At 38.8% G+C, this 103,363-nt stretch overlaps 3 protein-coding genes across 4 annotated transcripts; 2 read left to right on the top strand and 1 right to left on the bottom strand.

Moving 5' to 3' along the window:
• Positions 1-3,088: 3,088 nt before the first annotated feature.
• Positions 3,089-40,729, top strand: trpm5 (transient receptor potential cation channel, subfamily M, member 5). Its single transcript, XM_084735031.1, has 26 exons — positions 3,089-3,149; positions 5,562-5,629; positions 9,338-9,494; positions 9,592-9,772; positions 11,394-11,560; positions 11,674-11,851; positions 14,229-14,293; positions 14,676-14,861; positions 16,612-16,711; positions 16,900-17,018; positions 18,890-19,237; positions 21,134-21,277; positions 27,467-27,590; positions 27,798-27,943; positions 30,622-30,734; positions 30,819-30,920; positions 31,898-32,156; positions 35,338-35,456; positions 36,144-36,276; positions 36,889-37,063; positions 37,625-37,793; positions 37,909-38,087; positions 38,388-38,520; positions 38,699-38,771; positions 39,721-39,811; positions 39,949-40,729. The coding sequence occupies exons 1-26, from the start codon at positions 3,123-3,125 to the stop codon at positions 40,128-40,130; spliced, it is 3,738 nt and encodes a 1,245-aa protein (XP_084591157.1). The 5' UTR covers positions 3,089-3,122; the 3' UTR covers positions 40,131-40,729.
• A 3,124-nt stretch (positions 40,730-43,853) lies between these two features.
• traf6 (TNF receptor-associated factor 6) lies at positions 43,854-54,414 on the bottom strand. 2 transcript variants are annotated; one of them, XM_084734834.1, is made up of 8 exons: positions 54,300-54,414; positions 50,505-50,830; positions 50,130-50,280; positions 48,319-48,477; positions 48,111-48,182; positions 46,657-46,734; positions 46,081-46,407; positions 43,854-44,608 (listed from the first exon to the last, which is right to left on the bottom strand). In XM_084734834.1, the coding sequence occupies exons 2-8, from the start codon at positions 50,828-50,830 to the stop codon at positions 44,003-44,005; spliced, it is 1,719 nt and encodes a 572-aa protein (XP_084590960.1). In that variant the 5' UTR covers positions 54,300-54,414; the 3' UTR covers positions 43,854-44,002. The 2 variants fall into 2 exon arrangements, with proteins under 2 accessions (XP_084590960.1, XP_084591040.1); XM_084734914.1 differs by having other exon boundaries at positions 54,200-54,330.
• A 1,440-nt stretch (positions 54,415-55,854) lies between these two features.
• Positions 55,855-79,908, top strand: ttc17 (tetratricopeptide repeat domain 17). Its single transcript, XM_084734713.1, has 25 exons — positions 55,855-56,059; positions 57,544-57,633; positions 58,366-58,535; positions 58,693-58,804; positions 60,546-60,677; positions 61,468-61,577; positions 61,715-61,862; positions 62,097-62,236; positions 62,972-63,132; positions 63,603-63,715; positions 63,938-64,090; positions 65,578-65,693; positions 65,830-65,986; positions 66,185-66,256; positions 67,276-67,500; positions 69,261-69,480; positions 73,328-73,447; positions 74,295-74,584; positions 75,057-75,210; positions 75,336-75,456; positions 75,980-76,139; positions 76,413-76,496; positions 77,845-77,964; positions 78,083-78,226; positions 78,824-79,908. The coding sequence occupies exons 1-25, from the start codon at positions 55,889-55,891 to the stop codon at positions 78,953-78,955; spliced, it is 3,615 nt and encodes a 1,204-aa protein (XP_084590839.1). The 5' UTR covers positions 55,855-55,888; the 3' UTR covers positions 78,956-79,908.
• The last annotated feature ends 23,455 nt before the right edge of the window (positions 79,909-103,363 follow it).

Here is a 103,363-nt window from a genome sequence, read left to right as displayed (position 1 = left end):
TTATCACAAAAACAAACAAACAATCAGACACAAAATAACTACTCGCAACTTTTACATGTGTTCAGGGGTCCATTGTCTCATGATCCGTCCATGACTACTCTATATTATATATATAGATATAGAAATGTTTCCATTGATTAGCATAATAATTTAAACAAAATGATTTAAATATCACTTAAATAGCAGTTTTATATTACTTAAAAATATTTGTGACTGCCAGATTGGCACTAATGAACATACATGTTGGAAATTATGAAAAAATAGGCTATTGCAAAATAAATTTACCCACTGGATAATTTTGACCCACTTATTCAACTAAAAGTTGCTCCGTATCCAACTTCATGTCTCACGTCCAACACAGTTTCTGGAAGATTGTGGACAGCAGTGAACTCTGTGTGGACATCAGACTAGAAGACATGCATAAATTATTTATTTTTTTGACAAGGAAAAATTGTGGCATCACTGATTCCAGTATCTTTCAATATTTTGCCCCATTTGTATTTCTAAAGACTTGCAATATGTTCTAAATTACATTTATTGACTGTTAAAGTGTTTCTGTTGCAGTTTTTGTGAGGTCATCATGTCGTATAATACCTGCGCTGGTATTATTCTGATTTAGTCTTTCTGGTCCATTTTAACCAGCCTAATCACAGCAATAGCTATTTCCTCTGTCTGACTGCTCATCCTACTTTTCATCTGCATGACTGCGTTCTGTTAGCAAGATCAAAACAATCCCACAAACCTCACTGTTACTTCATGTTGTTCCAAGTGAAAGAGCAGTAAAATGCAGCAGTGCAGTTTAGCCTCCAGGGATCAGTGATTAGTGGCCACTACATTTCGGCCTGCAGGCCATAGAGGCCAGAGTCTTCCTGCCAAGACGAGATTGAAAGTAAGTTTATGGTCCAAAACGAGAAGTAGTTCAAATCAGGAGATGAGATTTAGCTCAACTTACATATAGGTCAAGACTACAGTAATTAAAAAGCCATTGCTTTAATTGCTTTTTATCCATTGAAAGAGGAGTTTTCCCAACAGGTTAGAGTTGTGGAAGGTTCTCAGTTTTACATTTGCTTTAGAAACTCAATTCAGTGTTCCTACTTTATGTTAATTATATCATAATTCTTACTTGATTAAAGTGATTTTTGTTAAACTTGCGCTGAGAAAATTGAGGAAAGCCCTGGTCTCACTCACACTGTTAAACAGATTCATAGCTGCCAGTAAAACCACAGTCTGATTTGCTGAGCACAGAACAACTGGGCCTTGTACAAGTGGAGGTTACTTAAGTGGTGCTAATGAGCAGGGGTTGGTAGTAACATGTTAGAAGTAAAGCTGATGCAGGCTGATTGACCAATCAGAAAAGTGCTGCGGTCACGTCGTCAATATCGTATACTGATTTTAGGGAAAGAAAGTGAAATTATTATAATCAAGATTCATTTTTTGCCTAGAGATTATAATATTGTAGATACAGTGGTTTGACTTAGATAACCTAAAGTAGCAGTTTGTCTTGTTTAATCTGCTGCTTTGCATTCACGCTACCTTCAAGCCCACGTGCTAAAACAGCTCCTTAAATGGATGAGAATTTCTGCAGAGTGTGCATGGAACACTCTGCCAACTGAAGGCCAAAAGAAGTGTGGGTCAAGTGTGGAAATTGTCAGTTCTGGGCACACAAAGCCTGCACCCCAGGGGCGGCCATCTACATTTGTCACAACTGTGACAGTGACTGAACCTTGATGTGACACATAGACATCCCTGTATTCAGGAGTACAGCCCACACCATAGACTTATAATAGAAATAGACAGCGCCTTGCTGCCAGTTTTTCCCAGTGGCCACTCACAGTATTGCAGCGAAAAATTCCCCACCGGCCCAAAAAGCATTTTCCCCCAACATTATGAAAAAAAACGTCTATAGCTGTTGACAGACCACCTCAACCTGCAAACAAGGTCGGTTATGACTCTTTCTGTTATGCAAGTATACCCATGGAGTTTATATGTTTGTAAAACTTTCCTTGAGCAGAAAAAAAGCTACTTTAAAAATCTGTGATGTCATCAGGAGCTTGCAGGTGGGGGCGAGGAGGGAAACACCCCTGCGCATATTCAGTGGTCTGTAGAACCAGGAAGTAAAACCAGAAGCTTGAAAACTTTTTTGGCTTATGCGCAAGATGAGCAACTGTCATTAGACTGATCTTTGCCTTCACTATTTAGTTCATTATAATATATCTATGGTCCACCCACACATTAAGGTTTTTTTCACTTTAAATTCTAATCAGAAGTGTTTCTTCTTTATTCTTCAATAAAGTTCTTTCATCAGTCGACTTGTGTGGATTTTAAACCATCAAATTACTTCAGATTGTTTCATCAATCCCCAGCTATAGTGTTACAACTTACCCCAGTAGTGCGGTAGATTGTAACACTGCAACTCTCATTAACTCACATTTGATGGTATAGTGGATGTTAAATGAGTTTTATTTGCAGAAGACAAAGATGGGTACCATGGTAATGAGAGAGTGGGTGTTCACTTTCCCCTCCTACATTTTCATGATCACTCTGGTATGACTGAAATGCTAATAGTGTGGATACCAGATCGGCATATTGAGCCAGAGCCCTGCTAAACTACTGCTTCTCTGTGTATTCTCTAAGCATAGCACTTAAATGGAGAACTAATCTGAAATTCATCAGACAATCATTTTGATATATATAACAAATTTGTCTCCATTCAACTCATAATAAATATTGCAAAGCTTTCACTTTGACAGAGTGGTGGTAGATGCTGAATCTAATAGGAAAAATCACACTTTTATGTGAATCTATTTTCTGTTCTCCTTTCTGGAATGTGGGCTCTGTATAATCCTGTAGCTGTCGATGAACATCCCAAAATGAGCTTGAGGTTGTCCTTTTTTCAAGTTAAGTGTTCAAAATGTGTTTCATGAGGCAGCAGGAGGAGCGTGTGGTGCTGATGAGAACGATGTGCAGCCGCTGACCAACATGCAAAGTAATGGAGCTCAGAGGTGTCTGGGATTGGCTGGAGGGAGAGCCCCACCTCTGTGCCACTTCCTCATGGGTGCAGGTGGTTCACCTGTGGGCAGTGAAGGAAAAGCCCTCAGCTCAGAGGAGCATTCGTCTCAGCCATGCAGGAGAGACAAGACACACCTCTGGTGAGTATGGACAGTGTAGCAGCTGTCTTTTTGTTCTGTGTGTTCTGTTAATAATATAAAAGTTCTACATTTTAGGTTGAGGATGATAAAGCAATATGGGGAAATGTTCCTATGATTTATGTGCTGTATAATGGAAAATTGTATATGGTTTCATATCTGGAGGATACAATTACGCAGTCGAAGAGCCTGAAGTTGTAGTTTTGGTCTTTTTCTTAGCTTTTTAACACACTTTCTAACCTAAAGAAAGGCACTCATGTGCCTAGAGTATTTCTTCATAAGTATTACTAATGTAAACATATATTTCACACATTTCTCCCCTGAAGCAATTGTGCAATCCTTACATCACCCAATGGCACACTTATATTAGCAACCAACAGTTTTACTGTGGAATATTTTACCTCTCTTGATTTATGGTAAAGAGGAACATTGATTTTTTTTTTCTCTCTGATAAAAAGATCAGGAACCCAAGAGGCAATTTTATTGAAATTTTAAACCTTGGTTTTTACAATATTGGTTTCTTATTATGTACTTTCACAAAGGCCTGAAGCATTACCATTGCATCACTGCGGTTGCCTTTAAACTTTTAAACTTCTGGGATTTTTGTACCATGTTTAATGTTGAGATTCACAAACAAATTCATTCCATTTGTGGCTTTATTTAAATCAGGGACAGTGTACAATAAAAGTATTATACCAGATGCACAATGCTAATTTCCATCTGTTGTCTGTGGGCGTGTATACAGTGTACAATCTTGCGTACAAATACAAACATTAAGTTCATGTTACACACTTAAATACACATGTAGGACAGAGCAGTGTACATTTAGAGACACATCTTAATGACAGCATGACATCACATCACAGATATACTGGTATCAGCTTATATATTTACTGTTATGCATCAACATGAAATCTTTATTACATAACATATAATGCACAAAACAATGCTGGGAGTAGTTTGGATTTAGCACAATGGGGAGCTCCCTGGCAAGTGTAAATACTGAGAGGTTGCTTCTTGTTTTACAACTTTGCCCCTAATTGACTAACAGTATTAAAATATTAAGCAACTGACTGATACTGAGCAGTAGTGATGTTTATTTAGCTATTTATTTATTTACATATACTTCTGAATTCCTTTGCATAACCACATCTGTGCAAAATCAGGGTCCTATCCACACAGAAAAGGTCTTTGCTCAAAAATTCACCATATTAGCCACCATATCCAATCTGTTCATTTTTCCTGTGCAAAATCAGTCTGAAGAATCTCATATTAGTCAGGCTTTACTTTCAACCATATTGATTTTGAAACATTATATATCACTTTTTTTTCTCCAGGATACATCTTTTAAATTTAAAGAAGGTTTCTTCTTGTGTCTAATTGTGGTTTATACGCTCTACAGTTTGACACATACTCATATAGTGTAGCTGGTGTTTGCTGCTGTCTGCCACACACAAATAGATCAAGACATCCCAGATCATCATCTCATCTGCTCGAGAAAAGAGAAGTTCATTAATCCAGACTTCAAGCGAGATGGAAAGAGTGCATGTGTGTGTATAAGGGTGTCTGTGTACGTGAAACGCAACCCACACACACACTCAGCTGGGCGTCCTTTCAACTACCACTGCATGCAAATCATCCTGTTTGCATGCCCAAAAGTCTTTTCCCTCCCAGACCCGGACCTGTAGTCAAATAAAGGCTCCCACAACAAGCTGCTCACTTACATTAAAACAGATGGCTTGACACAAATTGACTCTCAGTCTGCGTGTTAACCATTGCACCGCACTTCTATTAAAGCAGCCAGTACCCAGGGAGGCTGCTGCTGCTGCTGCTGCTTTTTGTCAAAGAAATATGCGCCTGGGCTGCTTTTTTGTTATAATCATCTTTCACAAGCCACTCAAGTGCCCACGCAAATAAGGCTGGTTGATAAAAGTCTTTGTTTACTCGGGCGAATTTATAATCTTATCAATAATGAATGAGTTTCCTGTCTGAACTCAGTGTCATATATTTCCATCATCCAGAGATAAACAGACTGGATGTTTTCATTGTAAAACAATAAACCATGTCAGAATGTCAAAAGCACATTCCAGACTTTTAAAAACCATATACATTATTGTCTTTTAGGTAACATCAGAGGGGTTTCGTGTTCAGAGGTTCTGGTAGGAGCCCACAGTGTTGTGGCCCACTTTTCATGGTTTCATGTCGATGAGCGACAGCGTTTTGTGTATTTCTAGTTCGAACATCGTGCAGGAAGCACTTTGCATATGAAGCGAGGATGAAAATGCTGCCAACTTTGCATTGACCACAAGTACTTCTAAGAGCCCTCCCCGCTGCGAAAAGAGTGGTGAGTGAGTGAGTCATAATGGATTTAGAGGAAAAAATGGGGCTAAATTCTGTGTATTCATTTGTTTACAGGGGACGCTGCGGCCGCAGACGCGGTGTCTGCGATGTGGGGACGTCCTGGAGTGGTCAGAGGAGCACAGGTAGGTGTGTGTGTGTGTGTGTGTGTGTGTGTGTGTGTGTGTGTGTGTGTGTGTAGAAGTGAAAGACAATACCAACAGATTCCCAGGAAATGATCAATGAATCAATCAAACTTTATTTTTATTTGTTTATTTATTTATCTATTTTAATTGATTTATTCATACTTTATTTAAATAGCACATTTCAAATAAATCAAGGGTAATTCAAAGAGCTTTACAGACAACTGACAAACAAGATCCTAATGAAATGGAGAGATAATAAAACTTCCAAAAAGTGATTTGAATAAGATGGCATTTAAAGATGGGTAGTTCAAGTGATAAAAGATAAACAAAAAAAGACAATACAAGCCATAAAAATAACAATAAAACTTAAATATGAAATACTACACAAAATAAACTGACTGTAGTAAAACAGTAAAATAAAGTGAACGAAAATGACAATAATAAATAAAATGAGTATAAATACTAAGGACATAAAATTATAAAACACTACGTAAAATCCGGACTGAATCAAAGGGCTTCTTGTTTAAATATATCAACATTTTCAGCTCCTCTAAGATCCTGTGAATGGTTGTTCTTCATCTCCTGCCTATTCAACCAACGGCTCACTGGCCAGATACAACCCTTTTGAATTTTTCTATGGGCTGCAAGATGCTGCCTGCAAATCATGTTGGCATGTGTGTGTCATGATAAATCAAACTAAGGTTCATATCTCTGAGCTACTTAGAGACATCTGAACCATAGACTGAATGATCTGAACCAGTGTGCTATTGGTTATGTCTTTTGAGAGCACCTATGTGCTGTGATTGGCCGTGCCTCACGTTGCACAACAAGCTTCACAATGTCTCTCTCAAAGCTGAAGAGATCTAAAATTGATTGTGAAAATCGCCAATTCCAGAGCAAAATAGTTAACAAGTATTTTGCCAGCTACGACGAATAAACTAGTAACAAACCGGTGTGTTTGTTGTGAAATGAATGCATCGCTGTGATGAAAGAATACAACGTAAAGAGGCACTACATATCAAATCATGGTTAATTTTCTGCCAGTTTTTCTGAGGGCTCAGAGGAACGGAGACAGAAAGTACAGGGACTGACTTTTCAATGAGTCAGAGGGCCCTTGGTCATAATGATACAATTAAAGTGGTAAAAAATGGATGTCCTTGACTAATTTATTCCATGTTCTAATATGTCATTTGTGGACATTAATTGACAAAGTTCTCCGTGCGGCCCACACGCCTCCACTGATTTTCTCTTGTGGCCCACGTTCCACTGAAGTTGAATTGCCCTGCTTGGATGGCTGAAAGCGACATCACCAAATGTTTTTGTTCTGCTTCAGCAAAAAGAGAAGAACTGGAGGATCCTTCTTGGTTCATAAACCATTAGCTCGTCTGAGAGGTAGCCTGCTGGAAGGCCACGCATTGCCTATAAACTAATAGTAATATACATTTATGACATTTGGCAGAAAATTGGAAAATAGACATTTGCAAGCCATCAGATCAGCCTGGTGATTAGAGGGCCACGAGTGGAGGAGGACCTCTGGGAAGCAAATATTTATACTGGACAAACAAGCCTTAACTAATTCCAAGTATAGTTTTCTATTTAAATTATTCATGAGAGAGCTGGTCATAATTTCCTAGCTGTTGAATAGAATGCTTACTCCAGTGTTAAATGCTGAGAGCCAAAGCAAAGGACTTCTTGATACAGCAGATTATGGACAAACTGCCAAAGCATAAAGAACTCACAATCCCTCTAACAAGGCAAAATCGTCTAATTTAATTTTAATGAGAGTGTATAGATTTTTTACAGATAATCCACCCCTGCGTCTGGATCTGCTTCAGCATAATATGCCTCATGACGCTGTCAAAAGCTTTCGACCCTGTAGGAAATATTAGAGCTTCGCCCAATTAAAGATGAAAGTGAGGGTTATACTATAGCATGTATTAGTGAGTGAATGTCCACTTATGTATAAAACAAAAGGAAATGAATATTTCATATACGGAAAACAGAATAATAACGGGATCATTAAAATATATAAATTATGAATTATGGTGAAAACTGAATAATATTTGTATGAAGTTTTAACGAAAATATTTGTGGAAAGTCATTTAGTCAGAAATGGGCTGATAACAAAAATGAGACCGTTCTATGTTTTACTGTTCAGGAGTTACGAGCCAAAAGGATTTATAAATAGTCACATGGTGGCGGTAATCTGTTTGTCCCTGGTCCATGGCTTCACATTCTTGCAAATGTCACTTTTTGAAAACTCCCAGCTAAATAAAACCCAAACAAGCAAAGAGAGCAGCACAATAACCTCCTTGGCAGACAAAACTAAAACTTAGTTCAGTTGGTTAAATTCAGCACTGAGCTGATGGTTATGGGACAGATTACAACTAAATATTTAGAAGTAGAGAAGGGTTTGGTTTTTTTCCGCAGTTGGGCAAGTGCCTAAAGTCAGTTTTTACCAGAAAACAGCGAAAAATGGTCATCCCACTTTTTCAAAGTTCAATGAAATGTCTTAAGATGTCTTGTTTTGACAGTCCAAAAACCAAAGATATGCAGTTTAAGGTGATAATCAAGCAGGAAATCTCAATTTTGAAAGGCTGAAAACTACATTTTCTGACAATCTTGCGTAAAAAAATTACTTGAGTGATTAATCGATAATCAAAATAGTTGTTTCATCCTTTTTTTTCCCACCTGTAATGAGTCTTAATTTTGCGTTTGAAGAAGGATGGCGATTCCACAGTCCTATCCAGGTGCTTGTTGCTGAAAAGCAGGAGGAGAAAAAAGTCTGGGTCGGTGACAGATTGGCCATCTGGAAAGTCGACGAATGCCTGTCTGAGTATGGGCCACTTTGGCCGACCAGAACACATCATCATTGCAAAAAAATATGTAATTAAAGAAGAGCGACAAAAATAATGATTATTTTTTGTAGTATTTTGATCCAGAAAGTTATTTTATGCATGCAACCCAAAGCATTTGAGATTGTCTTTTTAGTACCACTTGATAACACTCTCCCATGATCCTCTTAATCTAGTGAGTGGCAAAGTCAAGTTAGGGCAAACACTTGAAATTGAGAGAAAATGAGAAAAAATAAACACAAGGAAACAGACATCAACAGAGCACATTTATAAAACGATGTTTGCACATGGGACTTGGGGCTTTAGCCAATCACTCGACTACTGGACCAGTTTAATAAAGAGAAAATATGTGATGGTAAGTTTCCATTAAGGGTTTTATGAATGAATAGAAACAATCGCTGTCGTGTCTTGAAGATGTCCACCCGACCTTTTTTATACAGGATGCAATGATGAATAGAATAACTGTCATTAGCCAGCAAAAAGAGGTGCTCTGCCCCTCTCTGATTGGGTTAAATTGTTGTCCACGCACATCAGTGACTGATTATAGTGAGTGTCATTTGAGTGTGTGTTCTCTGATTTTATGCATGTTTGTCAGTCTGTATGATTTTATCTCAAGCTTTTTATGTTAGGGCAAGGTTGGCGTTGGGTTTGAAAATAGAGCCAGTCTGTTGCAAATGCCAGGGCCGTTTTTTTGATCGCAGTCCGTCACCGGTCTTGGCGCATAATTATGAGGATGTCAGTGAGAGGGATGTTCTAGGTGAGCAGTAGATCAGAGGGTTTTTTTTTCCTACTATTGTGTAGAAAGGACTGTATGATACAATTCACATATCCATGTAATGTGTGTTTCTGTCAGTGTCCTGCTGGGCTGCTCCTGCTGCTCCACAGTGGACGAGACGCTGGAGAATGTAGCGAGAGGCATGGCGGGCAGAATGAAGAGGGAGAAGAGTCACTGGGCGGCTGGAAGAGTGGGCGACATTGACTTCACTGGCTCTACTAAGATGAGAGGAAAGGTGAAATATACCGAAGGTTATATAACAGCACGCACAAAGAGTTTTTAGTAAGGTTTTCGAGGAGAATGCTGACATCGACTCGTCTCTTTGTATGCAGTTCATGAGGGTGCGCAGCAACACAGACCCAGTACTGATCTACCAGATGCTGACAGAGGAGTGGGGCCTCGCTCCTCCTCACCTGGTGGTGGCCCTGGTGGGAGGAGACGAGCTGGCGCAGATGAAGCCCTGGCTCAGGGACACTCTGAGGAAAGGGCTGGTGAAGGCTGCACAGAGCACAGGTTATAATCAAGGGACCACAACTGGCCTTGGCTGATGAAATCAGCTTTCAGTGAAAGAGAGTGGGTTCTCTGCTGCCCTCTGTTGGCTGTGAGGAGAACTACACATCACTAAGATGAAAGCCTGCCTGTTATTTTGTTGTATGTAGTCCAAAATACAAGTCATAAATTATTGTTTTTCGCATATATAATTTTTTCATGTGTTCTTTAATCGTGTGATTAGTCATGAATTTTAATGCATGTAAGGAGGACTGACATGGAATGATTTATAACCATAAAAGGCAACGATCTGATTAACATAATCAATTGGCCAGCTGTTTATATGGAATCTAGGACACAACTCTCTGGTCTGATATATACACATCATAGAGACTCACTGCTTCATGCTACCAAGTGCACAAAACACATATATGCAACCGCTTTGGTCGTACTTTATTCTAGAGCACACTAGTAAGAAGCTGTACTTTGCATCGAATTAGACAAAAACTGGGAATAATATGTTCTTTATTAGATCCTTATTAGATTTAAGATGGTAATTAGAGATGCAGAACCGTATTGTAAATTAAATTATATTATTTCCCACAGTTAGACCCTGTTTTTATATGTTATTTGAGGGTAATCTGGGACAAATCCCAACAGATCTGCACTGTAAACTAAAGTGAAACCACATCTGCCCCATTTAAAAACAGCATGTGAACCAGACCCACCAAGTTAAGCCAAAATTAGAGGTAGAGAAATATTTTGTCTATGTCTGACTGCACTGACTTAGTGACAAACTGTGGACTGATGTGATTGTTTTGGCAAAAGGATGCCTGCAGATGACCTATAACTGCCACCTATTATCTGGAAATCTCACTGGGACCACAGCATGTTGCCTCACCTAGTTAAATTTCAAATTTGATTACGGTAGCATAGAAAATTAATATTTTACCTATTTTTTTCCAAGGGTATTTTGTTAGGCTGCTGTGCTTCTTACCTTGAAGAAGAAAATAATTTTTCTTTACGGAATATCTGAACTTTGCTTAAATATTTCTTTCTCTCTGTCCTCTCCACTTCTCCCTCCATCTCTCACTCACTGAAGAGACGGAGGAGAACGAGGCACAAGCATGGCCGTCTCTAGTAGGGAACCCTAGATTTGTGAAGTGCTCTTCATTGTGCATGTTTTACAAGCTAATTATTTTTTCATAACACGAAAACACTGTGGTTAAGAAGAAGTTTCCATGAGGAAATCAGAAAAGGGCAATGAAAAATGTGAGTTACCCAGGAAAATGAGGAGGGTTAGCAAGTACGCCAATAAGGACCTAACTGTGGGAAACACCACACTGCAGTTTACAGTACAGTTCTGTTGTAATGTGTCTCTAGTTACCCTCTAATAAGGTTTAGTAATCAGAGTCAGCATTGTGCAGGGTCTCACAGTGGGAGAGAATACACTTTCGTTTTCAGTACAGGTCTGTTGTAATACATGCCTAATTACCCTCAATTAAAATCTAATAATGGTCTAATTAAAGGTCTAATACTTTTTAGTAAAACACATTATTTCTAGTTTTTGTCTTATTTAATACAAAGTACAGCTTGCTCCATGTTATGGTTGCACAAAATAAAATGCTTCTTCTCTGTTCTCTAGGGGCATGGATTTTGACTAATGGCCTCCGCTTTGGCATCACCAAACACTTGGGCCAGGCGGTGAGAGATCACTCCCTTGCCAGCACCTCCTCTAAAGTTCGTGTTGTGGCCATTGGCATCGCACCCTGGAACATGATCCACAACCGAGAGGCTCTGCTCACTGCCAAGGTTTTTCTGTACATAAACAGACAGTATAGAGCTAATAAAAGCAGTGTCTGTCAGCAAATATTTACATCTCTGCTACTAACGGGTTCTTCCTGCATAATATCCGTGTTCTCAAGGTGGACGAGCCTGCAGCGTATAAGCCACAGGACCTGCCTCATGGCTCAGTGTATTCCCTGGACAGCCATCACTCTCACTTTGTGCTGGTGGAGGAAGATCCCAACAGACCAGGAGCCACCAGTGAAATGAGGGTGAAGCTGCTCAAGCACATCTCCCTTCAGCGCACCGGTTATGGAGGTAAAGCCAGTCTTTAGGTCATCGCTGGGAACCAGTAATGGACTGGGAATCCTTTACTTATGCTGTAATAATCAGACTTTAAAATTACTTAATTAAATGTTAAAGTCCTACCTTTACTTTAGCTATGTAAAATTTACATAAACATAAACAGCTGAAAGTAGTAAAATATTAAAAGTGAGGGTACTCTTTCCGACAAATGGTCCCTTTCATGGTGTTAAATTATGCATCAAGATGCATTAAGCATTATTTCACCGTGCTGCTGTCCGCAGTACAGGTGGCTGTTTCATATTTCATGACCTTTTCATGCTGCTTACTGTAAAATCATGTGCCTCAAAACTGTAAACAAGAGCGTAAGTCGAATAAATGTTCAAATGCCCAGGATTTCAATTACTGCAATGGACCTTTTTCACAGCAGCCATTTTGACATGAAATAGTCGAGTAAACACAGCTGTTACTAATTATACTGATTCAGTTTCCGTTCCATTCAGGTCAAACAGTCAGGATGCTGCTAGTGTGCACACTGGCTCACTGGGAGGGCTCTACGCTGAATGGAATGAGACCTTAATTAGTATCATTGGTGACACGTGTTTAAGCCTATTATTTCATATCAACATGGCTGCCAGAAAAAGGTTTATTCAAATTCTGTTCATTGGGTATGGAGTCTTCACTGCGCTAGGGAATTAAAATTATATACATATTCTAAAGACTGAAACACAACATTATATGCATTTCAATGGTTTTAAACCAAGGACGTCACTTTATGTTTTTTAAAATGGACTTCAATGTATGCAGTGTTAGACAATGGCAGTAATAGGAGGACTGATATGAGGGGAAAAACTGCATAACAGCGCATCAAAAGGGCCTAGCCAAGGTTACTACAGGGTCAAAATACAAAAATATAAACAATATTCACAGCACAAACAACAGCTTCAAATCCACAGCTGCAGCACCATGTCGATTTATTGAACAATACCAGTATCACATCGAAGCACCAGAGCAAGTCAGTCAAGATTTCTTGGTGTATGATAAGTTTTTAGAATATTTCTAACCAAATTATGCTTTAAAAATAGTATAATATATATTTGAAATGTCATATAAATTGTCCCTCGTGCACATGTCTGCCAGCTTGCAACATTCTTCTTTTCTACCTTTGCATGGGCGTGGTTATCCTTTAGAGCTGCATCATCGACAAAATTAATAACCAGCTATTTTGATAATCATTTGGAGTAATTTTTTAGTAAATAAATGTAAAAATTCCAGCTTCTTAAATGCAAATATTTACAGTTTTGTTACCCCTCTAAAGCAATAAACTGAATATCTTTGGTTTGTGGACAAAACAAGACATCTGAGGACGTCAGACCAGACAGACCAAAAAATGAATGGGTTAATTGAGAAAAGAGTTGTCAGATTAATCAATAAAGAAAATAATCATATCCTTCATTATGCATTACCGCCAACAACTGTAAGTGGGTGGAGCAGCCTAAAAGGAGCGTCATGAATGTATATTGTGTTGTTTGTATGCTTGTGAGGAGCCTCACAGGGACCCACCGTGAAGAAACATTGCTCCAGTTGGCTATAATAGTCAAAAACTTCACAGGATGCCTTAAAGTTCAAAATGTCTTATCAAGTTACCTCTTATTGCCTTCAAGCCACTGCAAAGTTTTAGAATATTTTATTTTTCTGTGAAGCTCACCAACCTTTTTTTATTATTGTGCCCAGAATCTTTAAAGAAATTGGGAGACGTGCTTTTAAGTTTAAAACACCATCAGACTGGAATAATTTGCCTTTTTCACTCAGATCGATTTCTTCCTTTCATGAATTCATGACTTCTTTGCTCATTTAACTTTAATCCTTTGCCTTCAGTTTTACCTTAAATGTAAGAAGATTCAATATTTTGGCACAATGTTATTTGGTCTGATTATTTATTTCTTTTTGAAAATGAAATTTATCCTCCTTTTAAATTTTGAAATAAAACAATTAAACCTCAGCACATAGTATGTACATGTTAACGTGTTGTTTTGCAGCTTACGGGCGTCTGCATCTCTCAAGGGGGCACAAGATAAATATAATGAGGTGTGAGATGATTAACAAGAAAGAGGAAAAATCTGTGTTGCTTAAGTGTTGAACTGTGGGTAGTTTTACCTCTAAAATCATCCAAAGTTAACAATTTCAAAAGAGGCAACATCTCTTTTTGGTCTAACTGCTCTGAGACAAAGGGAAGATATTTTTCACCATGTATGTGAAAAACACTGGGATTTTATCAGTTGACATCCGAAGCCCGTGCACCATCCACACAATAGCAGGAGGTAACACTAGAGAGATAATAAATTTACTCGCTCTGAGAGATTATAATGAATGTACTTTTTGGTGTTTTCAGGTGCAGGCAGTTTTGAGATCCCTGTTCTGTGTCTCTTAGTACACGGGGAACCCAGGATTTTAAAGGTAACAGGTTACATTTTATTGTGCCTTGTTTGTTATTCAACAACTTTAAAGAAGTGGCCTTAAATAGACCTTTTGAAAGCTGGATGTTTTGCCGCATGAATGTGCCTTTCCATCTGACCGAAAAAGAGAGAATTAGGCTCCAGATCAAATTTTGGTTGTGCCACCTCCTGAAGTGACGGGCCAAAGCCAGACTGAGAAAGAGTCTGTTTTCACAAAACTAAGCTCTGTGGCTAGAAAAAACCTTCCAAATATGCATGAATATATCATAACCGAGATTAGGGAATACGTGTACCAGTGATCAGTGTGATTCTCTGTTACTTAGCTAAGATGAGGATGTTTGTGAGTTTGCCTGCAAGTCTGAACACGGTGTCTCTCCCTGCAGAGGATGTACAAAGGCATTGGCAATTCGACACCATGGCTGATCTTGGCAGGCTCAGGAGGCGTGGCCGACATCCTCGTCACGCTGATGAATAGGGGCTGCTGGGATACGGACAGCGTTCATGAGCTGCTGCTGGACACCTTTCCAAATGCCCACCACAGCACAGACATCAGTAACTGGGTCAAGCTGGTGAGAGTGCTGTGCACAGCATGGAGGCAGGCGCATACACAGATATGCAGATCACAAGACTCGAACGTTGCCAGAAAAATGGGGCACACGGGGAAAGATTGTGAGGGAAGCTAATGTGGGATTTTCATCCTTATCGTCAAAATTTTGTGTGTGATGACCTAATTAAGGATATGAAGGAGGAGGGAAAGACACCAATAATGTAACATGTTTTTCAAGCTGAGATACACAGTGAAGGGTTATCATTTTAGAGAACAATGCATTAGGATACACAATTTCACATCTGAGGGTCACTCATTCTTGAGAATTGGGACAAAACTGTATTTTGAGGGGTTTTTGCTTTTTACTCTTCAATCATGCTGAGAAAATATATTTTAAAACATCAAACTCTCAGCTATTAAACCTTGTAACAGGCCAACGTCCCGGTGATAATTAAAGGTCAGATCTTCCATCTGATGGAGTTGACATTTTACGCCGTTGACAAAATGTTAAAATTTTTCATTTCACAGCAGAGTAGTAGCCATTATATTTTTTAAGTTGCTAAAAGTTCTCTTAATGCTGATCAAAATACACAATTATAAACCAGAATTCTTATTTGGCTTTGATTCAGAAGGGCTAAAGAGTTCATAGCAATATTATTTGATGAGAAATAGATATCTTACCAGTGCTTGAGCAGTATTCCTGCCTTTTTTTAAAGCAGTATGTGAGACAGGGGAGTTTATGGTATGCCTATCTCTTTCTGTGGCTGATTAAACCATGCTTTTGTAAAAAGCTGATGGAGCTGACAGAAAACTGACACACGACTTTAGAGAACCGACACTTTCATAAATAATCAACCTTAAAACAAAGCTGATTGTATTTCCATTCTATGTTATCAGTAAATATTGTTAGTTTTAGATTTTGACAGCTTTTAACACATTTTTTAATGGTTTGAAATTGTGAATTTTTTCCTGGGACAAGAGTGTTTTCTAGCACGGTTTAGAAGGCTAGAAATTAACTAAATTAAAGCAAACCAAAACATGTCATAAATGTTTTCACCCGAAAATGAAAATCCTGTCATTATCTACACACCCTCACACTGACTGAAGGTCAGGTTTGACTCTTTAGTCCACAAAACACTGCTGGATCTTCACAGGAAAACAAGCAGAAAAAGAGTTGCAGAATCTCCCAAACTGTGGAAGTGAACGGTGACCAGTTTTCAAACATAACAAAACAACAGAATAACTGCTTGTCTGGTGTAATCCAAGTCTTATAAATCCCCAACATGCCAAGTTGACTGAAAATTATTATTGACACCATGTTTTTAGCCTGAATGTTCACTGTAGATGGAGCCACATTCATGTGCACGTTCATGTGCACGTGAATTGGGTGTGTGTGGTGTGACGATGTGCAAACTGCATGTCAGGGCTTTAGGAGACTTGGATTATGCCAGATGAGCAGTATGAAGGTATTTTATGTTTTTTTTCTATTTGGTTTTTATGTTTGCAAACTGGTCACCATTCACTTCCATTGTTTGGGAGATTCTGCAACCCTGTTTTCCTGTGAAACTCCAGCAGTCTCTCGCAGACTAGCAAAATAAACCCAACCCAACTCAATTGGCACGAGACTGAGTAGGTAATGAATGAATTTTCACTTTTGGGTGAACTTTTGAATTCGAGTGTTTTTAAAGTTTCTTTTCATGGGACTTGATTTGTCCCAATTCTGAGGAATGGATGGAACATTACTAATAACTGACTGTCAACCTGCCCATCAGATCCAGAAGATACTCGATCATGGGCACCTCTTGACCGTCCACGACCCTGAACAGGAGAGCTCTGAGCTGGATACAGTCATCCTGAAGGCTCTAGTTAAGGGTAAAGTACAGTGTGAAAGAAGTGTCATCAAGAAACTTGCAATTTTCTGAGGCTGTGCAATTACAGGTTTTGAGACTTGACAGCTGCACAGAGAGAAAGGGAGCCTTGACATTTTGAGCGCTTTATAGGTTGCTGACTGCTGACATTGTGTACATTGTGTCTTGTGTGTGTTCGTGTGCATGTGTCAGCTTGTAAGAGCCAAAGTCAGGAAGCTCAAGACTTCCTGGATGAGTTGAAGCTGGCTGTGGCCTGGAACAGGGTGGACATTGCCAAGAGTGACATCTTTAATGGAGATGTGGAGTGGAAGGTGAGATAAATACAGACTAATATGATTAGAGGTTTGTCACGCTCTGGTGATTAAACTCAAGGACAGTTAACAGTTAACCCAAAAAACCTCTTACCTGTCGTGTTATTTATCCATCTAGATTGTTTTGGTGTGAGTTGTTGAGTTTTGGAGATAAATATCATGGAGATGTCTGTTTGCTCAAAGCTCCATAAAGTCTTGTCCTTGTGAAAAAACATTTTTACAATTGTTTGCCTTGTTTCTTCAGCCACTCTATTTTTGTGCTATCTTGTGAGTCACTAGTCAATAAACCTCCTGTCATATTGATTGATTTATATTGATATTGATTGTCAGAATCTTAGCATACTAGCATTTATCTCAAAACATCACTGTGTTTAAGTATAGCCTCACATATTTCATTTGTTAAAGGGACAGGTCAACCCAAAATCAAAAATGCATATTTTTCTTTTTATCTCTAATGCTGTTTATGCATCTATAATATAGATTCTCCAACTGTATGGTACCGTTATGACTTATGGTATTGGTGGTATTCTCCCTCTAGTGGTACACTGAGGAATCTCCTAATTTATTATTGCAGTTTGTATAAAGGGAAGGGGAGTTTTACTAAAATTATATATGTTAGATGTAAAAAACAAAAGACAGAACTATGTAGTGCTGAATTGTGAAGTGATACCATTAAACTGTTACCACTTGTACCATGAACCAGCACAAACAACCCCACCACCACCCCACCATCCCCCAAATTTGGCTGGGTGGTTAATAACACATGTTTCCTTGGTGTGACAAACTCAGAGCACACAAAAATGATCCATGATTAGTCACGAGCTAAACCAGTAAGCCACTGCCTTACTGTGAAGGTGTGAAGGTAGTGTGGCTGCGGCTGTCAACAGTCAACAATAAATAATCTTCTTACTAGGAATAAACCTGCCTCCTCCATGAACTGTCCATAGCTGAATAGGGAAGGCCCACACTACTGTATTTTAACACAGGATTTAATGGTGGTACTTGGAGCACCTAATAATTTCTGAGGTGGGATGTGTTGTGAAAGGTTTGATAAACACTGATCTAGATAGCTGCAGAGTTTAGTTTCTCCTTAATATAAGAAAATTATTTTGAAAAACTCAGCAGCAATGTCTGTTTTCATAAAACATGACTCCATTAGTTAAGATAATCCACGCACCTTGTTGTGAGCAGTTTCATGTAGGAACTATCTTCTTTCTGCTGAACTACACAAATCGCTGCATAGAAGGGACAGTGTGGGATGTAAACATTGCGTTGGTGTTAAACACTGGCTTTTCTTAGCTGATCTGTAACCTTTCACCTCTGACTAGATGCTCACTTCCTTTTGCACAGTGATACAGTCGATAGGGGAGGTCAGTAGAAACAAAGTAATTCCTAAATGAAACTGCTCACAGCAAGGCGGATTATCTTGAGTAAATGGGTCATGATTTCTAGAAAGAAACACTGCTGTTGAGTTTTTCAAATGTAATTTTTCAGCTTTGAGCACCACAAGCTAAGTGCCAGTTCCATCATATCTGAAAGAAGGCAGACATCTCTACGGTTGATACCTCATAGCTCTGCAACTCGCACCAGAACAATCTAGATGGATAAATAGCACTACAGGTCTGCAATCATATGAGCTGCTTCTTCAAGGCCATACTTTGGCACAGTGGTGCTTTGAGATAACCATTTGTATGCTAATATGCACACAATCGATATTAATATCAATCCGTCAATATGAAAGAGGCTTATTGACTCATTAGACAGCACGATAGAGTAGGAGTAAGTAGACAATTAAAAAAATCTTCCTCACAAGAAGAAAAGAAGACAGCTGCTTTATTGTCATTTCTAACGAATACACATGATCTTTGCAGGCGTGCGACCTTGAAGAGGTGATGATGGACGCTCTGATGAATGACAAACCTGACTTTGTGCGCCTCTTTGTGGACAACGGCGTGAACCTTGGCGAGTTCCTCACCTACGGCCGTCTCCAGGAGCTTTACTGGTCTGTGTCGGAGAAGAGCCTCCTTCACAACCTGCTCCTCAAAAAGTACGAGGAGAAGCAGCTGCTGCTCGGAGCCGCCAGGACGCCCGGTCCACCTGGGCACCACCCGCCCGAGCAAGGAGACCGGAAACCCCGCTTCACCCTATATGAAGTCGCCAAAGTGCTGAAAGACTTTCTCCATGACTCCTGCAAAGGCTTTTACCAAAAGATCCCCACGGTGAGTGATACACTTTGTCACAAAAGTTCCAGGAAATCATATATACTGCGTTGAATAAGAAATCCTTTTAACTGATGAATTAAATTCCACCCTGTATTGCTTCGTGCAGCGGTTCTCATTTTTTCTGGCTTGTGACACTTTAAAATGAAGCAGCGTCTATTTGTGACCCCCTTTCACAGATATTTCTTTTGTATTTGTCTATGAGTTGTGAGCGGAGAGCGCCTTTTCCATCTAAACCTCTAAGACTGTTTCATTTGAAGCCGTTAAAGGCACAAAAGATGCAATGAAATAGACAGTACACAGACTTTATGGTAAACTCACTCTCTGAATCTGTAATGGTGACCCTCACCTTGCACAAGTATAAAATCTAACCAATAAAGACATCACAGAAGATATGAAAGGGGGGAAGATGTTAACATTCAGCTGCTCCGTGTTCCTTAACAAGTGATGTAGGTATGATCATTCATCCACATGTGTGCATTCACCCACACAACCACTTCACTTCACCACCAGGTATAACAGGTGCCTCATGGGTCATGAGTTATGAAGTGGTTGTGACTGAAGTATAGTGGGCGGGGCTAACTCAAACCAGGAAGTTTCTGAAGAGTTTACAATAAATGGTTCCCGAGTCATGACGGGGGTGTGGCTAAAGTGTATGGGGCAGGACCTAAGGTACTAATGAAAGAGGTACTCTAATGAAAGAGGATGCCTCCCCGAGAAATAGCTCATGAGTTTGGTCATGTTAGGTAAATCGATTTAAAAGTTATCCACCTTTGTGTTACAGTCCACCCCAACTGCCACGTCCCATTTTTACCAGTTAGCATGAACATTTAATCAGCTGTCCTTGAATCCATTTGGACGTTATGTCCCTTTTTGCAACAGGCCACTCCCATTATCATGCCCCCAGTTGAGCCAGTTGGCATGAAGACAAACACACATTCACACACACACACTTCCATGCCAAATTTCAGCCTCCTAATTTTTAAATTTTTGACAACTAATGGACCAACCGAGCGATATATATAGGGGCTGCTGGTTGCAGCTAATAAAATGTTACATTATTGTCTAGCTAGCTAAAAAGTTAACAAGATGCTCCATTACTTTCCAGCTAGCTAAAAAGTTAACTAATTGTGACATTGTTTGCTAGCTAGCATTAAAGTTAGTTAACACTAGCCAAGTTGCATGCTGACCTACACATGATAGCTTGGCACAGGAGGTCTAATGTCTTATCTTTTGAGAAAAAAATAGGTGGACAAATTAATGGAGAAATAAGCTTTGGCCAAATAATTAGGATAGAAATAAAAACCGACAACAGCATAACATTTAAGTACCTTGATTGTTGTTCTTAATCCATCCCACAAAGGCAGCCCTTTTATAAGTTAAACCGCCTCAAGTTCAAGTTTAAGGTTAATACAGGATTAAAAATTAAAGTTTAAAGTTTTGGTGCAAGAATTCAATTTAAACCAGGTTTAGAGTAAAAACTAAAGTGAGGTTTAAAAAGGGATTTAAATTGAGTCTTACTCTTAATTTTAAAGTTAAGTCATGCTTTATTCAGGTTTGAAATTGAATCTGTCTTGGTGCAACACAGCCTAGGTGCATTGCTGCACAGCTAAAAAGGTGGTATCTAGAAGAAATACAGCTCAGAGGACAACTTGAATCTAATTTTTTCTTGTATAAAGGGTCGTCTGTTCAGCCTGTCTCACAGAAATCACATCATACATTTTTAAAATACCTACATATCCAGTTGACAGACAGACTATTACTACTAGACCTTGGCAGAGGAAGCAATCGGTTCTACAATAATGGCCATAGATTGTATGAGTCACATATAATAATTGCATTTTCTGTAAACTGTGTGCGGCTACCCTGATGTCGTGTACTGTCTGTGTGCTCCAGGAGAAGCCAGCAAAGGGTCGACTGTTCCACAGCCAGAAGAACCTGGCCGAGTTAGAAGAGTGCTGCGAACACCCCTGGAGGGATCTGTTCCTCTGGGCTGTCCTTCAGAACCGACAGCAGATGGCTAACTACTTCTGGGCCATGGTCAGTCCTGTCAGCTTCTTTAGTCAGTTCAGCTCCAGCACGTTGTGCAGTTCAATCAATAAATGTCTAAATGTGCCTGGCAGTGGCAGAAACAAATCAAACCAAACTGAATTGAGCTGAATTATGTCATACTGATGGTTTGCGCCCAGTGGCGGACTCAGGTTATCTGAGGGGTGGGGGCAAAAAATATGTGTTGTGGTGGGGCAGCAGCATGGTGAGAATCGTTGTGCATTTAAGGTGAGATTATAACTGTTTTACTGTACAACAACAACAACTAGAACTGTACAACTATTTAAATGTAGAAGCTAAATTATTTTCTTGTAAGTACCCTAAAGCAGTGTTTCCCAAAGTTTTTCATGGGGACAAACTTTTTAAAAATGACCATTGTGACCCAATTCACCAGAGACCTTAACAGTAAACTCTGGGAAGAGTTCATGAGTGCTTAAATGAAATTTTCTGACCATTTTTACTGCCATTTCCGCATTGTCTTATATCATCTTGACACATTATTGAGACCATATACTCATTAAAACTTAAGAAATGAGAAATAAATTCATTTAAGCTGAGTTAACAGGCCATCTCACTGCTTTTATTTCCCCTCGTCGGAAAAATAATATAGGACATTTAAACCCACTTCATAAATGAGAAAAAATAAGTGCATTTAGGCAGAATTAACAGGCTCTTGACTTTTCCTCTCACCAGTAAAACAATACAGACATGTTAGATGCTTTATAAAAAGGTGTACTGCAGATATAAATCTTAAATTTACAGAATTTCTTCCATAGTCTTTTATTTATTTGGGGGACCCAAATAAAATGTCCTGTAACCCACTTTTGGGTCCCAACCAAGTCTGGGAATGACTGCCCAAGAGGGCACTTTACCACCACTTTTGTTCACTAAAAGGGCACTTTAAAGGGCACTTTACCATATCTTGTCCACTGTGAGGGCACGCTAGAAGACACTTTACCATGTTTTGTCCATTGGAAGGGCACTGTAGAGGGCACTTTTACCTTTTATCTACAATAGGGGCATCCAATAAGGCACTTTCGCATTATTTTTTCAGAAATGGGGGCATGGGGTGGGGAGGGGTTGCCCCATCTGACAAAGATGTCTACATTTAATTAAAAAAAAAATATCACCAAGAGGTTGGCCCATCACAAGGTTTAATAGCCAAGACTTTGATCTAGTAGTATGTTTTCCCAGTATAATTGACAAGTAAAAATCAAAACCACCCTGAAAATATATAAAATATGGTTTTGTTCCAATTCTCAAGAGTGAGTGTTTGTATTCTAGACAAGAACAAGAGTGATGTAGGCCAGCACAGTGCAGGTGCAGGTCAGTCTTGCCATATGAAAATGTCACTTTAGATAAAAGAGCCCAGCAAACGGCATATTTATCAAGAACTGAGCGAACTAAAAAGCTATCTTATCTGCGAGAACATTATTCAAATGAAGGTCATGCTGCTTCGTGGGGCAGTATATCCAACGAGCGGTGAGGTAGTGCAGGCGTATCTAAAGTCCTGACAAAGTTAATGAGAAATATATCCTGACATGGGATTGACGCCCCTATGAATAGTTTAAATGACACCAATCAGCGATAATTGCTCTTTGTTTTCAACATCTTTTCGAGGCACCTTTCATTTCTTTATTGCCCTCCACCGAACTAAGGCAGCCAATTATTGTAATCTCGCAAGCGGTCACCCAGATGTGCTCCTTTGCTGCGTCTTATTTCAAACATTATCTGAAATTATGGTAATTGCATTCAGTGTGTGTGTGTACATCCCCCCACTGCAAATCGTTTTAGGACTCCGACTCCGGCCGGGATATCTGCATTCATAATTAGATTGTTTGAAGCATCTCTCATGTTGAAGGCCTCATCACAATTATCCTTGCGGGCTGGCTAATGCTAGCAAAATATGTACATATATATGAACCCACGAATAATAATATACAGTGTGATGTATAATAATCATTGATCATTTGAATAACGAGGTACGAGGTCCACAGCACTAAGTGTAACCCTCTGTGAGCCCCCTGTTTCAGTATGTTGCTCTTCATTTACACATTTGTCATCTTAGTTCTATAAAGTGGGCCATTAAAGGCTGCTATTACCCATTGATTATAGAAAATGAGAATATAATACAACAAACATAATGCACTGTAACGCCATAATGGGCAAGACCAATGTCCAGCACCAACTACACTGTAAAAAAAAGTGTTTTTTGTTTTTTTTTTTAGCTTGACATCAAACTCAAACTCTTATGCTCTGAAATGGACTTTTAGAAACACCAAAACTGAGGGTGCTGTGCAGTGAGCTGTGAATCCAATTTGTCATTATTTGGGTGCTTGAAAATTAAATGGTTGGAACAGAAAATAATGATTTATTTTACATATTTGTCTTGTACAGAGATAATGCACATTAATAATCATTACTTAGATTAATTAAGATACAAAGTTATCCCCATTTCTTGAGAACTGTGACAAATCATAGTCCTACAATAGAAAACTTGACACTTTAACTCCAACTTTTTTTGTGAAAATGTATTCTTTAAATATTAATACATCTCTGTCAAACAGTCTTGTCCAAGACCAGAATTCACAGAATTTAAGAATGTGTTAAAATATGCAAAGCAGAAGCACACACATAAAAGCATGCACACTGTGTAAAATACAGAAGTTAATAATTAAGTTAATGACCAGTTTTCACTTTCACTTTAATGAGTTTACTCAACAGTTCTTGAAATAATTATGAAAGTAAGTCATCTCAACAAAAGATTATAGGTCGGAGAACTTTTTAAGATTAATTCAAAACATAAGACTTTGAGTTTGATTCAAAACTCAACATTTTAGTGAGGACAGATCCATTTAAATTCTTTAAAGAAAAAGTACATTGCTTATCGTTTGTGTTCTGTGGTTCTGTAAACACTGCATCTTCACGTGAATGTCTGACTAACATGAAGCCAATCTAAAATTCAATCTGAATCATGAAACACTGAAATAAACAGTTTAACACTTATGTAAATGAGTTTATTTGCTGTCTCACTCAGAGACAGGTGAGATGATTGATACCATATGTGGCCATTTCATGTGAGGCTGGACCTAAGAGATAGTCAGTTCAGCTTAACATAAAGACCAGAGCCAGCCTGCTGCCTACCAACACCTCTAAGGCTCAATAATTATTAATTAACATGTTATATCTAGTTTATTATTGTGTACACGAAACACAGTTAAAAACAAGTTGTGTTTCGTCTGTGTTTTTTTAATTTCTTGGTTGGCAGCAGGTCATTTCATAGAGCGGTGCCGCTTCAGACAGAGGAGTCTGGACAGTCATTATGCAAAACTAGGCTAAGTGTCTCCTGGCTCCAGCCTCGTGCTGCATGGACAGATATGAGAATGGTCTCTATCATCTTATCTACCTCTCGGTAAGAACACAAATGAGCAGGTCTCCCTAAATGCTGAACTGTTTCTCGAACTATGAAGGAACAATCAATGGCTTTGCATATCTTTACCCGTTCACTAAAATGTGCATATTTAACGAAAATAACAACAGATGTGAAATGATAAGACTGGAATCGTTTGCTTAACATGAGAGAAAACAGGGTCAGTGAGAAGGTTTCTCTTTGGAGGAAATCCACAATTCACATTGGATAAAGAACTCTATGATTATGTATTATGTGTATTATAATCATACACAATGAGCACAATTAAAAAAAAATTGCTTGCTAGATTTGAGGCATAATGGTTAAACAAAGATAATATTTTGTTAAAACCAAAATTATGTACATATTTTCAAATCAAGCACAATTATGGCACTGAATCTTAACGAGCAGTTTATAACACGGAGTCAAAGGTCTTTCGTTGCACAGCTGAGAACAGGAATCCTTCCTCTGGCTCTTCAAGTTAGCAGATTTAAAAACAGGCAGGGGGACAACAGGTGGGGTTAATTATGCGAATTAGAAGAAGATGAGAATGAATCACATTTTCTTCTGTATTGTCTTTATTATGGTTAGTTAAGAATACCCTCATTAAATCAAATGTCTGTTCAAAATCCAGACAGACTGGAATGATTATGTACTTTAATGCTTGTAAGTTGGCTGCCTCTTGTTTGTAAAGCTTGGAAAAATGTCAGGATGGCTTACTTGTTAAGTCTTATTTGTTATTTATGTTTCGACTTTGGTTTCTGATCTCTTTTTTTCTGAATAATGGTGTCCTGTAAGCTTGTTTGTGCTGGGCACATTATCTGCGTGTCACACAATAATCAAATCAATATTTTCAAAAATTACAGGTCCAGAAAGTCACAGGTTTAAATTAATTTCAGCAGCTTATTAAAATCAGCAGGCAGAGGTGGCGCTCCATGTTTATTTTCTATCTGCACCTTCAAGCACAAAGTGTAATTTAGACTTCATTATGATAAATTAACTCTCCTCAGCAGTTTGAGGTGAGTTGATTGTGAGAGTCCACTGAAATGAGCTGAAATTAAAGGAAGGGAAAAATCCTAAAACCAATGATACGCTTACAGAAAAGCAGAATATGCATAAATGATAGTAAATGGGTAAAACCACTGGCAAAATCCTAAAAGGATGACAGCAGTTTGTCTCTATCTCAGGACTATAAAACCACCACTTCAGTCGTGTGGTGAGACTGCATTTGGATCCAGAAGTCCAGAATTATAAAAAACTGCAACACCAAGATTCAAAATACAGGTACAGGAAAAGAGGTTTACACTATAAAAAATAAATTAAGTCAGTGTCCAGACTGCCTTAAAATTTAAAATTTACTGAATTTGAAAAGATGATTTGAGGTAATTTTGTAATGATTCAAAGCAATTAAACATGTTCAGGGTGTTTTCATTGTTGGGAAAACAAGCAACTATGACTTATCCTAAAGCACGTTAGAGACACGGCAAGTTTTCACCGAGTCAAGTCTAGTCAAATTTTACAGTGTACAGTGTGTGTCATCCTGTGTCCTGTAGACCCTCAAAAGAGTAAGGAAAAATTCACCTCAAAAAAGTGTAACAAAAAGAAGTGTCTCAGGAGAGTTTTAACTTTCAGACAATACGATTTTTAAAGATTACTCTAGTTTAGATTAGATTACTTTCTTTAACAAGACGGCCCAGAGATACACAGGAAACAGGGGAGAGTGAAGGAAAGACACACACACACAGGCTGGGATCAAACCCATGGCCGCCACTCAGCCACATGCTCTACCAGCTGAAATACCAGGGCGCCGATGCTGATCACGTTACTTTTGAAACCTCATTTAATGAGCTGATTGGAGCTTCAAGGCTCAAGCAATGAAGTCTTTATTAATCAATGATTATTAAATTAATTGCCAACTATTTTGATAATCGTTTGAGTAATGAGAAAAGACAACACTAATGCCAAATCAAGATATAACAATATCAAAAATCTGACACAATATCTAGTCTTACATCATGATTTTGATATATCTTGAGCTGCAATGATTGATTGATTATGAATCTATTATGAAACAATTAGCAAATTAATCACCAACTATTCCGATAGTCAATTAATTGGCTTGAGCAAATTTTAAGAAAAAAAAAGTCAAAATTACCTGATTCAAGCTTATTAAATGAGTGCTGGTGGTGTTGGCAAAACGAGTCATTTTAGGACGGGATCTTGGACACTGATCGACATATTTCACAGTTTTCTGACATTCTCAACTAATAGATTAATCAAGAAAATAGTCAACGGATTAATCAACGATGAAAGTAACCCTTAGTTGCAGAATGTCTCTGTACGGTACATTCAATCATTCAGCTCATCATTTCAAGTCAAAACATTTGAACACCAATTAGTCATGAAAGTAAAAAGAAATTTCAAGTTTAATTAACTTGAATTAATAAAGCTTATATGTTTAAGTTAATGAGAAAAGATCAGTTGATTCCACTGATTTTTAACAGTGTATAACTTCAGATATGATCACTTGAGCGGCACAGGAGTGCTTACATCTTATATACTGTAAGACTTGAGTTATATCTTGTATAGAAGTTTAACTGTTAGACTGGAGGCCTTCAGGTGGACTTGTGGGAAGAAGTGTGTCCATTTCATCCTGACGCACGTACCATTCAGATGCAAAAAGACACAGCTCTCTAAAATTCTACACTATATTTCTCAGATCCTTCTCTCAGAGCCGTTTCTTGGATTCAGCTTTCTTTTAATCCTTCAAGGGCCCCGAGGCAGTTGCAGCAGCGCTGGCGGGTTGTAAGATTCTGAAAGAGATGGCAAGACTGGAATCTGAAGCTGAGTCTGCACGCAGTATGAAGGAGGCCAAGTATGAGCAGTTTGCCCTTGGTGAGTACATTCACCGTTCAGCGACAACAGCACAGTGTGATCAGAGAGAGCAAGGTCAAACATACGGAGAAATATTTTCTGACCTCCTCAGCACAACAGCACAAACACAAACAGATCCCACCGGAGGGGAATAAAATATGAATGTGTGAATTGTTCAAATGTAGCCGAGCGGTTGACACTTTGTACATATTGTTCTTATTGTGGCAGATGTCTTTGGAGAGTGTTACTCCAACAGTGAAGACAGGGCTTATGCTTTGTTAGTGAGAAGAACACACTGCTGGAGCAAATCTACGGTCCTCAACTTGGCAACTGAGGCAGATGCCAAATCCTTCTTTGCCCACGATGGAGTTCAGGTAACAAGGAGACACATACATATGCTCATTTGGCTCCAATTTAACTTATTCTTCCAGCTATTATTAAACATTCAACTAGTTTCAGTGCACCACGCTCCTTATTGAGAGTTAGGCAGTTTCCCAGCTAACACATAATGTTCTTATAACATTCCCAGAATCTTCCTTACAGGAATGTAACAGTTTTAAAAATGTTCCCTCGATGTTCCCTGCACACTGTAAAAAAAAAAAACTTATGACTAAAGTTCAGTCAGACAAGTCTCGTTTTAGAGTGTTTATTCAGCAGCAGAACATAGTTGGAGTTTGGCGTCTAGGCTCCGACCTCATCACTCCCTGCAGGTTAAGTTACATAGAGATATAAGGGGAGTGATGAGCAAATTCTTGAACCCCCCTGTCAGAGCCTGCGGGTGGATGCTGGGGCGGTGGTCAGGTTAAAAGAGCAGGCGGCAACACTACAGGGCAGCAATGCATTGCAGGTAGAGGGTAAGATGGGAGGTTTAGAAGTTTAAATTGTCCGCCAGATTGGAAGGGTGCGTTTGTTATGTACTACTGAGAGTGAGGCACGTCACATGTGATTGGCGGTGCAGCTCAAGCTGACTGCCTGAACTAGCTCGCAGGCGTCGCCACCGTATTGCAAACCTATAGTCTTTTGTTGAGATAATTGAATTTCCCTCCTTAGATTAACTTGAATCTATGAATTTAAGAATTTTGAGTGCTTGAAAATTAAATGGTTGCAAATGAAAATATTGAATTATTAACCATTATTTGCTTTCATTTGAATGAGTTTGGTTAAGTTTTAAGATTAAAGTTTATCTAGAGAAGAAAAATAAGTTATTCCAAGAAAACATTATTAGTAGATAAAACTAGTTTTCTATTCTGTTTTTACAGTTTTCTATTCTGTTTTTACAGTGCTGGCTGCCACTGAACAAACTTCAACATGATACTGTTACCTTAGACTAGAATTCCTCCTATTTCTATTTACTGCATGACTCATGGTGATATCAGATGCTGAAAGATTAGTTTTGCCAGTTTTGACATGAAATTATCTTTCCTGAAATGTTCAGCTAACCTTTACATTTTCTTTACAGTTGAAAAAACTTGCTATTCTAAGAAAGGTTATGAGGAGCATTCAACTAATTTGGAGAACATTGTGGGAATGTAACCACAACGTTGTATGTTAAAAAAAAAAAAACTCCTTTTAACTTCCAGCGAATGTTATTGGGCAACATTACCGTAACCAACTAACCCTCACAGTACATTCTGGAAACATTACCAAAATGCTGGTTTTACATAAGGCAAATTTACAATTTAAACTTCCAAGGAACGTAAAGAGGAAATGTTCATGTAACCTTTTTGGACAATTTAACTACCCCTCCAAGAATATTCTAGTAACATAACAATAATGTTGGTTTTACATCGGGGAAAGTTAAGGGGAAACGCTCAAGTGACCACCTAGCAACATTAAACTGACCTCCCTAAGACATTCAGAAAATATTTTTACATTAGAACATGCAGGAATGTTCAGTCAGCAGCCCTAGAACAAAAAAAAATGTGCTCAGAACATTTTAGGAACCACTTTTTTCTAGCTGGTTGTAATTTCTGCACTCTGCATTGAAGCACTGTTTTGCCCTGCAGTTATTAAAAACTGTTCCAGGACATTTCATACCAATAGATACTTCTTGCAAAGTCATATCTTCTGCTGCTCACTGGGCTCCATTCAGTTCACAGCTCTGCCGAAATTTCCCTCCAACAGACGTCCTTGTCATTACAAAGTCATCATTGAGAGTTAATTGGTATTCAATGTCAGCAGGGAAAGTTAGCACGTGGAAAACTCTTGACAGTGAAGTAATAATTTATTTAAAGCACACAGTTGGACTAATATCACCTTTTAAAATGGGAAGCTGTTAATTATAATTCAGTACATGTGTAGCGTTTCAGGAGAATGTGGATTTTTACTCGTCCGGTATGAAGAGCGGACAAGGCCATGACCGAGCATCAAGTGTCCCTTCATACAAGTGACCTCATCCCAGAGAAGGAAATGATTAACATGTCATATGAAATCATTTGATGAGGAGGGAAAATTTGCATATTTTTTTCCCTGCTAACTAACTAGGGTAACTCCCTGTGTCATGCCTCCATGGATACAGTCACAAGACTGTCAGGCAGAAATATTCTCTGGACTATGATGCCCTCTGGTGGTGAAGTAAAACTGTTTTTAGTTCCATTCAGATCATTATATTCTCTTAGACAAACTCAACAGCCTTTTTTTTTATTGTGCCAAGAATTTTTGAAGAAATTGAGATTGTAAGTTTAAAGCACCATCAGACGGAAATAATGTTCCTGTTTCACTCTTTGCTTGTATATCAAATAGCTTCATTTTTAGCTTATAAGCAGACAGTATTTGGCATAATCTTATTTGGTCTGCTTATTTATTTTAATTCTTGTCCTTGTTCAAATGACACTTGTAACAGATGTAAGTGGGTCTTGTTTTTTATTATTTAACATTTTTTTTATTATTAATAATGTATTTATTTGCTTAATGTTTGTTCATTCCCAAATGAAAATGAGATGGTGCATCTGGAGGGTTATGAAATTCTTAGGGTCTTATTAAATTTTTAAATGAAATGAGAGACATTCAGATCTCTTTAACAGTAATGAAAAAAACCTTAACTCTCCTGCAGGCTCTGCTCACAAAGATTTGGTGGGGGGCGATGACGACAGACACAGCCATCTCCAAACTTGTGGTGTCTTTCTTCTGTCCGCCACTCATCTGGACCAACCTCATAAAGTTCAGGTGATCACCATTTCTGTTGGCCACGTGGATGTCCTGTATGTCTTTTATTGCATGAACTGACGCTCTCTCATGTGTGTTTCTCAGTGACGAGGAACTTGATAATCGTAACGGCCGCGAGCAGTTTGCAGAGCTGGACAGTCTGGACACAGAGAAGGCTTTATTACTAACTGATGACGACGACCCTCTGTGAGTTTGCAATCAAACAAAACTCAAATTGCTGCGGCAATATCATTCTCTTCACTTGTTTCTTTCTAAAATATGTAGCACTGCCTTGTACTAGTCAACAAAATTATAATTACATTCCATTTTTCATTAGTTGAAGTAAAAGATCTAAGACTTCTTCTGTGCACACAAAATTATTTCTCTCAAATCTTTCCACAAATATATGACATTTCATATAGAGCTACAGATACCAATTTTGTTCCCAGACGGGAAAAGTCATCAGCTACTCTGCCTCTGATTGGTCCGTAATCATTGCTTTTGTTGGTTAGGTTGGTTAGGTTTAGGCATGAGGGGTGATTAGTTAAGGCTAGGGTAAGAATATCGCATATATATCGCACAAGCTGTCGTACATCCAGCCTGTATTTACAAACCAAATCATCAGTGGGGTCAATAATTTTCCTCTTTTCCAAATCAAAGGAAAGATTCAACTCAAAATCAAACATGCACATTTTTCCACTTACCTGTGATGCCGTTCATCCATCTGGATAGTTTTAGTGTGAGTTGTTGAGTTTTTGAGAGACGTCCGCCTCCTCTCCAATATAATGGAACTAAATGGCTCTCACTTACGGAGCTCAAAGCACCCCACCCAAAAAAAAGGACATTTGGAAAAACTCAACAGCAGTGTCTCTTTTCAGAGATCATGACCCAGTTACTCAAGATAATCCACACACCTTGTTATGAGCAGTTTAATGCGAGAACATAAAGTTTACATCCTTGGTTGTCACAAGCCTCTCATCCATGAGGAGATGCACGCTTCCTTCTGCATGATGATACACTTGCCAGGTGTAGTTGTATCTCCAAAACTTGACAGCTAATATCTAAATAATCTAGATTGATAAATAGCTTTACAGGTAAGAAGAAAAATAATGGTCTCGAAATAATTTTTGATTTTGGAGTGAACTGTCCCTTTAAGAAGCCAGTATATACTTTCTGATTTCCAGGGACTCTTCACCTGGAGGTCCAGATGCTCAGAGCTGTGCCTCTGTCTGGTGGCGTTTCTTGCTCCGCCGCTGGCGTCGCTTCTGGAGCGCTCCCGTCACCGTGTTCCTCGGTAATGTCATCATGTACTTCGCCTTCCTCTTCCTCTTCACCTATGTGCTCCTGCTGGACTTCCGCCCACCGCCGCCCCTCGGCCCCGGAGCCCCAGAGATCATGCTGTACTTCTGGGTCTTCACCCTGGTTCTGGAGGAACTCAGACAGGTGACGGTCAAAGCATCCAAACACTCACTGCTTCATTTATGAACACGGTTCATGTTCTTTAACACATTTTAAGTTCTCAGTCCTGTATTTAGAGATTTTTTTTATGAATATCTGAAATTAAGGTGCTAACTAGAATCATAAAGGGCTCTTAGGCTTGTCAACACAGGAGAACAACTTTTGGTAAGTAGTAAAACCTTTTATAAAGGGTCCACTTCAAACAGAGGGTTCTACCAAGAGAACTACTGAGAACCATCTGTGAAAAGTTCCACCCAGAATGCCCCATGACACTACAGAGAACCCTCTTATGTATATTGGTTCCACACAGAACACTCTCTGGTGGTTCTATTCAGAACCTTCCTGCACGGAGGATGCTAACGAGAATCCACACTGGGAACCCTTTAAAAATTTAACGGTTTTATCAAGAACCAACCAAGAGGCTTCTTCCTAGAATCATTTTATATTCCATGGGTTTTATCCTGAACACACTCAGGGGGTTCTACAGAGATCCTTCTCATATTCCAATGGTTTTATCTAGAACCCACCAAGGGGATCCTATCAAGAACCCTTTTATATTTCAAGAGTATTATCTAGAACCCACCAAAAAGATTCTACCTAGAATCAATTTATATTCCACGGGTTTTATCTAGAACAAACTCAGGGGTTCTACAGAGAACCTTTTTATATTCCAAGGGTTTTATCTAGAACATACTCAGGGGTTCTACCAAGAACTGTTTTATATTATGGTACAAAGAGCCCTTGACAAAAGAGCTGTTTCTTCCAAGAGGGATCTTAGGATGAAAAGTGTTCTTAATAGAATCCTTAGTCTTACAAAGAGCGCTTTCTTCAAAAAATTGTTCTTCAGAAGAAAACACTTCTAGGTAAAACCTCAGCTCATCAGGAAGAACCGTTTTGGAACCTTTACTTCTAAGAGTGTAAGCATTGTGTCTTATATTTTGAAGCCCGGTATTGTTATTAGAAGTGTTTGCATCACAGCGTTCAGGCTTGACAGTCAAACATTTCTGAGTAGGAGGTGATGTGAATCACTACAATGACCTCAATTTCTCTGGGGTTTTAAGGATTCATGAGCCTTTCACCTCGCTGCTTGACTCCCTCCCAGTGAACCAGGTCAGACAAGCATGATCCCTTATTGCACTGATCCCGCTGAGCCCTCCTCCCTTGGGCACAAAAGCCCCAGATGAGACAGGCCTTCACGGCTGCTCCCTCGCCTCGCTTTTTTTTTTCATCAAGCATCTCAGAAAGTCCCTGAGCTGAACAGAACTATGGCACAGGTTTCCAAAAAAAGAACCACTCTGCTACAGGCGGCCCTGGCATGCTATCAAGCCCAGGGGTGCATGCCGCTCCCTGAGGGAAGACAGTGCTACAGGGGCCCCTGTTCTTATTATACTTGTCATAGAACAAGGTTAGAGACTGACTGTTGGTTCACCAACTTTTTAAACATGATAGATGGGCTGGTGCAAGGCTGCTCACTCTGTGACAACCAATATGTTGTTGCGGTAATTAGTACAGACCTATATATTCAGTATATTTCAATTTTTTACATTGCACTGCTAAAAGCATATTCGTCCCGGTGGAATCTACTTTGAAAGCAGCTCTTCAAGCTACCAATTACTTCACACTGGAAGAAGTTGAACTGCAGAAAAGATACCCGAGGGAGAAATCTAGTTTGGTTAACTAAAGCTACTTGGAAAAAGTACTTTTGGAAAAGAAATGATCAAACTGACAATGTATATGTGACAGGAAAGTCTAAAAGATATAATGAGAAAAGTTTTTTTTAAAAGTACCCACTTGTTCACATGACATATTTGAACAATAAAATAAATTCCCATAATATTCATGGGAAAGTGCGAGGAATGTCATCTCTGGTTCTGAACACAATGTTAAAAAAAGTTATTAAACTACTTGAATCGTAATACAAATATGAATGTAGTTGAACTACCAGGAAGCTAATGCAAAATGTAGTTAAACTAGTTATTTAATTATATATAGTTCACCACCCCCCAACATGATTATTCCAAAGATTTTACATAATCAGGGTATTTTTATTGTTATTTACACAAAATTCGTCATTAAATTTCACTAAGCTCATCACTCATCACTCATCTCTACATCATGTTAAGTGTGATGTGTTTGATCAGTTTACCGTATGTCTCATGCCTAGCTTAGAGAAACTTCCAGCTCGGGGCGTTTTTTCCACTATAGCAGAAAGACAATGTGCGGAGCCAGACCTTTCTCAACAGCTCTGAGACGAGCCAGTCAGTCAGTCAGTCAGTTAGTTGCAGTTAAATATATTTAGTTATCATATATTTGGTCATCACGTCAGCCTGTTTGGTATGTCAGTCAGGGCTTACTGTACACACCACTCTCTCACTTTATGAAAGCAGCATGCTGCCCTCAGCTTGTTCTCAAATCAATTGTACCATTCAGAGCCAAACACTGTTTCTTGATGCACTTACAGGTGCCCTGTTCAAACCGCAGGAGACAACTCAACCTTATACTCACTGTGTCAGAGACATTTTACAGGAATGAGAAATTGGGGCACTGCAGGTGCCTCTAAAGCAGCGGGGCCGTGTTCCCGCTGACTCCCTTTTGGCCCTGCAGGTGTGTCTGAACGGGGCTCCAGCGTGTGACCTGGCAGAGGGCAAATATTACTCAGCTCTAACAGAGAGAGAAAAAAACCCTTCAGTTCAGATATAATGGATGATTTAAATAGGTGACAAATGTTAATTAAAGCCTCATTTACCCATAAACACCTAGAGCAATTCAGGGTGTGAAAACATTTACATATGAAATGTCAGCTTTACAGTTGCACACAGCCTGAACTGTAGTTTCAGCTCCATTCAGCTCCAGAGCCAACTGCACAAGTCCAAACATTTTCAAAAAGATTTTAAGGATAGGATACACATTAAGACTGTTCATTTTATACAGTACGTTTTGATTTCTGTCATAACAAAACAGTCACACATATCACTTTATATTTAATTACTGATGCTGTTAAATCAAACAGAGAATGTGCAAACAAGATCTTGCAGCAGGTATCAATGTCACATCACACTTTTCATACCACAGAACAGATTGATGGAAAGTGACTGGCAGTGATTTTCAAATTAACTACCTTTTTTTGGGGGGGGGGGATTTTTCACTTCCATCTTTTATGACACAGAGCTTCTTCACGGATGAAGAGATGAGCATCTTGAAGAAGTTCAAACTCTATGTTGAGGACAACTGGAACAAGTGCGACATGGTTGCCATCTTACTGTTTGTTGTTGGGGTTTCATGCAGGTAAATAACATTAAATCAGTGATTCACAAGGATTGAGCTGCACCTTAACAAACTGTATTTTGCTGGTCTTCTCTGGTGTGGTAGTCGGGGAAAAAGTTACATGCTCAGTCTTGATTTTAAATACTTATATTAAATTCATTGCAGGGCTGCACAGACTGTGAACATGCACAAAAGGGCATTTGTTGAGCTTTCCTCAGAATGAAGCACCTCTTTGTGTAAAAGCTAATATTTTTATATCAGTATGTGTATGAGACTGTGTCGGTGCTATGAAACTGTATTGTTCTGATGTGCCTGTGGTGACTTGACCTGTGCACAATTGACTTCATGTGTGTTCAATCAAGCCCTAGATTATTGACTAGGTGCACCTGTAGAGTAACCTTTAAATAGGGTGACTCATCATGCAAGCTTCATTCTGCACTCAGGAAAAGTTCAACACTGACTAAAAATGTTTGCACTTTTGCACATTTTTCACTCTCTGTACAGCCCTGCAATGCATTTAATAGAAACATTTAAGTCCTGCCTTGTTGCATAATTAACATTAAATGCCACTAAAAAATATCACATACCACAATAGCATAGAGGCTTAGACTAAAGCAGAGAGTGATGACTTAAATACCAAATGGAAAGAAGTGGCAGAATGGACAAAACTGCACAGTAAATAATGTCACTTTGGGTTGATTTTTGCAGGATGGCGAGCAGCACGTATGAGGCAGGAAGGACAGTTCTGGCGATAGACTTCATGGTCTTCACTCTACGTCTGATCCACATCTTTGCCATCCATAAACAGCTGGGCCCAAAGATCATCATAGTGGAACGAATGGTGACCAAAACAAAACACTGCTGTCTAAACAGTATAATTACTATTCTAGGTCGCACCGACAAGGATTTATTTTTAAACCTGATTAAATTTAAACCTCTCTTTAAAGCCAAGGTTTGTTTTTTACTCTAAACCTGGATTGAATTCAATTCTGTTGCACTTAAACCTTTAAACTCCTTTAAAGGCTGCCTTTTTAAGATGGATTCAGCACAATAATCAAGTTCCTCGAAGAGAGGTGGGGGACGGACTCAAATTAGTTTGAAGACATGTCTCTTCTTTCTTTCTCTCTCTTCTTAAAGGATAAGTTTCTCTGCCGAGCTGAAAGTTAACAGTTTCTTCGGTCCTTTATACTTCATGGCTTGGTCCTGACAGCACTTAAATTTATTTTTTATTCATTTATTTATTTTAATTTGGGTAAGCAATCATCCACGCATTGATTAAACACTATTTAATTTTGGTTCAGCTCCATTGCTAAACTTGCTCAAATCTGATTAGAATTAATGCCAAATTACATTAATCTTTGTTGGTGAAACCCAGTCTGAATGATGTTGTTGTCTAAATGAAGACGATGTAGCCCATGAAAACCACAAAAACACGTCTGTTTCTCGTTCACAGATGAAGGATGTTTTTTTCTTCCTCTTCTTCCTGAGCGTGTGGCTCATTGCGTACGGCGTCGCCACTCAGGCTCTTCTCCACCCCAATGACCCGAGGATTGACTGGGTGTTTCGCAGAGCTTTGTACCGCCCCTACTTGCACATTTTTGGCCAGATCCCCCTGGAGGAAATAGATGGTGAATTACAGTAGATTAAAATTTCTGAACTTGACTTTTTAAATATATATTAATCCATGAAAAATGTTTGTTGTGGTCTATTTTGATCATTTGTGCCAGAGGATCTCAGTTTTTTTCTCAGGCACTAATGGGTGTCGTGTGAGGTTGAACTTTACTAATCCCAAAGGATAGAATAAAAACAATAGCATACAAGAGAGTATGAAAGCAACATAAATAAAATAAAGTGTATAAATACAAAATAAGCAGGGCCTGATAGAATAACAATAGAAGCAACATATGTTAAAAAGTATGTGACTAACATTATATAAATGCATGTTTATTAATAGTCATAGTTAGATTAGAAAGAAATCTATGAACTATTCTGGATTTAAGAATTAAAATAATATTTATTGATCTATAAAGTCTTGTGTAAAATAAAAAAGTTTTTATACAAATAATTTGAAGGACTGAATGTGAAAAGGTGGAACCCTGAGGGTCCCTGGTCATAATCAGGGGTGGCTTTCTGTTGGCCCGGCTGTGTTCTAATCTAATTTTCTTGTTCTTTCGTTAAACGGGGCACAGCTGCTCGCATGCCTGACATGAACTGCACCGATGACTCTGAGGAGATTATCATGGGCCTACGGCCGCCGTGTCCCAACATCTACGCCAACTGGCTGGTCATCCTGCTGCTGGTTATCTTCCTTCTTGTCACCAATGTCCTGCTGCTGAACCTGCTCATTGCCATGTTCAGGTTAGTGGCTGAGAATCCAGAAGGCCGTATGTTTGTGTTCTGTGGCTTCTTTGTACATTTTACAGTGAAAAAAAGATATAGATTTTATTGGCTTTTTGTTCTTTTTTCCTCGCAGCTACACTTTCCAGGTAGTGCAGGGCAACACGGACATCTTTTGGAAGTTCCAGAGATACAACCTAATCGTGGAGTACCACAGCCGTCCAGCACTGGCTCCGCCCTTCATCATCATCAGCCATCTCTCTCAGCTCCTCCTCAGCCTGGTCAAACAGCCCGAGTCCAAGCAGGAGCATCTCGGTATGAAGGTTACACATGCACATTTCAGCACATTTCCATTTGGAACTATTAAGCCTTTCTGCTTTACTTCGAGCAGATATTAAAATAGTTTCTTATGGATAATCAGGCTAATTTAGAATTAAATGAAATACTGGAAAACACACTGTGTGCTTATCTCTGTCTTTCACCTGCTCTATCCATAGAAATTGCCTGTTGGTTAATTGGCTATTGGACTGGCTCTGTGTGTGTGTGTGTGTGTGTGTGTGTGTGTGTGTGTGTGTGTGTGTGTGTGTGTGTGTGTGTGTGTGTGTGTCTTGCCAGAGAGAGAGCTGCCGGCAGGGCTGGACCAGAGGCTGATAACATGGGAGACGGTGCAGAAAGAGAACTACTTGGCCAAACTGGAGCGGCAGCACTGGGAGAGCAGTGAGGAGAGACTCAAGAGCACCTCCTCCAAGTAATTCCTATTTTTATTATTAAAAATTTATACTGGGCAGGTACCATGCAGGAGGTTTATCACAGCTTTTTTTTCCAACTGTGGCTCATTTTAAGGTTTTTATGCCCCCTAGTGGTAAAAAAAAATCAATTCGTGCAGCATTAAATGTGGTTTTAACAGATTTCTGTTTGTGCCCAAGGGTGCAGAGTTTGCTGAGGATTGTTGGTGGGTTCAAGGACCAAGAGAAACGACTTGCATCCATGGATGCTCAGGTAAACCTTGAAAAATTAGCTCAACAGCACCATTTCAGATGACTATCCTGCACATTTCAAACATTCTTGTACTGCAATTTTGCACATTCCTCTGTGAACACTTTACACATCCTTGCACAAAGCTGTACGACCATTCATGTAAATAACATATTGTACATATTTTCTTCATGACTTTTACATCTTATTGTCAATTTTCTGTTTGTGCTTCTTGACTCATAGTACTTGCTGTGTTTACAGTTATGCACTAAAAGCCCCAAGGCAAATTCCTCATATGTTTAAAACTAGCTGGTATTAAATCATTAAATCTATTTCTGATTCTGGTCTGTCACATAGTCAGGTTGCATTTCTTAAGTGTATTTCTACAGAAGAGTATAAGGGAAAAAATGAGAGTAGGAAGGCTTTTTTTGTTTGTTTGTTTTTTATTTGAAATTTCGCGAATAAAGTTTAAATGTCGGGAGTAAAGTCAAACTTCCAGTACTACCACCAAGCATAAAAAAAAATAAATCAGGAGGAGGATTTTTTTTTGTTTGTTTGTTTTTAAATTTACATTTCAAGACAAAAAGTTTCATTTGCATTTTGAGAATAAAGTATATATGTATGATATTGAGAGTAAGGTCACAATGTTAATAAAAATCTTGACAAAGACGTCAAAATACTATTTCAACTTTATTCTTTATTCTTGAAATGATATTTCACTTTACTACTTACTTAATTATGACTTATCCTCAACATTTAGACTGTATTTTAAAAATGCAAAATAAATAAATAAAATAAAATAAAGCAAAACAGTCATCCTCCCCTGATTTATTTTTTTCTGATGCCTGGCACTGTTACTCAAAGTTTGACATTATTCTCGACATTTAAACTTTATTCTCAAAATGCAAAATTTAAAAACAACTCTGCCTTGTAAGTAATCCTAAACCTAAGTCCTTTCTATCTTTGCCTGTAGGTCAGATATTGTGGGGAGGTGTTGTCCTGGATGGCAGAGTGCTTCGCTCAAAGCACCCTCAAGTGCGGGAAAGACGCTCCAAGAGCTCCAAGTGAGGCAAAAATCAGACATATTAAAGAGTGACTCATAATTTATAATTATGTTACACTATTACTCTATTCTGTGATTATACTTGTGTTCTGTCGTATGTATTTTATACTTTAATATTAATATAGCTTTACTTTTCAGTGTCTCTAACGGCCTCTAAACCAACCAGCTCCAAGGACGGACCTCAGAGTCCTACAAGTCCTCAAAGTCCTCAAAGTCCTCAAAGTCAGCCAGAGACACAGGTCAAACAAGAAGGCGGAGCAGCCAAAGCGGGTCATCCAGGATATGGAGCCAACAAAAAATTTCCTTACATCGATGAATGAAAGTGACAACAGTAACAGACTAATTATGACACTGTAAGATTTTTAGAATATTTTGTGGTATGCTGATGATGTAATCAGGGGAAAGGGAACATTGATTTGATTTTGACCTAAATTCTTATGAATAAAATTATGTTGGATGTATTCACAGATGTCTCACTGGTTTTTGAGTGTTGTTGCAAAGTTTGGTATACGTTTTAAGAAACAAATTAACAGACCAGTGTGTAGGATTTAGTGGCATCAGGCAGTGAGCTTGCAGATTGAAAAAAATCTTGTCTCACTCGCCCCTTTCAAGCTTGTAGGAGAATCTACTGTGGCTGTGAAAATACAAATGCAAAAGGCCGAATCCAGAGCCAGTGTTAGGTTTGTCTGTTCAGGGCCGCTACAGAAACATGGCAGTCCAACATGGCAGCCTCCATGGAAGAGGACCCACACCCTCTTAAGATAGAAACGGCTCAATCTAAGACAACAGAATCACAATAATTGTTATTTTCAAATTTGAAAATACACTTTATACACACATTATACACTAACGAAAACATACTGATGGATATTGTATTTCATTTCTGCTGTATTCTGTCAATAAATCCCCTTAAATCTTACACACTGGACCTTTAATTCCTTTTATGCTTTGTGGAATTTAATAATTTGAGTTTTAAAAGATTCACTTCAGCATTTAAGGACACATTATTAATATTAATTAGGGCTGTCACAATACCAGAAGTTTAAACTCTGATAAAATACTAGCATTAAAAAATGATACTCTATAACTCTTTTGATACCACATCAAAAACAAAAAAGTCACAGTGCCACAAAATAAGATACTGTTTTCTTTCTTGCTTTTTTTTTTTTTTTTTTTTTTTTTTTTTTTTTTAATTAACCACCGGAACAGAATGCTGGTTTAAAAAACTCACTGAGCACCTGTGGTTTTGCAATGCTGCAAGCCAAATTTTAGGCAGGAAACCTGAACTGAGGTCTTCAACAAGCACCTAGAGCTTTTCTTTACAGCTTTGGTACTTTGATACTATCAAATGTTAAATGTATTATATTGCTTTAAACAATATGGTTTTGAAATACTGATACTTTTGACAGCCTTAATACTTGTGAGACGTTCTAAACAAGTTTTAGAAATAAACCTGTTGCATGGCAGCCATATTTGTAATAGTGTAAACACAGGTGTTACCAATGATACTAACTGAGGCTCTGTTCCATTTAGTGTAGCAGAGCCTTTCCGGTGAGACAATGTGCACAATAGCAGCACCCTGACTCCATTTGGTCTGAATGGAACAGAAATAATACTTAAAATACTACTTAATTAGTATTATTGTTTACAGCTGTGTTTACCCCATTATTTTATGTCAAGATGGCTGCAAAATGTCAGATTAGTCAGTAACTGAGGGCTTTCTTTTTGTTTAAAAGAAAAACACAGAAATTAAACTTAAGGTTTTTTTTAATGTATGGTCCAAGTCAGTTGACATTAAGACATCACGTTTGACAGTACAGTGGTTGTGAGTTTAAGTAAGCCTGACTTTAAACAACAATTATTGCTTACACAGTCAGCTCACTTTGAAAAGCATCCTAACAATTCAGTTACAGATGGAAACAAAAAATAAAGTGTATTAATTACATTATGTGGAGGCATAACAGGCAGCATATGGTTTTAAAGTAAAGACACTGACCCTCAATGATAGATTCATGTCTACTTTTGAAATAATTTCTAGGTCACATTAGGTAGGAGCATCCGTGTGAAAGGCACCATAAATTCTATCAAAGCACAATGAGCAGCATAGAGACAAATCTGCATGGTTAGAATGTATTATAGATAAATCTACTGTACAGTCATGATGAAACCAGGTAAACAGAATATCGTGAAAAGGTTGCCGTTATTTCGCTGATTATGTCACAATGATACCCGGATAACAGCACAGTAAAAAGTAGTGGCGCGTGAAATGCTAGATTTGGCAAGCACATCAATGTGAGTTTTGCTATTCCCACTTCTTACATTGACCTCATTTAAGAGACCCTGTGGAGTTTTGGTGTAACCACAGTTTTTCTGAAACTTGTGTTGTTTCCACTGTCCACACAAACGTCAACCAGCAGTCGTCCTCTTCACCTCCTGCAGGAAGTTGCTCGCCTCGTTACCGCCAGCAAATTTGCAACACGATGAAACAAAGGGACGTCATATAAGCGTCCTCTTGTTTGATGGACATGGCCAGACTTGTTTCTCTGCTCTGATTGCTGCTTCACCTTCTCCAGCTGACATAATACTCCTCTGCATTGTTTCATCTACAAATATGTTTTAAAAAAAAAAAAGACTCACTCCACACTTAGCTTGGCCATATTTATAATTATGTTCCTTTATTTATACCTTAAGTTAGACTTAAGATAATTTCCAATGGTGTGCTTACATCTGATTCATAAAATATACCGACTGAGCATAAAACACCTTGTTTACACAGATTCTAAGAAGTTTTCAATTGTAACTTTCATACCTGTGTCTACTAATCTGTATCAATAAAATCCAGCACCAATGAAGATTTAGACGGGAACAGCCACGGACAAAAGAGAAAGAAGCCAAGTTTCTGCAGGACAAGATCACAGCAGTGGTAGAGCAGGTAAAGTGTATTATTCTGGAGTCTAAATAATGTGTTGACAAGCTAAGCGAAACACGTAGCACATAATTCCTACCACTTTGTTCATAAAGCTCACCAGTTCACCACATATGCTTCTCAAACTGCAATATGCCGCCATAAATAGCAGGAAAATCACTTAAGTGAAATCTAGACTTTTCTAAGAGACAATATAAATTCCACATCAAAGTTCAAAGTATTCATTCCCGGGTCAAAATACGCTGCTATAGTCACAGGTATTTTTTCGGCTCTAGCTCTAATCAGCAGTGAAAGAAACACCTAGGTTGACTCGCTAATTTTCAGTTTTCAATTTGTGTCTGTAAGTTCTGCAGCTCATCTCAACCACAAATTCAGTCTCCGTTCCAGCAGCGCTTGAACATCATTCCAAATCAGGCATCGAGTTTGAGAGAAGAGAGTCGTGAAGAGAAACTGAAGGAAAAGGTTAAAAAAAACCAAACAAACAAAAAAAAAACACCATAACATACTGACACTGACCATGATGCTGCTCTCTACTGTTTACTTACCCAGTTTTGTTTACTGGTATGTTTGTGACATTTGACCTGACACATTAGAAAAAAACAGAAAGCCAAACTCATCTACTGGCAAAGGGATCTGAGTCAGTATTTTTTGCCAGTTTACCCGCCTTTAAAAAAAACCTGCATATATGCACTACTCACTCACTTACTATTACCCTCTGCAGTCATTAAAAATGTGTATCATGTAACCCTACATACATGTAGATCCTTGTGCGTGTGTTAGGAGAGGAGAAGCTAAATATGGCTCCATAGTGCCTCGAGTGGTCAAAAACTCCACTTATACTCCACAGGGTATCTTTTAACATTCAGTGCAGTGTCCAACAACCAGATAAAGACGGCAAAGTCTGCTGGTAATATTCAGTCTGCAGGCAGCAAGTGCACATCCTTCCCCGGTTATAATGAACTGGTTAAATATTACTGACTATTTACACAAGACAAACTTATTTCAGAATGCTAGTACCATGTGGTTGAGTACATACTTTCAAAACTTAATTAAATCTATTGTGCTCTATATATTTATTTAAAATAAAAATCACACCAACATTGAAAAGTTGGCAGACAAATAAATATCGATATACTTGCGGTGTCCAAATTTTTAATTTTCCTCCTCCTGATGTCCATCAGTTAAAATGAGCTGTATTTAAGCAGTGGCAAGTGTCCTGCGTTGACATCTCCAAGTGATGATGATCCAGCAGATATGAGATTGACTTCAGTCCCTCGAAACTGAGGCCTCAGGTCCTCGAGGCTGCACCGTTGGTCCCTCCCGGTGAAGCATACTGTCAAAACGTGGCGTCACCTCGCAGCGGATAAGAAGAGTATCATCTTTAACAAAGCCTCTCTGACTTAGCTGCTGCAGGTGCAGAAAGGTGACGTAGCCAAATCCTTTGGGGTTACGCTGGATGGTGGGCTTTTGGAAGGCTTGCAGGTCTGGTTTAGTCTCCATCACCTCAATGTGGTGCTGACCCTCCGGGCCCTGGTCTAGGATGGCGAGGCGGATGGTGCCCTGGAACGGCCAGGTCAGCTGCCCGTCAAAAGCTCCTTGCATGGTGTGGACAAAGAGGGAGATGTAGTTGGAGCAGCGCGGGGCATTGGGGGTCTGCAGGTGCAGGCGCAGGCACAGCTTGTAGCCTGGACGGCCCGTGTAGAAGCCAGGGCTGTGCTCCACCACTGGCAAGCCAGCTTCCTGGTTCCGCAGGTGGACGGAGAAACCTTTGAGGCGCCAGATGAAGACGCCGTGACACTGCTGGGACTCCAGCTCCTTCACCGTCTCCTCCAGCATCGACACTCTGCGCCTGAGCTCTGCAAGCTGGCCGGCCTGTGGCAGAGACAGTGGGACAATAGTTTAATGACAAAGACTTACAGCATGTTTACACAGGAGGAGCAGTGCGAGCAGCAAGCTAGCAGAGCAGCAGCGGCTTCAGAGCTCCATCTGTGTCAACACAGGCTGCGTTCAGGCACAGCACTGAGTGCAGGTCAATCACGTCCTGGCAAGTGTTCACAACCCAATACACAATCACTGCAGTTACACATTTAAGAGTGAGGAAAAATTACTTGAAGAATAAAAATACTTATAACTTATAACTGGACAAGAAATTAAACAGAAATAATTGGATATTGTCATTTTAAGACCATTTTATGCCACTGTTGCAATGCAAGTGCACACTTTCAAAGACCAATGAACTTTAAATTCTTAAAAACATTGAGACACTGAAACAGGAATGTGAAAAAAAATAAATGAATATTCTCTCTTGTTCAGTGTAAACCCAAACTGTCCCCACACCAGGGCCGTGGAGCGTGTCGGGTTTGAAACCAAGTCCCTTTGGGGTAAAACGTCCTGGCTGGAATTATGCAGTCACTGTCAGGAAAAACACCTATTAGCCTCAACATGCGATCTTCACTTCACCTGGTTCACTAAAGGCGTCTCAGCATACTTTTGTCTGGTCATTTGGCTTAGGTGCTTACTGACTGCTGCACTGCAAACTAACTACTGTCATTGTGAATCAGACAGAAGGAACTAGAGGATAATATTACCAGTTTTTATTTTGACTATCATTCATTCATCATCTGCACATAAGTTCAGCAACTGTATAAAACTGCTCTGTATGAAGCACAGAAAGCGACTTAAGCGGGAGCTAGTATGCTAACTGCTAACGTCACCGCAACTGCAATATGCAAGGTACACATCTTTGGGAGCATTATATCAATTAATTATTCATGTTGAAGCTTTAATTGCACTTGGCAGTAATGACAGAAGTTGCCATCATCTCCATCTATGTCTCTTCTGCTCTGCTACATGTGTGTGTGTTGGTGTGTGGAGTCCATGGATATAAGCACACAGAGGAGAGAAAGTGTGACGGTAAAAGACAGCAAAACAAGTAATGCTCTGACACTGAGCTGAAATGAAATGATAAATACAAATAAACTGGTTAAATAACAGAAATAGAATAGTTTGTTTTGTTAAGGGGCGGGTGGTCCACTTGGGTGACACTTTGGGTAGGAAGCTGGCTCTGATTGGTTGTTGAGGTGCGAAGGATTCTTGCAAATGCCATTAGCCATCTCACGTACTACAATCAGGACAGTTTCAGCAAATATGATAAAAAGTTTTTCTTATCGTTACCAACTGTAGCTTTAAATCATTAATCTAATAACTGCAAGTTTAAGTCACTGATGTGCTGAAAAGACATGACACAGACGTGTATCCAGGAAGGATAGAACACAAAAAATGTGATCACTGACACAAACAAACCACAGGCACACAGTACTTCATAGCTCAAGGACATCCTCTACCTGTGTTTCTTTTAAGATGATGAGCTCACGCAGCTGGTGATCCTGTCTCACCAGGCGTCCATCCATCTCCCTCAGCCTCTGCATCTCCTCATTAGAATGACTAGGGGCGCAGTTGCTGCTGCAGCTCACTGCTCCTCTGGGTCCACTACAGGCTGATACCGATGCTGCCGCAGCTCCTTGATCCTCAGAGGAAACAGAAGGTCCTAGCGTCCACATGGATTTGGGTGTGGTGCCATTGAGGCTCAGGCCGCGCAGGAACTCAGCCATGTAGCGCATGTGCATCTGTGTGAACTCCTGCATGTGCTGAGCCAGGTTGTGGCGCTGCATCTGCAGAGGGAAACAGTTTTTAATTTAATTGATTGACCTCTTTTAAGTGATTAAAATACCTGCTAACCCTGTCCACAGCAGTATATTTCATAGCTTCTGTGTTGGTACTCCTCTCTGCTTCTTCCAACTGGGAGCGTGCCAACCGCCATCTACTGTACCTTATACAGCCCCACTTCAAATAATCCAAACTATCCCTTTAAACAATGTAGAAGATTTGTGACACAAGAAACTTTACTTTTGATCACTTACCCTTTCCTTACATCCAAAGATACTAAAGTTACAGGCAATGGGTGCTTTTGGGCAATCTGTATCACAGTGAGACTCCATCTGAAACAGAAACATCATCAGCTTCATTCATATCTATTTATTGAAATCAGGATTTCAACAAGCATTTCAACAATTTCCACTGTATAATATTGGGAACTAACTCACTTCCTGTCTCATACACAAAAAAACTTATAGACATGATCATTTGCATTTGGTACGGCAGAGATGGTGGAGGCTCACATCAACTGTGACATGTGCTGTGACTGGGTGTGAAATAGTTCCCCATTGCTTAAACTAAAGAGAAGTTCATGTTGACAGACGTTAGCTTAAATAAACAGCTACTATAAAAACATTCTGATTAACCTGAGGCATTTTTTCATGGCAGACATTACAGGGTGTATGCATGTATCAGCAAGGCTTTTTAAAGCCAATTTTGCAATAAAACTAAAGACAGAATGTGAGTATATAGACGTAATCTTCTGAGAAAATACATTTAGTTCATAATCAAATCATCAAAGTAAAATAACAATAACTGGATGAGTTAAAGAAGATTTGTTCAAATGTGTTTATTAGTGTGGAAAAAAAATATATTTGTCCTTAATGATATTAAATCAATTGTCTGATGTGCATGATGCCAATCACCGCTTCAAGCTCACAGGTGCATTGACATGAAGGAGACTTGCTGTGAAGTACTGGATATAAAAGGCTGAAGGGAAGCACTAAAGAAAGGGTTCAAATTAGGTAGCAAGAAAACTGGAGTGTTTGCAGGTTAGCTAACAAGCTAGCTTCTCCATGCCGTCAATGGAGGTGTGACAGTCTTTTTTTATAAAAAAAACAAAAATAAGTTGAAAAAACTTTATTAATTTAGTTCTGACAATGTCTGTGCAGCCTTTTTATTGGTTGTGTCCATGGAAACGATGATGAATGTAGACATATAGGTATGGCTCCCTTACCTGTGATGCTGTGTAGTGTTTATGTAATTCAGATATATGGTTGGCACTTGGGGCAGGGCTGTTTTACAGGCTGTGACGTACAGGTGTAGAAGCAGCTCTGTGTAGGAGTGTGTGCTCAGTCGTAAACTTTTTGCTTTGTATTCAATATTAGCTCTCTCTGCTTGTATGACCAATTTATTTTTAGAAATACTGAATTTTATCTTTAGAAAATAGAAAAGCAGCAACAGTCTTGAAAACAAATATTTTTCCATACTCTCTTTTCTTTTTTCCATACTTATCCAGACCTGAAAATAAAAATTTTATTCTATCTAGAATGAATTTTAGATCATGCTTGCAGTGTTTAATAAATACATATTCAAGACATTCCTAAAACAGAATTTAAGAAAATGCAACACGTGTTAATGCCTTTTATTAGTACATGTGCATGTAGGATATTTTAAGGCTTTGTAAGGACCTGTAGCCACCCTGCATGGTATCACTCACCTGGTCTCTGATGAGATCCATCTCACAGTACTGGCACATCACACTGGCAAAGGGACACTGCTGCTGATGGAGCTGAAGGAGCGACAGAAACCAGATTGTTTGGAGACTAATCCTCACTGATACACAGAGCAGCTGTGAGATTTTCCTATGAGAACTATTCTGGAAAAAACCAACGGGAGCAATTACAAAAGTGAGTCAACAACATTACCTCTCTCTGCTCATAAACAAAGGTTGCCACACAATCTGGACACGACATAGGTCTCCTCTGGCACTCAACAGTCGTGTGCTCCTCTAGGTGGCTCTTTCTCACAGACTGCTGGCATTGTGGGCACGGCACAGTGGCAAACTCACAACAGGCCAAATGGGTCTGGAGGGAAAGCAATACATTGAAACAATGCATTTAATTTAATAGTGTAGCAGGACAGCAGTGATTCACATGCAGCAATTGCATCATCCTCACCAGAGGAAGATACCATTTGTTACTTGAAGCCTAATAGTTTTTTATATAGACATAATATGATAGCTCCCTTGATCCCTCATTATTCCCTTAACGGACAGAAGTGAGTTTATGAGAGGTTTCACATAAACAAGGATCTATTGGAAGTCAATGAGAGTTATCAGCATTCCAGCAGGTGAACGTTCGTCGCTCATAACTAAACTTTAACCTTCATACTGGCTGCTGATCAGGAGCCAACAGTGTGAGGGAATGTTGCAACAGTCAGAGAGAAGAGTCTGTGCTGACGTGTTGACAGGAGAAGAGGCAAACTGAGCTGTCGGTACCTCACTTCTTGCCAGTTTTTTGTTTTTTTAAACTGGATTCACAAAGCTTTTTAAGAGTAAAATTGAAAGCATTTTCAATATCGAATCTCAAAGCTTTTACCATCACGTCTAAACTCTTACTATAAATGCAACTGTACCAAATATAGTTTACAGAATTCCTTTAACCACACCAATCAATGTATACTGCCACTTTGTATATTCTACCAGCTGTTCATATTAACATTGATAATATGTTTTGATCATGATTATTTAGTGTGTCCCAATTTCCAGAGAGAGGGATCAACAGAGGCTCTAGCATATATTTTTCATTAGCAAGCCAACTGCACTGAAATCAAAGCCTGAAAAGTTGCTGAAGCAATAACAAAATCCACCTGTTCCCTACTAGGTGACGAGCAGGTAATGTTCAATGTGCATACACGCACAATGTCAAAGTTTAAAGGACGTGCGCGTTTTCTGAGAACCATTTTTCAAAGAGTATATTCAACATCAAGCATATTTCTTACCATGAAAACATAATGGTAAAAATTAAGTCATTTCCAAAAGACTTTTGAGTCTTAAAGTCATCTTAATAAGGCAGTTATTTTTTTTGTTGAATTATAATCACAGACCTATACACTGTAACTCTTATACAGTCCAAACATGGACTAGGACACTCCAGCATAAAACACAAACTCAGTATGTGTAGAAGTTGCTGAGGACTTTCTCTTTGTTTTCAGATGCTGATGGATCAACGACAAACAATCACAACTGCATTTTCTCTAATCATTTACAGTCTGTACAGTATGACAGAAGTAATCACAATGATCTAAATATCATATCAATCTTATTATGCCACTGAAGGTATGTATATGGGCATGTAACACTGACAGGAAGCATTTTAAATGGGTGTGTCCTTTTCTCTCTAGACTCAATGGTAAAGCAGGTTGCCTGGGACACTGAATGTGCACAAGCGGCAAGACAAGTGTAACATTATACATTCCTACGTTGTAAGTTGATCAGCTGTTTGCAAATTATAAAGCAGCTCATGAGCATTTTTTATAACTATGTCAACCATCTGTTGATGTAAAGCCTCTTTATCTAAAACGCATTTTGACTTAGTATGTTTCCTTAATCTCAGGGGACACATCATCATCATTTTGCAGAAAATTTACTACATATTTCTCCTTTACATTTCCTGTTTCCGTGTTCTTGGTCGGACTGCATTCAAAATCAGATATGCCTAACACTTAAATTTCTCACCTCTAAATGCCGCAGCTCCATTTTCTCTGCACAGCCAGAGTTTGGACAGCGAACGGTTAGCGAAAGAATCTCACGTTTGGCAAAGTTGTCAGGAAACAGCTGGTCTTCAGACAGCATTTCATTGTCCACAGGGCACCTCTGTCCTGTGTCGCTGTTTTAACAAGAGGAAGAACACAAATCATCAGTATTAACATCATCTGGTTCTGCACAGTGCTTTATATTTGAGCAGTGAAAGTAGTCATACAGTCATACATACAGTACTTAGACTACATTTATTTTATTTTTAACAGCTGTTCCACAATGTGCCGTGAAGCTTGTGGTAACAAATGCATTACAGGCCTGTGTTAGTACTCAGTGTTATCCACAGTAACATACCGAATGGATTTCTCAATGCAGTTCTTGCAGAAACGGTGTCCACAGGGTGTTTGGATGGCATTCCTCAGAGCCATAAGGCAGATAGGACACTCATATTTACTCTCTAGCGGTGGGTCAAACTCCACGTCATAGCCCTGGAGGGGGGCAGCAGCTTGAAAACTAGCAGAGTTGCTGCTGATTAAGGTGCCAGGGCTCTCTGAAGGGCTGAGAAGGGACTCCCGTTCCTTTTCCATCATTGCCAACGCACAGCCGGACAGCTCTCCACCAACAGCTCCTTCATAGCTGTCTTCCTCCAAACTCGCCTTATTGCTGTCAAAACAAGCCATCTGTGGAGAAGAAAAAAATGTTTCAATATTGACAATATCTACTGCAATGTTACATGGCTACTTCGTTTTATCATTTTTATATGCTGCATTGTTTTTGGTTCAACAGACATAATTCAATCATTCATTGCCGAAGACAATTCATGCCAATTTTTTGTACATGCTTAGGTCATGACTGGCTAATGAGAAAAACAAAAAATGCTGTACACATCAGATTTATGATTTCATAAAGGACAAATATTGTATCATGGACTTTTTTTTTTGTATTATTACATCCCTAATTGTAGGTAATGTCAAGTGGACAAGTAAATAAGTAAATATTCATTGTTTTTGGACAAAGTTGGACAAAATGTGTGAACTGCATCATAAATCAGACCAGGGGGATACCACCCCTTGCTGAAATTTAGATTATTAGGCTACAGAGAAAGAGACACTGTATCTTACATCTTTCTCAGCTTCCTCCCTTCTTTAAAAAGAGAAAGAAAAAAATAATGATTGAAAAGAAAAATATTACACATAAAGCACAATAACCGTCTTATTCATCTGCTGGTTTCATATTATCACAATCCAAAACAAGAAGCGCCTCCAGAGCACACAGCAAACAATCCAGAAATGAGAGGTGTTAATGACCCCACAAGAGATTAAATACCTGGAACTCCCCATTAGTCAGTTACAGAGGGCCTTTGAATGGCTGCTGTCTGGCAGGAGTCTGTGCTGCCCTGCAGCGACAGGACCAACTGGAGGACGGCAACCTTCATACATGAGGTTGTTCGTCTACTTTTTTTATATATACAGATAGATATATTTTTGGTGGCTTGCCTTTAAGTTGAAGGACAAACAAAGATACGACAGGAAAGGGGAAGAGAGAGTGGGGAAATGACATGCAGCAAAAAGCCATAGGCAGCAGTCGAACCTCCAGCTGCTGCAAGGACCCACAGCCTCAGAACAAGGGGCAAACTCTCTACCAGCTGCACTACCAGGACACCAACTGTTCGTCTACTTAACTCCAGTTTGCCCTCGGCCCCCTCCTCCTATCCCGCCTGGGACTAACCTCCACACATATTTGTCTGCAACCAGCCCCCATCCCCCTGCACTGTAATTATTTATCATTGCTGCTGGACATTAACCCTTTGACTCTACCTCTTGTTCACATGGTCACTGCTGTCTGCCATGTATTCTTACTGCTGTACCTCTGCATCATGGCCAGTGTTTGATTATAATGTATTGTCTTTATATATTTTATGTGTAAGAACTTTTTTTTACTATGCCTGCCTCAGAAACGGTTCTTCTGGGATAAATTAAATTTTCTGAATTGAATTATATTGGACAACCATGTTCCTTAACAGCACTTATCCAGAGACAGTGAACTCTTAAAACACCAGAGGTGTTGTTATTCTCTACCACAAGATTCAGTAATGGTATGTACACAATAGTACATAATGTTCTCGCTTTGATAATCGATTAATAGTTTTGAGTCATTTTCTAATAAAAAGTGTCCAAATTCTCTGATTTCAGCTTCTCAAATGTCACTATTCTCTGGTTTCTTTATGACGTTAAACTGAATATCTTTGGGTTGTGGACAAACTGGCTTTGCCTATGTCACCACAGGCTTAAAGAAACAGGGATCAACACTGTCACTGCATTGTCATCCTGTCCAGCTCAGGATGACAATGCAAGTTGTCAGAGCAGTCATTAGGCTAATTCCAGAATACAGAAGAGCAGAATACAGTTCTCTAGAAAAAAAAAAGTGTAGTGTAATCATATTTAAAGATGTTGAACATTATGGAAAATATTGTTAGTCAGCAGCTTCAGTACAAAATATTTTGTATCAGACTTCTATCTTAAAACAATTTTGGTGGAAACCTTACTGCTAAAGCACTGCCAGAAAATTTTTAGGTGGTGATTTGTTTGTGATTATGATAACGTCACCTTCTTCCTGATTAGCTTCCACTTCTGTTGGTGCTGCATATTAATGCCAGCAATACTACACAGGAGTTAAAATGTCTGGAAACTTTAAAGAAAATTCTAGGTCTTGTCATGTACGTTTAATCATAAGGAGGTAAAATATTATGTTGTTGTTCAGTTCCAAAACACACAATGTTTTGTGCCACTGTAGATCCAAGACATTTACACTTAACATTTTTCTTCAGGCATCCCCAGCTGTTCATCATCCGTTTGTGAATGGATGGTTAATTAATTATGAACATTAAGAATGTACTTTTACTTCTTTATAATAAAAAGGGAATATTTGGAGGTGTTATAATAGGTTATTCTGCAATTGTTTTAATGGTTTTCAAATTTGGCTGTATGTGACCCATGAACTAAAATCAGTTTGACACCCCTGGACTAAGCGGTTCAGTTCTATGATTGCTCTATGATTGTTTTACTGTCCTGTTGGTTTTTTTTATGCCTAACGGTTTTATGGTTTGACCTTATAATCATTTTTTATAATCGTTTTTAACTTTTGTTTTAGGTCTCAGTGAGGTGAGGTGAGGTGAGGAGAGGTGATGTGACCCGACATGACATCTTGTGGTTTCTATCCTTACATACAGTCAGTGGTTTCTCTTTTGTTTTTGTTTTATGTGATGTAACCAAAGGTAATTCCTATCAGCTAAATGGCAACACAATTTTGAATCTTGAACCTTAAGCTTGGGTTAAATTACATTTTTCTGCTTATTTCACCACTTTATATGAAAAGATTATGGATCTGTATCTTACCATACAAAAAAATAAGTACAGCTATATGCATTAAGTAAGTTAGCAGTATGGCCACATCTGTGTACACTCATCCTGTTATCCAGTGACTTAAAACTGTAAAATATAGAGTGGAGGTGTCCAAACTGTAAAATAAGATAAAGCTACACCTACAAGGGAAGTTACGTTAATCTAATGTTACTTGGAGGCATGAGTAGAACGAATCAACAAGGTCCTAACTAAAGTAGTAAAGTTATATGAGGTAAAACTGAGACGCTGTTCATAGCAGATCACTTATAACCAACTAATCGCATGCATAGCATTACAATAGAGAAGGTAATGTTGTCATTTGACGGACGAGTCATGCGGTCGTTCCTAGAAGGGAACCCCACACCCGCAAAACAAAATCTCGCGAGAATGATTAATTTTAACCCACACCATGATCTTTCCCAAAACCCAAAAATATATTTTTGGCCCTGAACCAAAAGCCAAAAACTAACCTCAGGGTTGTCACAGTAAAAGAGACAGTAGGTTTGTACAATGAAGAAATGACGCATACAAATCTCGCGAGAGTTTCGCAAATCAACAGTTCCCTTCTAGACACGACCCCGGGCATGCCTACTGATTGCGGAACTTCAACTTTGCAACCTAAAAAGCGATTAAAAGAAAGATACTGACCAAAACGGCAGGCAGCAAACACGCGTCCTCATCAGCAACAGCGCTAATAAAGCAGTGAGTACGTCTGGAGGCGCAGATATTACTCTTATATTGTACCCACCTTTGCCTTGAAAACGTCTCGAAGTTTTCGTTTCTACAGAATTTCCTGTTTTTTCTCTCCAAACGTCATCATCCTCTTCTTCTTCTTTGAGGTTTGACGGCAGCCTGCATCCAATGTGTTGCATTACCGCCACCTTGAGGTTCTATACCTCCTCATTATAAATTCACTTTAAAAGCTGTATTTCGAGTCCAGCCGGCCTTAAAAAAAACTAAACAACCACTTTCTCCCTTGAATACTGTCCTCACATTTTATTTTACTTTTTTTATAAAGTACTCTACCATTTTTGTCTGAATGATATGAGTACATATTCTACTGTTTCAGAACCAGCTGGATTTTCCCTATTATGAAAAGTGTACTGTTAAGGTTGGTGTTTTGTTTTTGTTTGTTTGTTTATTTATTTATTTATTTATTTATTTTCAAAAATAAAAATACATACAATCAAGGAAGTCATTAATACAAACAGACAAAAAAATAATTACCAGAGCCTGAGGGATGAAATTAAATGAGCAGGAGCACAAATCAGTCGTCTTTACAGCTGTATCATATGTTTCGTTTCCTTTTCAAATGGTATAAATTGAGGTTTAGAATGGCTGAATCTGGATTTGTGGATATGGTATTTGGCTAAAATAATCAACAAATTTATTATGTACAATTCTTTAGATTTCTTCTTGTTTTAAGGGAAACCAAACCGTACATTTTCCCAATACAAAGAACATACAGGGTCAATATTATCAACAATGTAGCAGGATATATCCTTTTGTTGGTAAATGGGCATTGCCAATTTAAAAAAAAGTAAACATTCAAACTGTTATTCTCTCATTTTTAATTTAAATGATATTTACATAGAAAACTGGTGAAAAACTGACGCCAAGGATATATAAACATAGAATAAATGTAAAAAAAATATATATATATAGAAATAAATAAAATAAAATAAATCAAAGAAACCAAACACACATATATACATACATACATAAATATATATACATATACATATACATATACATCAATCAATCATCGATTCACTGAAAATCTTTCAAAAACAAGATTCGTTTTAATTATAATAATAATTCTTATTCTGAAATCCTCTTATAGTACAGCCATATTAAAGCAATTCTTGATTAAACTGTTCAAAGTTGGGTGTAGAGTCTGTCCATCTCTTCTTGTGAATATGGAATTTTCCCTCATAACAAAATTAACTGAACAAAAAAGATGATATCTTTCTCCTTCTCATTTTCCTCAAAACATATAAAAACGTCTTTGCCCTTAAATTCAATTATTTGTCCAGTGTTTCTTCTTACATAGTTTTTAACGTCCACCCAAAACATTCTGGTATACATGCAGTGATAAAACAGGGGACAAATAGATTTCTCTTCCAGTCCACAAAAGTTAGAATATTCACTATCAACCTTAAATCTTTCTAGTGTCTTCTTGGCAGAACTGGTCATTTGTGTGGCCCCAAACATATGTCTGTGGCCCCAAACGTCATCAGATCTGATGTGTTGAGTTTGTGCCTGGAGCGGACAGCAGCGCCCCCGCCTGGCCGGAGGCTTGTTCACAGCTGCCACAGAGCAAATTAAGACAGAAAAATGGCGGACCTCAGGAAAATCTGTCCTGAGTCTTTGCTCTGTCGTGTCAACTATTCCCGAAAACCGTCATTTCAAGGAAAGCTTTTCATCCTTCTCTGCATACTTATAGTGGACTCCGGAGGAGCTACGACCCACTGGGTTGTCACAGAGGATGGAAAAATTCAACAACAAGTATGACAGTTATCGTTAGCTCATTGACCTGCTAACGCTCACGCTAGCTTGTAAAGCTATTTTTGTTAGCATTAATGGTGATGTTTTGATAGGTGATTTGTTGTTCGTAAATTTAGCAGTTAATTTAAACTCAACAAAACTAATTTACCAGCTTCGGCAATGTTACATACAGCGAGAAAGTAACGTAATAATGGTTCTGTTTGGCTAAATCTCTTAGCTGACAGTGGCTACATTAAAACTGACGTTATCGTGAGGTGTTTGAGGTCAAGATGACCAAAGTAATTCAGGCCCATGTCAACATCTGCGTTGGAAACCGCTTATTACCTAAGACGAGAGATGACTTTAACGTTTGTCGGTGTCAGCCGCCCGCAAACTGCTAACCAGCTACTTTCATTAGGAGGGAAAGACGGTTTATGTTTATAAGATGAGACAAGATAGGACTTTATTAATTCCGAAGGAAATGCTTGTGCCAGATTTCTCCAAAAATTACAGTAACGTAATGATAACAACAGAACAACAAAATACATTTAAACCAATACAAATATATAAAGTTTATAAGGAGTCAACGTAAAGGAATTGTGCCTTACAGAATAAACAATAGAGGTAGATAAGTTAAATGAAAAGTAGCTAGTAGATGAAGAAGTAATGCAATTACATTGAAAGTAATCTTGGCAATGTTATTGAGAGGTAGTAAAACAGTTATATTGCTCCAGATAATGAATGTAAGGTAGTACATGATTTTGAATGTAATTATACATGATAATAATGAAAGTATTAAAACGTGACATTAAATAATTGAATAGAAAAACTGTTATTGCACAAATAGCTCATGATATTGAATATTGCACATGATGAAGAACATTATATAGTAGAGCTGCAACAGTTAATCGATTATTAAATTAATTCCAGGCTGTTTTGATTACAGAGTAATCATTTTGAGTCTTTTTTTTTTTTTTTTAAGAAAAAAAGTTAAAATTCTCTGATATCAGCATCTTATATGTGAATATTTTCTGGTTCCTTTACTCTTTTATGATAGTAAACTAAATATCTTTGTGTTGTGGGCAAAACAAGACATTTGATGACATCATCTTGGGTTTTGGAAAACACTGATCAATAGTTTTCACCACTTTCTGACTTTTTATAGGCCAATAGCTATTAATCAGTTAATTGAGAATAATTAGCTGATTAATTGACTGAAAATAATTGTTAGTTGCAGATCTATTGCATAATCCCTGATATAGAAAAGAAGTATTGCACAGTTTTAAAAAATATATAAACATAATACAAGGGTACTATTGCACATGATGATGAAAAGTAAAGTAAGTTATGTGACAGGCATTGGGACTCTTAAAGGCTGAGCTTGCACATCTGAAAGTACATTGGATCAACAATTTCTAACAATGCACAACTTAATTTGAACATACTGTCATATCCTTTTACTGACATGAGTGTGCTTACTGTATGTCGCACTGTTTCTGTTTAAGGTTCATTCACCATTGAATCTGAAGCATCCACATGACGTTGTGATCTTCATGAGGCAAGATGCTCGCGTTAACTACCTCAAGAAGCTGGAGGTGTGTGAATTTCACTTTGTCATTGTCAGGTGCAAATGTGTTGACAATGTCTGTTTATGTTTGGATCCTCATTCTAGTCAGTCTGTCTAACAATAGAGTGTCTTGCCTTCAGAATAAATTTTCTTGAAAAGAAGTACCAGTATCTCATTTCTGTGAGGGGAAAAATGAGCACTTTGTTACTTTTATCATGAATACCATGTCTTGCTTAGAGCGTGTTCACACCTGAATATATGGTTCCCGAATCGAACTAATGCAAGGACAGTTCATTGTTTCAGTTTTCCGACTGGCCTGTTTTGTGTTTACAAAGGCTAAACACAAATCATGTGGTGTAAATATTGTTTGATTATTGGTCATATAGTCAGCAGATAAACAAAGACAACAAACCTCTCCTAGTTTCTACCCGGATATTGTACATCACAGAGCTGTTTATTTTGGTCTTGATCTGGAGTGCATATCAGCAGACATTAGAGGATTGATTGATTCGAATGGTGTTAACACCAGAGATGAACAACTCTGGGGTCCACTTGCCAGCGGTCCAAGACCACGCCTTCGAGGCAGACCAAAGCAGTTGTTTGGTCCGCACCAAGGGGGTTAATGCTTCAGGGTTCAATTCAACCATACTAAATAAAACTGGTGTTAACTTTTCCATGGAGTTGCTCTTTGTGACAACTGTCCATTTCTTGTGCTCACTAGACTTAATTAGCTTTCTGTCCTTTTGATATTGCTGAGCAGAAGCAGCTTGTGGCACAGAAGATTCATATTGAGGAGAATGAAGACAGAGACACAGGGCTGGAGCAGAGACACTACAAGGAGGATCCAGACTGTGTCATGGCTAAGGTACCCCTGGGAGACCTGGACCTATATGATGGCACTTATATCTCCTTGGAAAGCAAAGACATTAGGTAAGCCCTCATCAATAAATCACTCGAATTCCCGCTTTCTTGTTCTCTCTGCAGTGTTTTTGTAGAGATGTGGTTAAATGAGTGTGTCTAGTGTTTTTGATGATTATGATGAAATTTTCTCTTGATTTCTAATCATTTTTCTCCTGTCCTTTTATAGCCCGGAAGATTATGTGGATTCCCGGTCAGCCATGCCCCCAGATCTAGAAAAGCCTGACTGTGCGAAAGTGTTTGAACTACCATATAGTATCCATGCTTTCCAGCATCTCAGGGTAAGTAGAGGCCAAGCTTGTCAATAGTTTGTTCAGAGTGGAACAAGATGGGAATGTCTCATTAAAATAAATACCATTGAAGTTGCTCTCACCCCCCCCAAAAATGCTTTTAGAATTGGTATGCCGAATTAAACCTCTGATTTTGAGAGGGCGGTGCAGTCGAAGTGTGTGGTACCTCTATGTGTAAAAGTACTCTCCAATCTCAGGTGTGTTCATTTGAAGCTCAGCCACAGGTACTTAACAGTTGTGGTTTGAATAATATTTCAGCTATTTTTATTCATCCTTTTGGGAATGTTCTGTGTGATGAAGCTGACATGCCTTCTGACATGCTTTCTTTTCACAGCAGTGCTCAGATTTTTGTTTTATTTTGCAGCACTCTGGGTTTATTGGAAGGCTACATCAAAATAATGTTAAAATTTCTTAAAGTTATTGAGAACACAAAGTTGCCATACCGAAAAATAATAAAAGAGTTGGTATGCTAACAAAATTTGTATGAAAACAACAATAATAATAGTAATAATCTTATCAATTTAAAACCAGAAAATGTGACTATATGATGTGTCTGAGTGCCTGCATCCGAGTGTGTGTGCTTGTTTGTGAGGGAGGTATTGGTTTATTATTTATTTTATCTTATTATTTATATTATTTATATTTATTTTATATTATTTATTATTATCAATAGTGATCTTGTATAGATAAGAGTTTAGATTTGTTGGATTGTTGTGCTAACAGCAAAAGCAGTTTTATGTAGCTCAGTTCTGTTACAGGGTTACTGAAGCATCAGCTAGTCACTAGAGCGGGTTAAGCATGGACCAGAATTCAAGAGCACCAAAGATGAGATATAAGCTGACTGTTTTCCGACAAAGTCATTGCAGATTTATAAATAGAGACAGGGAAGCCCAGCCAACCTTATAAAAATAAATTGCAGTGGTGAGTATTGTAATTATGTCAGTAATGACCGTAAGAGCTTAATGGGAAATGCAATATGAAGGCCTAGAGTGGAGGCAGCTGCATGTCAATAAATTACATCCCAATAATCCAGAACTAATAAGAAAACTGCTTCAATGGTTCTCCTCTTACAGCTCAGAGGGAAACTGGTTTTGTTTCTGTAGAAAAAGCCAAACTGTTACTGTTTATCAACAGCGTTGTTAGTATCATATTTAAACAGTTTTCATCGGGTGAGATATCAAGACATTTATATTCCATGACTCTTTTAGCAGTGCAGATTGTGCCTGTGGAGATATTTAAATCACTGCAATCTGTGGATCTTGAGAATAACTTGATTTTATGGAAAGGTTGCATTCATGTCCAACAGCAATTTTATAAATGAGGGCCTTGGGGAAAGATTTAATGCAATGGTGTTTTTGCGAGCAAGTACCAATATATAAAGTTGATATTTTGTTACAGACAGAGTGGAAAGCTTGAATCAGTCCACCACATTTAATTCAGTCATATCCGTTTATTGTCATTACTTGCTTTATCAAGTTAAGAATCCATCGGGTGTTGACCAGCACATCATATTTATTTCTACATAGTTCAGACACTTTTAAGCTGTGTGCTTTGGCAGTGTGTATGCAGTAAAACCAGTTGTAAAACACTTGAGAATTTCAGTTAACCCTGCTGTCAGGTGATATAATTTGTGCAATGATTATTATGTACACGACAGAGATGTAGCCTTTGTGTGTGACTGATCACATGCTGAAATTCCAATTAACTGACTCTTCCTTTCTGTCTGTTCCAGGGTGTTCAGGAGAGGGCAAACCTGACCTCCCCACTGCTTTCTAAGGAGGATCCCATTTTCAGTTCATTGTCTCATAAACTGGGCCGCAGTGTCGATGAAGTGGGCCATCGCATCCATCAAGGGTTACTGAGGGTAAAGTCTGCCTATGCAACTTGTCTCACTAAACTGTACAAGTATTCAAGACATCACTTTACTCTTTGCAGATAAAGAAAAAAAAGATTTATTCTATACACACCGCATGGTTTGTTCCATTTTTTTTACTTTTTGAGAGAGAGAGGAAACTGCAAAAATGGTAAAAACTGCCAGAAGTGGCCGAAAGGCTATTTTTCATCTGTAGGCCCGGCCAAGTTAAAAGGCTTCCTAAAATGCAGCAAAGCAAAAGCAAAACAGGACATGCAGTTTAAAGATATGAGTAAAACCAGTAGTGAGATATGCAACCAAGCAAGATATATACAATGCCCACTATAAATACATGAACATGCAGTAGCAGCAGTAGTGACTATTATTAATCAACTAGTGTTTTAATTGGTTACTGAAAGATCTGTAAGTGTTTAAAACTATTATATGAAAATATGAAACTAGTCTTTTTTTTATAGAAATGCATGCAAGCATGAAAAAAGCATATCTTCTAGTGTGTGTATATGCATTTATCTGCCTTGCCTTCAGTCAACATGAGACAATCTGTGTAGTTTTGAAAATGGTTTAATGACGCCAAGATATTGAAGCCACAGTCATTGTCAGTACATGCCCAGACACATGCAGGGTATCTGCAAGTCAGCACAATTCAACATGTGACTAAGATCCATTGTAAAATTAAGCAAAACTATGCTTGGGAAAAAAAAGAGGCCTAGGAGTTTGAAATGAATGCTTCTGAAGAAGTTTAAAAAAAAGGTGTGAATGTGTTAATGATCGTGTGTTCCAGAACTCATCGTCCTGGGTGCTGTACAACATGGCGTCATTTTACTGGCGTATGAAGAACGAGCCTCAAAAGGCAGTGGACTGTGTGGTGCGTGCTCTGCATTTCTCCCCAAGGTACTGTCAGGATGGTCAGAAGGCCACTGCAAATAATATTTACTGTTTATTGTGTGAGACTGCTCACAGGTGTTCACATTCTCACACTGTGTGTGTGTGTGTGTGTGTGTGTGTGTGTGTGTGTGTTGTACATGTAGGCAGCAGAAGGATGTAGCCCTGGTCAACATGGCCAACATCCTGCACCGCGCCCATTTCTCAGCAGATGCTGCCATTCTTGCCCACGCTGCCCTGGACCTTACCTCAGATCTGTTCACCAGCCACTACACCTTAGGCAACATTTATGCTGTAAGTGAAAGAGAAGTCAAACCACTGCAGCAAATTCTTGTGTATTTAAGGCACACATTTCCCATCTGGTTAACCATTTACTATGGTGTAAACCTTTTGGTTAACAGCATTGCAGCTATTGCTTCTGCATTGCTCTTTTTCCTCTTTTTTTTGTTATAGCATGATTTCTCCATGAAACAAATCAGTATTTGACCTCTGGTCTGTTTGTCTCCTATTTTATCGCTGCCTGATTAGATGCTTGGGGAATACAACCACTCAGTGTTGTGTTATGAGCAGGCACTGCAGGCCCAGCCAGGCTTTGAGCAGGCCCTGAGGAGGAAACATGCTGTGCTCTGTCAGCAGAAGCTGGAGCAACGCCTGGAAGCCCAGCACAGGTAGGCAGGTGCTCGCACATACACAGTCTAAGTACTGCAGTCAATTCCAAGGAATTACTAAATACTGTAAACAAAATCAAAATCTTACAGAGTGGTCAGATATTGGGAAGACATTTCCAAACATGTCCCATTGCATGCAACAGTGAGGCACCAGCAGTGACAAACAACAAATCAGTGTAGCCGTTTGTCTGAGAGGGCCTTCTAATTTAGTTTTTCCTCTTTTCTCTTCCCTTTTTACAGTTCACTTTAAAAATAGCTTGAAAAAATGACATTTGTACAACTGAGCTGATGTATACTTTTACAAGTGCGCTTTTAAGCTGGTAAGCTTTTAGAATATCTGTGACTGCCCACAATATTTCTCATTGAACAAGGATTGGTTGGTCTAAGACTTCATGAAAATGAACAGTGGATTGCAAGGAAAATGTAAGAGTGTCATTACGTATATGTTGGGGATTTTTAATGGTTACAATAAAACCGAAATACTTTTCCCTGCAGGGAAATTTTCCCTCCACAGGTTAGTGGTAAAGTATTTAAGTAGAAGAGAAGTGGCCAGAGCTGGCAGAGAGTCAGTGTTTTGCTCATGATTGCAGAGTGGAAGTGTTTTTTTTTTCAGATACAAGGGCTTTAACATGGGTGTTGCTGTTGTTGGGTGATCATGTAATATGATTTGTTTCCCTGCTTTGCATTTCTCCCAACTGTGCTGTATTTCCCTTCCTCATTTAAATATATTTGTAGATCCCTGCAGCGGACACTGAATGAGCTCAAGGAGTACCAGAAGCAGCATGACCACTACCTTCATCAGCAGGAGGCACTGGACAAATACAAGCTGCTGCAGGAAGAGCAGATCCTGCGCAACATTATCCATGAGACCCAAATGGCCAAGGAAGCCCAACTTGGTATGATTACATGAACATAGAGCTGAGAACATTTATAACAATGCTGAGGTGTGCAAAGTGACCTCTGCTTTTTGGATTTTGCAAACAGTATATTATATTCTTCACTTTAGAAAAGCGAATTGATTTAGCTGGTTTAGAAAGAATCTGTTCTCTGCTAGATAAATGCAGATATCAGTTATGCAAACATAAGTGAGATGATAATGCAGGTGCTCTGCAGTAAAGTGTTGATATTGTAATTTTGAGGTAAAGCTTTGCCATTAGCTACATAGAAGTAGCAGTGCTTTGGAGTGAAGATAAATGTGATTGTATGGAACTCATGAGGCATGAGAAAGCAAGCTTATTGTGTGAGTTATGTGAAAAGAAGTGCTGTCATATAAATCTAGCTTTGATCTTCATGCATATTGCTACATTCTTGATTTTGTAGAAACTGTAGAGCAGCACCTGAGTATTATTTTTCATATGTGCTCCAGGGAACCATCAGATGTGTCGTCTGGGTCAGCAGCAGCGCAGCCTCTACTGCCCCTTTGACCTGCCTGTGCGCTATCACCGTGGCGACCTGTTTGAACATGTCCAATATGTCCAAGTGAGTCTTTTCAGATATTACATGTACTCGAGGGACAAGAAGGAGGGTGATGTTTAGCCAAGGTTTTTTCCTGCCTAAAAAGAATTAAAGTGAGGCCCCACAACTGTCTTTTCTTGTACAGGTTTCAGTGGATATTTAGCAATGGAAGCAAACAAATGGGGGGGACATTAGCAGTGAGAGTTTCTGTTTCTCAGTTCTTTTTGTTTCTCTCTTTGTTCACAGTTTGGGGAGGAGGTGTCAGTGGCATCCAGTGTGGCACTTGTGTCAGAGCGCAACTCGAACCAGACGGCGGCCAGCCCCCAGCTCCATCCCTCTGTGTCTGGAGACCAAGACCCTGCTGCCGCCCTCTGGGGCAGCCATCAGGATTACACACAGGCAAGACGGGAGAGCTACATTTGTGATTTGTTTTTGTTTGTGCTTGAATTCATTTGGTTAGCTCAGTTACTGCGGAGTACACCGTCAAATGAAAACGAAAAGGATAAATGATACCTCTGCAATGCTAATGCAGACTCATCAGAACTCTTTGGACCCAACCAAACAAAATGATGCTACTGCAGAAAAAATGCTGGATCACATTTTGCTGTGCATATGAATGTGAGGACAGTCGAACCACATTTAAGAAAAAGTTGATTGTATGGACATGGTGTAAGTTGTGTTATTCATTGCGAGACAGATCACAAAACTTCAGGAGCGACAGATTTATAGTCTGCAATTCATTTGGCTTACATTTCTCTCTTGATAATTTAATGGACAAATATAAAAAATTGTTCTGAATGGTACCGAGTACTACTACTTCATTCAGTAATTATCATGTGAATGGAAGCATTCTTGAAATGATCCTACATAACGTTTTGGTGGCATTGCAGCACGCTGAACTGCTGACTCTGTCAAAACACTGAGCTCAGCTTCACCACACCAAAGACTGCATGGGTTGTTTCTGCTGCAGGAGTGAGCCAATCACACACTGCATTCAACTGAAGAATGCTTTCAAAATAGAGTTGGCCAATATGTTAAAATTTTCCCAACGACCATCATCAGGCCATCAATCAACGATTGGCGATATCTTCGTCCCTCCTCTCGTCCTTTCAGGTCTCAGCTGGGAGATGTGCACAAGGGGCATTCATACATTCATATATTCACTGTGTCTGGTAAACAGAAGAAACCTACAAAGTGTCAAGAAATTAAATATTCTCTTCACTTGTTTTCCTTTTTAAACTGAGAAATACAACCGTACAAACTTCTAAATTCAAATTCAAATTAAAACTCATCAAAACCATGTTTGTTAGTTTGCCCACACTTCTGACAACCACCAACTCTGTTTTGGTTGAATTAAATCCTCAAGTCACCGCATGATAAAAGAGTGCAAAGAGTCTAATTCTGCAGGCTGTATATCTCTCACTCCTCACCCAGCTCAGCACACTCATGGTCAGGCGAGTGGGTGTGTACTGTGCCGCTGGATGAGAGTGAGGCGCCGAGCAGCAGCTGTCACTCTGCAGACCACATTAGCAAAATAAAATGACAAATATCGCCCCAAAAATCGGCCCAAAAAAGCAACTGATGATGGATATATTCATCCAGTCACCCAACCCTATCATTTATTTATTTATTTATTTTCAAACTGGGTTATTTCATTCAATACCGTTAAAAGTGTTGTGTACCAGTACTTACTATATCAAATAGGTAGTGTTTTGTAAAAACGGTAGGCCCAATAAGCTGTAGCAACACTGTTTTTGCATCATTTTCTGCTGTTTTTTGTGAGTAATTTTTATTTGTTTTTTTTTTTCCCAAAATTGTCTGTGTAATTATAATTTACAGACTGAAATATGATAACTATAATCAAGCAAACTGTGTTTTGGTTTCAGGACATACAGAGGATGTTGTGGCCTCAGAGGAGTGACTGTGCCCATGAGTATCCAAGTGTTCCCCCTGCTCACCTGCTGCCAACCTACTACCTTCCACCTGAAACACTGGGCCTCAGGTACACATTACTGGATGGGAGTATTTTGTGGGTGATGATCTTTGAAACCATGAGCTTTTGCCACCAGAGTTACACATGAAAACTTACCACATTCAAATGGAGTGTGAGTGAAATATGTCTAAATGTGTATTTTCAGCCCAGTGGCGACTCTCCTCTATGGGAGCAGCAGTCCTCCTCAGACGGCAGCTCTGCCAGACTGTGGTCCCGTCCCCCAGCCATTTCCAGCCCTGCTTCCGGCCTCACTAGACTGGCCTCTGGAAGAAAAGGAGCTGCCAGATCCCTCTGCCTCCCAGGTATCTGCTTGTGTTTTTATTTATACTTGAATATGTGTGTGATTTGTACAGGAAAATAATAAGAGCTAGATGTGTAGTATGTTAAAGAATCACTGTGCTCTTACTTTGTGTTTGTTTGTGTGTGTGAGTGTTGTCTATAGTATGTGATCATCAATCACAGTCATTAATTAGTCATTAACTGACTATGTGTCATTACAGATACTGCAGTCACGCAGTGGAGGATGGACGTTGGAGCAGATTGGCTCCAGAATAGCTCAAGCTATGAAACAAGTGAGCCTCCTCACCCTTCTACTCTCATAGCATCAATATATCTAGTGGAAAATGTTTCAAAGTCTAAATCTGTAGAGAATAGCCCTAGGCCCTGATTTTAATATCAGGTATTTCTGATACAGAGTCTAATCCAATACAAACATTTACCTAAATGTTGGGAAAATGTGTATCTGACACATTGAAATAACAGCTAAAACTATTTAATCTGACACAAGCTACTTGATCCAAACACTGTGATAGTCCTTGTTCAAAACTATTAAATGAATAAACTCAAATTATAGATATAATATTAAGAAAAGTTTGACTGGGAGAATGTGACTCCTGAAATTGAAATGAAGTAATTATCTAGAGAGGATGTATCACACTGAGTTGTTGGGACTACAGAAACACTTGGTGTTGCAAAGCGATGCTTCTATTAATGTTACTTCATACTCTACCTCTTTGGCAGAGCAGAGGCACCAGATTGCAGAGCGCACACAAACCCGACAGTGTCCAAGTTTTATTTTGGCCTGCCATCAACTTACTCATGGAAATAATGTTAATTAGCGACAGCTGATATGACCTGCCTTTTGTCATTTTAACCGGCAAAAGTGATGGTTGGCATTGGCTAAAAATGAGAGGCTGCATCCTGAATGTTTTGTATTCTGTTCTTTGCTAACGAGAAAGAGAGAGGAAAGAGAACAGATTTGTTACCTGGCCAACGCAGGTGTAAGAACAGAGTCGGTTCCCAAATCAAATTTGTCACATCCAGACACTCCAACTTTTACTTGCATGAGGAGTAAAATGCTGAACAGTGTAGAAGTGTGTAAAGAAAGGCTCAGATTTTGATCGTCTTTACAGCTGATACCAGTCTTAATTACATCACTACCCTTCAATGAGGCAGCGCTCTCATATTCAAACTGGAGTTGTTGTTTTTAGGAACAGTGTCTGTCATATGTCAGATTTGAGAATAACAGTGGTCTGAGCCCATCTTGTGTGATTTATTGTCAGAGCTAACAGATATGTGTTTGTATATGTAGGCCACTGTACCCCGCTGGCAGGCCCACAATGAGGCAGCTCTGTTCTGGCGGGCCAAAGGCAATGGCAGCCGTGCCCTGCAGTGCCTGCGCCAAGCGTTGAGCTCAGCCCTGCCTTCCCACCGCCAGTTGTCCCTCACCAATGCTGCTAACCTGCTGCTACACCACGGCTTGACTACCCACGCGCAAACACTGCTGGAGCAAGCATTGGCTCTCAATGCATCAGAGGTAAAAGCACACTGGTCACATTGAAGAGATGCACAGAGACACTGCATTACCTTTACACTACAGTTTGGCCACTATATCAAAACAGGCTGTTGATTATTTTCTCTATTAATTCATTAGTTGTGCTGAGCTTTAAATATATGACAACAGGGAAAAATTGTTGATCACTGTCCACAACCCAAAGATACTCAGTTTACTGTCCTAATGGGGTAAACAAACCAGAAAATATTCACATTCAAGAAACTGGAATCAAAGATTAGATTTTTTTTTTCCTTAAAATGTTGCAGACTGAGTATCAAAATAGTTGGTGATTAATTTAATAGTAGACAACTAATTGATTTATCAATTAATTGTTGCCACCCTAAAAGCAATGCATAAATACTCCACAAAATCACATTAAAGTAGGATCTGCAAGCAGGAGGATCAAATCAAATAGGAATTTGAGGCTGAGATGAGAACTTGCAAACAGACTTGTTGGATAATTGTATTTGTTTTGGACGGTACACAGTAATGTAAATTTATCATAGCTTTTATGTGTGTGTGTCCAGAATTGTTACCAGCCATACTGGTTGGCACAAAAGATTTCCTGCCCTTCCTACCAGTTCAGCAACATTTGTATGCCATGCCCAAACAGTGCTGACTTAGTGCATCCTTTAATAGCCACACACCATACTCTTTGTCAGTTGGAGGCATCCAGCAGTATATTGCACCATGTCACAAAACATTCATCATCTCAAGGTGGTTTGAGGAACATGGATATGAATTTAGTTCCCTCCAGTGGCCTGCAGATTTTCCACATTTCAACCCAAATGAGTACCTTGGGAAGATTTAAAGCGTGGCGTGTGTGACCGATATGGACTATAATCGATAGGGAGCATTTCTAACATCCTAACAAATCAAGCTTTTGGGGGGAAAAAAACTTAATAAAATGACCTTACAGCTACAGTTGGTAACATCTATAAAAAACTTTGTGTCGTATTTTCTGAAACTGTCACTATAACCTGAGAGTAGTATATGTTCCTCTGGCTCCTCCTAGTGCTGCTCATGGCATTTACAAGAATCCACCACGTCTGAACAACAACAGCCAATCAGAGCCAACTTCCAGCTCAAAACCTCGCCCAGAGGAGCTGACCACATTCGCTGAAAGCAACTGAATATTTAATATTTGTTATTTACCTCATTTATGTACACTTGTTTCATTTCAGGGCAGTGTGAGAGACGTCACTGTGTTTTCCTGACGTAAACTGTCACGTCAGAGACATGGGGGACATGGGAGACAGGTGGCAGGTGTCTCTTAACCTAGTGCAGGAGTTACTACCATCCTTTATATAGCCTAATATCACTAATCACAGCATTGCCTTAAGGGGATTTAAAATCTGTGCAGCATACAGCACCCTCTATCCTTTTAGACCCTCAGTTAGCATAAGGAGTCTCATTCCCCAGTGGTCAAATACTGACAGTTTGGGTCAACAATCAACTATGTTTCTTCAGAATTGCGTACACATCTTTTAACAGAGGAAAAAACGGAATAAACCGCAGGAAGAGCAGCAGAGGAGGGATCCGTCTCCCAAAACGTACAGACATGTAATAGATATCTTGTGCACAGAATAGACAAACATAGCAAAATTACAGTATGGCCAATCAGGATGACAAAATTATAGGTTGTAAACGTATATGAAACATGTCTTCTAAAGCCGAGTGTCAATTTCCACCTATGTTACCATCATTTAATGTTGTGTTTTGTTTTACTCCCCCCCCCTCAGCCCCACACCCAGTTCAGCATGGTGAGCCTGCAGTTGGCTCAGGGCAATGTGACAGGTGCTCTGGCCTTTTTCCGCCACATCCTGGTGACGGCCCTCTCCTCCTCCTCTTCCTTCTCATCCCTTGCTGGCTGCGAACAGTGTCGCGCCAGCCTACCTCTGCTGCGATGTCTGCAGTTCTACCCCTTCCTTTACAACCTGTCACAGCGACAGCCCTGCTCACGTAAGTGAATCAAACACACACACACACACAATATTTGACTCACTCTCTCATCAATTGATTTTTCCATTAACACCTATTACTTAAAATGGTGTACTCCCAGATTTTGTTATAGCTTGCAACTAAACTGTGAACTGTGGTAAATTTTAGGGATTTGCAGACTAAAAACTATTTAAAAACTTTATGTGGTTGTTAAAGGCCTAACTACTGCATCATTAGACTTTTTAAACGGAGCAGAAAGCTGAAGCATTTGTGAGATTCTCAATGAAAACCTCTTTGTTGGTTAATCTTGCCTTATTTAACAAACACACAAGTATAAATGTAGCTGTTTAACAGACAGACACGAGAAATCCTTTCCTTATCTTCATGATGGAGAACAACAGATTCATATATTACGAATAGTTTACAGATAGTGTACCAATGTTCCACTTGATTAGGGGCTAAGGCCTCTTAAATTCAGCCAACTTATTACTCCATCTTTAAATTTGTATTTTAGTGTCATTGCTAAAAAATATTGATAATAATCAGTGACAGAATTATTTGCACACCTTTGTGTAAATCTGACTGCCTTGATTCTGATGAGTAATGAGTCTAAATTATTGTTCTGATTATGAGTATTGTTCTGTCAAACATTTCCATGTTGTCCCTTGAAGCTGCAAGAGAAGCTGTGAGAAACAAGTAGTATGTTGCGCTTCTGTTGCGAATAAAGACTGCACCTTCTTCTTTATTCATGTCAGTGGGAGTGAAGAGAAAAGTGCTTTGAAGTGGAGAAATTTTGCCACTCAATAATTTAAGCTGCAGAAAATAGCTGATGCCAAATTTAGAACGGTCTATATTTTACTCTCCAAAGCTAAATATTGCTCCCATAAAGCACGCTGAGTACATGAGGTCGTAGAGGCACTTATAAAACACACACCCACCTTAAGTTGGGTCAAAAAAGGTTGAAATACACAGAGGAAAATGCACAACTTTTTCATGTTAAATTCTCTGCTGGCTGCAGTTCCTCCCACATGTTTGATCCTGTTAGGGGTGTTGTTGCACTCAAACAAATGGTAATAATTTGGGCTCTCTTTCTTTTTAATGGTTGTGGAAAAATAACAGGCACAGATTCAGAATCTTGTTAGCAGCGAACAGCTGCACTTGAGAAATAGCTCCACAATCCAACATGATGAAAATGACAGTGATAGGGTTTCTGCAGGTCCTTGTACAGTATTGAAGAGTCTCAAATGTAACAATTTGAATTTTAGGCCTTAAAATGTGACAGAAATAAGTAAGATGTCTTAAATAATTTTGGCAGGTCTTAAAATCGATGGGATTATTAAGTTTATATTACGTTTATAAAGTTGCATTAACTTCAGTCTCGCTTTTAAATGTGTTTTTTTTTTGGGGGGGGGGGGGGGGGGGGGTGCATTGATCACACTGTTAACAACTAGAAAACAAAACCAATGTTGAACTAATAACCACAAATGCAAACTCTACAGCGTGGTCAGAAATCATGTGGTGTGAGGGCTAACATGGCGTCTCATTCCTCTTGTTCCAAAATATAGTTACTTCTTGAATTTATAAGTTAAAATTGATTCTGTTGTGCATCTGCACCTTGTGCAAGAAAATGCTCATGTTAGGAATTCTGGGTATAAATGCATTAGAGGTGCATGGGAACCCAGAAAAACAAAGCCACCATAAGAAGCTGCAGTGGGAAATTTTTTAATCATCCTGTTTGCATGTTTAATCTTTGGTGATGTTGGTGCTTTCCATTGGGGTATTTTCAACTGGACACATTCAGCAAAAGCACATACAGGATCCTGTAGCACACAAGAAGCCAGCTGCTTGGGGGAATTTGTTGAACAACCTTATGAGGCACTTGATTTATATTATTTTTTTTAAAAAGTTGATTAAACCACACAAACCAAAGGGAAGTAGACTTTTGCTGTACTGTAGACTATGAGAATGCTAAGGGACAAGGAAAAGTGATACACGGGTTTGGATATGAGCTGAAATGTCAACCCAGTTCAGTCTAACCCCGGGATTGACTCAAGCTTGTTGATTTTTGTTAAATCAGAAATCAATAAACTTTGTATGTTTTTTCTCAGGTGATACTTTCTTAAATGTTGGTTTGGACTCTGAAATATTTTGAGGCTTGATTTTTCTAGCAAGTTTAATAAAGTGTTGTGGCTTTAAGTCCAGACCACACTGCCCTATTTTCTGAGACTTTTTGTCACGACAAAGCCACCAGCAAACGGCTGCTGTCACCCAGTATTCTGTATTTGCATCAGGAGAATCACCAAACTCAGGCCACACTCAGCCCAGTGTTCTGGGACTCCAGTCCTGCATATTCTTCCTACTTTTTTTTGCAAGTGTGGACATGAAATATGTCTTAAATTGTATCCATAATGGTCTTAAAAAGGTCTTAAAATGTCTGAAATGTAACTTTTTGAAACCTGCTGTTAGACAAGCTAACAAACAACAAAAAAGTCCAATGCAACAAAGAGCCATACAGAACTCCAACACTAACAGCATTCTTGCCATGCTGCTGTGGTAGGAGATGAAATCCATGGCAGAGTATGTTCTCCTCATTACCTCATTGCCTGAACAGCCTCACCCACTCATTATCTTGACGAGTCATGCAAAAGCTATGTCCAAATGTTGCAACGTAAGAAAATTTTTAAAAATGGCTGTTGTACACTTGCCATCCATGGTGCCCGTTGCCCCTCTACAGTCATTTCCATGGGCTTCCCATAGCTCCTACAAGATTGTGACATCCAGTAATGGAGTGCGCAGATAGTGTCCTCGCAGCAATAGCACAAGTTTCCAAGTTGAAGAATCAGAGCTTTGCCAGAGTAAATTGAGACAGTGAATGGAGTCAGCAGAGTGTGTAGAGAGAGAAGCTGAAAGACTGATTTGTTTGTTCCAAAAAAACAAACACAGTTGCTGTGTCCCGTAATATAAAATGCATCACTTTCTCTCTAGGAGACAATTGTTCCCAGGAAAGAGCTGGTGAAAAAGCTTTCATCATCTGGCTTTGGTTTGAACTACTGCATCGGTCAGTGACAAAGAAGTAATGGGAACCATATTTACAGATGAAAAGCTGAAGGTTATTACTTTAATCAGAATTAGCTTTATTGGCCAAGTATGTACACACGTACAAGGAATTTGACTTGGTTTTATTCACTGCTCTCATTGTACTTGCACAGTAATGGACTACAGCTAAGAACTAGGACAATAAAACTGACCAGATTTATTTATTTTTATTTATTTAATCTGTATTTTGTCATGCAGTCTCATTGAGATTCAGATGTCTTTTGCAAGTGAAGCCTGAGAACAAAACACTCACAAGGACACAATGAGCACAAACAACGTAACAACAACACAATAAAAATGAAGAATAGACAACATAAATAAAAATCTAAATATGAGTCAAGTTTGAGAGGGAGATTGTGAACCATTTTGAACAGAGCAAAGAAATAAATATTGAATGGATATACATACATGGAGTGTATTCATGTAATATCCAAACTGATTCAGTAACTTGTCAGTTCTAACATTATGATTACATAATTCCCTGCAAAGGAATGGATAATTGTTCAGGTCTGAAAATATTCAATTTATTCCAAATTTACTGATGCACAAAATTTACATTATATATCTAAGAATATACAGAGACGGTGTTTGAGAAAATATTTAACATTTGTGCTTGTCACATGCTATACATATTATTTTATTAGCCTTTGTTAATCAATTTGACGATGTATACATTTGTTTGAGTGCCAGTTAATAGTTTTCTGCTGATGTCTACTATCATGGTAAGGATTGGATAATCGGTGTAACTAATTTTAACTTTGTGTTTGTCCAGAGGGTGCTGCCTGCGTGGCTGAAGACGATCTTGGCATACAGCTGGAGGAATGGGAGGGCAGCGACGAGAAGCAGGATGCACCAACCATTTCTGCCATTGAGGACTCCTTGCTCTTTGAGAGTAAGAATGTGACTTTGTGGCATTTCCAGTGGCAATATAAACCAGTTCAAAAATGTCTATCCAGCGTGCTGTAGAGAAGAGTGTTCGGTCCACTGAAATAACTACATGACTAGGTTCAGTGCAGTTCTATACTAGGCAAAAAGAAAAACGTATGTCATTGTGCTTTAATTTAAATAACCTCCTACTATTCATATGGGTGTTTAGAAGAAGATCATCGTTTTAAAAAAGTTTTGTATTAGACTGATCAAGCAGAGGCAACTAAGGATGAAATAGATGCTTTTTTAATAAAAACAATAAGCTGCTTCTAATCAAATATTACAAAGGTGCTTTGTTTTTGTTCTGTACTTTTGTACATAATGTGTCTTTTTCAATTGTGAAAACTAATAAAGTGGAGAAAACAATAAAAAAGGTACGTTGTTACAGGACAGACATAGGAAATACAGATATCTGCCCCCTTGATACTTTACTTTTTTCAAATCTTGCCTTTCTTCTTTCTAAAAGAGGCCTGATTAAACTAAAGCCTTATTTTTGCCCTTTGTACAGTGTGACTGATTTTAATGATTGCGAGCTTGATCACTGTTTGATTTATAGATGTCTCTGCGTCCTGGAGTTGAATGTACTTTATTCAATGAATTACGTCCTCTAATGTTATAATGGCATCTTCTTGCGTTGACTGGGGCGAAATGTCATTGAAAATTAGACCACATCAGTCTTACATGTCAGGTGGCTTAATCAGCTGCCCTGAAAATAATTTTTATCTGGTTCTAAATAATCTATCAGTTTGCTGATTGCTGCCTCTCTCTTTTCTCCCGCGTTCACACTTGTTACCCTCCCACCCGCTCCTCAGAGGTTATCTTGGACAGTAACGGTTCAGGTGAGGCCGCCGGGCAGCAGCAGGGTTCTCCCTCTGCCTCGGCCAAAATGGCCACCCCATTTGGAGGCGGAGGAGTGGAAGGGGAGGAGGAGTGGCAGCTGAAAGAAGACCTGATGGGAGCTTTTGAGGGAGCGCTGGATGTCGGAGGCAAACGGGGGGACCTGCGAGGGATCCGGGTGCTGAAGAATGACCGCGTCATGGGCGCACGTGCTGGTGGCGGGCCCTGCTTCGGAAACTGTGAGGATGACGACGGAGCTGAGTGGGTAAGTCTAACTGCCCGTCCTTATCACGTTATAAAATCGATATAAAATCATCTTTGATCACCAAGCTCTGTTGGGTGTTCCATCAAGGCTGATAATGAAATCTGTAGTTAAGTGAAAAAGCCTAAAGCTTAAGTATAAATTTAAAGACAGCAGAAGGTTGTAGTTTGGACTTAATTTAATGTGGTTGTTTTTTTCTTCACGGCTTGATCAAAATGAGTGAATGAATAACTTCTTCAGGTCTCTGCACAAAAAGACACCTGAGGGATCTGTTTTTTAGGATTCAGTTCTTGTCCGTTGGAAATTCTTTGAGACGAAGCTAAATTAAGCTTGGCAGTTTCACTTTAATTGGCGAAACTTATTTAAATAAGCCAGGATTTTCCCTTTTCCACCTTTATGGAGTACTCTGCTGGGTGCGACTGAAATGTGTATCGCCAAACTGAATGTCTGAGTGCTTTTTGTTGTTGTTCATCAGATCACCTTCCAGGTAAAGCGGGTTAGGAAGGCGAAGGTGGACGGGACAGACAGCGTTGCCAGCTCCGATGACAGCCAGAACGGGGAGTCGCTGCCTGGAGGACACTCTGTGTTGGAGATAAGCGGGCCAACTATCCCGTCGCCTGGCCCTTCAGGTACCAACCACACACACCTACATTTTATATTTACTTACACCAGCATGAACACAGAAAAAAGTGCTGATGTGTTGGACTTCACCCAAGTGAGAGAGATGTCTTGTGGTTTTTGTGTTTCCGGGCAGGTCGCTGGAAGGACTACACAAGTCTTGGCTGGCCGGGGCCAGAGGAGTGCCAGCGGACACGAAGGGTCGACCTCACCACTGTAGCGAGCACCTGGTTGGCTGTTTCTGCTAAGAATATTGAGTAAGACTCTCACTGTCCTGATGATGGACACATTTTCATCTTATGTTATATTATAAAACACCGGTTCCAAAGAGTTTAAAAAGGATTCATGTACTGTATTTGAATGTTAGGGGCGTCATAATTCTCCAAATCTAACCCTTTGATTATTGAAATTGAAAGCTAATTTCTATCATTTTTTCCATTTAATATTGTGCTTGTTATTATATTAGTCTCTGGCACTGAAACATTCACCATGTACACACTTTTTTAGGAGTGGCAGTTATAATGTGTTCTCTTTTTTGCTCACAGAACAAAAATAATATCCAAAATCCTTTTAAGAAACTTTAGAACTACGTGGAGTGTTTTTAAACATGTGTTAAGTGTTTAGAAATAGAGAACAAAAGAAAAAAGAAAATCTTAAGGCCTGTCATTGACATTCTTGCATCACAGTATATTAACAACCAAAACTATGTTATGTTGCGTTACGTTATGTTCTCTCTCAGTATTTTTAATTTTATATTTTCTCTTCACCGTCTCTCTTCAGTATCACAGAGCACATAGACTTTGCCACTCCACTCCAGGAGCCAGCTGCTGAACCTTTATGCAACGCCAACCTCGCTGCCAGTATGCACACCCTCGACCACCTGGCAGGGGTGGCCAATCGTGCCGCCATCCACTACACCGGAGAGAGTCAGCTGCGTGAGGTAGGCTGAGACAGAGGACACAGATTACAAGAATTGGCAAACACACTCTTCCCATTTTATACCATAACATTAGGAGCCTAAAAACATATCAACAAACATACTAAAATGGGTTGTACCTAGGCATCTCGCCAAAGTTAAGCGTCTCAAGTGGAAAAGTATCACTCTACTCTACAGAAAAAAACAACATGATTGACAGTCAGAATGTTCAATAATCAGCACAGCCCCACTTCATAGCTAATAGTCTTGCGTGTCTTTTGTTGCTCTAACCCCCAGGTCCTGCAGAATCTCGGCAAAGATAAGTTCTCTCCTCAGTCCTTTGAGCAGGTGGGCACTCGTATCGCTAAAGTACTGGAGAAGGTAAGAGCTCTCACGTCCACCTACGTAAAGAGAAACTACTGACACTCTTGAATATCGCGTGAATGAACAACAGTGAAGAACCTTCAGATACACAAAATTGAGTTGAGGTCGGCTTCCTGTTGCACCAGCTGGGTGTAAGATCAAACTGAGTCTAGTTAGATTGTAAATTATTAGTTAGCTGTGATTTATGCATCACTAAAAAAGCAGTTGCACCACAAAGACAACAACTTTAAATAACAACTAAATAGCTAGACGTGCCACTAGGGCCACTGTAAATCATAAAATGTTACAGAATTAATGGTAAAACAGCAGTTATTCTGCCACGCAGCATTTTTTTTTTCATTAATTGCAGCCATTTGGCAACACTGATCAAGACCTAATTTATTAATACAATATTTCAATGTTGTTCTTGCTTACTATGATGTGTTATGATGCCAAGTGGCTCATGCCAGCCAGAAAACTAATGCACACTGTATCCATGACGATGGAACTCTATCTCTAATCGCTGATTGGCCACTTGCCCGAGTAATGAATTTGTGTCCAAACTAGTTAGGTGATGCTCATTTGCTCATATGCTCAATTCTGCTCACTTCTTTAGTTGATAAGCTTCCTGTGTCGACTTTAGGAAAGAATTTGCACATAATGGGTCCTGGTTTGTTTTTTGTTCTTTCATCCAACACTTAGTACCCTGCTACAGTTAACTGCTATTAAAATTCACATTTTTATGTGACTTGACAGAGATCAGGTGACACTTAACAATATGTTCTATGTAAAAAACATGCTCAGTTACGTAAACACAACTCTTTAAAGCTCTGCTGTGACAGCTTTTCAAAATACAATCAGTGCCTGCCACCAAATCAGAAGTACTCAATTGTGAGACTCTGTACAGAAACCTGTCGTTCTGTCAGCTCAGTGTGTCAAACTCTCCAGATTTTCTGAATATAGAGCAGGTATTTCAGAAAATCTAAACAATCACAGCCATTAAAGTCAAAGAAAGGGGTTTTTCCTGATGAGGAAACCAAGGAAATGCCAAGAAGGGAAGGCATGAGTCAGACATTCAAACCATAAAATGTGTTTTTTGCAGTAAGAGACATAGAGGGCTATTTAATTTCATGGCTGCTTGCATAGATTTATCCAGCCCAACAGCCTAAAGTACGTTTTCTGAAATATAAAGATACAACTACCATTTGATCACATTAGCTTGTTGCAGGTCTGCAGAAAAAAAGTTTTCTGAAGAAAGTGCCATCACAGTGCATAATTTTGCAGTAACACCCGACTCTCGTAACACCTAACCGTAACACCCAACCAATTAGATCTTAATTGTGCATTTATTCCCTTCCTTAATCAGAATCAGACATCATGGGTGTTATCCAGCATGGCTGCACTGTACTGGAGGGTGAAAGGTCAGGGCAAGAGAGCCATCGACTGCCTGCGGCAGGCCCTCAACTACGCCCCCCATCACATGAAGGCAAGTTGGACATAAACTGTTGACTCACCTGATACTTCTAGTTGATAAAGGATTGTTTTAAATATTTAAAAAATAATAATAATAATAATCTTTTTTTCCCCCATGAAATGTGAACCAGGATGTGCCCCTCATCAGCCTGGCCAACATCTTTCAGAACGCTCGGCTATGGGAGGACGCTCTCACGGTCGCCCGCATGGCAGTAGAAATCGCCCCGCACTTTGTTGTGAACCACTTTACTCTCGCCAACGTCTATATAACAATGGTAACGGCAACGACCTAATATTCTGCTACTGTTTTCGTTTTGTCTTTTTCATTGTGTTGTCACATGACTTACTGTACTGCTCCTGACGTTTGACCACTGCTGCAACAGAACATCAAGACATTTATCAACCAGTGATGCTCAGGGATTCTGCAGGTTCTTAAAAACTTTAATCTGAATCAAATGGGAGGCCTCAAAAAACAAAACAAAATATAAAGCCACCGCAAAAAGCCACCGGGAATTGTCCGATATTGTTCTGTATTTACCAATCGGAGCATCATCAAAGCCTGGTCCCATCCTGCACTAACAATATTAACACCTGCAGCTCTGGACAGCGTTTAGATTTATCCTTTGTACTTTTTTGTGCCAGTATGGATGTAAGATGGTCTTAAATTGCATTCATAATAGTCTGGAAAGTGTTAAAAGGTTTTGAACTTAACCTGTTTAAGCCTGCAGAAACTCTGTTGTTTCCTTGTAGTGACATGACCTACTGCTCAAGTTTAACCAGCGCTGCAACAGAACAGTCAAGATGTTTATCAAGCAGTGGCGCAAGTGATGTCCTTGTTTTGATGTGTCTCTTGTTGTGTCTCTTGACGACAGGAGGAGTTTGAGAAAGCTATGCGCTGGTATGAGTCTACTTTGAAGCTGCAGCCAGAGTTCGCCCCCGCCAAAGATCGACTAAGAACCATTCAGTGTTACCTGCTCACCAAGAGGGAACGCCGTCAGCCCTGAACCACCGAACCAGGAGTACCCAGCAATCATACACACACCACAGAAAAACAATACTCAGACACAGGCACGCTCACACAGACACACACTCATCTGAAGACCAGAGAACTTGCACAGAATTGAAGTGCAAGAAAATCTGAATGTGGTTAAAGATGAGGTATCAAAAATCATAAAAAACTCAACAAACTCCCCAAATAATTAGGCGTGAAACATCACAGATTACAACTGTAGATAATTTTGCCCAGCAATTTATCTGTCAAACGCAGGACCTCTTGTTATCTAACAATCAAGAAGTTATGAAACTCAGATTTTTCTAGGTTTGCTTGACTTGCAACAATGGAAGGCTGGTAAAATAGAATAAGGCTCTCAAGTTCCTCTTAATTCTTCTGCAATATTTTTTTTTCAATCTGTGCTAATTGGAAGAATAGCTCACATGGTCATTGTTGAAGACATTTCAGCATTTTGCTATGAGTAGGTGCCATCTAAGGAGGCTCTTGGTGATAATAGCGTACCGCAGCCTGGAGGTGGTGCCACGTTTTAATGTAACTTAATTGGGGAAATTTCAAGTGAAAAGGATGTTATACAATATTTGTTTTTAAGTCGTTTGCTGAGATGGTAAGAAACGTGTCTCTCAACTCAGAGGATAAAGGAGTTTGCATTCAACAATATTATGCCTCACTATCTCTGCTTCATAAAATGGTTGGGAATTCTCAGTTTCAGCACTTTTTTTCTATATCATTCCTATTTATATGGGACCTACAAACTGTTTGATTTTTGCTCCAAGGTAATTTAAATACAAAAGAGAGAAACTGAAATATGCTATTACATTTGCTTCTTAACTTATGGAAATCATACGGCAGAAAAAGGATTTGCCATTGACCATCTATAAAAAAAAAAACTCTTAAAGTGGAAATCTGTATTAAATGTACAGTATTAAAGGCAGTGTGTGGATTTCATCTGTTCATTTCTCTGCGTCTGTTCTTTGTCTCTTTGGGAAACAAAAACGTGACTGTTGGACACCTTAAAGCTTAAATACAACTGTAGAAGCTGCAGTATTTCACCATTAACACTTTACAGCCACACCATAAGAATCCTTAATTAAAAACTGCTGTCAAACACGACTGCAACCTTTTTCTGGTACACATTTGAAACCCGGCCTCACGGTGGCACTGTCCGACCTTTTTAGGCACTCTTCTTTTATCAACTACAGTCTTTTATTACTGTAAAGGTATTTTACATCCAGAACATCAGATCATAAGGAAATCTGTGGAAATAAACTTAACTTATGTACATCTGATGCAGAGATTTTAAAGCTCTTTAATTGCGGCCTCTCGTAACTGGAGGATGAAATGACAGTTTTATGGCTTAACATGATAAAAGCTCCACAGTATTCAAATGTGATATTAATGTTCTACATTAAACGGCATCAGAATATGTTAAACATTTAATGAGGAATATATTTTATTATCATTTCTGGTTAAATCGTACCTGTCTCACATATAGTAACAGTACACAGTAACTTCGCCCAAGTTCTGGGGTTCAGGGTTGTGACTTGAAATTCAGTTTATCTTGAATTTAACTGATCAGATTTAATGTGTTGAAATCTTAAAAGTCAGATTTAATTATTGCTGTCTGTCACTTTACATTAATGCTCTTCCAGTTTCACACACCTCTGACCTGTTTAGATCAGTTGAAGAGCATCTTTTTCACTCAGCCTTACTATTAATAAAGATATAGAAATCAAAATTATTCCCAATTTTTAAATCAATATATATTCTACTTTGCACCAGACATCAGTAACTACACTCTGTAGCAGTGTTGTAGCTGAGACCACATCATTATTGAGACCAGAGTGTATGGAGACTGGGACACCAAGCCTTTAATGGGTTGAGATAGTAGCGACATACATTGGTTTCAATTAACACGGCGTTTTAGAACTAATCACAATAATGATAAGGGATGTAACTTGACCAGAAATTCAAGGTACGATAATACCTAAAGTTCATGATACAATATTTATTCCATTGTTAAACTAATGAAACTGAAAAAAATAAATAAGTCTGATGAGTGCAGCATTCTTTGTTCAATTTTAAGTGAAACTTTCTCTTTCATCTTTAAGGAAAAAAGGCAGGCGCTCCTGTTGCTCAGTTGGTAGAGCGTACGCCTCCCATCTACTGAAACTCAGATGACATCGGGTAAAAATGTGGTCAAGTCCGAGACGCAGCAGAGACCTTAAAAAAGTGGTCTCTCGTACAACACCACACTATAGTAATAAATCAGCCTTCAACCAGCTGATAATAACTTCAGCTCCTACACTGCACAGGAAGAGATTCATATTGTGTTGACAGATGTAATAACAATTTGCTAAAATAAATATTAAAAGTAGAACGGATTTTTAAAACTTGGTTGCGCTGGTTATGACCGAGGTGGAAATGAGGAAGGAAATGAGTGCACATTACTGAAGCAATCCTGTTCTGGATGAAAGAAATCTTTATTGCCCCTAAGATAATTTATTTATAATATAAAACATTAGCATCATAAAAAAAATATTAATGACATCAACTACAGGTTCAAAACAGCTCCAAGATCATTAATTTCATTACATGACTGAAGACCGTGATTTCATGTTATGGAGCACGAGCAGAACATACAAAAGTAGCAAAACATTATCACACAGCATGGCTGAAGTAAAACCAATTATTGCATTCTGTTTTTATTTTCCACAATATCCCCACTTTTTTGGAATTGGGGTTATAATACATTACATTACAATGGTGGCAAATCCTGTCTGGTTTCTATTCAGACCTTTAATATCTTCCAAAAAGCCTCAGAATTCTGGTGTTAACTCTAAAATTACAGATATCCTGTTTGTTGTTTTGGTTTTCATACAGATACTTTTTCCAGTTTGATCTCGTGTATATATCACAATATTTCATACTCCTGCTCATTTTGCTACTTTTGCACGGACTGATCTTTCAGCCTCTGTTAAACAGTTAGTTTCAGTCAGTTGATGTTTGTGTGAACCAGTCGTAAGACAAAACACAGTCATCCAGTTTCTGTAAGACTTACACACTGCCTGGCCAAAGTCACCACCTGGATTTAACTAAGCAAACAGGTAAGAGCCTCTCATTGGATAATTACTGCAGTGATTAATATTTTTCAGCTGGCAATGAGTTATTTAACCCAAACTGATATATCCTGTGGTCGTGGAAAAGATGTTACTCTGTTTCAGGAGGGTCAAATTATTGACCTGCATCAAGCAAAGAAAACAACTAAAGAGACTGATGAAACTATTAAAACTGGGTGAAGAACTGACCAACACATTATTAAAACCTGGAGGGATAGTGGTGAACCATCATCTTCCAGGAAAAAATGTCAGAAAAAATTCTTAAATGATCGTGATCAGAGATCACTTAAACGTTTGGTGAAATCAAATTATAAAAAAATCAACAGTAGAACTCACTGCTATGTTTAATAGTGAAAGTAAGAACATTTCCACACACACAATGTGAAGAGAAGTCAAGGGATTGGGACTAAACAGCTGTGTAGCCTTAAGAAAGCCACTTATCGGTGAGGCTAACTGGAAAAAAAAGTCTTGAATTTGCTAGAGAGCATAAAGATTGGACTCTGGATCAATGGAAAAAGGTAATGTGTTCTGATGAGTCCAGATTTACCCTGTTCCAGAGCGATGGGGGCATCAGGGTAAGAAGAGAGGCGGATGAAGTGATGCTCCCATCATGCCTAGTGCCTACAGTACAAGCCTGTGGGGGCAGTGTTATGATCTGGGGTTGCTTCAGTTGCTCAGGTCGAGGTTCAGCAACTTTATGCCCAAAAAATGAGGTCAGCTCACTACCTGAATATACTGAATGAGCAGGTTTTTACATCAATGGATTTTTTCTTTCCTGATGACATGGGCAGATTCCAAGATGACAACGCCAGGCTCAGGCTCACCAGGCTCAAATTGTGAAATAGTGATTCAGGGAGCATGAGACATCATTTTTACACATGGACTGACCACCAGAGTCCAGACCTGAACCCCACTGAGAATCTTTGGGATGTGCTGGAGACTTTAGACTTTTTACGCAGCGGTCCGACTCTCCCATCATCAATACAAGATCTTGGTGAAATATTAATGCAACTCTGGACAGAAATAAATGTTGTGACATTGCATAAGGTTGTCAAAACGACGCCATGGCGAGTGTGTGCCGTAATCAAAGCTAAAGGCAGTCCAACGTGTGTGACCTTTTTTTTTGGCCACACAGTTTAGCAACGAATACACACGTGTTATGCAGGCTAAGCAAATATTTGTACATTACTCAACTGAGTTTAGTTTTTGTAACCTCCATTAGCATCCTCTAGTAGCCAATAATTATTCTCTGCTCCACATAAACCACATTGTTGCAGGTTGTCATTTTAACTTTTAGGGTGTACTTAAGAAATTTAAGGTGTAGTGTGATATCTACAGGTGAATCAAACGTTCTACTCTACAAAAAATGGCAAACATTGCGCGCGAGGTTTGCTGATGCAGCTCCTCAGTATCAGTTTTTAAGATCATGTGATCAGAGTTCGTTAAGCGGCTGAATGTGGGACGAGGACAAGTGACGCCTCCTTTAGTCTGCGTCCTGGGCGTGCTGCACGTTCATCCTGAAGACGAATGTGCAGATTTAGGCCATCGAGGGTGCAGTGGGTTTGTGAGCTAAATCCATGTTGTACTGGTCTGTCATGTTAGTAATGCTGCACACTGGTCCCTTGGTTGTCTTGCCACCCAGTTTAACAAGCCTGTCCAGTGTGCTTTTGTTTTGCACAGACAATTCTTCCCCCAGCACTGAACACGAAAGGTCAAAATTAAGTGCTTGTCAACATCATCATCATCATTCTGTCCGCGTTGAAATTAAGATCTTCCCGGATTATTACACCACAGTCCAGAGAGAAAAATTTAAGGGAATGATTAAAACATTCCAATAAAGATCTACTCCCAAACCTAATCTATACTGTATTAGTACAATCTGCTTCAACTAACAACAGAGCAGATGTTCTCTCTAGTAGTTCTGAGGTGTGAAAGAACCAGAAAGGCAGAGCATTTGGGGTAAAATACTTCAAGTGTTGAATTACACTCCATGGCCACATTACTAGGTACACCTAGACAATCAAATGGAATCCAGTGCAACACCTCTGTCACATATTTGACATTTATAAGGCTTGTAATGGCCTGTTTTTATTAAAACTATATGTTTATTTTTGAGGTCGCAGTTACTGGTTTTGTACTGGACTGCATTATACTGAAATGTGTTCCTATAAATATTCTTCCCCCTTTGTGTTTGTATATTTCCCGCTCTGAACACATTAGAAAATTAAATTAATTCCACTGACAGTATCAATCAGAACTGAACAATATTTTCTTTATAAAGTTTGGGTTAATGGCAGAACAGTTTTATTGTGAGATGTACCAAATTACATTTCCACCGACCAACGACTAACACGTCTGTGGTGTAATGACATGATTCAATTCTGCTTTTTTCAAGCTCCAGTTTTAATTAACTTGTGATTTAACTGTATGTAAACATCTATGTTAAGTACATCATCAGAAAATTAATATTTAGGTCATTTTTGATTTTTTTCAAGCACTTTACCATGGATGTATGATAATGTTGGCATGTCATCAGCATTGGCTAATAAAGGTTTTAAAATTGAATATTAGTATTGGCCCGCAATGACTGTTTTTGCCAATGTGACAGACCAACTGGATGATGCTTTAATTATGTGCACATGAAGCAACTATGTGTATGGTGTGAAGATTTCTGAAGTGTTCAAAAACAGGTAGCAAAGTTTTTGCAATGATTGCTCAGGGATGGTGATGCAAGAAAGAAGCCAAATCACATTCCTTTAACAATTCCCACATCTCAAGGTACGATAATACCACAATAAAATTTCCACGAGACAATATTTAATGCGATATTAAAAAACAAGGAAAGATGGTGCCTTTATTAAATAATAAATCTGATGTGTACTGCATTTTTTGTTTGTATAAAATCTATTTTTCCTGTTAACGTTAAGTGACTGATTGCTTTGTCTTTGACAATGAATGCTTGAATTATGTTTGCAAAACCAAAACAATTCAGCAGTCAGTAGTAGTCCCTTTAAAAAATAAAACAACAATAGTAAAATAATTAAACATATACTGTAAGAGTACAGTATTGAGAAATCCTTTTATTGCAGTATCGTGATAATTGATATTTTGTTACATCCCTATTCAACACCACAAACTCGACCATCTTAAGAGCTGTCATCCAGATTATTATAAAATTAGATTTTAAGAAATTTGTGAAGAGCAAAGAGAAACAGGCAGCAGTGAAAAAACTCTATTTTTTCTTATTTTGTCCAGTGAATGCGTACATTTTGAAAAGCATTGTATTTTATGTCTGCATCTGTCAGTGCGTCATCATGATAAGAGTAAAATATGTTAATTTCATTACAAGAGACACTTGATCTTCTCTTCAATTATGTGGAAAAAACATATGTGCATGTATTGGTAATGACATCAGCAATTAGCCAAAATTAGTTGGAAAATATTGCCAAAAATCCCATATTGTGCATTCCTATGCTTTTCAAAACAAAATACAGGACACTTAAAATAATACCTGCCAGTTCAAAGCTGTTTATTTGAATGAAATGTTGCAGATGCAGAACAAAGGTGGAACAGTTTGTCCATTCACACAAATAAATTGCATCTGTATAGTATGCTTATGAAGCAGCATTTTTTCCCTTCCTTCCTTTTTTTTCCCTTTAAATTGCAAGAACTAAAAATGGCACACACACAGAGCTGAGCGCTATTTTTAGAATCCTGTAAAGGAACAAGATGGTTGCAGAGGAGCTGAAGTGTATGCACAGACTCCTATAAATACGAGCACAAACACACGAGAGGGCAAATTTGCAGCTGCACATTTCCCGCCCTTCTCCTTCAGATTGGGCACCGCTGAGGACAAACAGGCTGCTGCATTGCTAATGGACATTATTTATTGTTAGCCCCCTGCTCTATTCCTGTGCAGCCGAACCCACTCCCTGCTCTGTTTTGGAATGTTTCTCAATGAATAATTGACTGGAGTGGTATTTTTGACCGGCCCTGTCTTGGGTGCGGTATATAAATAGCTCATGTGCAGCAAAGCGTGCATGGATTTGTCAGGGGCGTTAGGCCTGGGAGTAGGAGCCCTGTTATGTAATAGGCATGTGAGTTGGCACACCACAGAGACTCTGCATTGAATGGGTGTGTGTGTGATGCTCTGTACCCATTGAGTGTTTTCAGAGTGATAGTATACTCACTGGGAGTCCTTTGTTAAGTCTGCTGCAGCTGAGGCAGCTAATTTTATTACTGCATTAGCTAAACATGAACCTACACCATTTATACATTTAAATAATGTACTTTATTTAATGCAAATGTTTTATACGCTCAAGTATGTTCATGTTTAATACTGATTAAATAAACATTTTCATCTTGATAAACCACATCATTTGAACTTGTCATATCCATGTATTTCACCCTTACTGCTCCAGAAAATGTATTAATGTAGAGCTGCTTCTGTTTATATTGTATAATAGAGTCTGGTACTAATCTACTAGGCTCATTTTTTAATAGGCAAAACATTTTTTGCAATTCTAGGGTTGGAGAGTATGGCTTAAATTAGTAGTGAATAATAATAAATGAATAATATTTTGATAAGTTTAGACTTTTTCCAAAATTCTTCACCAACACAATAGAAAACATTGATTGCCAATCACTCCTAAAGCAACATATGTTACCAGTGGACAGTACTGTCTTATGTTACATAAGTCACACGACACAACTGATGTGACGTTATACATGTGGTTTGAAACAGTTAAAGTTTGGTTAGATTTAGACATAAAAATACTTTATTTGTGTCCTAATTTTAATAACCCCCTTACAGCCCTGTTTTACTTCCCTACTCACACAAAGTAGTCTGCACATTTGTGCAAATACATACACCTTTTGCTATTTTCAAAAATGGCTCTTTTAAAAGCAAATATTGCAAACCCCTGGTTTAGGCAATAAAACACTTGGTTAGGTTTAGGAAAATATGGTGGGGTTTTTTTTTGCTGGTTTGAAAATAACTATGTTACATATGTCACAAGACAGAAGTGATGTGATGGAAGTCACATCGTCTCATCCATAACAAAATTTCAGTTATTCAAAACTGTAAAGCTCGAGTCAGCAGGGTTTTTCCATGCTACTTGTAAATGCATCAGGATGTCAAATACCAGTGTTCTGGGTTGGTAAAGTTCCCCAAGCACGGCAAAATAATGGGATTTTATGTAAATGAATCTATACTGATATATCTATCTATCTATACAGAAAATGTTGCAGATTATACCTTTAAATATCTCAACATTAACTTTTTGTTTCACACAAGACATGAGCCCTGGTCACCTCCTCTGCGCTTGGACTTACTCACTCTTTATACTTCTGCTGTCATACTTACTACGTCCACTAGAGTTTTGCCATGTAATAATAAACTGACACATCAGTTAGAATAAGCTGCTTTCACTTTCTGCACATTCAACCAATATGCACATTTCTCTGGTGAGGACGGGCTGGCAGTATATGACATATGTATAACGTAACGTTACAGGGGTTACAGTTCAATATGTTGCGATTGTGATATATTTTTTAAGATCAAATTTTAAATAAACTGTCATATAAAGGACAGACTTCCTTATGTGTAAAATCTGTCAAAAGTTTACTTTTTTACACAATCAGAACAGTGATGAAAGTTAACAACACTGATCTGTAGCATTTGAGAGGTTAAACAATACAAAATGAATGAAACATAATGTTGCAATACTCAAGTGTATCAATATTTACTTACACCCGTGTCTGCATATACAAATTTTCTCTAAAATAACATCCCGTAAATTCTCAAGTAGTGTAACATATGACAATTTTATAGAGTATGATGCATTATTGTTAATTAAGCTATTAAACAGACAGGGCTGCTTTCATAAAATTAGATCACTTTACTGTAATGCAGCCTTTAAAACCTGGACAAGACAACACTTATGCCATATCCAAAATATAACATGGTATCATATCATGTCACACTTTCGATATTATATCAATATTTTGCTCAGCTCTAGTAAAATCAGTGGCATTGTTTTCTTTTTGCAGCCATCTATTTCTGTGCCAGCTGCTACACAGATGCTGCAGAGGTCATTCTGGGTGGAGGCACGTTGGAAGTTTCTTGCAGGTTTCGAGGTTCTCATCCGTTCTTGATGCTAAACTTTTGATGCCCGTTTCCACGTTGGAATTTGTTATTGCACCTCACAGTGTGTAGATATATTTGGCTCACCACGGCTGAATATAGTAACACTGAATGGATGTTGCTGTGAGATATTACATAATAATAGTGAATTTCCTACACGGACATGAAAGGAGATGACTATTTTAAAGACACAGAGACTCAGAATGGATTTCAAGAGGTTTCAACACACAAGCAAAAATAATGTTTACTTGAATGAAGCTGTCTCATTTCTTGTGTATAGACAGACGAACATTTGCATGTATTATTGTATTTTCATCATGATGTTAGACTGACTTCTCATCCGCTGCAGCAGTATAACACTGGATGTGATTTGTAACAGGAAGACATGGTTAATTTTCTAGATATTATAAGAAAATAACAATTTATTGTTTGTTTGATTGATTCAACAGATAAAAATAGTTTAGACTAAGCAAACATAACACACGGTAATCACACATTATAAGAGGAATATAATAATAGAGAAAATAATAACCAATAATAAGACAATAATTAAATAAATAAATGAGTTACATTAACATTATATAACAGAAAACATCTACTGGCTGTGTAAACATAGTAAGGTGATGACGTCCTGAGCAGAGAATGAAGTCACACTCCCTCTGCGTCTGTCTGAGCTTCTCTGTTCTTTGTTCTGTATCCGGTCTGGACGCACATGAATGCAGCGTGCATCTTAGTCCCTCTCTGTGAAACTGTTCGCTCAACAAGACAAAAACAACATAAAGGATGTAACAGAATACAACAAGACAAAAATGACACAGAAGACATAACTGGATGTAAGAAGACAGTTCTGTTTTTTTCCATGATGAGTTAGTTAGCGAGGATTTTGTTTTGCAGTCTGTTTTTGTTTCCTTGTAGCCAGTAGTTAGCTCCTCTTCTGTGAATCCTCTTTATTATATTTATTTTGTTTCGCAACCATTGGCCCTTTTTCCTCTGCAATCTTGCCTCCCCCTTGTTTTTCCATTTGTCAATTTTTCAAAATCTTGCTAAATAAATAACTTTATTTTACCATTTACAACTGGTTACACAGACAGTGAAGGACAGACACTTTGAGTGCATTTCAGAGCCTGTACATCTTTACTTTTAATGCAGTGAAGAAGTTATATCAGTACCTCTACTTTTACCAGTCATTTATTTTTTTACACAAGTAACTGCACTTCTACTTGAGCACAGAACAAGTGGACTTTTGCCGCCTCTGCTATCTATCACAGTTTTTTGCACCAAGTGCTGCCATATTTTGACATGTACATGTAAGTTCTCATTTTATGTGTAATATTTAGTACAAATGCATATACACACTATTGTAAAATACAATCGGTATGTGCAGAATAAATGGACAGTGTCTGGTCCGTTCTAATCTTTGAGGTTGAAGAAGTACATCTGAAGATATCAGAGTCCATTCCAGGAGGTAGAATACTAGTGTGCCAGCAAAAATCTATTTTCTCCACCATTTGCCCTTTATGTTTTGGCTGGAATTCATCTAAATACTGCACTAGTTCACTAGACATTCATAGAGCATGCATTATGTTTTGCTTGGCTGTATCCACAAGGGATTCTCTGGCCGTTTCTTTCTATTTCAGTGCAATAAAAATGCATTGGCCCTGTGGGGACAATAGTTTTCATTGCCATTAACACCAAAGTCTCTTCATCTTGTGTTCCCATCCTCTTTACTCGCACTTTTTCCTGCAGCTGGAATCACTTTGGTTCTGTAGAATATTACTCTGTGTTTCACTTAGGTTAGCTAATGCATTGCAGAAATTCTCAACATACGTCTCTATCTAATCTGAATTCACTCCTGGCTGTGCTTCGCTGTGGCTTTGGTACCATGGACAGCTCCAAACTAAAGCCATCACACTCTGTCTGCAGCGTGCTGCTGTACAACTGAAGTCTCAGACCTGTTCATGTGGGCTGCAACTATTCATTCTTTTCATAATCGTTTCGTAAATAATTTTCTCAATGAATCAATTAGTTTTTTTAATCCATAAAAGCCACAAAATGGCGAAAAATGTTGATCACTGTTTCCCAAAGCGCAAGGTGACGTCCTCAAATGTCTTACTTTGTCCACAATTCAAAGATACTCAGTTTAGTGTGATAGAGGACTAAAGAAAGCAGGAAATATTCACATCTGAGAAGCTGAAATCTGGCATTTTGACAGTTTTTTCTTTAAAAACATGACTCAAAATAATTAACAGATCATTAGACAAAAGGAAAAACCAACATAAATGTCTTGGAAAGGTGTTAGGGTCAACTTTATTGTCACATATACAATTATACAGAGTGCTAAGAACAGTGAAATTCAGTCTGAATTCAGTTTTAGGAGCAGTGAAATGTTTAGACTCAGGACAGATCATGACAACAAGTTCAGTGATACAGTGAAGTTATAAAGAGTCCTTGTATTTCAGTTCCTGAACCAGTCTGTAAACAAAATGTATTCTATTTGCAAAGCTAAAATCAATGTTGTAGTTAGCAGTATATCAAATTAATATAAAAACTTTGTAAATTTTGTATGGATTACCCCGATGGTGACGTATTAGTAGACAAAAGAGTAGTGAAACTGCACATAAAGTTACTTTATATACAGACCTGAAACATCTTAAATAAATTGTGCCATTTTTTGTGGAGGTTCAATTCTTTGATTTGAAAATACTAATCTAATCTAAATGAAGTCAGGAGTTATTGGTGTTAAATTCAAATTCTATGTCTATATTCTGTTTTGTCAGAAGGACTGGATGCTTTGAGTCTACATCAAGTCATGTGAGTCCACACCTTCAGTCTTTGTTTCCTCTCCTCTCAGAGCCACATTAAAGATGGTTTCCGTTGACATATTTGGTTTTGCATTCTAAGAAACTGTCTGCACTAATGCTGATTTAGACTGAGAACTATCTGGATCTTTATTTGGGTTGAAATCCGTAACAATACACTCTCTCGTTTGGACATGCATACATTGTATTAACGTGCATTATCAATCATGTGCAGGAGGTGAAAGGTAACCTACGTCAGTAGCTTCAGGTGCTTGTATGGAAGACCTCTGATTGTCTGGCATCACGTCTCCTCACCATGTTGTAGTTTGTCTCTCAGAGCGTTCAGTCAGTCCTGCAGAGCAGCTGGGCCTGTTTGTTGGTCTCACCTCCTCACTCAGTTCCATAATCCTGGAACGACAACTGGGAAACTGGTCAAACTAAACATCAGCTCTTAACAGCTGAGGGTTGGATACCAGACTTGAAAACAGAAGATGGATTACTTTACCTTCTGTGAGCACCGAGTTCTTTTCACCAACAACACTTTCAAATGGAATAAGAAAAAGCCCGGTTGTTACAAGATGAATTTAAGAGAAAATTCAGCACTTTTTATGTGGATGTCCAGTCAGTGCTGATGTCAACTGAAGCAATAAATCCCTCAGTGCTGCTATATTGTCAGAGAAAACTGAGTCCACCTGCTGTAAAATCTGCTGTTCTTCCTGCATCCAGTGATGTCACAGTGATGTTGTTCTTAAGGAAGAACTACAGACTATTTCAGCTTTGATTATTAGTCTCTGTCTTTGTGTCAGACAGGGAGCATCTTAGATGAGTATGTTTTGGCCAGCAACATGGTCAGCAGAAGCTTGTATGCAATGCATCCTGGTACATGTAGGCACTGCAGTCACAGCTCCATAAGCAGGAGGACTCAGCTGTCTTGGTCAATACAGCACGTACTGAGGATTTTATTGCTTCAGTTAACTATATCATCAACACTGACCAGACATTCACACAAAGAGTGGCCCCACAAGATATGCACATTAACCCACAGACACCCAGTTTGAGAGGATTTTGTCTTAAGGAATCCTTCAGGGTGTTTTTTGTAAGTAGTTCCATGAAACTGCTCACAACAAGCTGCTTTTCTTGCTCTGAGCACCACAGGCCAAGCGCCACCCAGGCCTATTATAGGAGACAAAGCCAATATCTATGGCCAATATCTTTAAAACTCTGCAACTCACACCAAAAAAAAATAATCTAGATGGATAAATAGCACTACAGGCCAGGGGGGAAATATGTATATACTGGGGTGAACTGCCCCTTTAAAGGTATTGAGTACTGATACCCATCCCTAGTGTCCACTGTGGCCATTTTGCCCCAGGAAATATCACAAAACTTACCTTCTAAGCCTCTACACAGCACATCAAAGCACATCAGTGTGTATGACGTGTGTGGTGTGTCTGTATGCTGTATTATAAATAGGCCTGATTATTTATTTTAAAGATAAATAATATTTGCATAATATCCAAATAGAAATAAAAAAGGATGAAAATAAATTCATTTCATCCTGCATCAACTGTCTATTAAAAACATCACACAATATGAAAATAAAAGATATAGACTCATAAATGGTACAGAAGTCGAATCTCCTGTAAATGTAATGCCCTGAAAATCCTACAGGTTGCAGCTTTGAAGAATGAGACAGTGTCTCATTCTTAACGAGACACATTGAGGAAAGAAAAAAAAACATCTCGTAATCTGACGAGGATTATTTCTCTCTCTGTGCTTATTATTTTTATTGTAGGAGACCAGATTCCAGCCCCGCTGTTCCGCCTGGAAGCCGTCCTGTGTTTATGTTGTGCCTCCTCTCGTACAGTAGTAGGCTACCCTGAGCAGAGCAGAGAAACCCGCAGCGCCAGGCGTGTTGAGTATGGGAGTTAAAAATAGCATCATCGGTCGGCCAAGCGCCGCTCCGTTACTACGCGTTTCAGCATTCTGCCCTGTGCAGGGGGAGTCTGCAGGACTGAGACCGCGGCAGCAGCCTGTAATGAGCCCTCCACCTCTCTGTGCACCATCACACTGACTGAGGGGCCACTGCTGGGGGTCTGCTGCACCTGGAGTCACTTTAAACCACCGTAGGATTCCAAAATAGAGCCAAATTGTGCGTAAATTCCTAAAATAAACGCCTTTATCTGCCGCCTGCTGTTGGTCTCTCTCATGATGACCAATATTTGTGTGTGGTAGGCTCCTCCTTTGACATGAAAGAGAGGTTTGACTACAACCAGCAAACAATGGCCCTTCTCTCCAGTTTAGAGGAAGAGGAGGGGGCTGCGCCTTCTTTAGCCTATCCTCTGCTATTGTACACTTTCAGCGCCTGTTTCATTGGACCTTGGCTGCTTTTTAGCCACGGTATAGGCAACGGAGGCTCCTGCATCCACCTTCAAAGTGGGAGATTCTCCACCTGACGTCAATAGTGACTGATGCAGCCCCCTGGAGATGGATCTATTTTATTCTTCCGCTTCTTTTGGGGGGTTAAATACAAAACATAATATAATGGTGTGTGAATGAGCTCATAATTAAAGGTTTGTGGAACATTTTAGTCACAATTTTCTAATCTGAGAGGGTGGGGGCTTGTGTAGCCATCGCAGCAAATCATGAATTAATAAAAAGCCAAATTCTGCACACTTCCATGATTCCGTGTAAATCCGGGCGTGCAGTTTTCCACAGCATCTTTATTGGGGAGATGCTTCACCGTGGACGGGCATCTATCCATATATCTATCTATCGTGCATGGAGGGGGGTGGGGGTGGGATAGGAGTGTGGGGTGGGGGGGGGGCGCCGGTTCTCAAACGCTGCACGCTCGAAATTCCTCCAAGGAACCTCTGCGAGCTTTTCTTTTTTCATCACGCGCGGGCTAAAAATAGAAACGGGGTTGGATCGTGATCCAGAAATAGATAGGGGGCATCACTCCTATAAAAGGCACACCATTCAAGAGTACAGTGTGTGCACAGTGTGAAGGAGCGAAAAGCCAGAGATGATTTTATGGAGAAAAACGGGCTCTTTTTGTGGCACTTTTTCGTGTTTTTGTTGAAAAGGAGGCTCCGCTGGCTGCCACAATATGGTGAGTAGTGTAAACCTTTTCTCTCCGGCTGCACCTGTTTCTCAAGCCTTTCCTTCAACATATGTGTTTTATTCACACTATAGTCCAGGAGCGAATGTGATTGTTTGATTTGTGCGTAAAGAAGCGCGGTGTCATGAGCGTTTTTGTGTGGATTTCTGCTATTTTTTGCAGCAGCTACACGGGAATCACCCGGCTCAGTTATGATTAAAAAGGGTGGATGTGTCTTCTGTCGGTTTGCTGTAGTTGATATCATCATTATTATCGTATTATTTATCAGTTTATGATCTATTAGAGCGATGTGAGCTGAGATTTGTGGATGATTTTGGAGTTGAGAGGTGGTTTTAGTGTGAGTAGGGAGCTGTCCTCTGCCTGTGGTGCTGAAGTCTTTTTGCTCTTTCACACGGAGCGTCCTCACAATGCCACTGATAAGTTTCATGCACCAGATTTCACATTAAAGGCTTTATATTTACATTTTTTGTCATTTTAAACCAATCGTCGCCTCAGATTTCGGTCAATTTTTACGAAGAAGCGTCCTATCGTCTCACATCCAGCGTTACCTTCACTATTTTCGACCTTTTTGCAGATTTTTTCGCTTTTGTGCGCGATCAGTCTCGAGTCGTGACTGCTAAAAAGTGAGTAAGGCGCGTGCTGCGTCAGTGGCGTCTGGCTCCGGTGCGCTCGAGACAGATGGGGGGAATCGTGACCGGCTGCGAGACGCGTCCACGAGTGAAGGGCTGGACGGCCCAATGAAAACCGAGCGAGGGTGGGGCCCCTGCTTCGGCAGCTGGAGCTCTGGAGCCAAATTAACCCTTTGCAAATAAAGGAAACTTTACTATTAATGAAAGTGGAGATATTAATCAATTCCAGCTTGTGTTTTTTAATGGAAAAATGATCCACAGGACATCGGATCAGGGTGTTTTCTGGTGTATTTTCAGCTGTTGTTCCTTCACCGAGTCCACAGTGGATGTTGGGGGGAGTCATGAAACTATCAGGTGCTCTGGCCTCCTGCTTAGGTGCTCTTTTCCTTTGCGTCGCGATTGGTAGATGACGCCTCGTGCTGTCCAATGAGATCGCGGCCAACCCTCTGCTGCGTGTTAAAGTCTATAACGGCAATGAGATGCCGCCTCTCCTCACCGCCGCTCTTTTTAATAACAAGGCTGCGTGTTGCTGCAAAGCAATGCCAGTCCCGTGGCTTTTTCCTGTTTTTTCTTTTTTTTTGTAGCCAAATCTTCGATGATAACCAAAATAAGCGAACCGTTTGTGCACAAACAGCCTCATGCACAAGGTGTTTTTATCTGGAAGCACTTTGAGGATGATGATGAAGACCCCCGAGGAGAGCAGAGCAGAGGAGAGCCGTGGACTGGAGTGGATGTGGAGCAGTTGTCCGTCACGAATCTTTTTGCGGTCTGGGCTTGCTGTGCATACATGAATCTGGGAAGCCCTTACCCCAAAAAGCATTTGTGGAGGATGTGAACGTCGCTCATGTTGTTGTTGTTGTTGTTGTTGTTGTTGTTGTTGGGACTGAGTAGAAGTCACACTGACAGGCTCAGGGGTGTGTTGTAACACCACAAGTGCACAAGTGTGACCCAACATGCTTTCAACACAGACACACACACACACACACACACACACACACACACACACACACACACTCACACACATTTGAATGGATTTAAATAGGAATCAGTTGCCTCTCCAGCTGTGACACATCAGGAGGAGTGTTTGTCTCGCACCCATGAATCTCCAGCCTCACACACTCATTCAGCAGACCTTGGATTGTTTGGCTTGTGATGTTGCCTAATTATGCACACTGTTTGTTTCTATTGTGCTATAAATAAACATGCTTGAAACAGGAGCAGATGTGGAGGATTTTTCAGAAATTTGTGCATTTTTTGTCAACAAAACTCTGCATCACAGTTACATCACCATTATCATTTCTTCTCTGGACATGCAACGCCTTCTTATCTGATGTGTACTTTTACTTAAAAATGCAGCAATTTTGTTGTTTACGCGAGCAGATGAGAACGCAGACATGTTCTTTGGCAGAAGCTTTTATTTTTAGCAACGCTTTGTTTTGATTCTTATATTTCTGCTGACTAAACATCTGGGACGTAGACTGTTGGACAGGCAGCTGTCAGGGAGAAGAAGACAAATCAGCTGTGGGGATTCACTTTAAGTGATGTTTAATAGAAATGGTTGTATTTATTTAAAGGCTTTCCTCAAAAATGACACAAATGCAATAATATTTAAGTTACTTTAATAGGACTTTGAATCAGGATTCTGTCTTCATTGCAGGATGATGTGGGATATATTCCTCTTTGGTACATAAACGTAATCTTATTTTTTTCCATTCTCTTTCAAGAACAACATTACGGTGTAAAAGAACATACAGTCATAATTATTTGGCGGATTTTATACACATCAGCAGGCAAGGCAGATAAAAAGCAAGACTCCTTTAAATCAGAATCTGTTGTCAAATAGAAAATTATGTATCAGAAATCACTGAGAAACCTGTTCAGAATTTTCTTGCAGCTTGAACAGTCCACTTTTTCTTTCTTTCTTTCTTCTTTCTTTTTTTCTTGATTATACTTTTGTGAAACACATCAACACTGAAAAGTGCAAGAATTTCTGTTCTATATACTCACACGATACAATACATGTATGTTGCATTTCTTCTAATTTGTATTTGGTGCAGTTTCTCTTTACACCATCTCCCTCTGAAACAGGTGCTGAGCAAGAAGCAAGAAAAAAAAAAAAGCAGTTCTCTGACTCTCTGTGGTCATATGTTTGCTGCTGCTTTCTCATGTTATCTTTACTGTTTTGTTTGTCTTTTGAACTGACAGGTTCTCTACGTCACACACACACACACACACACACACACACACACACACACACACACACACACACACACACACACAGTGCTGGGAGACGACAGCAGTGACCACACCACAGTGAGGTCAGCAGGTGGAATCCACACAGTGAGCGGCAAAGACCATAAAAGAGAAGTAAACAATTGTTTTTATCTTATTTATGCTCCTGCAGCATGGATTTGACCCCCACTTTACACTGCATTTATTTTACGTCTGGTGTGTCATTCCCTTGTTGTGTCTGCATCTTTTTCCCCCTTCCTCTTCGTCTTCATCTTCTTCTTCTTCTTTACCACCATATATTACAAAAAAGGAAATTCATCTTTTCTAGACAACTTTCTCCTTTTAAAAGTGATTAGGCTATGATGGATTTGCTCCCCAGTATTATCTGTAGGGCTGCACCTAATGATTATTTTCATTATTGATTAATCTGTCGATGTCTTGATTAATTGATCCGTTGTCTGGTCCTTAAAATGTCAGGAAATGGTTAAAGATTCCAAGATGATGTCCTCAAATGTCCTGTTTTGTCCACAACCAAAAGATATTCACTTTACTGTTAAAGAGAAGCAAAGAAATGCAGAAATTTGAGGAGCTGATATCAGAGAATCTGGACATTTTTTCTTAAAAAATGACTTTGCTAATCAATTAATCGACTAATCATTGCAGGTCTAATTATCTGCAGTTTAAAAAGGAGCATCTGCTTATTGTTACAAGCTAAAAATGAGTCTAGATCACAATAGTTACGAGCCAGGTAAGAGATTTCATTTGCTCGTATTTAGGATCAGCACAGAACAAGAAGAATGCGTCACAGCACGACTTTGTGTTGATTATCAAACATGAATAATATTTCAATGTGCAAACACTTCAACTGGCAGTGCTCTCTGTAACTTTAATCCTGGCCACATTGCAATGTGAAAAAACATTTAAGTCAGATTATTGCATTTTTTTTTTGTTGTTACTGCAATATAGATACATTGGAATATAGATTCCTAACATTCTTCAGAAAACCTGAGCTGATGATGATTCTTCCTTTTAACATCTTCAGAGTGAATGTTTAAGCTTTTCCTGCTTCTTGTCAATGTGACATGAATGACTGACCCCTTTAAATCTGCGCTGTGAAATAGTCACGTCACAGAGTCACGTCATACAGGAGCTCCGGCTGAGCGACCCAAACCCACCCGGGTCCTGGGGTCTCACACACACAGCCCCCTCAGCTCCAGTGAAGCAGCCCTGAAGCTCACACAGTACAGGGAGCTCCTGGTTTGGGAGAGCGAGAATGTGTTTAAGCCTCCTCCCTGCAATTTGCCCTCCGGGTTGACTTTTTTTTAATCGGCTCACCTGCTTAAAGGAGAGGTAATAACAATTAAAGTCAGAACAACACACACTGGTCAGAAGACAGGCTGTTTCTTTAGTTCCTTGTTCATGTGAGGTGTGAAGGAGGTGAGAATAACTTGGTACACAGACAAAAATAGGAGGTCTACAATGAAGGACAAACAGATTGATGAAAGTCTTTTAAAGGTCTTTGACCGATACAATTTACTATTTTATAGAAATCAAAGGAAGACTTATTGTTTATAAATGTGCAGAGTTTGGATCCAGGGAGTAAAGGGGAAGGTCAAAATTATTTTCACATATAAAATTATGCAAAGTAAAACTAACTAAATACTGAGATTAAGTCCACATGAGCTAAAGATGTATCATGCATGTTTTGTGTGTGTGTGTGCATGTGTGTGTGTGTGTGTGTGTGTGTGTGTGTGTGTGTGTGTGTGTGTGTGTGTGTGTTTCCTTTTCTTTTTGCAGGATCACAGTTTATGTGTCACTGTAAACATATTTATCCTTAATGTACGTACTATAAATCAGAAGGTGATTTGGGGTTTTAAATTGGTGCATTTTCCTGTGAAACAACATACAGCTTGAACCAGACAAACACTTTGCATGAATCACAACAAAGACATATCACACAGAAAAAAAAGTTTCTAAATGTATTAGAATATGTCATCTTGTAGTTTTTCTTTCACTTCGTGTGTCCTTCATTTAACTTCCTCTGCTGTGACTATAACTTTGAGTTATGACAGTGAGTGCATTTAAATCTTTATTTGAGAGGTACAACAAGAGCAAGTTGTGTATGTGGCATTAATTTGTGTCCATGCAATGTTTTTCAGATGTTTGCGTGTGTGTTCACAATTATTTGTAAATCATAGCCTGAGATGTAATGTACAATCTGTGCAATTTAATGATTAATTTGTTGAAATCTGACAGAGAGACAGTGAAGCACAAATATGACCAATCACCTGCAGCCACACGTGCATGTTCGGATCCTGCGTCTGGATTTGGCAGAAATTTTTTCGATAAAACCAGCTGATCCTGTTTGCAGTTTTCAGACGTACGCTGAGCAGCCAAACTCTTAACACTGATGAAATAGAAATCTGCAACACACACACATACACACACACACACACACACACACACACACACACACACACACACACACACACACACACACACTATGGAAGAAGGAAATATTCAGTTATCTCAATCATTCCTTTCTACCTCTGCTTTTGTCTCTTGAACAGGTGAATTTCCCCGGTGCAGGGTCAGTTAAGTTTATCTTGTCTTAAACTGGAAAAAGTCAGATACACATTAACTGTTAAGGCTCAAATGTAAGTTTATTCAAAATGTTCAAATTCCTTTGAACATGCCATTAAATTCAGGTCCCCATTTGCCCCTAAATAATTGATTTGTGCTCCTTTTCTCAATTTAACAGCAAATGACAAAGAGACAACACGCAGAGAGCAAGTTGTGTGCATGCTATGTACGTGTGTGTGTGTGTGTGTGTGTGTCTGTGCGTGTGTGTGTGTTAGCGTTCACCTTACGCTTTCATTTCCTCTGTTCATGTGTGCTTTCATGCCTCCCTATTTGTTAAAATTAATTAAACCTAATTGATGTACTTGATTTGTAAGATTCTGTTAGATTTTAAAAAATGAATCAAATCTCAAGAATGACTGAAAGTGTTAAAAGTTTGTCTCATTTTCTCTGATGCTGACTGGATTTCAGTTTTAACTGTATGCTGTTAACTGCGTGTGTTTTGTTTCAGAAGGTACTGTGTTTCAGTATTAATGACACTTTTAATTGAGCTTAATAATAAAAGTGGTGAAACTTCTACTGTGTCTTCCTTTACTGATTTTGCATTTTAAATTTTGGTAAATAACATCACAGCATTTGGCGTGCCATGCTTTAAGAAAACTGCTCTTATTAGTGTGTTTCTCTGTCACATTTTGTAAAATTTTACCTGGAAATAAACATTAATAAAAGCCTGTGAAGATGATGTACTGTGCTTTTTGTGTGTGTGTGTGTAAATTGAATCTGGCAGATGTAAAGAAAACAGAGAATAAAGTGTATTTTCTCCTGTAAAAATAAAAAAAATTGAGTTTAATAAGTGTATTATTTGTAACAAATGCTCCATAAGTGTGTTGCTCTTCTTTTATTTCTGTGTGAGTGTGTGTTTCACCCAATAAAAGATAGATTGTGATCACTGTACGCAGTTGTAAATCTCTCCGACTTCTGTCAACATCTTTTCATCAACAAGGTCTCAAAAATAACAAATGAAAACAATGAGATCATGATGAGGAGCTGTCCATCAACATGCGGTGCTGAATTACTGGCTGTAACGCAGCATTTTCTCTGATTAAAATATACTTTTAATGCACATCTATCAACTGTTTTTTTAAATATGTTTTCTCAATGTCACAAGTCAATTTTTCCCTCGATTTTTTTTTCATTGCAGCAGCTTTACCTCTCAGTCTTCATCCAGCTCATTCACACTCACTAACACGTGGACGTCAGGCCGACTGTACTCGCCTGCAGGCTCTCCTGGTCATGATCAGCAGCTGGTCCATTTATGTCCGAGATGGCCCTTTAATCTAAATTTCATTCAGGTTCCTTTGAAAGCTTAGAGCCAACATTTTAGACTCCTGTTTACCATTGCTGCATTTCTATTTTTAGATGCAATGCTCTTATGTAACGCTCACTCTCACATTATGGACCACTGCTGTCTGCTCCACTTGGCTGAATTGCATACTCTCCCTCTGTGTGTGTATGTGTGTGTGTGTGTGTGTGTGTGTGTGTGTGTGTACATGTGTGTGTCTGTGTACAAGTTAGATTCAATTACGTCTTGTAACTTGCATGAAGTAAAAAGAGATTAAAAGGGAAAAAACAGATGCATTTAAGGCTAAGCATCTATCATATAAAAACTATAAAATCAAACAAACATTTTACTCCAAACACTAAACATCAAATTCAAGAAAAATCCTGCAAGGGGCTGTTTTGTTGACAGTTTTGCTATTTAGACCTCCACTTTATTAAAATACCCTCATAATAAGTCTTAGATATTCTCAGGGTAAATGTGATGCACATGCGAAAAGTTTGTTGTGCTGATGGATTTCTCACGATACCATAATTAAACCCTCTCCACAGTTTATACAATCTTTCCATAAAACCAATAAATCATTGTTAATGTTGCAAATTATTCTGCCAGTTTTCATTAAAACAAATACACATTAGAGGTGTAAAAACAGACAAGGCATTGACTTTTACTGACAGAGAAAACATGACATACAACAACAGAATACTGAGTCTGATAATATACAGTAACTAATATCTATAATCATGATCATCATATTGGATATTTGCATTCTCAGAAAACAAAAAGCAACTGAAGGGTTAATTTGTGATCATATATCGTTCTGAGTTAATTAAGTATCACACATGAGGGTACTTGATAAAGTGGAAAGATGTTTATTTATATTAAATATATTTAAACATTATTTAAGTTGATCAGAAATGAAGATGTATATGTTGAGCTTGTGTGTTTATGTGGAGTAAGTGTGTGTGGTTGTATGTCTTCTTTATTTTGATGTTAAGATTGTGAGTCTGTTGTGTTGATGTGGAAAGTTTATATTGTATATAGTGTTAAAATGAATAAAATCTTATATATAAAAAACACACATGAAAACTGATCAGACCTCTGTGATCAATAATACACTCTTCAGCAAACAACACACTCAGTGTTTGCAAAGTATTTGCAGCAGGTGTATAAAATATAAAATTTGCATTTAGTCTTAAGCTGCAAAAATATAAGAAAATATAAAATATGTACGTATTTTATGCTGTAATTCAAAGAGTCAAGTATTTTATATAATTCATAATCACAGCCTGTGGGTTTGGCACGATGGCTTAATGTAAACAAATTATGATGCATGTACAGTGATACAGACACTTGCTGTGAAAGAGGTAGTAGGAGTGATGATACAGTTTCACAGTAGAATGATCAGTGCCTGCAGCCTGTCAAGAACAATTATAAAATACTGAAAGAAATATAAAATATACACCCATGAAAGAAATTCATGCAATATATATAAACATCCTAAATGTCTCTGTAAAAGGACAGTTTAGAATGAAAATGAAATTGCTGGACACTTGTGGAAAAGGTATGTGCAACTATCACAAAAACAAAAACGATGAGAAAAGAATGGAAGGTTTCAGTCCTCATGAATGATAGTGTATTGTTGAAGGTGTAGAAAAATGTTATGCATTTGTAAAAATACATATTCCAGATGCTTTAAGTGATAATGGCAAAGCATAAAGACGGCTAATTAAAAATTAACTGCAGCAGTGGTTGTGGGAGTCATAAATATATATAAGATTTAAAAAAAAAAAGAAAGGTGTATGTAAAATGAGGAAAGGAAACATGTGATTTGTAAGATATAATGGGTATATAAAAATAAATAAATCTTTGAACCTCACTATAAAACCTTGAAGGATGAAACCATGGCTGGATTACTGAGAGGACTTCACAGACTTAGGAGCCCAGAGGGTCAGTGAGCCCCGGGTTTCACCTGCAAAACGTCACTGAAAGAGATGCAAAATGACAACATAGAAATGCAAGGCAACAACAAAGAGGTGCAAAATGACTCAAAATAAATATAAAATGACTACAAAGAAACAAAATGACTGCAAAGCACCACAGAACACCACAAAGAGACACAAAATGACCACGGAGAGATGCAAAATAAGTACAAACACGAAATTACTAAAAAGAGATCCAAATTGACTAAAAACAATACAAAATTAACACAAGAAGATGCAAATGATTCCAAAGAAACACAAAAAGATGCTAAATAACTACAAATAAACACAAAATGACAACAAAAAGATGTGGAATGGCTACAAAGAGCCACAAAATGACTACAAATGGAGCAAAATGACCACCAAAAAAATAAAATAAAATACTACAAAGAGATGCAAAACAAGTACAAGATGAAATTACTATGAGATGAAAACTGACTACAAAGAAACACAAAATG

This window comes from Lutjanus erythropterus, chromosome 1, assembly GCF_056507025.1.
Source record: "Lutjanus erythropterus isolate fLutEry1 chromosome 1, fLutEry1.hap2, whole genome shotgun sequence".
Lineage (NCBI taxonomy): Eukaryota > Metazoa > Chordata > Actinopteri > Lutjaniformes > Lutjanidae > Lutjanus > Lutjanus erythropterus.
Note: the sequence above shows the minus strand (reverse complement) of the source record. Positions and strands in the feature narration are given on the sequence as shown.

Bases quoted from the DNA above. Each gene is read 5' to 3' on its own strand.
- trpm5 (XM_084735031.1), top strand. From the start codon at position 3,123: ATGCAGGAGAGACAAGACACACCTCTG. The intron at 17,019-18,889 runs GTGAGATAAATA...TGATCTTTGCAG, and splicing joins ATGGAGATGTGGAGTGGAAG to GCGTGCGACCTTGAAGAGGT. The intron at 21,278-27,466 runs GTCAGTCCTGTC...TAATCCTTCAAG, and splicing joins CTAACTACTTCTGGGCCATG to GGCCCCGAGGCAGTTGCAGC.
- traf6 (XM_084734834.1), bottom strand. From the start codon at position 50,830: ATGGCTTGTTTTGACAGCAATAAGGCGAGTTTGGAGGAAGACAGCTAT. The intron at 48,478-50,129 runs GTGAGAAATTTA...CTTTCCCTCCAG, and splicing joins TGGAGCTGCGGCATTTAGAG to ACCCATTTGGCCTGTTGTGA. The intron at 44,609-46,080 runs GTAGAGGATGTC...TCTCTGCCACAG, and splicing joins TCATCTTAAAAGAAACACAG to GCCGGCCAGCTTGCAGAGCT.
- ttc17 (XM_084734713.1), top strand. From the start codon at position 55,889: ATGGCGGACCTCAGGAAAATCTGTCCTGAGTCTTTGCTCTGTCGTGTC. The intron at 67,501-69,260 runs GTAAAAGCACAC...CCCCCCCCTCAG, and splicing joins TGGCTCTCAATGCATCAGAG to CCCCACACCCAGTTCAGCAT. The intron at 76,140-76,412 runs GTAGGCTGAGAC...TCTAACCCCCAG, and splicing joins GAGAGAGTCAGCTGCGTGAG to GTCCTGCAGAATCTCGGCAA.